The 116,026-nt window shown below is 34.7% G+C and overlaps 12 protein-coding genes, 1 long non-coding RNA gene and 2 other non-coding genes across 16 annotated transcripts; 8 read left to right on the top strand and 7 right to left on the bottom strand.

Annotated features, from left to right (window-relative positions):
* Nucleotides 1–9,095: 9,095 nt before the first annotated feature.
* LOC126681988 (uncharacterized) lies at nt 9,096–12,703 on the top strand. The gene is made up of 7 exons (XM_056105920.1): nt 9,096–9,140; nt 9,395–9,590; nt 9,634–9,830; nt 10,164–10,539; nt 10,615–10,793; nt 12,001–12,073; nt 12,615–12,703. The coding sequence occupies exons 1-7, from the start codon at nt 9,096–9,098 to the stop codon at nt 12,701–12,703; spliced, it is 1,155 nt and encodes a 384-aa protein (XP_055961895.1).
* A 22-nt stretch (nt 12,704–12,725) lies between these two features.
* Nucleotides 12,726–13,181, bottom strand: LOC126681987 (uncharacterized). The gene is made up of 3 exons (XR_008790706.1): nt 13,076–13,181; nt 12,879–12,986; nt 12,726–12,801 (listed from the first exon to the last, which is right to left on the bottom strand). It is a non-coding gene; the product is annotated as an uncharacterized LOC126681987 (long non-coding RNA).
* Nucleotides 13,182–19,949: 6,768 nt separating this feature from the next.
* Nucleotides 19,950–23,770, top strand: LOC126682715 (uncharacterized). The gene is made up of 10 exons (XM_056105919.1): nt 19,950–20,186; nt 20,459–20,469; nt 20,552–21,083; nt 21,170–21,484; nt 21,614–21,976; nt 22,047–22,151; nt 22,229–22,380; nt 22,456–22,585; nt 22,726–23,243; nt 23,369–23,770. The coding sequence occupies exons 1-10, from the start codon at nt 19,950–19,952 to the stop codon at nt 23,559–23,561; spliced, it is 2,556 nt and encodes an 851-aa protein (XP_055961894.1). The 3' UTR covers nt 23,562–23,770.
* Nucleotides 23,771–44,760: 20,990 nt separating this feature from the next.
* On the bottom strand, nt 44,761–47,162 carry LOC130015560 (uncharacterized). Its single transcript, XM_056105918.1, has 4 exons — nt 45,532–47,162; nt 45,118–45,426; nt 44,939–45,025; nt 44,761–44,866 (listed from the first exon to the last, which is right to left on the bottom strand). The coding sequence occupies exons 1-4, from the start codon at nt 47,160–47,162 to the stop codon at nt 44,803–44,805; spliced, it is 2,091 nt and encodes a 696-aa protein (XP_055961893.1). The 3' UTR covers nt 44,761–44,802.
* Nucleotides 47,163–47,284: 122 nt separating this feature from the next.
* LOC130015459 (uncharacterized) lies at nt 47,285–48,257 on the bottom strand. The gene is made up of 2 exons (XM_056105671.1): nt 47,862–48,257; nt 47,285–47,782 (listed from the first exon to the last, which is right to left on the bottom strand). Exons 1-2 carry the CDS (start codon nt 47,863–47,865, stop codon nt 47,421–47,423), a joined length of 366 nt encoding a protein of 121 aa, XP_055961646.1. The 5' UTR covers nt 47,866–48,257; the 3' UTR covers nt 47,285–47,420.
* A 10,102-nt stretch (nt 48,258–58,359) lies between these two features.
* On the top strand, nt 58,360–59,987 carry LOC126683104 (uncharacterized). Its single transcript, XM_050378939.2, has 4 exons — nt 58,360–58,434; nt 58,533–59,334; nt 59,417–59,598; nt 59,697–59,987. Exons 1-4 carry the CDS (start codon nt 58,360–58,362, stop codon nt 59,949–59,951), a joined length of 1,314 nt encoding a protein of 437 aa, XP_050234896.1. The 3' UTR covers nt 59,952–59,987.
* Nucleotides 59,988–60,523: 536 nt separating this feature from the next.
* Nucleotides 60,524–62,509, top strand: LOC126681986 (uncharacterized). Its single transcript, XM_050377542.1, has 7 exons — nt 60,524–60,622; nt 60,784–60,877; nt 60,975–61,340; nt 61,421–61,611; nt 61,883–62,062; nt 62,162–62,234; nt 62,424–62,509. The coding sequence occupies exons 1-7, from the start codon at nt 60,524–60,526 to the stop codon at nt 62,507–62,509; spliced, it is 1,089 nt and encodes a 362-aa protein (XP_050233499.1).
* Nucleotides 62,510–63,050: 541 nt separating this feature from the next.
* On the top strand, nt 63,051–65,898 carry LOC126680505 (xanthotoxin 5-hydroxylase CYP82C4-like). The gene is made up of 2 exons (XM_050375633.1): nt 63,051–64,025; nt 65,079–65,898. The coding sequence occupies exons 1-2, from the start codon at nt 63,051–63,053 to the stop codon at nt 65,706–65,708; spliced, it is 1,605 nt and encodes a 534-aa protein (XP_050231590.1). The 3' UTR covers nt 65,709–65,898.
* On the bottom strand, nt 64,998–71,019 carry LOC126680504 (pentatricopeptide repeat-containing protein At2g15630, mitochondrial). Its single transcript, XM_050375632.2, has 4 exons — nt 68,756–71,019; nt 67,691–67,797; nt 65,494–65,748; nt 64,998–65,430 (listed from the first exon to the last, which is right to left on the bottom strand). The coding sequence occupies exon 1, from the start codon at nt 70,863–70,865 to the stop codon at nt 68,913–68,915; it is 1,953 nt and encodes a 650-aa protein (XP_050231589.1). The 5' UTR covers nt 70,866–71,019; the 3' UTR covers nt 64,998–65,430; nt 65,494–65,748; nt 67,691–67,797; nt 68,756–68,912.
* LOC126680506 (uncharacterized) lies at nt 65,858–67,652 on the bottom strand. The gene has a single exon (XM_056106035.1). It carries the CDS (start codon nt 67,057–67,059, stop codon nt 66,172–66,174), a length of 888 nt encoding a protein of 295 aa, XP_055962010.1. The 5' UTR covers nt 67,060–67,652; the 3' UTR covers nt 65,858–66,171.
* Nucleotides 71,020–72,396: 1,377 nt separating the features above from the next.
* On the top strand, nt 72,397–72,976 carry LOC126680063 (diphthamide biosynthesis protein 3-like). The gene has a single exon (XM_050375105.2). The coding sequence runs from the start codon at nt 72,491–72,493 to the stop codon at nt 72,749–72,751; it is 261 nt and encodes an 86-aa protein (XP_050231062.1). The 5' UTR covers nt 72,397–72,490; the 3' UTR covers nt 72,752–72,976.
* A 105-nt stretch (nt 72,977–73,081) lies between these two features.
* On the top strand, nt 73,082–74,682 carry LOC126680062 (nicotinamide adenine dinucleotide transporter 1, chloroplastic-like). The gene is made up of 3 exons (XM_050375101.2): nt 73,082–73,780; nt 73,914–74,011; nt 74,112–74,682. Exons 1-3 carry the CDS (start codon nt 73,679–73,681, stop codon nt 74,254–74,256), a joined length of 345 nt encoding a protein of 114 aa, XP_050231058.1. The 5' UTR covers nt 73,082–73,678; the 3' UTR covers nt 74,257–74,682.
* A 6,437-nt stretch (nt 74,683–81,119) lies between these two features.
* Nucleotides 81,120–100,744, top strand: LOC126681128 (uncharacterized). 2 transcript variants are annotated; one of them, XM_050376529.2, is made up of 16 exons: nt 81,120–81,598; nt 81,844–86,815; nt 86,923–87,111; nt 88,038–88,152; nt 88,561–89,611; nt 90,147–90,594; nt 90,939–90,992; nt 91,085–93,935; nt 94,366–94,479; nt 95,020–95,150; nt 97,751–97,843; nt 97,996–98,265; nt 98,365–98,623; nt 98,693–99,025; nt 99,651–99,726; nt 99,807–100,744. In XM_050376529.2, exons 1-16 carry the CDS (start codon nt 81,303–81,305, stop codon nt 99,922–99,924), a joined length of 11,370 nt encoding a protein of 3,789 aa, XP_050232486.1. In that variant the 5' UTR covers nt 81,120–81,302; the 3' UTR covers nt 99,925–100,744. The 2 variants fall into 2 exon arrangements, with proteins under 2 accessions (XP_050232486.1, XP_050232487.1); XM_050376530.2 differs by having other exon boundaries at nt 81,121–81,598; nt 99,825–100,744.
* A 2,202-nt stretch (nt 100,745–102,946) lies between these two features.
* Nucleotides 102,947–103,026, bottom strand: TRNAL-UAG (transfer RNA leucine (anticodon UAG)). The gene has a single exon. It is a non-coding gene; the product is annotated as a tRNA-Leu (tRNA).
* Nucleotides 103,027–106,146: 3,120 nt separating this feature from the next.
* Nucleotides 106,147–106,226, bottom strand: TRNAL-UAG (transfer RNA leucine (anticodon UAG)). Its single transcript has one exon. It is a non-coding gene; the product is annotated as a tRNA-Leu (tRNA).
* Between the last annotated feature and the right edge of the window lie 9,800 nt (nt 106,227–116,026).

The following is a 116,026-nucleotide window of genomic DNA, read 5'->3' as shown; positions in this document are numbered from 1 at the left end:
TTGACAACAAATATTTTTGCAGTTAATTTATTTTTGTTGTTAAAAAACTTATTGTAGCATTAATTTTCAAAGTTGCTGCCATTAGTTAAGTTATAGCAGCATTTTACAGCAAATTTTATTACCAATTACTTAAGGCAACGTTTTATTAGCAGCAACATGCCATAATTTTTTTTTGTTACTATATGTTAATAGTAACAGTTTTAGCACTATTAGCAATAAAAATGTTTGCTGCACATTCTAGTATTTCTTGTAGTGTCTTGAGCTTATCTGCAACAGTTCCTCACCAATAGTTGTCAAGAAACTTCCTAACCAGACCAGACGAGTTCTGGACTAGACCCCCTGCTTTAGCCACACCAGTAACTGAGTTGAAAGAACCTTCGATATTGATTTTAACCCACTGAACAGGAGGGCAAGACCAGCTTACTGAAATAACTTCCTTTTGTCTAATAGGCTGACCAACTTGTCTCCCATAATTAGAGAGAGCAACCTGAAAGCACTCAACTCTGTATTAAATATCAGCTGCAACTTCTGCAACCGAAGTCGAGATATTGCCCTAAACTCGTTTGATTTCTCCATTGCCATAATCTCCAAATAGTAACTCCAAAAATGCATTGTCAATTACTGTTGCTGCCACAACTTATTCTAGAGTTGATATGGTGCAATTTTATACACCCACGAGTACAAAATTTATTTTACTTGACATTTATAATATTTTGTCACGTCAGCTAAAATATTATTATTTCCATTTATTAGTACCGGTCTCGGCTTGAAATTTCGAGTCGTGACAGCTTTAAACCTAAACTAATTTAAGTATCAGAGAGATCAAACAAATCATCGTCTGGTTAATCATTTATTTTGTTTTGCATGTCATATTCGTCGATTAGAGTTTACAATCCATCAATAGTAATGCCTATTAATTTAGGAGAGGGTTTTTGTTTATTTATAAATAATTTGAGTTGCATTTTATTAACAAGCAACAATCTTAGTCAAATCTATCATACAATAATATGAATAAGTGTCACGATCCAATCTCAGGGCCGAGACCGGTGCTAGGGAATGGGAGTGGTTGCTTCGAAACCCGTAGCAAGCCTTAAAACGTAAAATAATTTTTCGCAAATATAAACGTCATGCATGACATACATAAACACGTGTCATGCAGAGTCACACATGCCAGGCATACACATCCTCTGGCAGTCTCAAATATCGAAATGCAGCTAGCGTGAAACATTTAAAACTTTAAAACATTAAAGTTATATTTACAGAAAACTATACATTACAAGCTGACTTGCAAAACACTTATCTACTGCAGCTCTAAGAGTAAAGTACTGTTTCTTTACATACTTTCAAAAATACAGACTTCTGGAAGTAGGATAGAAGTCCATTGCTTCAAAAACGTCTTTTACCTGAAAGGGGAAGTTGTGAGGGGTCAGTATATGGGAATATACTGAGTGAGTTCATACATTTACTAATAAGTATTCAAATAAAACATAAAACGATATTCAATCGTATGCAGCCAAGTACGAGATCCGATTGAAACCCTAGTCCTCAAACATACTAATCATCAATCAAGCAACCCAATCATTATTATCAAGTTGTGAGTCCAACTCACGGGTGGGTCCAACCCACTAGATACGGGGACTCCAGGTTACACCGTAACCGAGTGCTCACTCGTATCGAAATCATATACCCAATCATGAATTTCATAATCATAATTAATTTACAGCTGTATCAAATCAAAACTGGTGATCACGCAGTTCTATTGCCGCTCAATAGGTAGCACGTTCCATCGGATCAATACTGGTTTCAAATCAAGCGTATGCGCAATTATATAAAAATCTTGTATATAAAACATGCAACTCAAACATAAAGCAATATAAAATAATTGCTTGAATAAATACTTTAAAAGCAAATCGTATAAACTCACAGAAAACGCTTATCCAAAAATACGTCGGGGCTTTGGAATGTCAAGCTTTCCGAACTACTGGTCAAGCTGCTTCTTGCCTCGCCGGATCTAAAATAAATTTTAAAACATTTGACTTGTATTAGAATCCTATTCTAAGATTGACTCTAGACTCGAGACTCGACACACTGAATTTTTATTAACTGTCGTGTTTCTCACGCAAATTTCGATAAACGATATATAACTCGTTTACGGATCAATTACCGTTTTTAGAATTCATTCTCGCTTAACCTCGTTAGGTTAATGCCTCTAATTAATCGATAATTAATCGAACATTAATCGATTTCAAGTCTCGGTATGCGCGTACGAAAATTTCTCAAAAAACTAGGTCGATTGGCGAAAACACTGTGCGTACGCGCGTCTACCTGTGCGATTGCAAAGGGGATTGTGCGTCTGCACAGTGTGACTGTGCGTTCGCACAGTTCGGCTGTGCGACACACAGTCACAGACTTTTGCCCGGCGTCGATTTCCGACGTGCTTTCAATAGTCAAAACGCTCTAAACACACTCCAAACACGCAATCTAGTTTCAAAACGCTATAATTCAATCTTAATATCGATTAAAACGATAAAATCGTTTCGTGGCCTAAAACTTTGAATCGATATAACTCAAAATAAATTTGTTTAAACGGTAAAACGTCAAGCTTACCGTGATACGCCACTGAAATACGATCGTTTTGAGTTATAGAACGTCGGTAACGGACGAGAAACAGAAACCGCGCGACGAACCGTCGAGAACGAAGCGAGAGAGAAAGAAATGAGAAGATGATATGAGGAATAGGTTCTGGAGAATTCCTCTTGCTTAAGTTATATATATATATATATATATATATATATATATATATATATATATATATATATATATATATATATATATATTGGCTAATTTGTACTTTAGTCCTTGAAATTTTTCAAAAGTTTTAATTTAGTCCAAAACCTATCCGCGTCCAAATTTTAAACGGTCTCCGATCGAATCGAAACTTTTACCACTCATACTATATATTATTTCGCGGACTTTGGCGAAATAATTATCATTACGGGATTTATAATTTATTTTATATTAATTTCCAAAGTTAAATCCTTAAATTCCGCTAATTAACTTATTAAAATTTTATTCTAAATTCCCGATATAATTAAATTAAATTCTCCTTAATTTAATTTATCGAAAATCTTGACACGTGGCACGACTTAAATTATCTTAAAATATTTTGGGGTATTACAATAAACTATAGACCATCAATTTTTAGTATATCCATGCTAAGTTAGTTTATCATTTACATAAAATTTTAATGAATTTTTTAATATATGTATCTTATTAAAAATTAAAAATGATGGTTTGCAAGTGCAGTCTTGTTTTATACTCTCTCTCTTATATTCTTTTTTACACATTATATATACACACACATATCTATATCTATACTATATATAAAAACACGGATGGAGGAGGGATATACAAATTTACTGCATAATCCTTTTCAGTTTACTACTAAATAAAAGTTAAAAAATAACTAAATTGTCTGCAAATTAGTAGGAATACCTATCTTTTAGTTTGATTGAAAAAATTAAAATATTATATTTGGTCAATATAATATTACTTAAATTTCTATCTTATTATTTTTAAAGATATTATTAATAAAATTAAGTTAATTATTTAATTATGGTTATTATAAAACCAAAAGAAGAATAAACCAGTATGGAAAAAAAATTTAATAACCGAATATATTATATTTACTTTTACAAAAATTCTTAACTAATTTAATTTCAATTATAAATAAAAAATTGATATAATTATAATAAATTTACTAATATGTTCATTGACAAGTTATGTTACGAGCCACGTGCATAGCACGTAATGCAAAAATAGTACATATGCTTTCTCACACAAATATATTAATTGTGTTTTTAATATACTATCCCTTGTTCTAAAAAGATAGATCACCTTATTATTTTTGGTGTTTCATATTATAGATCATCTTTTATAATTAGAATATAATTCTAAAAATAAAATCTTAATTACCCCTATTAAATATATATAATTATCTAAAATTAATTAACGCTAAAGATAAAAAAAATAGAATCTGTCCGGATAGAACCATAGATGTTAAAATTAATAGTTATACAAAATATAATAAATGTCATTTTCAATTACAACACAAAATATGCCAGCAAAAAAATTACTCATTAATAAATTATTTATATATTTAAAATATAGTAAAAGGAAAAAAATGAAAAATAATATTTAACCATATTTTTCTTAATTATCATGTTTTTCCAAACGGCATATCATTTTAAGCGGAGGATGTATCATATCGTATATAATTTAATTATATAATTTTTTTATTGAAATTAATTTTTGAGTAAATCACAAAAATACAACAAAATTGGGCTAATAATCACCCACGGACCCTGACTTTAGGGGTACCTTACGCTAAACCCCCTGATAAAAAAAAACTGCCGTAAACCCCCTAAACTTTACCTAATGATCAGCTAAACCCCTTTTACCCTAAAACCGCCCCAAAAAACCGCCCCAAGCCCTTTATTTTCTCAAAAATACCTAAAATGCCCCTAAGGTCAATAACAAAAACCAAACCAACCCAATCTAACCAAATCTAAAGTCATTATCTAATCAAATCAGACATAAACCATCCAAATCATACTTAAACCACCAATCAACTCAACTAAATCAAACCATCCAACCGAAAACTTCCACCCGCCGCCGCCGGTTTTTTCCGGCCACCACCGTCCATTGCCGCAAAAAAAATTATTCAAATAAAAACTCATTTAATTTTAAAAAATAAATAAATAATTATTTTGTAATTTAAATAAAAAAAATAATTTTTTTTAAATTAATTTTAAACCCACCGTGGTGGGTCTGCTCACCGGAGAGCAGACCCACCGGCCGGTGGGTCTGCTTATTTTTTATTTAAATTAAAAATAATTATTTATTTAATTTTTAAATAAATTTAGGTTTGATTAGATTGTTTGGTTTGATTTGATTGGATCGGTTTTAAGTGTGGTTTGATTGAAGCTGTCTGGTTTGTTTGTATTTATTTACAGATTTGAAGGGTATTTTGGTCAATTTATGCGAAAAGGGGTTTAGCTAATTATTGGGTAAAGTTTAGGGGGTTTACGGCAGTTTTTTTTATCAGGGGGTTTAGCGTAAAGTACCCCTAAAGTCAGGGTCCGTGGGTGATTATTAGCCACAAAATTGACATGCATTTACACACATTACCACTTATATCACCTATTTATCATTCTTACCATAAAACACAAAAAGTTTTCATTAGCACCATTCCATTAGAATAGAGACACGTGTATTATTAAAGATTCCCGGCTAATAATCACCCATGGCACCTCAATTTTAGGGGTACGGGCGCTAAACCCCCTGATGTTTAAAAACGGGCGCTAAACCCCCTGAACTTTGAGCCGGCGCTCACAAAATCCCTTTTGCTCCAAATATGACGAAAATACCCTTGGCGCCGTTTTTTCAGTCAATTGTCAGTCTTAAAAAAAAACTGACACTGCCATATCATCTGACACGTCAGAATTATACCTTAAAAATTTCAAACACCCAAAATACCTTTACTTTAATTTAGAAAAAGACAAAAAAAAAAAACAAACTCAATCTAATCTAATGAATTAACCCAGCAACTAACCCGACCAATACCCCAACCCGACCGACCCGACCACCGCCGGAAAATTTTCTGGTCATCTTCTCCGATTTGAAGATGACCGTAAAATTTTCCGGTCATTAAAAAAATCTGTTCCTCAGAGGAAGGATCTGTTCCTTTGAGGAACAGATTCAGATCTGTTCCTCAAGGAACAGATCTGCAGATTTGTTCCCTGAGGAAAAGATCGCCGCCGATCTGTTCCCTGAGGAACAGATCGATCTGTTCCTCATGTTGAGGAACAGATGTCGATCTGTTCCTCAACATGAGGAACAGATCTGTTCCTCAACATGAGGAACAGTTCAGAGGAACATCTGTTCCTCTGAGGAACAAATTTTTTTGATGACCAGAAATTTTCCGGTCATCTTCAAATCGGAGAAGATGACCGGAAAATTTTCCGGCGGTGGTCGGGTCGGTCGGGTTGGGGTATTGGTCGGGTTAGTTGCTGGGTTAATTCATTAGATTAGATTGAGTTTGTTTGTTTTTTTGTCTTTTTCTAAATTAAAGTAAGGGTATTTTGGGTGTTTGAAATTTTTAAGGTATAATTCTGACGTGTCAGATGATATGGCAGTGTCAGTTTTTTTTAAGACTGACAATTGACTGAAAAAACGGCGCCAGGGGTATTTTCGTCATATTTGGAGTAAAAGGGGTTTTGTGAGCGCCGCCTCAAAGTTCAGGGGGTTTAGCGCCCGTTTTTAAACATCAGGGGGTTTAGCGCCCGTACCCCTAAAGTTGAGGTGCCATGGGTGATTATTAGCCAAGATTCCCTCTTCTTTCTCTACAATAATAAATAGAATCTATCCACTATTGACACATGTATTTTTTTCTTCTAACTATATATTTTTTTATTAAAAAACCTATTACTAAAAGAACTGACGCGCGTCAGGTTTGATGTGGGTCTGACCTAACGCGCGTCAGGCCATGTAGGGCTGACACATAGGTCAGCCCTACTAAGTCATGCATCAGTACTAAACTGATGCATGAGTGTTTTTTTAAATAATTGTTTTTTATTTTAATAAATGTTTATTTAAATATGAAATATTTATGTTAAATTATATTTAAAATTTATTTTATTTATTATATATAATATAAATTTTAATTTTAATATTAAAAATGTAAATATTTTTAATAAAATAATTAGATTTTAAAAATATAAATATAAATATATTTTAAAAAAATAATCAAATTTTAAAAATATAAAAAAATAAAATAAAATAATTAAAAATTTGTATTAACAATGCATCTATTTTATATATTTTAAAAATATATTTATCATATATAAAATATGTATCAGCAATGTATCTATTACATATATTTTTTTTAAAAATATACAATATATAAATTTAGGAAAAATATATCTATCATGTATCTATTTAAATACATTTAAAAATACATCTATCGTGTATAAATTATGTATCAGCGATGAATCTATTGTGTATCTGAGATGTATCAAATATTTATCGAATATTTTGTACTTCTACTCGTTTTTTTCCTTTCTTCCACCTTGGACTTCCGGTGAAATCATGAAAACGAACCGATCAAATATATACAAAATCATAAATATAATAATACTAATTAAAATGAACTAATTAGTTCATTTTAATTAGTATTATTACATATATGTTTATAAGATTTTCTAAATATAAAAATTATTATTTTTCATTGCAATTTAACAATAGAACAAAAATTATTATTTTTATAGTCTATTTAGCAGCTCCATACCCAATATGCAATTTAGTTGAACATGTTTTAGGGTTATTTCTGATTTTATTTTTAATGAATCGAGTTTAAATTTTTAATTTTAAATGGTAGAAAGTGCATTTTCAGATATCTTATTGTTGCTAATTCGATCAATTTGGTTTGATATTTATGCACAATTTATACATGCTAGATACATATTTGATACATTAATTCGAATATATTTTTAATTCATCTCCGATACACAATTTATACATGATAGATACAAATTTGATACATTAATTGAATAATTTGATTGGTTCATTTTTATATTTAAAAAAGCTTATAAACATATATGTAATAATACTAATTAAATGAACTAATTTAGTTCATTTTAATTAGTATTATTATATTTATTGTTTTGTTTATATTTGATCGGTTCGATTTCATGATTTGACCGGAAGCCCAAGGTGGTAGAAAGGGAAAAAATAAGTAAAAATGCAAAATATTTGATACATCTCGGATACATGTGTAATACATTTCTGATACATAATTTATACGTGTTTAAAATGACTATTGTCAAATTACGTTAAAAATTGAAAAAATTTAAAACATATAATTTAATACATCTCTGATACATATATGATACATTACCGATACATTGCCGATACATATAAGACAAAAAATTTCACTTTTTTATTATGTACAATTTTGGCTAAATGAACAATTAAATAGAAACGGAGGGAGTATAATATATGAGAGACGTATCAAATACGTATCGAAGATATAAACAAAAAAAAATAATATATTTGTATTTTTAAAATTTAAAATTAAAATTAATATTGTTAAAATAAAAATACAATAAATAAATTTTCTATATAATTTAAATAAATATATAAATATATAGTTTATATTAAAATAAAAAAATTGATATCAAGTGCACCTTTTGGTGCACCTGAAATTTGGTTTAAATGACCCGCGCATCACGCGCGGGTCATATATTAGAGCAGGTGCATATGCACCTGCTGACACACATATGCATGAGTCAGCACGTGTTAAAAAAATTCAAATTAACTTTTTCTTTGGACACGTGTTGGGTGAAGAGTGAAGATGGTGTTGGATGAAATAAAACACTCATATTTGGTATTTTTTATAACAAAAATGGTACCAAAATAAACAAATTTATTAAAATTGCATTATGTGAAATGTGAAGGCTTTTTTTTTTCTTGTTATTTTCTCTTAATTTTTTTCTCATACTACTAATTACTACCTCCGTTCTTTTTTAGTTGTCCATTTAGCCAATATTGCACATACCAAAATAGTGCTTCTTTTGTCTTAATTTATAAAGAAAAATACTAATATAGCCCTATTAGTTAATAAATGCCTTTTAAATTAAAACATAGGGTCATTTATTAGGGATGGGTAAACTTGGAAGATAAGTAGCTAATATCACATGGAATTACTAAATGGACAACTATTTGTAGACAAATAAAATTGGCTAAATGGACAACTAAAAAAGAACGGAGGGAGTAACTATTTTATATATTTTTAAATATTGATCATTTATAATTATATTTCACACGGTATTTTTAAAAGAATAATATTTTATTTAAATGTTTTATCATATTTTTTATTTACTAAATTATATATTATCTATTTTTAATTTAAATAATTTATAGTTATTAGAAATTACAAAATGAACAAATCCGGTTGAACCGATCGAAACATAAATTTCTATGAAGTTAGTTCGATTTCCGGTCTGGTTTTAAAAACATTGATTAAAAGAGAATAAATGGAGTGTGAAGATTATGTTGGAAAAAGCAACCATAAATTCATGGTATTAAAAATAAATTTTGAAAATATAAATTGATAATTAATTTTCTATTGAACAAAGTGATTTAATAAGAGTAGTTGAAAATTGAAATTAATGAAAAGTAAAAGTAACCATTATATCATATTTGAAACATATAAACCGCCGTTGCATTCAAAAGAAAAGGCCGGTATGCATAAATTAACAGTAGTTATTTATATTTCAACTGTTTTCATTGTTTATAAACTTAAAAACTCTAATTAAATTGAAACATTATACAGATACTTCCATCTTTTACAAAGATTTTTTGCAAGGAATCTAGAAGCTGTAAACTTACTACGCTTGCTTTTCCAAATGGGTTTCCAATGAGGGTTAGAGTGTCAAAGATGAAGAATCAAAAAGCTCGCATTGACATTACTAAACTGGTGGAACTTGGCTATATATGTAAAGGCTCTATAATAACAGTCGCGTACAAAGGTTTCTCATTTTTTTAAAGTTGCCATATTTGATCCTTCTCAAGCTTTTCTTCAAATTGAATATCCATGCAACGTTCCAAAATTTAGTAAGCAACGTTTCAGCCATAACCGGACTCGAATCTTTAACAATGAGGAAATCGATGAAGATCAAGAAACTACAGAGGATGATGATGATCAAGAAACAACAGGTGATGATGATGACGATGATAATCAAGAAACTTCAGACGATGAAGATGAAGATGTAAAAGGTTCTTTAAAAAAGAAAAACAAATTTAAGTCGTCGGTAGAAACAAAAGAATTTTTCAAAAATTTTTCAAAATGAGGCGGCATTATGATATTGTGTTCTTAGTCTTCACTAAAGCTTCAATTTTTTACAAGTATTGTAATTCATCTTTTCCTTATTCTAGTCTAGACTTTTTTAGGAGTCCGGATTGTATTATCACGAGATGATTTTGTATTCCTTAATCTCTTGAGCCGTAGCCTTAATTGTGCGTAAGCTCTTGAATTTTAGGTTCTTTTTAGCCACTGCTTGTGGTTTTAATATATTTTACATTCATCAAAAAAAAAATTTAAGTCGTCGGTGGGAGAAATAACTAACAAAGATGGCAAAGGAGTTGCTGCTCGTGGTGCTTATCGACCACCAGATATGAAGAGCAGTTGCAAAAAGGCTACGAAAAATGATTCAAATGACGATGAAGAAGAATCTACAAATGATGACGACGATGATGATGATCAAGAAACTACATTGGATGACGACGACAACGATGATGAAGAAGATAGAAAGAAATCTTCAAAAGGGAAAAATAAGTTTATATTCTCCATGGATCAAAGAACTAAGAAAGATGGCAAAAGAGTGGCTGCTGGTGATGATTATACGAAATGCAAGCGCAAAAAGTATATAGGTGTCGAAAAAGATTGCAAGGTTAAAGAAGAGGAGGAAACAAATTCAGGTGAAGAAAACAGTTCAATTCTGTTTTTATCCATATTTTAGTTTGTACTCTCATTCAATTATGTTTCTTATACAGATGAAAGTGAACGTTCGGAATCTGAAAAACAAGCGGAAATGGTAGTTGCACAAAACTTTGAGAGCATTTACTTAAAGTTGTCTCCAGAAAGCAAAAGGGCAATAGAGGCAGCCAGAAACTACAAGCCAAATAATCCTGCTTTCATGTCTGTCATAACCCCACAGAATATGCATTCCTTGGTAAGCAATTCTTATAGGTTGATGTTGAAGAAATTCCATTTTTTTTTCTATTTCTGGATTTGGGAGTTACATTTCTTAATCTTGACACTACAAAAAATTTGGCTTCTTGTGACGAATAAAATTTATCATGTTAAGCCCAAAATTTGTCACAACAACGTTATTGTGACTATTTTGTGACGAATTTTGTTGGTCACAACAAACAAGTCACAATAAGTCAATTTTATAGTTTGTCACCATAAATTTTCTATTGTGATAAAATTGTTTTGTCACATTCATATTTATTGTGACGAAAATGTATATCACAAGTAATCCAATGTTGTCAAAATTTGTCGTAATATACATCGACTTCTAGTGACAAAACGCTAATAACATGACAAAAAAATATTTATCACAATTCATATAAATTTGTCACTACATACACCGAGTTATTAGTGACAAAAAGATTATATGGTGATAAAACCATATTTATCACAATTAATATACATTTGTCACCACATACGCCGAGTTATTAGTGACAAAAAGATTGTGAAGTGACAAAAAAATATTTATCACAAGTGATCAATCATAAAGTGACGAAATTGATTGCCATAATAATTAATTAGTTGTGATAAATGTAATTTATCACAACAAGTAATTTAACATAATGTGACGAGATTAATTGTCATTATAATTAGGTAGTTGTGATAAATTTAATTTATCATAAGAAGTAATTTAACTTAACGTGACGAAATTAATTGTCATAATAATTAGTTAGTTGTGATAAATTTAATTTATCACAACACGTAATATAATGATAATGTGACAAAATTAATTGTCATTATAATTTGTCGACGGTGACAAATTTAATTTATCAAAATAAGTAATTTATCATAACGTGACGAAATTAATTGTCATTATAAATTGTCAACGGTGACAAATTTAATTTATCACAACAAGTAAGTTATCATAACGTGACGAAATTAATTGTCATTATAATTAGTTAGCTGTGACAAAAATAATTTATCACAACAAGTAAGTTATCATAATGTGACGAAATTAATTGTCATTACAGTTTGTCATCGGTGACAAATATAATTTATCACAACAAATAATATATTATAACGTGACGAAATTAATTGTCATTATAAGTTGTTAACGGTGACAAATTTAATTTATCACCAGAAGAAATTTATCATTACGTGACGAAATTAATTGTCATTATTATTAGGTAGCTGTAACAAAATTAATGTCACAACAAGCTATTATTTCCATTTTTATCGATACCAAAATAACTGAATACGGTAATTTGTTGCTAAAATCAATGAATAAAAAACAAAATCAATTCAAATATTACATAAAATTATCAATGATTAAGTCTTTAATAACACTAAAATAACCGATCGTATGAAACATGTAAACTATTTGCTATAAAGAAAAGAAACTAAATTAGGCCTAACTTTTGATATAGGAGACGTCCATCTTCTTTCATTCAATTCCAATCTGCAAGAAAAAAAATACGTTTATTATATACACTTTTATTTTCAAACTGACATAATTAAGTGAATAATTTTCAAATTATAGAAAAAATTTAAAAGCGTAACGAATTAAAAAATATATTTAAGTAAGCCGTCACATACCAATCATTAGATGGTTCGTCATCAAGAAATTTTTCACAGCCATCGATACATGTTTCGTCGCCATCAATAGATATTTCCTCATCATCTTTTGCATTCAACATTTGTTGAACAAGATGCTTGAGTTTGCTATATGATTGAGAAATGTTATCAATTTTCACCTGTTGATTTTGAATTTGGTCATTTAGTTCTTTAACTTGCTTTTCAGTCTCAAACTTCTCTGCTTGTAAACGAGCTTCAAACTCTGATTCTTTAGCTGTTATCAGTTTGGCTCCATATCCGAGTCCACGAGCATAACTAGACTTCGGTATATCCAAAACCTTTTGTAGAATTTTCCTCCCATCAATTGCAACGCCTTCCTCGAGTGCTTTTGAGCGAATAGCTTCCATTTGTTCCTAATTAATTAAATATGCTTTAATAACACTTTATAAAATTGTGTTTAGATAACTATATATATAAAAAAAGAACTTACGTATTTATCTCCAGCTTCTGGGTCAATCCATGAGCCGTCTTTTTTACGGTGTGCTTGACTGTAGAGCCTCATTTCAGGTGGCTCTTCATCAATGACTTCAGATGTTTCCTATAACGTTCATACAATTGATTAAAAACTAAATGATAAAGAATTTAAATACGAAATCAAAAACAGATTACATATAAACTCATATTTACCATTTCATACAAACGTTGGCAATAAGACTTTGATCCCGAAGTGTGAGAAAAGGTCACTTTCTTGCGATTATTAATGTTTACAGTGCTTCGAGCCTATTATAATAAAGCCAACACATAAAGGTTTTAAAGGTACATATCATATTATCAATAATAAAAGTTTTATATAATTAGAAATAAACTATTTTAACCAAAATAGTAGAGATATTCGTATCTCAGAAGCATAAAAAGTAAACATGCCAAATACTCGGCGAAGTACAAGCATTTTCTCGAGTTATGTTAATTATGTAGACATCTGAACTCGAGGTAAGGCATAAAACTCGAAGAGTTTCAAGCCTTTCATCGAGTTTGAGCTTCTCAGATATGAACTAACTCGAGGAAGGAAAAAATACTCTACGAGATCATTCATTCCTCGAGATTTTCATTTCTGTATAAGCTCATTTTCGTGGAGAGGCTTTAAACTCGAAGTGTTTCAAGTCTAACCTCGAGTTTAAGCTTATTCAGAGTTAAAATAAATCATGAAAAGGTTAAAAATCATTTAATATTGAAATCCTTTGAACAAACCTCGTATTTTCGTTCAGAACACAATATGTGAAGCTAATTTAGATATAATTGGAAACATACTACCAACTAATTAGATAATAAAGTACTCATTTTTAGCAAACGATAATAGACAATTGTATATAAAATTAAAACATTACCTTAAAGTGTGCATGTTCATCAAAATGTTCACATAGGTTCTTCCAATCGTTAATTTTTACATCCTTGGGTGGATGTTTTTCAGCTTCTTCACGAGTAGGGAACGTCTTATAGTGTAAGTGACACTGATACTTGAAATTTCTAAATCGTCTAGCCATCATTCCATATACTACTTCTCTTGCATGTGGATCACTTAAATCAATCTCAAATTCACCCTATCAATAAAAAAACATATGAATAGTCACATATTATAAGAATACAATTATTCGAAATAACAAGTATGCTATAAAATAATTATTAATTTTACCTGAATAGTTGTAAGTAAGGCTTCCTTTTGTTCAGCGCTTATTTGAGACCAATAAAGTTTACCTAGCGGTGCCATTAATCGAGTGACAATACCAATTTCCATTTTGAATATCTTTTCTGAAGGACCAATTGGTAATCAATTTATTTTTGCAATCACAATTCCACCAATTTTTGAACCATCTTTAGTCATTTTTTTAACTTCAAATCCTCTAGCTTTACCTCTACCATTCTTTTTTGGAAGAGGACCTAAGAAGTACAACAGTTTACCTCATGTTAGTTTGCTTTTTGTTTCCAAATTGATATGTACCTTTTTAAAAAAATAATTTTTTATGCAGTTTGTAAACGTTATAGTGACTGAATATAAACTATATGTGAACCATAAGTCAACCTCAGAAAACAAAAAACAAACACAGAATAGAGAAATACGTAAGAAATACAAAACTTTACCTCATACTAGTTTGCTGCTCTATTAAACTTTATATGTAATTATCATACTATTTTAAAATTTCATATGTATGTCTTATACTATTTTTAAATTTAAATGCAGTTTTTAAAACGTTTTTGTGCCCAAATATGAATCTTATGTCAACCGCATGAAACACAAAATAATCACAAAAAAGAGAAACAAATTGATATGTATGTCTTATACTATTCTTAAACTATTTTTAAATTAAAACACATTTCTTTTTGGGAAGAAGACCTAAGAAATACTACAGTTTATCTCATGTTAGTTTTCTTCTCAATTCAAATTGATATGTATCTCTTATACTATTTTTAATTTTTATTTAGATGCAGTTTTTTATAGGTTGTTGTAACCTAATATGAACCTTATGTCAACCGTATGTCAACTTTATGAAACACAAAATAGAGAAAAAAAAACGAATTGCAAAAAATATAAGGTAAAAAATAACTTGAAAACAATATTTCCATTCCAGAAAAAGCATTGAAACACAATTTCATTTGTTAATTATATCAATTCTCTAAGCAAAGTAAATGAAACACAAAATAAATTCAACCTAACCTTCATCAACGTTTGTTGGTTCATCGGACATGGTTTCAGTTTCACCATCCCTGTTAACTTCAGCAGCCACTGGTATTGCAGTTGAATCATCACGGTGGTTGTGATGTTCAATACTATTTGGGTTTTGAATTGGAGGAGACGGAGATGTTGTGTTCACCAAAGGAGGAATAGGTTCCGACTCAGTTTCGGTAGTCTGAGATTGTTGTGATATATTTTTCATCGATGGTTTGTCATTCCCCTTCCTCAAATGAGCTTTCAGTCTAGCTGATCTTTGTAATTCGTTAAACGATATAACTCTTTTTCTAGTATTAAGTGACATTGTTCAGAAAATCGTTGAAACAAATTGAATTGAAGAACAAGTATGGTGAGAATTGTTTGTATTTTTTTTTATGATCGATATTTTGATAAGAACAAAGAAACCACTTTATTTTGTCATTCAACAACGTGATTCCTGCAATTATGGTTAATGCCAAAGAAGTTTCCTTTTAGAGGAAACTTCTTTAATTAAAAAATTAAATAAGGAACAAATTATTTTCGTTTCCCTCTCTTTTTTTTTCGTTTCCCTCCTATTTTAATATTTTTTCCCTCCTAATAAATTCGTTTTTAAATTTTCCTGATTTGATTTGCCAAAATCGTGTCAAATCTAATCAGTTTGAGATATATTCTGAAAATCTTGTTGCAGAAATATTGTTTTTTACTCGAGGTAGTAGAGAAAGTCGACGAGTTTTATATGTTTCATCGAATATATGCTCTACTGAACTCGTCATAACTCGATGACATGGAAAATATTCGACGAGTTTAAACAATATACTCGAGTTAAAATCTATTTTTTTCAACTTAATCCAAATATCACCACTTTCCTTTAGATATAGAAGCAAAATGCAAAATAAAAAGTCTTTGTTTCCCATATTAAAAGCAAAACAAAGAGTCTAATGTTGATAAATGGTTGATTTTATGCTTATTTATGATTAGATATCAAAAATTTATGTGTTATTCAACGTAATAGTTGACCACTCCATTTTTATCGCTCTAACATAAATATTTCAAAACAATATTTTGTCTTAATTTTTTTGGAGGTAATATATGCCTTTTGTAAATAAATTGCAACAATAAGAAATTTTTCCACTTTTGCCTATTCTTATAATTTATTTTAATGTTTTTAATTAGTATAATTTGAATTTTTAATAGCTAAATTTATTCGGTTGAATATGATTTTACTCGCATAACTATTATTAAAATTGTATTTTAGGGTTTAGGGTTTAGGGCTTAATTAGGGTTTAGGGTTTAGGGTTTAGGGCTTAGGGTTTAGGGTTTAGGGCTTAGGGTTAGGGTTTAGGGTTTTGGGTTAGGATTAGTGTTAGGGTTAGAAAAAACAACATTAATTAGCAACATTCAATTTTTTTTAATGACCGCTAAAAAAATAAATATTTAATTTATTTTTTTAATGACCGCTAAAAAAATAAAACAATTAATATTTTATTTAGTTTTCCAAGGACATCCATTTTTCATATCGTTGACATAATAAAAAACCTCATGTATACTTGAGAACTGAACACGAAAGAATGATTTGTTTCAATTTCATTTTTACATTAACAAAGCAATGTGGCAAAATTTACATGAAGTTAATTTTGTGAATTTTGATAAAAATTAAGAGAACTTAAAATATACGTTACATGTGCCTCAATTTAACGTTGCATGTGCCTCAACTTACGTGAGATGTAAAAATAAACCTACAACTTCAACCTACTCGTAAAATAAGACATGATTTCATCACAAATAAACTAACTCGTTTTTAAGTACATAAATCTCAAATTCATGTACATATCTTGCAACCAAGCACTTTTGCAATTTTGAAAACAGATTGGTTCAGGCAGTACACACTTTAATAATCACAAGTTATGAGTAGCACACACAGACATGTTATTATGTCGTTGCATTCTATAAAGTTTATACATTTAATAATGTACGTAATTTAAAATTTTATGAAACAAATTATCAAAAATATATAGATCATATCATAATATATAAATAATTTTAAATGTTTAAATATTAAAAAATCGACTCAACCAAAAAATAAAAGCTTAAAGACTGATGTAATCAAAATATTAATTACATATTTTTAAAATTTAAATATTTAAATTTGTAAAATATTAACATTTATTCAAATTTTGTAGATCATAATCCTTTTTTCTACGGATTTAGATATTTAAATATTAAAAATTGGTGGAAAAGAAAAATAAAAGCTAAAAGACCGATGTAACAAATTAATTACATATTTGTAATTCATAAATATTTAAATTTATCAATTTTTATTCTTTGGCTTTATAAGAAAAGTTAATCTATAAAAGTCATCTAACTATCCTAATTTATAACAATTTAACAAACTTAAATTTAAAGTTTTGTCAAAAAAAATATTAGTGTACAATGATCTAGAATTAACAAGTGTTAATATTCAAATTTGATAATAGCATTCAGAAATATTCATACTTGGTAATAACATTTCAGACCTACTAATAACACATGAGTTTATCACAATTAAACCTACTTATGTTCAAATACATAAACCTCCAAATTCAAAATACTAAATCCATAATCAACAGCTATGCATATACATCTGCTCCACGTCTTCAAAACTGCACCTCCAAGTCTCCAAAACAACGTATCCAGAATTAGATATTTAGAACCAACTATGCAATCAGCCACCCATCTTATCTGCAATTTGGAAAACAGAGGATATTTCAGGAAGAAAAGTAATGCCCTGAAACAAAATGAATGACAACATACAGATATGAAATAATCAAAATATTTTGGTTGATACTAACCTTAACTCTCCGGTGTATGTGGAGGTGAAGGATCATGTGCTCCCAAGGTGCCGAAACAAGCCTTCCATCGGCGATGTGACCTTCGTTGTTCTCTTTTAATCTCTTCGATAGATGTTTCAATATTAGTCAACCTGGACTTTGTTTCATTTAACAAAGAAAGTACTTCCTCTTCAAAAGCTCCCCTTCGCTTCGGCTTTCTTGGTCGCCTCACTTCCTCCTCTCTTGGTTGATCTATACCGACATCATCCCTCACCACCTCACCTTGACCATTCTCGGTTTCCAGTTCTCTACTTACATTATCCTCATCTTCGTCACAGTCATCTTCTATTTCCGCTTTTCTTCCCTTTCCTCTTCTCGGCTGGCCAGTTTTAATTAAATAACAATTTCGGTCCTTTACATTCATCAATTCTCCATCCATATCAAGAATGTCGGCTTTACGGAGCATAGTTTCATTAAGATACGCATCCCCCAAACATTCCATCTTATGCAAATCATCCTCATCAATAGCACTATGAAGCAATGCTATACAAGTTACTAAATGACCATTTCCGAGTGCAACTTTAGATGATGTTGCCATGGTCATCATGCTTTTAAAAATTAAGTGTATGAAATCAACACTTTTTGCCGAACGTCGCACTAAATAGTCAAGTACTAGTAAATCATCCTTCGTTACTCTATTCGACTCCTTTTTACCACATATAGAATGACAAAGGAATTTATGAAATATAAGATATGATGGTTCAATTATGAGTCCATTAGGAGCTTGTTGTAAATCGACCGAGTCTTCACCGGTCAATTGCTTCCATACTCTATTAACATCAAAATTTGAAGGACAACCTCTAATGCCACCTTTAGGCAACTTCAATTTCTGATTCATAAAATCATACCCTATGCTATAATCAACCCCTTTTATTCTAAAAGAAATTGCTTTTTCATTCTTAGAGGCATAATTCAAGGTGGTATAAAATTCTCTAGTTAACTCTTTATAAACTTGATACTTACCATGTGCAATAAAATTTAAACCCATTCTACCAACTATTTCATCAATTTTTGATTTCAAACCCATCCTAGTCAACAAAGCATAATCAAAATATCTAGGTATAACAATAGGCTTGCGTGAAATAGTTTCGTAACGAATACCTTCTTCGTCGGAGAAAATTGGAAATGGGCAATCATAATTTGAGGACAAATCTTCTCTTCTAACAAATTTCGGAGGCATAGTTGAACTTGATGATTTCCCTTTTGAAGCAACTCTTTTAGCTCGTCCCTTTGTTGATACCATCATTTTGGTTAATGATTTGATAAGATTATGATAGCAATTTGATGAATTTAGAGGCTAGGTTTCGGGTTGTGGAATGGGGAAGATTTAGAGAATTTTTTTTTTCACTTGTTTTGATTCTAGGTTTCTAAAGAAAAGTGGGAGGTTTAATTTTCAATTGCAGTAATTTTCAAAATAAATCGAGGTGGGTCTAAATACTCGACGAAAACAAAGCCTGAAATCGAGTTTGGCATAACTGGACTAGCATAAACTCGATGTTAGGTTTAAACTCGTCGAATATTAACCCATCATCGAGTTTATGCAGCACTGAACAGAAACAAAATCGATGTTAGGCTTAAAACTCGTCGAGTATTTAGCCAGACATCGAGTATTTACTTGTCCAGTTCTTTATATGCACATACCCTAATTAAAATAATAATTTTAATCATTTAAATTATTAAAACTATAACAAATTAATTGAAATCTCAAAATTTTAAATTATTGATTTCATTTTTTTACCCTTGAAAAAATGCCTCTATTGAAAACATTAATCTATTTTCAACACCCTTTAAATTTTTTATTCCAATTTTATCCTCATCTAAGGTATATGTCTCTTTAGTGTGTGTCTAATGTATCATATAATTTACCTCTCCTTTTTTCATATAGCGGGAAATACCCATTTGATATTGCAAAATTTGATTTCATTCCTAAATAATCAAAACTCTTTTCTTCCTTCCTAATTTGCCGTGTTCTTCTTTATGACCTAAATCCATGGTGACTACACGGGGTGCCACTGAGAACGACGGTAATATCAAAATCGCTGATATGGGTAAGAAATCCGTTGCAAAAAAAGCTTCAAAAAACAAAAAGGTAGTGTCAACCGGAGAAGCTTCAGTTCCTCCATCTCCTGTGCAGTTGAGTAAGAAGAGACATGCAAATGATTCACCTCCGAAATCGAAGAAACACAAAGGCATTTCCAGAACTGAATCCAAGAAATCTCCTCCTAAGGTATGATTTCATTAGTTTATAAGTCAATTAAGAACCTACTGCATTAGAATTATTTGATGTCTTAAAATAATAAATTGACTCTGTTTATATGATTGTTTGAAATTATGTTTAAGTATGATTGTTTGGAATTATGTTTATATAAAATTGTGGTTAGGTTGGTTGGTAGATAGTTTTGAAGGTACAGTTATGAACTCTATTTTTTTAGGGTACTGAAATTTCAGTTTTTAAAGGTTAATTCCTCCATTCTACTGGGTTTGACAATGAAATTTCAGGTTTTGATTTGGTTATTTTTGGAATTATGTTTATATAAAATTCAGAATCGACGAATTTGCTTTGATCTCGGGTTTAAACTGTCAAGGTGACAGCAGTAAGTATGCCTATACAAAAGTTGAAAACGGCATTTTGGATAAGTACTTCAGCGGGCTGCAATCTGTTTCTAAACAGACCCTTCAGGATTTTTTCAAAGCTAGGCGTTGGGAGTCGGAGGAGGATGGGTTTAAGATAGCATTTATGCATTTTTTGCATAACTTCTTGCTTGCTTCACCGAGGACTGCTCGTATCCCTTTGAAGGACTTTGACGTAGTTGATTCGGCTGATTTGAACGACTATCCATGGGGTATTGACGTTTTCAAGTACACGTTTGATTCTTTGTCAAAAAGAGCTGTTCTTAGTCCGGGATCTCTTATTATTGAAGACAACATTTACCAGTATCGACTTCAAGGTTTACCATATGCACTGGTATGTTGGTTCTACGAGTGTTGCCCGGCGGTGGAAAATACCTTTGCTCAGCTAGTGAACAAAGATGCTATCCCGCAGATTCTGAGGTGGCAAGCATTCGTTCCTGCAAAATACATTGATGTTGACAGAGATTTATTTGTTGAGATTGCATCCGATGAGGTTCGTATGTGTTAAATTTTCAATTTTTCAAATGTAATTTATCGTTGACTCTGTTTTCATATATGGTGTTCATTTGTTATGTGTAGATGATTTTCCGATCAATTGTTCCAACCCCGGCAGAGATGAATGCCCTTCGTCTAGGTGACTTATTCAAAAAAATTAAGGGAAACGAGGAGGGTTATTGTCCGGCATTTAATATATTGAAGGACGGTGAATCAACGTCGAACACTTCGAATTTAAATGTTATGGAAGAGAGGCTGGAAATTTTGATGGCTGGTCAAAAGACGATTAAGGATGATATAATGGATTTGAAACGTTTATTCACTTCCAAATGTTCCGAACTTTTGACAGTTGTCAATTCATTGAATGATAGGCTAACTCTGATTGGTGATTCTAAAACGGTAATTTGTTTTGATTTATGTATTTTGTACTTTTATCACTTAGAGTTTAGTTAAATATAATTTATGTTATTTCATATTATGTTATTGTAACCTGATGGGAACCTAATGTGAACTCCATATCTATATCAGGTTGAAATTGAGAAACATGATGTTTCTGATGGCTTGCAGACAAGGGTTGACAAAGGAAAAAAGGTTGTTCTTCCTGCAGAGGACATTTCAGTGAAACCAAGTAAAAATGGTACTTCTATAGTAACGGAACGAGAAGAAAGGGATGGTAGGGAGTCTGTTGTTCCTGTTTCTGCTGATACTAAAGCTACTTCCAGCAAAGAAAGGGATGGTAGGGAGTCTGCTGATGAAGAAGAAGGTGCTGAAAAAGTCGAATTGGAAGATTTGGTTTGCGAGAAGGCTGTACTTGAAGGCAAGGATGACCGTGGTGAACCTTGTGTTATTGTTTCTTCCGAACACGTTGATGTTATCTCTCCGAATTTTGAGGTATATTTAATAATTTGAAATTAAGCTGTTTTGATTAACTATATTAATTTGTTTATTGTCAATTTACTAGGTTTCGCGACAAAGCGAGTTGAATTTAAAATCTCCACCAGATGACACCATCAATCAGACTAAAAAAAATGCAAGTGAATCGATTGCTGAATTCAAATCAAAGGAGGTATTGTTTGCTTTAAATTATATTTATAGTTTAATTTTATAGTTTACTTACTGTATCCTCTCTTATGTTTTTGGTAGTCTGGTCCTTCTTCCAGCCGCTTCATACCGACGCAAACTGGTTGTAAAGTCCGTATTTGTCCATTTGATGCTAATCACATTTTATTCAGTGATGCCACCAAACAAGACATCATTCAGAATTGGCTGGAAGAAGGACGTCCTAAAGGGGCCAAGTTCGTATCTCGACTAACTTTTTTCAGTTCTGTTTTAATGCTCACTTATTTAATTTTTTTTCTTTGTTTGTTTAGAAGGCAAAGCTGGATATACGATCCAAAGATTGATAAATTCCATCCTCGTCTTTCTCTTGGCGTGGTTGATATTGAAAAGAAATCCTGGTTTTACCATCTCTACCACGTTGGAAAGCCTCTTGAGTGTTCTGTAAGTATATCCATATTTCTTTTATTTGTTCTTTTTATTTTATTTTATGTGTTTATTATTTGAATTACTCACGATAGTTTTGTTAATAACATTGTTGTGACTGTATGGCTACTTAACCTTGAATTTTGTTTATTTGGCAGCATGTATATGTTCTCTTTTATTATCTGAGAAAGAAAATAAAATCTGGATGTGCTGCAAACAGTAGATGTACGTCAACTGATAATTTTTTTGATCGGCGTATTCAAACTCTCTACACAGCATACAAGAAAAAGCAAGATGTGTCACTTGTTTCTTTGAAACATACAGTGGCTATCTACATTAAAGGTGGTGCTATGCGTTGCAATACGAATTGGGCTGATGTTGACGATGTTCTTTTTCCGATCAATTGTGTTAACGATTGGCATTGGATTTTGGCTCGCCTGAATTTCAAGGAACGATGCATCTATATCTACAATTCGTTGAGGTCGGCGCAATATGACAGATCAGCAACTGAATATGTTACTTCTTATAGTGTGTTGCTTCCACTATTCCTTCAAGCTGCCAATTTTTATGATTCTCGAGATGACATCGATACTACTGCCGGTGCTTCTGAGGGAAAGAGAATAACTGATCCGTTCAGAATAGAGATTGTGGAAAACATGCCTATCCAAAATGATGTGTAAGTCTATAATTTGTTTTTAACTTTAGTTGGTTGGGTTATATTAAAGAGTTATGGTGACAGAATAGGAACCTAATGTCAACCTTGTTTCTTATGTTTTTTTATTTTTTTCTCACTTTTCGTAGTGATTGTGGAGTTCATATGTTTTCCGCTGCTGAGTTCTTTGTTGATGGGAAAGTTATGGGGCATGATTATGATGTCAAAGAACACCGTGCTCGTTACGCTTCGTCATTATATTTGTATGCTCGTTGGAAGGAAAGCTCTTCTTGTGTTAGTGAAGATGAGGGTCCTCTAAAACTCAAGAGAACATCTGCCTAGGGAGTGAAGAGGAAGCTAATTTATGGAGGTTCAAGATGAAGAATGTTATTGATTTTTGTTTGTAAAGAAAGTCTCCTTTTTGTCACACTTTTATTTTGCTTGGAGGACATAAATGTCCATTTATTTCTTATTTGAAGTCTATTTTAGAGTATTTGTAAAAACAGGTAATTACAATATGTGTAGTGTTTTAGCAAATTTCCGCAAAATTGTGAATTGTCAATAGTTATATTAAAAGGCAGGAGTTCAATTCTATTTTTCTGTTCTGTTCTATAGTAGAAGTACAAAATTGAGAAAAAATAATTGGTACTACACCAAACCTTAAAATCAAACTAAACCAAAGGAATCAATTGAATGTTTGGCTGATATCTCATATATAATTCCATAAGTTCAAACTCGATGTGTGGCTAATATCTCGACGAGTTTTCATCAACACATCGAGTTTCTGCTATCCAGTTGTCACGACCCATTTTCATGAATCGCGACCGGCGCTAGGGTATGGGTAATGTAAGACCGAAACCCGTAGCTAGCCTTTCATTTAACATATAAACATATAAACCTGCAGAAAACCAATGCTCGAGGGCAACCGAGACTTCAGCCTAAAACTAGCAGTTATAATATTCAACAGTTAATATAACATGCTTATCCAATTTCGAGTCTAAAATAGATTTATCATAAATCAATGTAAATGATATAACATGCCAAAGCAATATAACCAGTCGAACCAATCCGACAAAATATATAATAATAATAAAGACGTCTAGTTACTACTGCGGTCTAAGAATAAAACAGTTTTACAGTTTTATTAAAAATAAAAGGAATCTCCGAGGAAAAGTAAATGCGGAGATCACCAGACTCTCTCAGATCATAACCCTGGGGAAAATTGGGAAAACAACGGGGTCAGATATACTGAGATGAGTTTATACCACTATCTACATTTATTAAGTGGAAAACCTTTAAAACCGTTTAAAACATTTAATAACGATATTACGAATAATAGTTGGAACCCTAATCCACAATTCTAAATAATAACCATAATCCAATAGGCCTGGTCCCGAGAGCTAAGCTACACCGAGTTACCACTGACCACACTTTTACCATATCCAGAGTCCCGAGAGCTGTGCTACACCGAGTTACTCTATTTGGTCCCGAGAGCTATGCTCACACCGAGTTACCATATTTCCATAAATAACTTACCCAGATCATTACCGGTGCGCACGCAGTCCTAATGATGCCCATTAGGTAGCATGTTCCAACTAGAAGCCATAATATAAAAACAGTTCGAAATATACGTACAGTATATATATTTAATATTAAAATAACAATTTACTTAATAAAGCGGTAAATAGTAAGTACAAACTCACTACTTGCTAATCCACGTGATAACCGGCAAGCAACTAATCCGGGTTCGCCTTTGGAGCACGAACAGTAGTCGGGTCTAGAAAATATAAAATAATTATTAAAAACAGACCCTAACTCTAGAGAGTACTAGACATCACATAGGACTAGCACAAATAACACGTCAGAATAAAACAATCCAGAATGACACAAAAATACCCAATAGGTAGAAACGCCCAATTAATACAAGTCTATTGAGTTCTCGCTTAAAAGTCTATTTCATAAATATTATTTAATAGTCTTTAAATAATAATTAATTTCCAAATAGTGGGTTAGCCGAGTTACCAATAACTACAAGACTAACCTCACTTGTCGGGTGACCCAAGTCTAACCCCACTCAAAATATTTTATCAAAAATATAATTCAGAATTTTATAATTTCCAAAAATAACTTTGATAAAATAAATATAGTCGTATCCAATTATAAACCATAGTTTACAATTATAGAAATCACTTTGGCAAAATAATAAATTTAAATTTAAAACGGAACCAAATAGCTTTAACTTCATGTAACCCAAGTTACAACCAATTAATTAACTCAATTAATTCAATATATAATTAAATGGTTAAACTATAAATTTATCCAAATCGGCACGCTAAACCAAAAATCTCAAAAATGATAAATTAAATATAAATACCCAATTCCCATTTATAATAATAATTTTAAATTAAAATCATTTAAATTATAATAAGGTTATCATTATTTCTAGATTTAAAATAATGTTGACAAAGTAATTTAAAATTATAAATAATGATATCATCAAGATGCCAAATTATAAGTCGAAACTAAATCCGAAAATTAAAACCAAATCAAATAACAATAGATTTAAAATAATTAACTAAAATTTAACTTAGGGAATCACTTGGTTTTTAACACGATAACTTAAGGACCACTCTAGTCCTTTAACCATCACTTTTACACAAACCAAAATAACACCAAATTGTTCCTGCCATTAACAGTACACCCATTAAGCATAAATCAATCTTTAATCAATTTCAATTCAAGAAACAAAACAACATTATGAATCCCGCCAACCATCATTCCTCTATCAAACAATTTGGACAACCACAGTAACAATCAAAGGCTAATCAATTTATAGATAACATATCAATAATTAAGAATAAAAACCAAAACACATAAATGGAGGCCGAACCAAATATCTCAGAGATACGGAATTGAAATAACGGATCAATAACGAAGGACTCGCAACACTTACAATCTAAACAAACCCAAATCACCAAGAATAATGGATCAAATGAGGAACCCAAGCCAGTAGCAACACTCGGGAAGAAACAGCCAACATGAAAACACAACATAACGAACAAACAAGAGAGTTCGACGTACCGTATAATTCCGACGCTTTAGGATTTCCAAGGACAACGAGTTTAGAGATTGAGACGTAACCAATCTCAATATAACTCTAAAATAATAACGAACACAATTATGAAACGGTTGGAACGATATCGAATGAAAGAATAACGAAGAATTGACATTAATAACTTACTGGATTTGGGAGGGATGGGAGGAATGATGAAGACGATACCACATGAAATTCTAGAGTGCAAGACGGCTAGGGTTTAGTTTAGAAAACAAAAGAATGAACAAAATAGGGTTTTAAAATTGTAAGAGGTCTATTTAAATAGCTGAAATCCCGTAACAGCACAGTGCACGTTCGGGCCCTCCATCGATTCTCCAAATCGCATCAAATTTTGTCCAACGGTCAACTTTATGTCGTGCACAGCATATCCGAAAATGAGCCCGATCCAACCGTGCAATTGAGAGATATGGATGTTTTATCAAAACATGACAGATTCAGAAGGCATATTGTAATACCCCAAAATAATTAATTAGCTAATTGGACCACGTGTCCAGTTTTGAGTCGCGGAAGTGGCGATATTGGAAAGTTTTCCGATAAATAAGTTTCAAGTAGGTCGGTTTTGAGAAATTAACTATGAGAAAATTAAGGTTATATTTCAATTCTAAAGTTAGAGTTGGAATTAATAGGGAAAATGTCAAGAAAAGTCTAAAATGAAGTACAGGGACCAAAGTGGTAATTTAGCCACTTTGTGTCGAAAATAGAAATATTGGAATTTGACGGGAAAGTACTAATATCGAGATTTGTATTATTTATCGGATATAAATAATACGTATAAGTCGTAATAAAAGAGTTTATTGATTTAGCTATGGACTAAATCGTAGGAAAGAAAAGTTTGAAAGATAAATTGTAACAAGGAAAGAAAGAAAGGACCAAAACGGACTTTTAGCCATCTAATATAAGGATTATCATTTGAATGAAGGAAGGCATCAGAGAGTGAGGATCCAGAAGCTTCATTTTATATCGATCAACTTCGTTTCTTTACGGTTTCTTCGTTCGACGTCCGATTCAAGCGATTTTCGCGGCCATCTCTTCGGAATTAAATCCTCTACTGATCTTGAGCTTTATTTCAAGGTAAATCTTCGGATTTTTGGTGCTAAAAGCAAGTTTATAGGCTGTTTTAATGAGATTGTGATTTTGGATTGAAATTGATGTTTTCGGGTTTACTATGACGTTTTTGAAGAAACCGAGATATGGGTATTGAGCGTGGGTATGTTTAGCACGTCGGGATTGTGGCGAAACCCCGGAAAATCTGATTTCCGGGGCTGTGCACGTGGTACACGACCGTGTACCACGGGTGCACGAACGTGTACTGATGTACACGAACGTGCACCTAGCGAGGTACACGATCGTGTACTGAAGTACACGAACGTGTACTTCTCATGGTACACGAACGTGTACAATGAGTACACGAACGTGTACCCCTGAGGTGCACGAACGTGTACTCAGTTGCACGATCGTGCACCCGTCAAAATGCACAATGTGCACCCTAACTCGCCCCCACGCGTATACAAACTATAATTGACCTAAGTGTTTGACGTTTAGGGTAATTGGACGTGGAAAGACGGATTTCGGACTTTGAGAATCATTAATCTCGAGATTAGCTCGACGTTTTAGGTAAATTATAAAATGGAGAACGTCAAGGACGTTAAGCGATTCTCAATTATGAGAAATAGTATTCGCTAAGTCGTTTATACGACTAGAGATATTGAATACGTAAATAAGTGTAAAACAAAACTAAATCCTAAAACTTAAAAGTATTATACGTATAAGAATATGAGAATCACGTCTAACTATTAACGATTTATCAGACGTGTCTGCGAGTAGTGAAGTCAGTAGAGGCGGACTAGCAAGAGCGTACTATCAGATCGATCATATCATTTCTTGGATTGCGGTCACTGTGAGTTGCACTTTACTTTCGTGTATTATCGATTAATATTATGTTGATATCATACTATATATATATATACTGTTTATATGCATCGCACTATATATATATATATATATGAATTGTTGATATGCTACATGTTTTGATTAAGTTTTAATGTACGAGAACCTAGTATACGATCCAACGAAACTAGCTACCTATTGGGTGTCAATAGGCTGCGTGATCACCAGTAATCGAGTCAGTCTAGTGTGTCTGACTATAAGATATGATTTGAGATGCATGCATGGTTTGATTATGAAAACTATGATATGAATGCTATACGAGAGTGAACTCGGTTACAGTGTAACCTGAGCCCCGTATCTAGTAGGTTGGACCTACCAGTGGGTTGGACCCACCTCTTTGGGATTAAGAGATATGTTCTGACTGACATGGTTGAACGTGAACGCTCCCGGGTCAGACTAATGGAATCAGTATGATTTGAATAATAGTGAGTTACGTTATGTTTCAGGATTATAGTTTCGAAAGGATCGAGTACTTGTTCATATGTATTTTTATATTGATATTGATTTGAAATGCGATGCTATGTTTTTAAAATAATACCGTTAGTAAACTGTGAACTCACTCAGTATTTCCCCAAATACTGACCCCTCACCTTTGATGTCTTTCAGGTGCTTAGCTTGTGGACTTAGCTAGAGACCAATTTTGAAGTCCAGAAGTCAGCTGTATATGTTAGTTTCTGACTTCTGTGAGTGCTGCAGTAGTGGTCCTGTGTCAACAGAATAGTAGCCTAGTCAGCAGTTTATTTTGATTGTATATATCAACTGCTGTATTTGTCTATATGCTTTTTGATAGGCTACGTACGTTGTATGTGATCCACGGCCCCAGATGCCAGTGGGATGTTTGAAACACTAACTGATGTATATAGTACCGCGAGGCCAGTTCGTACAGGGTACGGTAACTAGAGCCCGCGAGGTTTTGAAACAGTTAGTGTACATATTCGGTTATATGTTATATATATGTATATATTTGCTTCCGTTGTTTGTTGTTATTTGTTTATATTATATTTGCGAAAAATAAATTGTGATTTTAGGCTTGCTACGGGTTCCGGAGCTACCACTCCCGTTCCCTAGCGCCGGTTGCGGCTCAATAAATTTTGGGTCGTGACAATGTTGGTATCAGAGCAGTTTGGTCCAGTTACCACTGCAAGTTTGTTTCAATGTTTGTTTGAGAGCAGTTTGGTCCAGTTACCACTGCTAGAGTTGTCTGATTGCTTGTTTGACCGGGAGTATTTGTCAGTAAGTATACCTAGGAACTACTGCAGCAAGAGTTAGACCGTGGTTGTCTGTAATTGTGTTATGTGTGCATTAGTAGTACGTGGCATTACGCGCGCGGATCAGGACTATTAAGTTAGTAAGTGAATAGTATCTGTTTATACAGACGACTAAGGCAATTAAGTATGTGTTGCTTGTGCTAAGATATAGAAGGTGGTTACATGTTTGCAAATTATGATCGATTGAGAGGGTTAAGTATTTGTTATTCGCACTGAGATTGTTAAGTGATTATCTGCTTGCGAATTACGTGCAGTTGGATTAAATGCTAAATGTTTACAGCATTATATAAGCTGACTTTGGAATTGCGTGTGAAATGGGCTCAGATGGTTGCTTACGTTCGAAATTGTTTCTTTTCAGCATGTCTGGGCAAAGCGGAGCTCAGTCGCATGCTGATGAAGAACGGGAGGAAGCGCCTCCTATATTTCAAAACGGGTTTCATAATGAAGTAGGCGAACCATCTGGGGTCCATCAGAATGGATTCCACGCAAATATTAGAGCATCACCAGAGATATATCAAAATGGTTTTATGTCCGTGTCAGAGATAGGTAGTTCTTCTGGAAACAGAGTTAGAGAACATTCGCCGGAGATTGAATACGGCGAAGAAGAGGAAGAGGAACCGGAGGAAGATCCGGAAGAGGATCCTGAAGAAGATCCTGAGGAAGACGCCGAGGAGGATCCTGAGGAGGATCCAGAAGAAGAATTAGAAGAAGAAGCAGAAGAGGAAAATCCTCAGGAAGAAGAGTATGAAGAAGAAGAGTTAGATGAGTTAGACGTTGAGGAATACAGAGGTGACTATTTCTGGTCAAGTGTGCGGAGATACCGCAATTTGAGGGAAGATGCGGACATAGCTAATGGTCAGGCGCAGATAGCCCTAAATCAGGTTAGGAGGCAAATGCGTTCTTTTTCTAGAGGGATGTTAACTGTAGGAGCGTACTCTACTGATTTTCTGCGGATGGCAGAGGGAGTCCCTAATCTGAACGAAGACAATAGGACCATTAATCGTAGATATGTCAGGGGTTTAGGACCTCAGTTTGATGAGCTGTATGAGCACGTGGACGAACATTTCAGCACGCTTACTACAATGGCCCGTAGGATTGAAACAGAGCATGAATGGTCGGGTGATCCGATACGACCTTATTACTTTAGACGTGAGTACCACCCAGATTACGTCAGTACGTCCTCCAGAACTACAACCAACCCTTATTTTGTGCAAAGAGGTGGACGAAACTCAGGTAGAACAGTTAGGGGCCGTCATACAGGCATAGTTATTAGGGAACCTAACGTTCCGCGTCAGGCACTCCCAGGTATTAGCAATTTATATGCTTTAAGTATTGTGTTTATGTGTTTGCATTATTGTGTTTATATAATTGCTGCATTGCATAGTGGAATGTCAGTAATAGGTTTTGCCTTTAGAATAATACCTCGGAAAGCGAGAACCTATAGGAAGCGTTGTAGTTAAACACGCGCCTAATAAAAGAACATATAAGCATAACACACAAAAACAATAATACAATAAACATCACAACACATAATTATCGCAAACGTAATTCCTATATTACGTTTTAGTATTTGAAGAAATAAATGGATTGCTTACAAGAAGTCGATGTGGAACATCGGCACTTGCGTTTGTATCTGACATAGAAGAGAATGTTGCAGAAGTGGATATGATGATTACAGCAATATAGAATTTTGAACTTAATTGAGTTATCGGAGATATGGAGAAAGAAGTGATGTGACAGACGAACAGTCTGTAAATGACAGCAATACAAAAATATGACAGCAGTACAAAAATTTAAAATATACTCAATAAGTATAAAGAAAGCCGTTAATAGTCGCAGAGCGTATAATCTGGAGTAAGACTTACGATTTTATGAAGATTTTAACAGTTTTTATGATTTTTCAAGGTACAATTGTGCTCAGGCATCGCATATGACATTGCATAACCACGATAGGAATGCATAAAAGAATGATTTTCAAAATTTTAGATCATGCATCATAATTTTGTAATGGAAAAAGAAACTGCGATTTTGAGCAACTCCTTAGTGATGAGAGATATCATCACTCTGAGCAACAATTGTACTAATGATTTCAAACGATTTATGAAAAGTGATTTAAAAGAGCTGGCCAGCCAAAGGATGTTTTGAAATCTTTTGTTTGATGAGTGAACTCAGATGCGAAACTCTGCGACGAATAATAAAAGATTCTTAATAAATAAGAATAAGAGTCGTAAAATAAACCCCAATAACAGAACAAAGCCTTATTAACAATTAATTGCGATAAAACAAACGAGATTAAAGTAAAATTTGAATAAGAAAATATCGTTGGAGAGCATACGCGGTTAAGATGCGATGCACTGGCAATAACTAAGGATACAGTATTTATTCTTATGATAGAATAAAAGATGAAATGAGAAACAGTCATGTAGACGAAAGAAACGTAATGTAAACGCAAGAATGCAGGATATGATGATTATCCTTATACTGAGATAAGTAACATAGCGATCGAGAGACACCGGAGGAAAGAAATTGAAAGTATTAAGAACGAGAAGATGATACTATAAATGATGAACATGAAGTGATATTTAAAGGATATAACTTTATCAATATCAGTGTTCGAAGATACAGAAATAGAAAGAGAAAGGATACGAAATGATGAAGCAGACGATTTCGCAAAATGTGAAGGTGATTTTGCAAGATATGAAAGTTAGAAATTTGATAGATCAAGAGAGATAATGATGCTATATGACTGATATTAAGTGAAGTCACTAATATCAGCATTAAAAGTTATAAGATGTGTTAACAGAAAGGAGAAAAGTTAAATTGTAAAATTCTAGTATAAGGAGAAAGGCACACGTATAGGCATACGTGTCAGTAAATGTTAAGAATAAGCGGAAAACACTTCAAGAAGAAGATGAAAAACATAATAAGGACAAACTAAGAAATGATCGTAATTAGTATTGAGATGATACCTTGAAGAATGAGAATAAAATTACGAAGCTATTTGAAAGTAAGAAGAAGAAGTATAAGACGAGAGAGGAAGTTGATTATATAGTAGGAAGGAATGACGATTAAGGAAATAAGTAAGTTATTAAGGATCTACTGAATCCGTTTCGGATGAAAGTTAAAAATGAAGTTAAGCGAAGATTAGTCAAGAAGAAGGATTCTTAAGAAATTTAAATGTTAAAGGAACATATGAGGTCAACGTGAATAAGGAATAGTGACGTAAAGGAAGAACAATTTTGACAGACCAGTCAATAAGAAACTTGAGACGACCTCTAAAGTAGCAATTAGAGGGAAGTGAAAAGGATAAGAATTCGAATAATATTAGTAATCAAGAGCAACTGTATAAGCCATACAATCAAAAGTTACGTGAAATGAAACGTTTAAGATAATGATGAAGGATGAAGGATCACGACCAACGGAGCGACATGAAGTTCACAATAGCTTAAAAAAAAGCAAAGAAAGGAGAAGTTGAAGAAAGTAAAGGAAGTATCAGGCTTAGTTACGTTAAGAGACGGAGAAGGTGTCAGACATAGTGCAAGTTGAAAAAGATTAGCTAATAAGAAAGGAGATGTCAGATGACAGTAGAGAGAAGTAAGAAACGACGATAACCAGTTAAGGAAGAAAGATGATATCGTCAGATGATAGCAAAGATTAAAAGTCGTAGATTGTGCTTATAAAAGGAAATACTCATAGAAGTACGAATGAAATAAGTACGTCATTAAAGGTGTAATCGATACGTCGTGACTATTCACGTATAAAAGAGACAAGTAGCGACTCGATGACGATTAAGAATGAGACAATAAAGTTGGAAAGTATCAAGTGAGGATTAATCGACGCTAATGATGATCAGGAAGATCACAACCAGTTATACAAGACGTCAGGATTACGATATCGGCGATACGCCTCGAGCCACACTATTTTAGAAAGATGACCAATAAGACAAAGGTAACAGTAAGAAGATTTTCATTTATGCTCCAACAGGAGATTACTATGAGCAAGATAGATAATCGATTAATGATGAGTACGAAGTCACAGCTATACGTGGAGAGCTAAGAGCTGAGTAAGAGAAAGGACATGACTGACGTATAGTAGTGAATAACAAGGAAGGTATAAGAATAATTGTAAGGTCCCAATAAGTTTTATGAAAATTCGAGGACGAATTTTTATAAGGGGGGAAGAATGTAATACCCCAAAATAATTAATTAGCTAATTGGACCACGTGTCCAGTTTTGAGTCGCGGAAGTGGCGATATTGGAAAGTTTTCCGATAAATAAGTTTCAAGTAGGTCGGTTTTGAGAAATTAACTATGAGAAAATTAAGGTTATATTTCAATTCTAAAGTTAGAGTTGGAATTAATAGGGAAAATGTCAAGAAAAGTCTAAAATGAAGTACAGGGACCAAAGTGGTAATTTAGCCACTTTGTGTCGAAAATAGAAATATTGGAATTTGACGGGAAAGTACTAATATCGAGATTTGTATTATTTATCGGATATAAATAATACGTATAAGTCGTAATAAAAGAGTTTATTGATTTAGCTATGGACTAAATCGTAGGAAAGAAAAGTTTGAAAGATAAATTGTAACAAGGAAAGAAAGAAAGGACCAAAACGGACTTTTAGCCATCTAATATAAGGATTATCATTTGAATGAAGGAAGGCATCAGAGAGTGAGGATCCAGAAGCTTCATTTTATATCGATCAACTTCGTTTCTTTACGGTTTCTTCGTTCGACGTCCGATTCAAGCGATTTTCGCGGCCATCTCTTCGGAATTAAATCCTCTACTGATCTTGAGCTTTATTTCAAGGTAAATCTTCGGATTTTTGGTGCTAAAAGCAAGTTTATAGGCTGTTTTAATGAGATTGTGATTTTGGATTGAAATTGATGTTTTCGGGTTTACTATGACGTTTTTGAAGAAACCGAGATATGGGTATTGAGCGTGGGTATGTTTAGCACGTCGGGATTGTGGCGAAACCCCGGAAAATCTGATTTCCGGGGCTGTGCACGTGGTACACGACCGTGTACCACGGGTGCACGAACGTGTACTGATGTACACGAACGTGCACCTAGCGAGGTACACGATCGTGTACTGAAGTACACGAACGTGTACTTCTCATGGTACACGAACGTGTACAATGAGTACACGAACGTGTACCCCTGAGGTGCACGAACGTGTACTCAGTTGCACGATCGTGCACCCGTCAAAATGCACAATGTGCACCCTAACTCGCCCCCACGCGTATACAAACTATAATTGACCTAAGTGTTTGACGTTTAGGGTAATTGGACGTGGAAAGACGGATTTCGGACTTTGAGAATCATTAATCTCGAGATTAGCTCGACGTTTTAGGTAAATTATAAAATGGAGAACGTCAAGGACGTTAAGCGATTCTCAATTATGAGAAATAGTATTCGCTAAGTCGTTTATACGACTAGAGATATTGAATACGTAAATAAGTGTAAAACAAAACTAAATCCTAAAACTTAAAAGTATTATACGTATAAGAATATGAGAATCACGTCTAACTATTAACGATTTATCAGACGTGTCTGCGAGTAGTGAAGTCAGTAGAGGCGGACTAGCAAGAGCGTACTATCAGATCGATCATATCATTTCTTGGATTGCGGTCACTGTGAGTTGCACTTTACTTTCGTGTATTATCGATTAATATTATGTTGATATCATACTATATATATATATATATACTGTTTATATGCATCGCACTATATATATATATATATGAATTGTTGATATGCTACATGTTTTGATTAAGTTTTAATGTACGAGAACCTAGTATACGATCCAACGAAACTAGCTACCTATTGGGTGTCAATAGGCTGCGTGATCACCAGTAATCGAGTCAGTCTAGTGTGTCTGACTATAAGATATGATTTGAGATGCATGCATGGTTTGATTATGAAAACTATGATATGAATGCTATACGAGAGTGAACTCGGTTACAGTGTAACCTGAGCCCCGTATCTAGTAGGTTGGACCTACCAGTGGGTTGGACCCACCTCTTTGGGATTAAGAGATATGTTCTGACTGACGTGGTTGAACGTGAACGCTCCCGGGTCAGACTAATGGAATCAGTATGATTTGAATAATAGTGAGTTACGTTATGTTTCAGGATTATAGTTTCGAAAGGATCGAGTACTTGTTCATATGTATTTTTATATTGATATTGATTTGAAATGCGATGCTATGTTTTTAAAATAATACCGTTAGTAAACTGTGAACTCACTCAGTATTTCCCCAAATACTGACCCCTCACCTTTGATGTCTTTCAGGTGCTTAGCTTGTGGACTTAGCTAGAGACCAATTTTGAAGTCCAGAAGTCAGCTGTATATGTTAGTTTCTGACTTCTGTGAGTGCTGCAGTAGTGGTCCTGTGTCAACAGAATAGTAGCCTAGTCAGCAGTTTATTTTGATTGTATATATCAACTGCTGTATTTGTCTATATGCTTTTTGATAGGCTACGTACGTTGTATGTGATCCACGGCCCCAGATGCCAGTGGGATGTTTGAAACACTAACTGATGTATATAGTACCGCGAGGCCAGTTCGTACAGGGTACGGTAACTAGAGCCCGCGAGGTTTTGAAACAGTTAGTGTACATATTCGGTTATATGTTATATATATGTATATATTTGCTTCCGTTGTTTGTTGTTATTTGTTTATATTATATTTGCGAAAAATAAATTGTGATTTTAGGCTTGCTACGGGTTCCGGAGCTACCACTCCCGTTCCCTAGCGCCGGTTGCGGCTCAATAAATTTTGGGTCGTGACACATATGAACACAACATCGATTATAATCCGGATACAAATCAAATCGCCATCGAAAACTCACACGACACTTGCGACACATACAAGATACAAATCCAACCCCAATTAAAGTTTTACATTTGCTCAGTCCATCTTTAATAATCCAAAACTAAGTCGGAAACACAACGAAACCATGACGGAAAAATACGGGATATTACATTCTCCCCAACTTATTAAAAATTCGTCCTCGAATTTAAAACAAAACTACTGAAGTAGACACAACGAAAAGTTTTTGTAACAAGCTGAACAAAACGCATCTAGCCATCGTGAAACCTCAAAACATTTTTCAACTAAGTAATCATAAAAGCAAAACTATATATAAGTTAAACCCTATTGAGTTCCATTAAAAAAAATGTATAGACCATAAACTTTTTAAAACCATTTTATGAAACAACTTTTAAGAAACAAAATAGCACGTAGCCGAGTCAACCAAGACTTCCAAGCTTACATCACGTGTCGGGCAACCCAAGTCTATCCCGACCCAAAAAAACCACAATATAAACCAATGTTTAAAATCCGGAAGTTCCTTTTATAGAACAACATGAAGTTTGAAAAAAAACAACGGAACTCAACATTACTAAACTAGTCAACAGTTTTCATATATCGAACAATTTTAAAAGGTCACAAAACCTTAATACTACCTTCCCCTTAACATAAAATGATAACACTGCTTCTAGGTGAACCCAATCGAGGTAAAACAAACTCTCTCGTATAAAACTCAACTGTATTACTTAGAATGAACAAAAACGAACTTCGAAATTGAAATCTGAAACTGATTCGCAATAAGCGGCCACAAATCACTTATAGACACAAATTTCTGATCTAGCAACTTGGTGCTCCAATTATTACTCAATCAACGCAATGTGAATGAACAATAAATTTCTAACTGAGAGTCACAATTATTTTGTACCAGAGTGGCTTCCAAAACCAGCTCAAATCTTATCTACAATAAAAAACCTCAATATCAAAATACAAGATCAAGCACTAAGATCAACTGTAGTTCTTACAACTCCAACCCTATCATCAATTAGGGATACTGAAGAACACAAGCTGATAAATCCTTGCACTTTACAACACTTACTTACTCCCACTTATAAAATCTCGACATCAAGATAATCGATAACAAATTCCAATAAACTTCAGATAATATTTTGGTTCCAAAACAAACACTACAAGGAATCATCTAGTCCGAACGACTAACACCCAAACTGAAAACAATACCATTAACCTTGAGAATCATGAAACACAAAAACTTATACCGTTATTCCCAAGAAAACATGAACTTAACTCATAATAATAGAATATTCATAATAGTAATAAACAATCTCCATCACAATAATTATTCCAATCACTTAGAAACATAACGCCATAACTAAACTGGACATACTGCATCTCACTTAAATACATAACTTAAAATATCATCGCCCACACTAAGAGTTCAACAACAGTCCCAAACGATATCGAAACATTACGATAATACCATCAATAAATAAAATCGATCAACCAATCATGGTTGTCGTAACCTATTAACCGCGATTCTCGATTCTCGAATTAGCTAACTCATATATCCAAATAAAACACAAATTCTCCAATTTATTCAATCAATCGACTATAACCTCATATACAACGACAGATCAATAAGACCAGTTTACTACGACCGGATTGTTAGTTATGCTCAAAACCAACCCCTGTGGGTATAAAATATTTTAATACAAAATATTTTATATACAAAATTTCTCACCCTGTTTAAAAGACTCTACGTCTAACACCTCCTTTTTCATTAAAAATCGAAATATCTTTACCGTTGAAAAACCATCGCTTTTGCAAACCCTTGAAAATTTTCAAAATATTCACATTTTAGATCTGAAAGTTTCCCTGCTTTTAAATACGTTGCAAATTTATGGAACAATACAGCTGATAAAATTTATGTTCTCTTTAAACCAAACTTGCTAAAACACTTTTTAAATAGTTTATACTTTTCTCTTAAAATTTAAACCGTGGAAAAATCATCCATCTTCGAAATACATATAAATGTTTCAAAATATTAAAATTTAAATTGTATCTAAATTTTTGCTCTTAAACAAAAATACAATTGAAGAAATCGCTCAAGCGAAAAATTTATTATCCCTTATGAATCAATTTTGACAAAATTTCTCCTTTTCCTCAGAAAGGTAAAATCATCAATGTAAACCTCTTGTTTGTAAACATATATTTATCTCAATACACCAAAATACTTGGACAAATTTCAAATCTAGAAAGATAAAGTTTATTTTAAAAACATAGTGTATACACACACATGAACATAACCAACATCCTTAATCCACAAATCCTTAAATCACAAATTGGAAATTATCACGAAAGCTTTCTATTCTAAATTACTCTATACCGCACTTAGCACAACTCAAATCTCGAGCGCAAACCTCAAGCCATTATTACTTTCTAAGAAGCACAAGATTCTGAAAACGCAGATCGATCTCTAATAATGTAATCGTCCAAAATTCACCACCATCATCACAGAGTATTTGTCTAGCTACCTCTCGGTAACAGTTTCAAAATCATTTGAAATTCCACAACTTTATAAATACATTTATCACGATGTGATTCGCGAGTTTGTTTCAAAACATCTTTCTCAAATCACTTTATCAAAAATCCCATTTTACATAATTGTGCGCCAGGGTGATGACATCTCTCATCCCCAAAGAGTTGCATCCAACCCTAATCATTATTATGCACGTGTTGCATGTACTATTATGCATTATGCATTATCAATTTTTGATATATCTTTTATTTAGTGGACATATTCAGTGTTCAATGCAATCCTATTCGTGACATTTCAAATGCATGTTCATGATATGTCTGAGCACAATTACGTTTTGAAAATAGTTCAAATATTTTAACAAATCAGCCTTTCAAATTTATTCCACAATAAAACATTTGCTAGACGTTACACTCTGTGAGATGTGCACTCAATAAACTTAAAATATTACTCAAATTCCTTACTTGCAACCTAACAACATTCGATGCTATATAACAACTCATCCTAATAATTTCATTACAACTCTACCATATAAGATATCCCACTAACCTCAATTCATACTGAGCTTATTCCCAAATAGTATAGCACATAAAATACGTTCCTATAAAATTTACCGCTAGCTCTTGCATCGCATCCTCAGACTTGATGGAAACACCCGTGTATTAATACGATGGTCTATCTTCTCAGTTCAGAGTTTCCAATATCTGTTCTAGGATAATTAGAAATCATCAGCAAATTTAAGGGAATATTTCCCTCATTTTTCTCGATATCGAAACCCAAAGATTTCCCCACAAATCATACATCAAGGTAAGCCAACCTTGACTCACGTGATACTCCACACGAAGAGACAAACAAATACAATCAACTTAGTCCAACAGACAAGCGAGTTGTACAACGAATTTTATGAACCACAATTCACCCAAGCATGCCATTGAACATAATTAACCCCAAACATACTTAAAAGATAAATCAGGACATGCCACAATAATTTTTTTTTAAATCGCATTACAAAATCACCATGTAATTACATCATCCTTTAATAGTACGCTTCAAAATTCGTTTTGAAATTTGAAGTCAAATACGAAAATTTCCAAAAATTTAGTTGAGCCCCACAGTTAAAACTAAATCACTATGTATAAAAAAAATCTCTTCTTATTTATCAATTTCTTTAAAACGGATACCCAAGTATCTCAAACCATAAAAATCATCGAGTTAGCAGAGTCATTAAAACTACCAAGCTCAACTCCTAAATTTGGATGACCCAAGTCGAACCCAAAACAAACGTTTATAAATCGTATTCAAAATATTTGCAAATCCGGAAAATATTTTAATAAAATTTACATCCCTTAAAATTTTAGGAGCACCAACGTAAACCAACCGCTAAATGGTAATGCAAAACTCAAATGGGAAATCTTTGATTTCAAACAGCCATTTCGTTAACCCTAAAATTCAAATACAAGAAATTCTTTTCACTGGCAACATTACCAAAAATCAAAACTTTTAAAGAATTAGTATCAAACTTCTCTTTAATTCTGTGTCATAACATAAGTCGAATAAAAATAAATTTGTCAATGAAAATCCTTAAAGCAAAATGTGGTAAAACTATGTGTGACCACAAAAAAAACGTTTTAAAGTTTAATCCAAAATTTCAACCATCACGTAAAATAATTGTAACCATACCATATATTCTAAATCGTTTCAGGCATAAACGCCAAGGTTTATCAAACAACATCATACCCAAGTATGAGTTTTAGAAAAATTTACCAACCTAAGATTTCCCGAGAAATTAAGTAATGGTAATCACCCAAGTGAAATAACCTCAACTTGATATAACACAACAATTAACACCCAAGTGAAATAAATTGTCAATTATAGCATCAACACCAAATAATTAAAGACTGACAGACATCACCTATAGGATGTAGGCTGAAAGTTTGAAAACAAAAGATGACGTTTTAAAAGACAAGACACGAATCCTATTTCCGCAGTAGTTCCTAAGACACAACATAGCTTAACAGAGTAAACACATAGCATGCAAATGGCCTTGGTTTGAAACCAAAGCTCTGATACCAAGTTTGTCACGACCCATTTTCATGAATCGCGACCGGCGCTAGGGTATGGGTAATGTAAGACCGAAACCCGTAGCTAGCCTTTCATTTAACATATAAACATATAAACCTGCAGAAAACCAATGCTCGAGGGCAACCGAGACTTCAGCCTAAAACTAGCAGTTATAATATTCAACAGTTAATATAACATGCTTATCCAATTTCGAGTCTAAAATAGATTTATCATAAATCAATGTAAATGATATAACATGCCAAAGCAATATAACCAGTCGAACCAATCCGACAAAATATATAATAATAATAAAGACGTCTAGTTACTACTGCGGTCTAAGAATAAAACAGTTTTACAGTTTTATTAAAAATAAAAGGAATCTCCGAGGAAAAGTAAATGCGGAGATCACCAGACTCTCTCAAATCATAACCCTGGGGAAAATTGGGAAAACAACGGGGTCAGATATACTGAGATGAGTTTATACCACTATCTACATTTATTAAGTGGAAAACCTTTAAAACCGTTTAAAACATTTAATAACGATATTACGAATAATAGTTGGAACCCTAATCCACAATTCTAAATAATAACCATAATCCAATAGGCCTGGTCCCGAGAGCTAAGCTACACCGAGTTACCACTGACCACACTTTTACCATATCCAGAGTCCCGAGAGCTGTGCTACACCGAGTTACTCTATTTGGTCCCGAGAGCTATGCTCACACCGAGTTACCATATTTCCATAAATAACTTACCCAGATCATTACCGGTGCGCACGCAGTCCTAATGATGCCCATTAGGTAGCATGTTCCAACTAGAAGCCATAATATAAAAACAGTTCGAAATATACGTACAGTATATATATTTAATATTAAAATAACAATTTACTTAATAAAGCGGTAAATAGTAAGTACAAACTCACTACTTGCTAATCCACGTGATAACCGGCAAGCAACTAATCCGGGTTCGCCTTTGGAGCACGAACAGTAGTCGGGTCTAGAAAATATAAAATAATTATTAAAAACAGACCCTAACTCTAGAGAGTACTAGACACCACATAGGACTAGCACAAATAACACGTCAGAATAAAACAATCCAGAATGACACAAAAATACCCAATAGGTAGAAACGCCCAATTAATACAAGTCTATTGAGTTCTCGCTTAAAAGTCTATTTCATAAATATTATTTAATAGTCTTTAAATAATAATTAATTTCCAAATAGTGGGTTAGCCGAGTTACCAATAACTACAAGACTAACCTCACTTGTCGGGTGACCCAAGTCTAACCCCACTCAAAATATTTTATCAAAAATATAATTCAGAATTTTATAATTTCCAAAAATAACTTTGATAAAATAAATATAGTCGTATCCAATTATAAACCATAGTTTACAATTATAGAAATCACTTTGGCAAAATAATAAATTTAAATTTAAAACGGAACCAAATAGCTTTAACTTCATGTAACCCAAGTTACAACCAATTAATTAATTCAATATATAATTAAATGGCTAAATTATAAATTTATCCAAATCGGCACGCTAAACCAAAAATCTCAAAAATGATAAATTAAATATAAATACCCAATTCCCATTTATAATAATAATTTTAAATTAAAATCATTTAAATTATAATAAGGTTATCATTATTTCTAGATTTAAAATAATGTTGACAAAGTAATTTAAAATTATAAATAATGATATCATCAAGATGCCAAATTATAAGTCGAAACTAAATCCGAAAATTAAAACCAAATCAAATAACAATAGATTTAAAATAATTAACTAAAATTTAACTTAGGGAATCACTTGGTTTTTAACACGATAACTTAAGGACCACTCTAGTCCTTTAACCATCACTTTTACACAAACCAAAATAACACCAAATTGTTCCTGCCATTAACAGTACACCCATTAAGCATAAATCAATCTTTAATCAATTTCAATTCAAGAAACAAAACAACATTATGAATCCCGCCAACCATCATTCCTCTATCAAACAATTTGGACAACCACAGTAACAATCAAAGGCTAATCAATTTATAGATAACATATCAATAATTAAGAATAAAAACCAAAACACATAAATGGAGGCCGAACCAAATATCTCAGAGATACGGAATTGAAATAACGGATCAATAACGAAGGACTCGCAACACTTACAATCTAAACAAACCCAAATCACCAAGAATAATGGATCAAATGAGGAACCCAAGCCAGTAGCAACACTCGGGAAGAAACAGCCAACATGAAAACACAACATAACGAACAAACAAGAGAGTTCGACGTACCGTATAATTCCGACGCTTTAGGATTTCCAAGGACAACGAGTTTAGAGATTGAGACGTAACCAATCTCAATATAACTCTAAAATAATAACGAACACAATTATGAAACGGTTGGAACGATATCGAATGAAAGAATAACGAAGAATTGACATTAATAACTTACTGGATTTGGGAGGGATGGGAGGAATGATGAAGACGATACCACATGAAATTCTAGAGTGCAAGACGGCTAGGGTTTAGTTTAGAAAACAAAAGAATGAACAAAATAGGGTTTTAAAATTGTAAGAGGTCTATTTAAATAGCTGAAATCCCGTAACAGCACAGTGCACGTTCGGGCCCTCCATCGATTCTCCAAATCGCATCAAATTTTGTCCAACGGTCAACTTTATGTCGTGCACAGCATATCCGAAAATGAGCCCGATCCAACCGTGCAATTGAGAGATATGGATGTTTTATCAAAACATGACAGATTCAGAAGGCATACGAACACAACATCGATTATAATCCGGATACAAATCAAATCGCCATCGAAAACTCACACGACACTTGCGACACATACAAGATACAAATCCAACCCCAATTAAAGTTTTACATTTGCTCAGTCCATCTTTAATAATCCAAAACTAAGTCGGAAACACAACGAAACCATGACGGAAAAATACGGGATATTACACCAGTTTTCCACAAATTTCATGTTGGGCTGCATAACTACTGCCATAAAACACCAAAATTCTACAATCTACATTCAAGGCAATATAAAAAAGCATCTCTCAGTAAAATTCATACTTACAAGAATCCAAAAAGAGTTCAATAAGCGGTAAATTTCAGTCACTAATCATCGTCTTCGTCTTCATTGTCACTGTCATTTGAGTCTTCTAGTACATCAGTGTCGGCATCATCATAATTGATCGTAGTATCATCCTCCTCATCGCTAGAATAAATCGGGTTTGAGTTTTGACCTTGAAACATTTGACCAACATCAACTTCATCCGGTAATACATCTATAGGATGCAAGAGTTCCAAATTTTCACCACCATTTTGATCGACTTCATGACTATTATCTGCCTCGTATTGCTGATAGGGCTCATCATTCAATATTGAATCTTCATTGCACACTTTTTCCTTTTCTGGCACATCAAATATATTCCTGTGAAATGATTTTTGCACAATTTTCCAATGACCTCCATTTTTCATATCGCTGACATAAAAAACCTGCTGTACTTGAGAACTCAACACGAAAGAATCACCTGTATACCATTTACGGCTCACATTAACAGAAACTAAGTTGCCATCTGTTTTAATTCCATTTTTATCGCCAACATCCCACCAATCACATTTAAACAAGAAAACATGATTCCCATTAACATATTGGAGGTCAATGATATCTGTTAGCACACCATAAAACTCGATTTCTTTCGACTTATGCTCTCCCGTTACTGAAACTCCATTATTTTGAGTCCGACGAAAATTATCACGCTCAACTGTGTGAAACCTAACTCCATTGACAATTATCCCATTGTACCTAGCAATTCGTATATCAGGACCTAATCCCAACGCATATATATGATCTGTTGCTGCAACCAAACCAGTAGCACGTAAGCGTCCAACCTGAAAAATAAGTTTAATGGTGAAATTAGAGGCATAATTAAATATTTAGTACTTTTATAGCATCATACTTACACACTCCTTGAACCAACTGGCAAATCCTGCCTGGTGTCTTTTTGCACATCTATAACACTTTCCTTTTGTAATTCTTCAATGTGAATCCTGCTTAACGTTTATAAAATTAGATAAAAAGTGTAAAATAAAGCTATTTTGAAACTATAAAGTCTTTGTTTTTTCAAAATAAAATAACTTACTTAAGATATTCATCAACATCCTCACAATTGTTAAGCACATACCACTGCAATTTTTCAAAATCAGAATGGGATAACGTTTTATATTCTGTAGCTCCTAAAGGTCTTGCATTGTTTGAAAATATGGAAAATCCATTTTCCACTCCTATTTGCACAGGAAAATTATTTCTCTCAACGCGATTATATATTGTCTCAACACCATGAAAATACAGTGAACAAAAGTTCAAACATTCTTTAGTGATATACGCTTCAGCAATTGAACCCTCCGGTCGAGCTAAGTTACGTACATAATTTTTCAAAGTACGTAAGAACCTGCACAACAAATTTGTTGTAAATGTGAATAAACCATATAGATATATAAAAATTAGTTAAAACTGCAGCAAGAAAACTAAAAATAAAATTTCCTTATCAACTAACCTCTCAATAAAGTACATCCACCTATAGTGAACAGGGCCTCCTAATTCTACTTCACGTGGCAGATGAATTGCCAAATGCATCATTACCACGAAAAAAGATGGAGGATATATCATCTCAAGTTTACATATTATCAAAATGATATCGCTCTGCAACTTTTTAACTGTAGATCTTTTTAAAGTCTTCGAACAAAGCTCCTTAAAGAAGGAGCTCAACTCTGATAATGCAGTGTAAACCTCACTACGCAAAGACCCACAAATTGATGCTGGAAGTAACCGTTGCAAGAATATATGATAATCATGGCTTTTCATCCCCATAACTTTGCAGTCCTGAACACTTACACATCGAGAAAGATTGGAAGCATATCCGTCTGGCAACCGGATTGACTGCAACCATTCGCAAAACTTTCTCCTTTCAGGCTTCGGTAATGTATAACAAGCAAGTGGCATAAAAAATTTATTTCCCTTTTGCTGTAAATGTAACTCTTTTCTTATACCCATTGCTTCTAAATCCATTCGAGCCTTAATGTTATCCTTAGATTTTCCATCAATATTCATCAACGTACCCAATATATTTTCACATATATTCTTCTCAATATGCATTACATCTAAATTATGACGTAATTTTAATGTTTTCCAGTAAGGCAATTCAAAGAATATACTTCTCTTTGTCCAATTGAGCTCTTCAGGACCACGTGCACGCTTTTTTTGGTTAGGTGTCTTCCCAAAAACAAGGCTTTTTGGAAGCAAATCTAATTGCCTTAGAACTTCATCTCCTGACAACTCTTCAGGCTTTGACCCGTGCTCTGGTTTGCCATCAAATTTTCTGCTTTTTCTCCAAGAATGTTGGGCATGTAAATATCTCCGATGACCCATGTAACATTGCTTCACTCCATTTTTTAATGTTAGCGAACACGTCCACTTATTACACACAGGACATGCCAATTTTCCTTTTGTGCTCCATCCAGATAACATTCCATATGCTGGAAAGTCATTTATTGTCCATAATAATGCAGCATGTAATTGAAAATTCTTACCGCTATATGCATCATATGTTGTCACACCGGTCTCCCATAACTCTTTTAACTCATCAATTAATGGCCTTAAATATACATCGATATTATTTCCGGGAGATTCCTTACCAGGAATAAGCAAAGATAGCATCAAAAAATTCTCCTTCATGCATTTCCATGGTGGTAAGTTATATGGCGTCACAATCACCGGCCACATGCTATAACTCGTGCTCATATTTCCAAAAGGGTTAAATCCATCACTAGCAAGCCCAAGTCGCACGTTACGAGCATCTTTGCCAAACCAAGCATATTTCTGGTCAAAATCTTTCCATTCCGTAGCATCAGCTGGATGTCTAATCGTATCATCATCTACACATTTCTCCTTATGCCACCTCATATTTTCACCAATATCTTTAGACATAAATAACCTCTGAAGTCTAGGTACTAAAGGGAAGTGTCTAAGAATTTTTTGAGCAACCTTCTTGCGTTTTCCGAAACCTAATTTCCATCTAGGGGCGTTACAAGTTGGACACGTGTCAAGATTTTCATTTTCCTTCCAAAATAGCACACAATCATTTACACAAGCATCAATAGTTACGTAACCGAGTCCTAAATCACGCATCAATTTTTTAACCTCATAACTTGAGCTTGGAAGGGTTTCTCCTCTCGGGAGTGCATCCTTGAACAACTCCAAATTCGAAAAAAATGACTTATTACTAGAATTTGTGAGTGCTTTGATATTAATCATCTTAACAAGAAAAGAGAGCTTTGAATATTTTTGACTTCCAGGATATAGTTCACAATGAGAATCATTCCACAATTTAGCAAATTTTGCTACTTCTCCTTCTAGCATGTTATTATCTTGATTGGGAAGTCTGTCTTACATGTCGGTGTCCATAAAAGTTGCATTACACATATCATCTAACATTTCTGAAACATCATTTCCACTATCCTCCAATTCATTGTCCGAATTAATAGAGCCATCTAAACTATCACGAGGTTGAGAAGTCTCACCATGGTGCACCCAGTTTGTGTAGTTTTCACTAATTCCATATTGATATATATCCATTTTTACTTCTTGCAATGGCTTCAAATAAATATTGATGCAGTTCTTGCATGGACATCGAACTCTGCCATTTGAATCAGTAAAGTCTTTTGCAACATTCAGAAAATTTTTGACCCCTTGAATATAACATGAACTAAATCGGTACGACGTCATCCAACTTTTGTCTGATGGCGTCCCTTTAATTCCAAAATAATATATTAGGCAACATCAATATTTGGTACAAATCTATCAATTGAAAATATAATTAAAACTTACCCATTACAAATCAGATACCGTTAGCTATTTTAAAAATATATCCAATTTCTTTCCCTGAACTACCTGCAGTTCTAAAACAAGGCTAACATTTGGTTAGTGTTACTGTTAAAACATACTCGAGGTCAGCCTATATAGTCGACGAATTTTTAAACTTAACTCGAGTTTATACGTCGTTTGCAATGTTAAACTCGATGTCATGCTTAATAGTCGACGAGTTACATCCTTAACTCGACTTTTTTTATCTCTGTCAAAGCACAAACTTGATGTAAGTCTTAATACTCGACGAAATGGAAGCAAAACCTCGAGTTCTTGATTTTACTGAGCTAATAAACTCGAGAATAGGTGATAAGTCGTCGAGTTTTAAGCCCGACCTCGAGTTTGTACGAATCAGTTAAAAATTTAAATTATCAATTAAACAAATAAGCAATTTGAATGTGAAATGCATCCTACATTAATCAATTTAGTCTCTTTTCATAAGTTAAAAAATACCTGGACAAATAAGCATCAACAAACACAAATCAATGAAAGTGCGGCGGCGTGAGAAGCGTACAAACGTATGGAATTGATGCGGTAGTGTGGTGTCAATATTCAGCAAAAAAAGTTTTTCCCTAATGAAGAGTGCTTCGATTAACCTAATTTGGATATTTGAATCTTAATTGTCATATACCTTTTTTTATCAAAATAAAATATAATTTCATAACCCATTTAAACCTGTTATCATAATTTTTTTTTTCAATTCCATGGTGACAAAACATTTATTAATCACAATATCATTTAATTTCGCTTAATTGCTGAAAAATAAAATTATTCACAATAGTTTTACATATTATGATAAAATTTATTTTATCATAATAACTGTATTTTTAATATACAGTGACAAAACAGTTTTTGTCAAAACCCATTGTCACAACAAACACAATTAATTGCTATAGTGACAAAAATATTTGACACAATATTTAATTATCACAACATTATATAAGTTTAATTAATTGCTGAAAAATAAATTCGTTACAAAAGTCTTTAAATATTATGCTAAAATTTATTTTTTCATTATAACTGTATATATTTTCTATTTTACCATTTATTTTCTGCAATTAGTTTTTCTTTCTCTATTTTGTGTGTATTTTGTGTTTCATAAGGTTGACATATGGTCAATAAACGGTTTATTTACGGTTATTATAACTATAGTTTAAAATACAGGCACAAAACATTTGTTTTGGCAAATTACTTTGTCACAACAATATATTTACTTTTTTATATAGTGACAAATAAATATGACACAATAAATATTATAACTGTCTTTTTAAAATATCGGAACCAAACATTTGTTTTGGCAAAATATTTTGTCAGAAAAACAAATTTACTTTTTTTATTGACAAATAAATTTGACACAATAAACAGTAGTGGAAAGAGTTTTTTTCGAGTTATTCCTTAACATATATATTTTCTGCACTTCCTTTTTCATACTCTATTTTGTGTTTTATAAGGTTGACATCAGGTCCATATGCAGTCGTTATAACTGTAGGTTTAAAATACGAAAACAAAACATTTGTTTTGGCAAAATACATTGTCACAAAGACATATTTACTTTTTTATAAGTGACGACAAAATTTGACACAATATTAATTTATTACAATATCTTTTATTGGCAAAATACTTTGTCACAACAAACGTAATTAAATTTTATAGTGACAAAATATATCTAATTGCTGCAAAATAAAATTTGTCACAACTTTTTTAAATATTATGATAAGAATAATTTTGTCATAATAAAAATATTTTAAATTACGGCGACAAAACATGTTTTTGTCAAAATAGTTAGTCACAACAAACATAATTATTTTTTATAGTGACAAAAATGGTTGACACAATATGTATTTGTCGCAATATCATTTCATTGAACTCTCATTGTGACAAAATAATTTTTTTTGTCACAACTAACCTATTTATTATGACAAAATATAGTTTGTCACATATTTTTTTGTCACAAGAAGCCAAATTTTTTGTAGTGTGATCAAATGTAGTACATACCCTCTGGATTTTCCAACAAGTATTTGTACAAGAACCCTAGGCACTATATTTCAAATATCTGATGGAAAAGGAGGGCAAAAGGAATGGATAGTTAGAGCATTACAGAGAGAGTACGGGATGGATTTGAGGGAAGGGTGGGCTTGTTTTTCGCAAGACAACGGTTTGTCCGTAGGCGATGCGTGTGTTTTTGAGCTGATTGATTCAAGAATTTTGTGTTTAAAGCTTCAATATTTGATGCATAAGTATATGTATCAGCTTACAAAGTTGTACTGCAAGCAAAACTGATTTTGCTGCATTTTGCTTAGCTGTTATTCTTATGAAACAGCATTATTTGTGTTGGCTAAAGGTTATCCCTATTTTCGATATAACATAAACTTTAAATAAGTAAGTCTAATGTTGGGTATTCAGTGGCTTGTAAGAATATGCAGAACTGTTCTCAAGCTAATCCTGGAAGCAGCAGATCATCCAAGTTCAGAAGAATAGAGTTTGAGCATTACTGGACTTTCAAGAGAAGCAAATGGGCTTTAAGAAAATCATTAGCATTATCTGTAAAGGTAAATGGGCTAAATAAAGTTGCTAAATTCTGAAGCTCAAAATGTTTTGTTCTCTTCTTTTCTCAAAACAGTTTTCTTTGTATGACATCAGCAAGATGTCCTTTTCAAAGTCACATGAACACAAGAAGAAAAACATTCCTCTGATTTATTTGCAACGGTTTTTCACAAGCAATCATTTTCTCTTTCTTGTATTGCTTCTAGAAAATAAATAGGTGGCAAATCTGTTAAAAGAAATCTTTGTAAATATCTGAGGGCTTTTTGGAGAAAAGGTTTTTCTATAAATAGACCATCTTCTTCACCTTTCTCTTTAAGCAAGATTTCTGAGTAAACAATCTTTTTAAGCTTTTCAATGGAGTTTTTAATGTTTTGCTAAAAGTTGTTTTTTACTCTTCGTTTTTAAATCTGAGCTTCATTATTTGGTGCTTTACTTAACTCTGTTTACTTGATAGGTTGATTTGTATTCAACGAGTTATTTTGCACAAACAGTTTTTTTTTTTGATAAATGGTAATTGTATTAGCACTACCACAAGATGTGATAGGCGAGAAAAACTAGCATTAGAATCTTATGAAGAATTCTAGGCAACAGCATACATCATTACCACCAAAAATAAAATGTGGGTTATGATATCTATAATGAATCACACCCTTATTAATACATTGAAAAATCAAATCATTGTGTCTCGAAGCTTCATTGCGAAAAACCATCTTATTTCTTGCCTTCCATAATTTCCAAATGCTGAAAAACCAAATTATTGCCCAAAGATGTTTGTATTCTGAATTTTCCAAATCCATCCATTGATAATAAAAGCTCGCTATATCTCCCGGCATCGTCCAAGCCACAATACCAATCTTGATAAGAAGATTCGACCAAAAACTCCAAGCCAGCGGACAGTAAATCAAAATATGTAATGTTGTTTCGATCTCAGCACAATGAATGCAGTAACGCTAATCTTCTCCAAGAACTCGACGCTGAACAAGAAAATCCTTCGAAGTTATTCGCCCACGATGAACAAGCCATGTAAAGAGTTGTAGCCTTGGAGGAATGTTATGCTTCCAAACTTTCGATAAGAAGCAGTCCCGTTGCTGACACGAAGCTGTGAACAGCTTAATGAAACCCGCTGCTGTATAAACAGCTTTACCGCACCAGAAAATAGTATCTATGTGGTTGGAGAGAGCTACGGGTTGCAGCAGATGGGTGAGAAGATGAAGGGACTCCGATTCACCAATTCTTAATCTTCTTTTCCAGCTGAAGTTCCATGAAGGTAGACCTGAACCTAAAGTTGCCGCAGTTACCAAGCTCAAAACAGTTGCAGTAGGTTGACGAGATAATCTAAACAGATTTTGAAAATCCATGCAAAGAGGTTTCACTTGATTGTTTAGCCATAAGTCCCTCCAAAATAGAACATCTGAACCATTCCCAACATTAAAACTGATATGAGCTGAAAATAAATTCCAAATCTCGACGTTAGACACGCAAAGCTTCCGAACACCTTTCCAAAGCGACGACAAATGTTGATTACTTGGGTCTAAAACATCATTCCAAGAGTTCAATCTAGAGCTTGAACGAGTAACCAAGAACCAAAGCGAATCTTTATCACAAGTTAAAAGCTTCCAAACCCATTTTAGGAGTAAGCTTTGATTCCTAAGCCGAAGAGAGGGAATAGTTAGACCACCGAAACAAATAGGTAAACAAATGTCTTTCCAAGCAACTTTACAAATCCCTCTCGAAGAAGCCGAACCCGACCAAAGGAAATTCCTTATATATCTATCCATAGAAGCTAAAACTCCTGAAGGAATGGCAAAGCAACACATAGAATAGACATGCAAACTGCAGAGAACCGATTTTATCAAAATTAAACGACTGGCAGGAGACAATAAATTAACTTTCCAAAGGGCCAAATGAGAAGAGAAATTCTGGAGGATTGGGCTGAAATGAGACATAGCCAAAATTCTCCGGGAGAGAGGTAACCCAAGATAAGTAATAGGTAATTTGTCAATATTGCAGTTAAGAATAGAGGCGGCAGACACTATATCCTCATCAGACACATTCAAACTTATGATAGAGCTTTTTTGATAGTTTATATGCAAGCCAGAAACTATCTCAAAGCAACGGAGGATGCGGAGCAGATTGCGAACCATAGTCAAGTCATTAGGAAGGAATAAAATAGTGCCGTCCGCAAACTGCAACAGAGACAACGAATCTTGACAGCCATCAATTAGAACACCCTCAATCATCCCCAACTCCTTAGCCTTATCCATGATAACTTTAAAGCCCTCTGTTGCAATAACAAAAAGCATTGGAGAAAGAGGGTCGCCCTGCCTTACCCCTTTTTCCATAAAGAAATTGTTTGAAGGGGAACCGTTAACCAAAACTGACATCTGCGAGGAGGACAAAAGACTAGAAATCCATTGGATCCAAGTACTATTAAAGTTCATACGCTGCATAACTTCCATGATAAATTCCCAAGAAATACAATCGAATGCTTTCTGAAAATCAAGCTTGATTAGAAACGTCGGATCCTTGCTTCTAGAAACAAGATGAATTACCTCTGAAGCAATCGAATGGCAATCATGAATGTTTCTGCCCTTGATGAAGCCAAATTGATTCTCGGAGATAATCGTTGGTAAAAGAGGGGCAAGTCTATTCGCAAGAATCTTGGAGAGCAGCTTAAAGATTCCATTGATAAGACTTATAGGTCGGAAATCTTTTATGTCGATAGCTCCTTTTAATTTCGGAATGAGGATCAAAAAAGCTGTGTTCAGCCCTGAAGGAAAGGTACCCGAATAATGAAAATCTTGTAGGAGCTGGAAAATGTCATCCCGCATAAGATGCCATGCACGTTTATAAAAAAACATGTTAAACCCATCCGGACCCGGAGCTTTGTTATCATCACAATGCATAACAACTGAAGTTAAATCTTCTAAAGAAAAAACCGAAGTCAAATCTTCCCTTTGAGCTGCAGATAGAAACTTGAATGGAAGGAAACTGAGAGAAAAACTAACCGGGATACCTCTTTTATAGAGACTACAATAATAAGAGCTGATCTTAGTCTTTATATCCGTAGGTTCTGAATAACAAATACCTTCTATTACTATCTCTGAAATCTGGTTGGTTTTAGCGTGAATGGAGGCCGCCAAATGAAAAAATGATGTGTTCTTGTCCCCTAAGAGATTCCAGTTCAACCTAGATTTCTGAAGCCAAACAGTTTCCAGTTGCTTAGAAAGATCAAGTAATTCATTTTGGAGTAATGAAAGGGAGGAGAAGTCGTCATGCGTCAAATCTCTATTATCTGCCGAATTTTCAATGTCCAAAATGTTGTGATTTACAGCATCAATCTTTTGATTCAAGTCACTAAAAATGTTCTTATTCCAAAAATAAATAAGCTTTCGAAGCTCCCGAAGCTTCCTAACCAAGGAATAATGACCACGAAGAGTGAACCAACAAGTGTCCAGAAAGGAGAGGAAGTCTGGATGATCCAACCACACATTAAGAGAGCGAAACGGCCTCGGACCCCAATCAAACTTAGCAACAAAAGAAAAAAATAGAGGCACATGATCTGAGAAAGAACGGGGCAACGCTTGAAGCTTACCATTCGGCCAATGGTCTATAACTTAAGGTGAAGCAAAACACCTGTCAATTGTAGATTTAGAAATTCTGTTCTGCCAAGTAAAGAAACGCCCTTGCAATGGAATCTCTATAAGCTGAGCCTCATTAATAAAGCGAGAGAAAGCAAGCATAGAATCTGAAAAAGAAGAACAGTTAAGCCTTTCTAAAGGATCAAGAATTTCATTAAAATCCCATGAAATAAAACACACCCTGCTGCCATTAAATTCATTAATAATATTCAGCCAAATTATCGATCTCTCCAACAGACAATTAGGAGCATAGATTACGATAAATCTGATTGGTAAAGAGCACCAATCGAAGTCAATGGAAATCCATCTATCCGAAGTCTCAATTCTGATTGGAGTAATCAAATTTGAGTTCCAAATACAAGCCAATCCCTCTGAAGAACCATTCGAGCCCGTAATACAATAATCAAAATCAAAATTCGGCCAAAGTTTCCTAACCAAAAAATCACCAATAGTTTCTTTTTTGGTTTCAACCAATCCCAAAATAGCCAAGTTATTATGAGAGACAAAAGAGCGAATGGCTCTTTGCTTACGAAAATGACCAATACCACCACGACAATTCCAAGTAATAAAATTAAGTGTGCTTATCATTAAAAATATGCAAACCTCGAAGAAAATCACTTCAACAGTGATTAATAGGATCCTTGATAATGTCTTTAACTAGCAGCTCCACTATCCCAGCTTCATGTTGTCTATCAAAGAAGCCCAACTTCACTCCCGTTTCAAACGTCAGGGCTGCTTCTAAAATTGTTTTTGGGCATTGAGAATCTCGTTTGTCTCCCATGTTTGCTGCAACTGAGGATGGCGAGAGGGCAATGCTTTTACTGCGGTGTGTTACATTTCTTAAGTTCCAAGAGAATAATGGGCTATCAGGAGCTGTTGAAGACAAAGGAGTTGTTGCTGGTTTGTCACGTGATTTTATAACTGCTGGGAACGAGGTGAACGACTTGGAGTCGTTATTTGAATCTGAGACTGTATCAGAGGAATTAGCCGTAACAACCGGAAACTCTGTTTCATGGGCATGAATAAGAACTGATTTGTCCTTGATCATAACTGGAATAATGCATTCAATACATGAATATGTTGCTGAAATTAGGACTGAACCAGAATCCATGCGATCTTTCGAAAGAACTGAAGGGTGAACATCGATTGCTTTGCCCAAGCTATTTCCAATAAATAGAAACAATTCTTCTGACCAATCTGAAATCGGAACGCCAGATAAGGAGACCCAAACAAATCTTTCATTCGATGGACTGTATTCCTCCCAAGGAATAATTGCTGAAAATAGAGCAGAATATTTCGTGAAATCACTTCTGAAACGCAACATGTAAGCTTCCGAATGAAATCGAATCAAAACGAAAGTACCTCCCAGGAAAGAAATTGATTCAAAAACAATTTCCAAATCCAACATGGATTCATTGATATTCAACAGCTTTTCTAAGCTTAGAACAGATACAACTAGGGCATTGAATTTATGGTCTGGCATACTCGTGGTGGCATCAAAGATCAGCGGTGGATTAGTGACGACTTGAGCATAAGACCTGTTATCGCGAATCGCAGGTGATCTTGGAGATGAAGGTCTGCTGATAGGGATCTTTGCTGGGGCTGCTATAACTTCACGCTGCATGGTTTTAGGGGGTGAGGGTTTAGGGAACTTGGCACGGAAAGCCCTAACCCTACAAGGTCCGATGAAAATCTGATTCAATTTGCGTAGTGTCCTCTCAACATTACGGTCATCAGCAATTCGTAGAAATCCAAATTTCCTCTCTAACCGATTTCTTCTTCGTGCTAGGGTTACCTTTCCCTTGGTATCAAATTTTGCAAAAAGCTTTTCAATGTCATCATAGAACCAATTCTCCGGGTAGTTTTCGAAGTAGATAACGGCTGGATGATCATGGGATGTAACAGACGAATCACCTTGCTGTTTCCTGTTCACCTGAAGAAAGGTCGGCGTTGACATGGCCGGAGCTAGAGGAGCTAGGGTTTTGTTTTCTTTGAAGTTCGTCTTTTTTGGTTTGTTTTTTCAAAAACACAAAGATTTTGTAAACACCTAGGTGATAAGTTTACTGGGTTTAAGTTTTCTGGATCTTGGTAAAACCAGTGGTTGGAAAATCAGACTAGAACGGGTAGTGTTTAGTTCTGTATTCCAAGGTTGTTGTTTCTTGCCTGTAAAAGAAACTGGATAGTGGAATTCCCAAGAGGTGTTTCTTGGGGAGTGGATGTATGCAGTTGCAGAACCACTATAAAAATTCAGTGTTCTTCATTTACTGTTTATCTGTTTATTTCCAGTTTAACTTTAACAATATTTATATTAGCTTCAAGATATTTTTATAAGCTATTTCTGCGAAAGTTTTTAATTCTCAATTCCCCCCCCCCTCTTGAGAAGCCATCTGGACCAACAATTTGCTTTAAAAGATGAAATTATGTGTTGATCTTTTTTAAAATTTACTACTATAATTTATGTAGTTTTCTTTTATAATAATGGACTCTGAGATATCGAGACCTTTATAAATTCTTAATACCGATCAGATATTGCTTGATTGGCCTAATTTATGTATTTCTGTTGTTTTTAGCATATATCTATGGTGTATTTGCAGTGTTTATGGTATATTTACAGTGTTTATGGTGTATTTGCAATGTTTTTATTATATACACTATAAAAACACTATAAAAATGCTATAAAATATAGTACATATACATTATTGTTACACTATAAAAACACTATAATTACATTAAAGAAACTCAATAGATACACTATAATAGTTACACTAAAAAACACAATAGAAAAATAAAAAAAAATATCAAAAGAAAAAATCTATTAAAAAGATAATAAATCATTAAAAAGTGAAAAAAGGTATTTGTGAAATTAAAAAAAGGTATTTTTCGTAAAAAAAAGTTAAAAAAGTAAAGACAAAAAAAAAACAATGTAAAGTTGTAAATAAAATAGGAAATAGTGAAGTGTAGGAAATTCCCTCATAGTAAAATCCTATTTGTTTTTTTAATTTTAACGTTTTTAATACTTTGTGCAAAGTTGAGGGGGTAAGGTCATCTTTGTTCTATTGTTTTTACACATTCTCTCATACATATTACATATTCTTTCTCACACACATATATCAATTTTATCATTAATAATACTATCATATTATATAACAAAAGATTATATTTTTTTCTCACCTATTAAGTAACTATTCTACATACTTTTAAATATTGATCATTTGTAATCATATTTCACACATAATTTAAAAAAAAGATTATTTAAATACTTTATCATACTTTTAATTTATCAAATTTTAGATTATATATTTTTTAATTTAAATAATTATAATCATTAGAAATTAAAAAATTCGAACAAATCTGGTTGAACCGGTCGAACCTTGAATTCTTGTGAACCCGGTTTGATTTTCGGTCCGATTTTAAATATATTACTAATTGAAAAGGAAAAAATGGAATATGAAGATTGTGTTGGAAAAAGAAACCATAAATTCATGGTATTAAAAATAAATTTTAAAAATATAAATTGATTAATATTTTATTGAACAAAGTGATTATTAATGATAATTAAGAAAAGTAATACTTCCTCCGGTCTATAATATTTGTCGCATTTGAGAAATTATTTTGGTCCATAATATTTGTCATATTATAATATCAAAAGAGCATTAATTGCTATTTTTCCATCTTTGTCCCCCATTAATTTATTGAAAGAATACAATAAACAAATAAAAATAGTAGTCATAAATGTAAACAAGTTTCAATGTAAGGTTAACTTAGTAAAAGTGTTTACAAATTAAGACATATTAATTGTTTTCTTAATTCTTGTGCTAAAGGCAAATGAGACAAATATTATGAATCGGAGGGAGTAAGAGTAGTTGAAAATTGAAATTAATGAAAAATAAGATTAACCACAATACAATTCAAAATAAAAACTTAATTCATATTTTAAAACATTTAGAATAAGAAGTTTGTCTATAAATAATAATTATTTAAACCAAACTAAAAAGATTTCATATCAGATTTGTGTATCTTTTGTGTGCTACTGACTACCAAGTTTTGTCTTTAGCATTGCATGAAGATTACTTCTTGAAGTTGTTTATTTTGCTTGTGTCAGTTGCTTTGCATGCAACTCTTATAATTAGTATTCAGTTTTGAACCTTTTATTTGCTGTGTAATTGCTCTATAAAATAGATTGATTCAATGAAGAAAATATTCCAGCAAATCCTTCTTTTCTCCATTTTAAACTTAGAAGCTAACAGTGCCGGCCGGTGCCGGTCAAGAAGAGGACAATGCCTTCGAAAAAGCCGCTGCCAGTGAAGTTCTTGATACATGTAGACCGACGTTGCATGCAAAAGAAAAGGCTGGTATGCATGCATAAACTAACATTAATTGTTTATATTTCAACTGTTTTTAATACTGTTTAGAAACTTAAAAACACTAATTAAATTGAATGATTATACAGATGCTTCCATTTTTTACAAGGAGTTTTCGCAAGGAATTTAGAAGCTGTAAATTTGCTACACTTGGTTTTCCAAATGGGTTTTCAGTGAGAGTTGGATTATCAAATATGAAGAATCGAAAGGCTCGCATTGACATTGCTAAACTGGTGGAACTTGGTTATATACATAAAGGGTTCATTATGGGATTCACATACAAAGGTGTCTCATTTTTTAAAGTTGCCGTATTTGATCCTTCTCAAGCTTTTCTTCAAATTGAATACCCATGCAATGTTACCAAATTTAGTAAGCAACATTTCAGCCATAAACAGACTCGGTTCTGTAACAATGAGGAGACTGATGATGATCAAGAAACTACATCTGATGATGATGATGATGATCAAGAAACTTCAGACGGTGATGATGATGATGAAGATAGAAAAGGTTTCTTAAAGAAGAAAAATAAGTTTAAGTCTTCGGTGGGTCAAAGAACTAACAAAGATGGCAAAAGAGTTGCTACTCGTGATGATTATCGATCACCAAATATCATGAAGAGCAACCGCAAAAAGGCTACTACGAAAAATGGTTCAAATGACGATGACCAAGAATTTACAAGTGATGATGATGATGATCAAGAACCTATAGGTGGTGATGAAGATAGGAAGAAATCTTCGAAAAGGAAAAATAAGTTTAGATCTTACATGAATCAAAGAACTAAGAAACATGGCAAAAGAGTTGCTGCTGGTGATGATTATGTGAAGTGCAAGCGAAAAAAGTCTATAGGTATGGAAAAAAAGTGCAAGATTGAAAAAGAGGAAACAGATTCAGGTGAAGGAAACGGTTCAAATAATTTCTGTTTTTGTTTTTATTTTAGTTTGAATTCTGTTTCTGAATTCTGTTTATATTATAGATGAAAATGAATCTTCAGCATGTGAAAAAGAAGCAGAACTCATAGTCTCGAAAAATTTCGAGAGCATCTACTTAAATTTGTCTCCGGAAAGCAAGAGGGCAGTAGACGCAGCGAAAAGATACAAGCGAACAAGTCCTGCTTTCATGACCGTCATCAGAACGCTACAGAATAAGTGTAGCTTGGTAAGAAATTCCTATATATTGATGCTCAAGAAATTCCGTTCTTTTATTTTGAGTTTCGGGATTTGAGAGATAGATTTTGTAATCTTGATTGAATGCAGTACATACCTGCTGAATTTTACAACAAGTATATGTACAAGATTTCTAGAGACAACGTGAGGATTCAAACATCTGATGGAAAAGGAGGTCGAAAGGAGTGGTTAGTTAGAATATGCCGGAGAGAGCAGGGGATAATTTTCACCCAAGGGTTGGGTCGCTTTTCGAAAGACAATGGTCTGTCCGTGGGCGATGCGTGTGTTTTTGAGCTGATTGATTCCAAGAATTTTGTGTTTAAAGCTTCAATATTTGATGCATGAGTCTATGAATCAGATTACAAAGTTGTACTGGAAGCAGAACTCTGCATTTTGCGTAGCTGTTATTCTTCTGAAACAGCATTATTTGCTTTAAAACATAATATTATTTGTTGATCTGTTCTAAAATTTACAATAATTTATGCAATTTTTCTTATATAATAATGGACTCTGAGATATCGAGACCTTTATAAATTCTTAATACCGATCAGATATTGCTTGATTAGCCTAATTTATGCATTTTCTATCAGTTAACAGTGCACATAATGCATAACTTATCAGTTTCAGAAAAAACTTGGACTCTAAAATACAATAACTGCATATTAAGGTGACTGAATTTAGTCAAAAATTAAGAAACTGAAACTACCAATATGAGAAAATTCATTTCATTCACTTAATTTCAGCATTAGAGTTATTTTCTGTATACAATACTATTTCGATTGCTCATAAATTTGAGAGAATTCATTTCTTTCAATTTGATTTTTCTACAGTTCAATGTAATTAAGTTTAATACGTTGCATTCAACAAGAGTTAACTCCTATATAAAAAATGTTTTCCAACCAAAACATTATAGAATTATGCGTCTCCGGCCAAGAGAACTCCGGCGGCGGCACTCAGCCACTAGGGAGTGGTTCTTCAAGATAATACTTCCAAGTACCATCGAAAACAAGAATCTGGTACAAACACATTATCTTCTGAATTTATACGCATAAAATAAAAAATCTCCGTAAATATACAATCTTGAATATCTTAGTTATCCCTTCTTGAAAAGTAAGATATTCAATTTGTATACTCTATGCTCATGTTTTCGATCTTTTAACTTAAGTACTTGTTGCAGAAGCTTCCATTGAAGTTTGCGAGGAAATGTGGGGATGAACTTCTTGATGTGGTTAAGCTTTTGTTACCGAATGGTCGAGTTTGGAATGTGAAAAGTAACTAGAGGAGAAATGAAGAACGACATTTGGTTCGATGGTAAAGTTTTGCATCAATTTTTTGAATATTATGCTATCTGTTACGGATTCTTGCTAGTATTCAAGTACAAGGGTATGTCGAATTTCAATGTTCGTATATTTAACATGACTACTTGTGAGATTGAATATCCGGATCATGAACTGAGCAATGATCAACAGCCTCCTCGTAATGATGAAGTTGAGAATGAAGATGATGACTGCTTTGAAATTTCGGATTCGATCCATTTGGCAAGTACAAGCAAAAGAGTACTTGAAAAACGAGATTCTACTTTACAAAAACAGAATCTGCAAGAAAATCCGAAAAAGGGCATAAGTAATAAAATTTCAGAGGAAATTATTGAATTGGACAATGAAAATGGTTTGAAGCAAGGTGAATTAAGCAGGAATAGAATTCTTAACAAAGAGAAAATGAAAAATAAATTTGGTATGTGTGTAGGCATTCATATTTTTCTGCTATGAATCTAAATTATATATCCGTCTAAATATTAACTCGTAAATTTGCAGATGGAATTGCCGTTTTGCGTGGAAGTGAAGAAATAGAGACAGAAATCTTTGTTAGCGCAAGACTTTATAGAACTTTATCAACAATGTCATCTGAAATAAGAATGGCAGTTGATGCAGCAACAATGTGCAAGCCAAAAAATCCAACTTTTTTGGTCATCGTTCTGCTACATTATCTTCAAGATGATAAATTGGTATGGCTTAATGTACAAAAACATTTCCTAATGTTTTTTCTTATTGTCGCGACATAATAAAATAATTATAGTTCAACAAATTATATATAATCAACGCGGATAGATATCCAGAAAGTCACGACAGACTTCTATAAGAGTAGTACACAGTGAAAACTAAGTTACTTCAGATACTAAAATTTTACACAGGAAGTAAATAACAATAAATTACATCTATTGCGCGGATTAAAACTATTTCAATGCACTAACCTGCAAATTCTATTGAATTCTGCAGATTGTGCCGGCGGGATTTGCTAGAAGGTATATGAAAAATGTTTGTGAGGCTGTCAAAGTTAAAGATTCTGAAGATAGAGAATGGACTGTTAGAAGCAATTGGCAATGGAGAGGTGGAAGTTTGGGGTTAAATGGAGGATGGGGTAAATTTTTCAAGGACAAGAATCTGAGAGTAGGAGATGTATGTCGATTCGAGCTAATCCAGATGTATAATGTCTTGCTGAAAGTTACCATCTTCCGTGGGTATGAATTCATCTGAACAAGCAAAATGCGATCGTAGGAGTCGAGTAATCAGAAAATATATCTGAACATAGCAACTAGTTTGACACCCTCAGTTACACTTGGGGAAACAGGTGTGTGTGAAGACATGTTATGCACACAAGTTAGTACTACCAACTCATAATTGGTAGTGCTAACAAATAAGGTTTAGACCTAATGACCAAATAAATATTTTTTTTTTTGTATGTTATGAATAACAAAAATTTAAAATTTAAAATTTTGTCTAAATATTAGTGTAATTGTTTCAAATTTTATTGGTGGAGATAAAAAGTGTGTCAACTCTTATGGGAATGTAAGAATTTCTCATGATGATATGATAGAGAGCTGCGGACATAGAGAGTTTGCATAGGTGAAAAATTCAATTTTCTGTATTATCTTTTAATTTAAACTGATTTTAGTTTAAGTATTTTCATAATTGAATTATTAAATTAGATGTTTAAATGAGTCTAAAAATCCATCCATATAAATCTTATCACATCATAGCATACTTTCTATATTTGGAGGTACTTATGCCCAGTGATTAAACAACCGGACTAGACCGGCTGGTTAATCCGAAAAACGGCCAAGTGTCCTATCCAACTAACTTTTAAAAACAAAAAATATAATCCAACCGGAGAATCGGACTGAAGAGGCTATTGAACCGGTGATTGGGCTGCAAACTGTGTCAAAAAAAATTATTATTTATATAATTTGCTTCATTTCCAAGTGGGACCTGATAAATTTTGTTGCGTCTAAAAGAAAATTACTAGTCAGGAAAATGGCACATGTGACAAAGAGAACTGGACTCTTTCATGTCATCCTCAAATAATTACATCAGAACAGAACAAACCTCAAACTTATCTCCAGACCATTCCTCAATCATAAAGAAGAAAGCCATCTAAAACTGATCAATGAACACCACCATGAAATTCTTACTTCACCTACAAGAAATTCCATTATATGCAACTTTTCTTCTTGCTACATTCTCAATCTTTCTAGCCATTAAATATGCTAGAGCCAACAGAAACAAGAAAAACATCAAGAACCCACCAGAGCCAGCAGGCGCATGGCCTATCGTCGGTCACCTTCCTCTTCTCGGCGGCTCGAACCAGTTACTACACAGGACATTTAAGACTATGGCAGATAAGCTTGGACCTATCTTCTTAATCCGCCTAGGGATTCATCAAGCAGTTATTGTAAGCGACAAGGAATTAGCAAGAGAATGTTTCACTGTCAACGACAAGGTTTTTCCTACACGACCAAAATCTTTAGCAGTGAAAATCATGGGCTATAACCATGCTATGCTCGGCTTCGCACCTTATGGAAAGTATTGGCGTGATATGAGGAAGCTAGCCGTGGTTCAACTCCTGTCGAACCGCCGGCTTGAGTTGCTAAAGCATGTAATCGATACAGAAACTAAGTTGTTTATCAAAGATTTGTATCAGGAGTCCGTCAAGAACGGAGGGCAAAGCGCAATTGTTGAAATGAAAGAAAGATTTGAAGAATTGACATTAAATATAATAGTAAAAATGGTTGCTGGGAAAAGATTATTCGGATCAAATGGAATAGAAGACGATGATTCAAGGCGATTTTCGAAGGCATTAAGTGAGTTTTTCAATTTAACTGGGATGATCTTGGTTTCTGATACAGTTCCAATTCTTGGTTGGTTGGATTTGGTGAAAGGTTATGTCGGTAAAATGAAGAAGACAGCAATGGAGTTGGATAGTGTGTTAGGAAGATGGGTTAAACAACATAGAGAAAAGATGATTGAAGAGCATAATATAAAGGAGGAAGATCGAGATTTTATTTATGTTATGCTTTCTGTCTTGGATGATGGCAGCATTTCTGCTGATGAAATTGACACTATCATTAAGGCTACTTGCTTGGTTAGTATATTTAGTTATTTCTTTTTGTTTGTTAGGATAAAAAAGAACAATTATTCATGGGAGATCCAATTGGCCCGTGTGAGCTACACAATTGGGAGTAGTTCATCCCCTTTCATTCATCATAAAACTGATAAACCCGTATCACAATATATAGATGAATGTGGTCGTGTAGAGATTCGAACTCGAGACTGCCACACTTCTCGCATAATGAGAATAGCGGTTAGACCTCTCCCTAATTGACACTATCCTTAATAGCTAGAAAATGTATTTTAGGAGAAATTCTTACGTATTACCGGATTTATAATGCACCACTGTAACATGAATAAACTCCACCAATTTAAGATAGTAGAGTTCTTGTAAGAGGAGTCAATAAAAATCCAATCTCAACAAAAAAATTATTGTTTAGTAGGAAACAGAAGTAAGTTGGTGTAATAACATATCAGTAAGAATCAATCTGAGGAACTGACTTATTTTTGGAGGATTATTTCATCTACCCTGGATTTTTATGAACCCCTCTCGTATAAACTTTACTATCTATAGATAATGGAGTTCAATCGTAAGAGAGCACTATAAATTCAGTCTAGTCAAGAATTTTCCAACTTATGGTGTTAGTGCTGTTTTAAAGAAAAGAAAGCAATACTAATATAGGAAATTTGAAGACATTGTTAGGTTCCTCCTTTTTAGGTAACAAACAAAATAAGGTTGGACTATTTGTTTTAGTGACAAGTGATTAGGAGGCAATAGGTTATGAGCACTCATCTTTTTTAAGACAAATTTTCATGACATACCCTGTCCTAATATACAGTACAGATTATGTTTCAATCAAAATTGTGGCAAGATTGTGGTCATTCAAAAACCTTTGAGAAGGATCTGATCTTATAACTCCTTGTATTATTCACTTAAATGTTATTATAATGTTGATCTGTTCACTAAAGGGTGAAATTGCCCATTTTCTTTTACTAAAATTTCAAATTTCTGAAACTTTGAACCCTGAAATCCAATCAGGACAGATATATGTTCATTATTTAATCTAATATATCATATGTATCGCAGAGTCTAATTCTGGGTGGGTATGATACAAATGCGATCACTCTTACATGGGCAATATCTTTGCTATTGAACAACCGTCATGTGCTAAAAAAGGCTCAACATGAACTTGACATCTATGTAGGAAAGCATCAGCAAGTGGAGAGTGGTTCATGCACGACTAACCTCGTATATTTGCAAGCTGTTGTGAAGGAAACACTCAGACTGTACCCTGCCACGCCACTCTTAGTGCCAAGGGAAGCCATGGAGGATTGCATCATAGCAGGTTATCATATCCCAGCTGGAACTCGTCTTTTCGTTAACCTGTGGAAGATGCACCGTGACCCGACTGTTTGGATCAACTCTCTGGAGTTTCAGCCTGAGAGATTTCTGAATGAGCATATCAACTTGGACATCAAGGGTCAGGATTTCGAATGTATACCTTTTGGTTCTGGTAGAAGAATGTGCCCAGGAGTGTCGTTTGCGCTTCAGGTTCTGCACCTGACATTAGCTCGACTGCTTCAGGGGTTCGAGTTAACTACAGTCGCAGATAATCCAGTTGATATGAGTGAGAGTCCTGGATTGACTTCACCTAAAGCAACACCATTGGAGGTTGTTCTCAGTCCCAGACTACCTTGCGAGCTCTATGAATGTTAAGTTTACAAAGAGTCCACACAGTGGATGCCGACTTCATTACCTGTGGAGCATGGTAAGTTCACAGGTAAAATGCTTTTTACCAATCACAATTACCATCTGCATTGAGAAACCCTTAATGCTTATGCAGACATGAAACAGAAAGTTCAAAGTAGAAGTAAATAGAAAGGTTTATATTCCGTCCGCAATTACATATAGTTGCTTCATATTCTGATAGCAGTAAATCACATACAGCACAAGTTCAGCAGAACTACAAGCTAAGTATAGCCATGAGTTGTTAGCTAGGCCTTATTTGCCACTCCTAAGCACAACAATTTTAATATACAGATGTTGTACATAAATTGAAGCAGCACAGCATCTCTTACTTTGGCTCCGAGACAGATTTAAAGCAATACATCCAATATTGCATCAGAAAATAAATGTTAACACAAATTTAAACATGCCTTTTCTGAATAAAATGCGGTAATCAAGGACGAGGTTGTTTGAAGCCTTCAATGGCTATAGGGACATCTGTACTTTTACTATAAAGTTGCTCATACTCAATCGACTGGATACTCCCCATGGACCTTCCAGCAAATTTTAGGCAAGCACACCCAGTAAACAACAAAATTCCGGATAGGATCCAACTGAATTGCAAATTGGCAAGTGCCCTAGCTCTTAGGTCTGCAGCAAGAGATGTACAAGTGACTGCTCCATGCATGTCATAAGTGTTGGCCTCAGATAATTGCATAACACAACCCTCAGGTATAAACTTAGGAACCCATAGCATAAATCCCATGTTCATAAACCAACATCCTTGAAATACAACAGCAATTGAAAGAACAAGAGCTGCAGGAAAACTGGATGGAAAACCAGTTGCAGCTAAAGCTGATACAAGAGAGATAAACACTATTACCTGCAAGAGCCAATGGTAATGTCCTTCAAGTCCCACATGGTCAGTTGAGTGGAAATGGAGTAGGAATAGCTCTTGACCGAAAACAGAGGCTGCAAGGATTCCACTGAACCCAGAAAGGATATCGGATGAATGAGTTATTTCTGCACAAAGGATGAAGCCAGCAAATATGGCGAGATGGAAAAACATAGTGGCATGTTCAAAATTGTCAAGCTTTAAAGCAAAGTGGAGGAGAGGAAAGTCTAAGAGTTGAAAAAATATTGCAAAGATGGAGAAAGATAGGATGAAGATAAGCTCCAAGTATTTGAGTCTTGACAAAGGGCCGGAAACTGGGTACCAAAACTTCAAACAGAAATTAGTAGAGCCTTTGAGGCAATAGGCTCTGACAGTGTTGATGGTGTGCCATAGTCCCAGGATGATTAGAGCCAAAGCAGGTACAAAATGCCCTATAAATGTCCCCATGGGTGCTTCTCTCGTCAGTATTCATAGAGATAGCCACAACATGCTTTAAATACCTGAAGCTGCTGAAAATGCAGAACATAGTTCCAGCGACAGAATCACATCATGGCAATCTATTCAAAAAAATTAAGTGCATATTGCATGTATTTCCACAAATAAAATTGCACGAAACGACACAGGAAAAAACAATGGGACATCACAAGGGAAAAGCATGATCCACTAATCAATCTGTCACATGCAATTCAGGAGCACAAATAATGCTAAGCTTGATTTCTATGTTGCCAAGTCAGCCAAACTGAATTATCCAACATTTTAACATGTTAAAGTCAACATAATCAATGAACATAATTTCATTCCTCTATTAATTACTATGCTTATGATTCCATTGAATCCAACAGCTCAGTCTTTGTATAAAGCAGAAAAGCATGAGTACACGACTCTTCAAGGTTGTTAAGGCTACATGAATAACCAATCTGCATGTAGTGGAGAGAGTGGTCTGTCTCCACCCTCCAATATTAAAATTCTAGCAAATTAAATGTTTCCACTTGTTGAATAAAAGTGACATCTCAAAGTGATGACAACGCATTGCAGTGTTAGATGGAAATAAAGTTGACAAAGATTCTAGGTATATTACCTTACTACTGTAGCAGTATATAAAAGATGTACATGTCATAAGTCCAACTCCACTTCAAAAAAGGTAAAAAATTCACAGCGCCAGTAAAAGGAGACTTGATGAAGGGCCTGCCAGAATCACAGCAATAAATAAAAAAACTTCATGGATATACAAAAGTATCCAAGAACTTGGACATTTGAATTTATTATGCTTTGAGGCGTTGCCTCTTTCTTTCTTTTTCTCCTTTTCTTGCCTGGACGTTTGTCAAAATTATTTTATATAAGAAAAAAGAAGACGCCACAGTGAGCACAGTAAAACAATAAATTGATCTCAGTAAATTCATGAAAGTAATTATCATATCAAACTGTGTCAGGAAAAAAAAAACTGGCTTTTTAAACTTCATCTTTTCATCGCAAATGTCCCTTTGATGCATCATCTAACTTACGAACTGAAGTACTGAACCCCTCTTGAGCTGAAACAAGAACTTAAGCACAAACAAACAAAGCAGTGACTGGCCACCTGATTTCAAAGTAATCTCCCACCTAGATGTTCCTTATTTGATCAGTTTAAATGCAAAAAATGAGATATGATACATCCAGCAGAAAGCGATCTTCTATGACCACTTGGTTATCCTAAGCAAATCATATGTACTGGTTCATATATGAGCTTTTATTATCAAGTACTTGAAAAAATAAGTAGAAATTATCATGATTGCTTCGATGAATAATCTCATACTTTGCATAGTTTAGTTGAGTAAGAGTTTTAAACTGACAAAACGGACTCAAGTAGAAAGCCAGGATGTCTAGAGCTATCTTAGTATGACTAAAGCAATAGAAGGGAAGATAAGATGAAAAGCAATTAATACTTGATATCTAAATTTGCAAACCTCTGTTTGTTTCCCTTATTAAATGGGTTAATTACAAATGTTGCAATTTCAGATTATGTTTTGTTTAAATCGTGCTTTTTATATATCAGGATGCAAGGAGTGTTATTTACAAGTTGTAAAGGTAGTTCAGTACAGTGTATATGTACAAAGAAAGGAAGAAAGTAAAACTAGCATTTAAAGGAATACTTTAATAATCTTACAGTAAAATAATCCCGAACAGTTCTTCGTATGAACCCCATCCAGCTACTTAATCTATTGTTGCAAGTTTTTAAGGCATGCAGCATACTGAGCTAAGCCTATAAAAAATTGTAAACAAAGTCATGGAGAAGATTTAATTGCTGCAATCAGATAAATTGATTATGAAGCAATAGTTCCTGAAGATTCGTCAACTTTTCCTATACCCTCAATCAATGAGAGGTAGGTACTGTCATCAGGAGTAATGCCATTGCTAACCATCTCTTTGAGGAGCTGTTCAGCAAGATCTCCTTCCTGTTTTTTGCATAAACCTTGTATGAGGGCATTATAAGTGAGAAGTGTGGGATTGAATCCTATACTCAACATCTCGTCTCTAACTTTGAAGGCATCTACTATATCTCCTCTCTTACTGTAACCACTAATCAGAGTATTGTAACTAATGTGGTCAGGTTTAATTCCTCTGTTCTTCATCTCTTCAAGAAGCTGACGAGCTTCTTCTACTTTTCCCTCCCTACAACGACCTTGCATTAGGGTATTGTAAGTCACTTCGTCAGGAACGACATTCCTTTCATCCATCACCTTCAGCAATGCAAATGCACAGTCCAAATCCCCATTAGCACAATGACCATCAATCAAGGCATTGAACATTATAAGATCTGGTAACATGCCTTTACAGAGTATCGTTTTAAACAGGTCATCAGCCTCTTTCATTCTCTTCTGTTTACTTAGTACATAAACCAGTGATGTATAAGTAACCAATGTAGGCTGAATACCCTTACTTATCATTTCATCATGGAGGCTAAATGCTTTCTTTGCATTTCCACATCTGCAATATCCATTAATCATAATATTGTAGGTTATAGAATCAGGAACTATCCCGTTATCTAGCATGTCTTTTATCATAACATCAGCTTCATTCATCTTCGCTTCCAAAAATAAAGCATGAATCAACAAATTATAAGTAGAAACAGTAGGCAATATACCTCTGCTAACCATCTCATCCCTATAGCCAAAAGCCTTCTCCAAATTCCCTTTATTGCAATACCCATCAATCAAAATGTTATAAGTCACAGCAGTTGGTAGCAACCCAATTTCTTTCACTTTCTCAAGCGTCCCAGACGCCTCCTCCAGTCTTCCTTCCTTACACATCCCACTAATAATCGAACCATAAGTGTATGAATCCGGCTCAACACCTTTATGTGTCATTACATCCAGAATCAATCGAGCACCTTCAACCCTTCCTGTCGAACAATATCCATGAATCAAAGTATTATACGTAACAACAGTAGGCTTAACCCCTAAACTCTCCATAGTCCCAATAAACTCCTTCGCCTTTTTCAACTTCCCTTCCTTACACAAAACATTAATCATGATATTAAACGTATACACACTTGACTTAATCCTCAACCTAAACATCTCTGCATACAGAACCCAAGCACTCTCCGTCCGGTTCAACTTCAAGAACAAACTCAACATACTATTACATGTCTCAGTCTTGGGAACAAAACCCTTCTCCTTCATCATGTTTAAACACACAAATGCATCATCACCTCTCTTCAACTCACAACAAGCCTTTATCAACATATCAAAAACAATACTACTCTTACTACCCAACTGACCCCAGGCAATAACCAACTCATCAAAAACATCCTTAACACTGAGACCACCACTTACAATAGCTTGTTTTACAAGGCATACTGCAGGTTTCGGATTTGACAAGCGCGAAACTACAGCAACAGCGAGGCATTTAGTTTTAACATCGAGACGATCAAACCCAATGTGGGTTATAAATTGAAATGCTAAATCAGGTGTCTTTACTAGACTTAACAGAGTGGGTGAAATAAGTGAAGGTGTTAAATTGGGTGCAAGGTGTTTGATAAAATGCCACTGAGAAGATTGGATAGAGTTGAGGAGAGATTGGAGAGTGGGTATTGGCGGTGAGCCTGTGTTGGTGTTTGGGTATTGGTTTTCAGTGTCGTCGGGGTCAGTGGTTGGGTTTATTACAGTTGAAGAAAAATGTGCAGAGAATTGGCTTGGGGTTTTGAAGACGAGAATTGAAGATTTAAGGTTATTGAGGGTAATTAATTGAGGGTTCGGGAGTTTGCGATGTTTCATGTTAAATGGTAGTAAGAAAAAACTGAGTTTTTGTTGGAGAAGAAGAGAGAAAGTGGCTCGGAGAGTGTAGAGAGCAGAGCGACCGGAAAGCTGTAACAAAGCCGACGTTAATAACTCAATCAACAAAGGTTCGTTTGCCCCCTCAACTTAGACATAAAATATCAATTAAGAACAAGTTCATGATTTTGTACGAAAACATGCACAATTTGGCTAATTTAGCTCATTTTAGTCGGTTCCGTCGAAACCGAACTGACAACCTTAATCAAAATAACTACTCGATGGAATAGTCAAAACCGGTCAGATCGGGTAATTGAACAAACCATATAAAAAGGGAAAAAAATTCAAAATAGAACCAACTACAGTCGACCCTCTAATAGTTAATATTCTATAAATTAATAATTCTAATAATTAATAAAAAAATTGAGAGAACCAATTTCGCTCCACGTCGGATAATTAATAATTCTATTATTTAATAATTAATAAAATTTAAAATATATTCTACATGAATATTAATTATTAGAGAGATTTTTAAAAAAAATATATAACAATTGATGATTTATTTGAGGCAATACTAATCTTAATTCATAAAGTGGAAGTTAAAATTCCATCAAATTATGACTTACTTATTCTTTTGAGAAATTTTAATAGAAGTTATTAGATAAACAAATTAAAGTAAATAAAGTATCTCTAGTATACAAAATATTAAAAATTATTTTACTTTATGAATACAACTTCTTAATTATTATATTTTAGTTTGATATCAATTGATATTTCTTAAATTGAATATAAAATTATTTCTTTTAAATTGAGTGATTGTAAAGTGTATTTAGTTAGTTTATTTATAATATAATATTAATATTAGGTCTATTAATGTATATGCTTTAAAATATCTTTTATAAATTTTGTTATATAAACTCAATAAATTAATAATTCTAATAATTAATAAATTTTTGATCCACCATGTGTATTAATTATCAGAGGGTCGACTATATATAAATCAGGTAATTTGGTCGCATCAATTAAAACCGACTATAATATGAGAAAAAATTAAAAATTAATTTTTTTGCTAATTCAGTCGGTTCGGTTAATTTGGATAATTTAAATTTTAAACTGAACCAAAAACAGAAATCAAATCAAAATTGAACTGACCATACATAAACTTATAATCAAACCAGAAAGTCATCGTTTAGATTGGTAAATTCGATCGGCCAGTTTTTTTGCTCAACCATATATTTTACTGCCTTAGCCGAGGTGTCACAAGATAATTAGAGCCATTGGAGCTGAGGTGGTAACAAATTATTAGATCATTCGCGGTTTTTTTTATCAAAGACGTCTACTTTTAAGGTGTTTTTATTCAAAACCATAAATTTGGTCTCATTTGATCTTTCATTCCAAGTTTAAGGGGTAAAGTGAATTTTGTTGATATAGAAAATTTAGGGGAAAAAATACAAAATTGAAGACGTAAGGGGCAAGCCTATAAATATAAAAACTCGAAGCCCTACATTCTAAAACCAAACAAATAAATACATTCTTCAAAAGACAGAGCCAAAAAATAGAAAAACTCACGCAGCCGGAAATCTAAGCAGCACAGACCAGAATCCGATTTTTCGTCAAAGCAAAAAACGATGTCGTACGACGACGTAGAGATTGAAGATATGCAATGGAGTGAAGAGTTAAACTCATACACATACCCTTGCCCTTGCGGCGATCTATTCCAAATCACCAAAGAAGATCTCCGACTCGGCGAGGAAATCGCCCGGTGCCCTAGCTGCTCTCTGTACATCACCGTTATTTACAACATGGAAGATTTCCAAGAGGATCAATCCAAAAACAAGCCCAAAAAAATTGAGCCTGTTAAGCAGCAGCAGCCTCTTGCCGTCGCTTAAACGTGAAGTGAAGTTCTAGGGTTTTTAATATTTTTAATTTGTTGTGCTTTTTTAATGATTGATGTGATAGTAATTTAGAGATTATTATTTTGAGGATTTTGTTAGGGTAGAATAGGATTAGTCGTTGAGGCTATGTATGAATGTTTTTAGATTTTTAATTATTCTGGTTACACTGTTTTTGACTAAATTTAATTATTGGAATGAACAAGTTTAATTTTTGAATCACAGTGTTGTATTTGATTGGTGTTGCAATTGCAGTATTTATCTGGTTTAATTGAAAAACTTCAGTTTCCACTTATGATATGAAATAATTATAAGAATCAGAGGCTTATGTGATTGATGTCGATTTTGGTTGCGTGCACCACGATCGCATTGTATACAACGCGAGGATCTCTGCTATTAGTTTATATGAACATCCATTGCATATTAGCAAGGTTTCCGACACTCTCAGGAGCGATGGAAGGTAATCGGTTTGATCTATTCATAGTTAAATCTATATATTGTTTGTTCATTTATGATTTTAGATATTTTAATCTAGAAATTGGTAGGGTTAATTATGGTCATTGATCAAGCCAGATTCTATCTAGTAAAGTTCAGTCGTGCTATTGAGTAGATCAAGATAATCGGGTGCTCTTTTTTTAATTCAATCTGAGCATGTTTAATGGTTCAAAAGATGATTGCAGCACTGGTTAAATCAAAAAAGAAAAATGAAGGGGTTCTGAATTTTGATCACTTTCTGCTTTTGATCTCGTTTTAGTCGATTCCCAATAGAATCTATGCTTTTGTAATTGCTTGTGTCCTGATGTATTGGTAATAGTTGTTGGGATAGTTACAGTAACAGATGGTGCATAATTGATTCTTGAAGAACATATTTAAGTAAGCAGTGCTATTGTCTCGCTTTTAAGATTGGCTTTAGAGATCACTATAATGTTATGTTTGCAGGTATTAAACCTTGTGGATTTATTTTCTTACAAAAGAATTGACACACATGAAAGCAGTGTTTTAAAAACTAAACCCGGATGGTCATTGGTTAGTAGCTATAGAGATTGGATTTGGTTTGTTATTAAATCAGAGTTATGAGCAAAATCGAGAAGCAAAGTGAGGTAGCATTGAACAGATGTCACTCTCTTTTTCTAATAATTTTTTCCACTGTGGCTTTTAGACTCAAGGAATAAGACCAGGAGTGGTACCATATCGGGAGGGCACACTTTCTGCATTGAGGAGAATAGCTCACGAGGAAGGTATTTGTGGCTTATACAGGTATTCTATAATGTGGCTACTTGTAGTGGACTATTTGAGTGGTGGTTATAATTGCAGAAATAAAACATAATAATTTTCTTAAGCTTTGTTTGATAAACAGTGGTCTTGTGCCTGCATTGACTGGCATCAGCCATGTTGCCATTCAGTTTGTAACTTGTGAAAACATAAGGTTTATTTGGCTGATAGACGTAAGTGAGCGTGACGTTGCAGTTGATTCTTCTGTGTGGGTTATTTTGAAAAGATGATCCAAATTACCCTCTCCTCAACGTGCTTCCAAGAAAACAAGTATACACATCTTCATCGAATCCGGATACAAATATTGACGTTGATAACAGTGAGGTTGGAATTCGTTCGATTGGTAAAAAAAGGGCAAAGTCAGCAAAGGTCGTAAATGCAAGCGATAAAAGATAAGATAAGGTGACGAGCAAATAAGACGATGAAGTTAAACAAGAAAAGTGGAAGAAATACACTAAATTCAACAAGATAAGATAACTGCCAAACAAGAGTTAGCAAGAGTTCATTATCATCACATACTAACCATGGATACAAACAACATGAATCAGGATCAACTTGAAAATCACAATATAATCGTGGAAGTTATTAAAGTTAAATATAAAATCATAGTTATATATATTTTAATTTTATGTAATTTTAGTGTTTTGTAATTTAAATTTTATGTAATTTAAATTTATATAATTTCATGTTTTTATAAATTTTAGGTAATTTAATTTTTATGTAATTTTAACTTTATGTAATTTTAATTTTTTGCAGTTTTAATTTTATATAACTTTAATTTAATATAATTCTAAATGGTTAAATATTTATAATTAATTTATTTAAGTTAATTTTTTAAAAGTTATGAAATTTGAAGTAATTTTTTTTAATTAAGTTTTTTATCTTTCCTGTTGGAAAAGTAGATGTTTTAAAAGTAGAAATATATATATATACACAAAAACACATACACAAAAGAAATGTTTCTTATAATCATCTACCACACTATATTTAACCTATCATATTATTGAATTCACAAGTCAGAGATTACAAAATGATCCTTAAGATCTAGAGCAAATAACAAAGCTTGTGAAAAACGAAATGATGGATAATAGTGATGAAAAAATGTAACACCCCATAATTTTAAGTAAATAAGATAGGCCACGAGGTCAAATTTGAGTAATCAAAATATTAAAATAATATTTTGAGAGTTCGAATATTAAGAAATATTTGAAAAGACTAAGTTAATTGGTCTAAAAATAATAGTTAAATTTGACTATTTAAAGTTATTAATTTAAATCACGGGAAGTGATTTAATGATCCGAGAGTACGTAAATTAAATTTAAGCGTAAATCTAATTTATGAGTGTCCCTAGAGGTTCATTATAATTATAGATGTTTAAAATTTAAATTGATAATTTCAAATTTTAATAAATAGGATTTATCGGGATTAGATAAGAGCTTATAAATTAATATAAAATAATTTATAAGTCCCGAAAGAATAATATTGGTGTCAATATTCGTGAAATAATTTTAAGAAGCTATCGTCAAATTTTTATAAAATTTGGACATAGTTTTAATTCAAGCGAAACTTATTCAACCCAATAAATCTTCTGAGACTTATTAAAAATAAAATATAAGTCGGATGCGAATAAAAGTTATATTTTTATTCGTTTTATATTTTATTGGATTTTTGAGTAAAATTTCGCGAAATTTAGAATTAGTCTCCCTTTGAACTACAGACGACCAATTAAGAAGTTAGATTACAGTGCATGATTAAATTAGTACTAAATGGTACTTTAATCAAATCTGTTTATATTCATTCATTTGCATGAAATGAACACAGCAACTCATTTCTTTGCTTTCAAATAAATAAGTGAGCTGCTTATTCTCTCACGGAGAACAAAAGCTAGGATTTAAGGATTTTTGATCCGTTTCTCGATTCCGACTCCAATTTCTTTGATAATCAACACGTATTTGAGGTCATAACCGTTGATTTATATTCGGTCATTAATAAATTGGTTATGTTTGTGTTTAAAACGGTTATCATATCGAATCGATCGAATTCGAATCGATTTCACGTTCCGCTTGCGGATTAGGATTGAATTGGATATGGTTGTGTTGTTCGGAGCGTTTTTAAGCGTTCGAGCACGTCAAAATTCCCGGAACCGGACTGAGTATGGACTGCACATACGTGCAGTAAGGGAGCTGCACGAACATGCAGCAATCTGCCGTGGTTTGCACAGCAAGTCAGCTATAAAGGGGGGACAATTTTATTCGGGGCCTTTTGCCCTATTAGTTCAACGTATTTTTGTTGGTTCAAAAACGTTTTAAACGGAGCTTTAAAGTTTGAGTTTAATGGACCATTAAATATAAAATAGGACGTTTAAAAGGTTGAAAAGAACCTAGACGTTTGAGGATAGTCAATTTATTAAAATGATGTGATGTTTTAATAAAAATATATGTTAATCAAAGTGATTAATGTTAAATGACTATAAGTCCATACCAAGAGTGGTATTTAAATTGAACGAGATGTTCAATGTCAAGATTGTTATGTGTTTGTTTATATAATCGTCTATAAACAGTAGTTGTTTAAATCTATCGTTTATACGATACGACAAAAGTTAGGAATTCGATGTCTGATATGATTTTGACATTTGAATTTTAACTAGATAGATGAGTGTCGATCTTCCAAATTAAGACACGAGAATATTTGACTAGTGGGCTATGAGGAGCATACATTTTGGAAGATATTGGTTTTTTGAGTTTATTTTATATTTTTTACTTTTAAATATTTATGTTTAAACTGTTTTAAATAATGAATCGCACTAGTATAACAAAACAAAGAAAGATCCATTGGAACGAACTTCCTATTGGTTGTCAATAGGACCGTGTGATCACCAATAGTGTTTTAGATACAAGACTGTGTTTGACATAGAGGTCAGTTAAGTCATTGGGCGTTGGAAGTGCTAACAACCCCGACTTAACACAGTTACGGTCACGGGTAACGCTGTGATGGCAGTTTAATGGTGTCGGTCTAGACACCCCGAATTAGACGGTAGTGATTCAGTTCACGGTCTAAGGCCCAAGTTGTGTAGGTTGAGACCCATGCAATAATTTGTCTTTAGGGTTTCATCTAAATCGAGTAATTGACAATATTTTATGCATACAAATGCTTTATATATATGCGATTTGAATATTCAACTGTAAATGTGTAGACTCACTCATAAATATTTATATTTATGACCCCCCCCCCAATATTTCACCTTTCAGATTATTAAGTACGAGGTTGGATTTCCATAGTAATTTCGGAAGTCAACGTCAACCTTACCTCTAGAGCTGCAAGTAGTTGGGTACTGGGAAGTTTGTCTTTCTATTTACAGTAGTTCATCCTATTTTGATAAACTCTGATTTGAACTATTGTATATGTATATGATTTCAAAGATGCGTGTTTTCTAAAATGCCTGTATCGGTTGTATAAGAGATACACTAGTTTTATGTTAAAAGTATTCTAGGATTGTATTGGAAATAGAGCATGTGCGTCAAATGAGATTGATGTTTGCGCTCTGATTTCTTGAAATACAATCAGGGTCTTAAGATCAGTTTTTGTATGTAATTGGCATTATATTCGAACAGGGTAATATGGTATGTGTAATGACAATTGCGCCCTGATGTCTAGAGATGAAATCACAGTTTATGAATACGTTTTCAGTAAAAGTTTTAAAGTGATTATGCAACGAGGTTGCAAACCTTTTTATATTTTAAACGCGAAAAATTTGTAAAGCATTTTAGGTTTGCTATGGGTTTCGGAGCAACCACTCCCATTCCCCAGCGCCAGTCTTGCCTCGAGTTTCGGGTGGAAATCGGGTCGTAACAAGAAATGTTTAAAATGTTGCAAGAATGGGATCAACAACAAGGTGAGGCATCTCACAGTAGTAAGGAGAGTCGATGGTATTTCAATCGAGAACGTGCAACGGGATATGATAGACTCTTCAATGATTATTTTTTCGACAAGCCAGTTTATCGAGTAAATATATTTCGTTGAAGATTTCGAATGTGAAAAGAGTTATTCCTCCGTATAGATGAATCTCTTCAAAATCATTCAGAGTACTTTCAGATGAGGGTTGATGCCACTGGTCAAAGCGGACTTTCTCCGCTTCAAAAATGTAGTGCCTTAATTTGTCAATTAGCTTATGGAGCTCCAGCTGACAGTTATGATGAGTACATAAGGATTGCTGAAACCACTGCAATCAAATGTTTATTCAACTTTTGTCGGTGCATGATGGAGATTTTTTTCATCCAAATATTTATGAAAGCCCAATGCCGAGGATGTTGAACCCTTATTGCACTTGCATTATGAGCGCCACGACTTTCCCGTATGCTTGGGAGTGTTAATTGTATGCACTAGAAAATGAAAAAAATTGTCCAGTTGCATGGAAAAACCAATTTACTTGAGGTGATCAAGGATCTCCAACCATCATGCTAGAGACAGTTGCATAATTAGATCTTTGAATATGGCATGCATTTTTGGTGTTGCAGGATCTAATAATGGCATCAACGTGCTCAATCAATCTTCATTATTTAACGACATTTTGACAGGATATGCTCTAGAGGTTCAGTTTACATTAAACGGAACACAATACTCAAGGAGTATTATATGGCTGATGGAATCTATCCAAAATGAGCAACATTATTAAGAGTTTTTCATTTTCAGAAGATTCGTAAAGGATTAAATTCAAACAAATACAAGAGTTGGCAAGAGAGGACGTTGAGAGAGCTTTCAATATATTATAATCTCGATGGATAATAGTACGAGGTCCTGCCCGTTTTTGGCATAGAAAAATATTAAAAGATATTAATGTGAAGGATGAAGGCGATACATTAAAAAATTGGAATGACGATGAAGTGGAGCCGCCAATACCCGTAAGCCAAGGATCTACCCAAGACTTTGAACATTATCTTGGGAGAAATGCGGAACTATGTATTTGCGAAGTACACCATCGTTTTTTATCAGACTTGATTAAACATATTTGACAACATTTTAGAGAAAATAAAAATTTGTATTTATTTTTTTTAATTCAGTGATTTATCTGAGAATAGATTTATCTATGTAGTAGTTTTATTTCAATATGTTGTTTTTAATAATTTATGTATTTCTTTTTATTAATTGGTTTGTTATTATTAATCATCAATTACTTTATTTATATTGTAATATATTACTATTTTAAAATAAAAAATACATTATTTAATATTTTTAATGTGTTATTTTTTATAATTTATACATATATTTTTTAAATAATTTATAATTTATAATTAAAACATAATTTTAAAAAATTAATTTTGAATGTAATATATTTTTTATAGAGGAAGAAGTATGTAATTTAATGTGGACCTTTTATCCGTTTACTTTTACGATCTAACAATTGTGACAGATCGTCTAATAAAAATGAGTTTAATAAAAATCTGACGTGACATACTAATCAGACTCAAAAACAGTCTGGCGACTGTAAATGCTCTAAAGAAAGTCATAGGAAAATTCTCTTAGAGTGCGTTTGGATACATGGATTTGAATTTCAAATTTGGATTTCAAATTTTACATTTCAAATCCTACATTTCAAATCCATAAATTTCAAATCTATTGTTTGGATAAACAAAAAAAATTGAACTCTCAATATATATAATATTTAACCAATAATTAATTTTCTATTTTCTATTTTTTTAAAATAATATTTTTTAAATAATAATTCAAAAAATGTATTTTTTTACATCGAACCAAATCAATAGAATTAAAATTTTGAAAATAATATTTTTTTTTCAAAAAATCTTGAACCGGTTAATTTTTTTGATTTAGTTTGTATTATAATATAACTAAATTTTTTATGTTCAAAATCGAACCAAATTTTTTTTTTTTATGAAATCAAATTTATCCGAACAATAGATTTGTCGGAAAAAAATTTGTCGATTTTTTTTTCTGTTGAACGGCCATAACGGGTACCTCGGAAGAGGCGGAGTCTAATCCTCTGAAGAAAAAAAATCGGAATTTTTTTTTCAAACAAACTATGTGGATTAAAAAAAATTCGATTTTTTTTTTCCAAAAACAATTTCCGGCCGGACGCCGACAACGGGTACCTCGGAAAACGAGGAGTCTGATCCTCCAGAAAAAAAAATTCAGAAAAAAATTTTCAGAAAAAATATGTGGATTAAAAAAACAGAAAAAAATTGTCGAATTTTTTTTTCGTCGGACGCCGGCAGCGGTTAGCTCGGAAGAGGAGGAACCTAATCCTTCAAAAAAATTCGGGAAAAAATTAACGTCGAAAACAATTTCGGAAAAAATCAAAAAAAATTCCGGGAAAAATATAGGGATTAAAAAATTCGGAAAAAATTTCCGCCAGACGGCGGCTGCGGGTACCTCGAAAGAAGAGGAGTCTAATCCTTCAGAAAAAAATTCCGGAAAAAATTACCGTCAGACAGCTGCGGCGGGTATCTCGGAAAAGGAGAAACATGCTCTTCCTCAAAGATTTTTTTTTTTGAAAAACAAAATCGGAAAAATATTGACCGGATAAAAATTTCTACTTTTTCTCCATTCCAATCGGGATTAAAAAATTCGGAAAAAATTTCTGCCAGACGGCGGCAGCGGGTACCTTGAAAGAAGAGGTGCCTAATCCTTTGAAAAAAAAATCCGGAAAAAATTACCGTCGGACAGCACCGGCGGGTATCTCGGAAAAGGAGACACATGCTCTTCCTTCAAAAAAAAATTTGAAAAAAAAATTCGGAAAAATATTAACCGGATAAAAATTTCTACTTTTCTCCATTCGAATAGGGTTATAGTCGATTTTCGACTGAATAAAATTCAATCACTTAATTTTAATGTAATAAAAATAATGAGATTATTTGAAATTCATAGGTTATAGGAGTTATTTCAAATCTTCAATTTTGTATGTGTTGAAATTAACTTTGATTTGACTCAAATACAAATCCAACAAATTTTACAATCCAAACAAAGAATTTGGCTCAAATCCAAATCCAAATCCAAATCCAAATCCACCCTTATCCAAACGCACCCTTAGTATAATTTTAAAATTGTTAAATATAAAAAAGTTCAAGTACTATTACAGCAATTATTCCAATTTTGAACAATTTTCCTCAGATTTTTGATTTTCCCAGCAACCAAACAGATACAATTACACAAACTCAATAGAAAGCTGGGACTTTGAAGCAGCGAAGAACCTTTCTCTCGTACCATACACAATCCAAAAGCGCGATGCTAATCCAAAATCATAGCAACAACTACAATTTCAACAATGCAAGGACTTCACCAACATCAACAACAACAGCAGCAGCAACAGCTGGTTGCTCTTCTCTCCGCCGCGCTTCCCAAAGACGATTCCTCCACCACCGGAACCTCCACTACTTCCGCCGCCGCAGCAGCTGCTAAAACAACATCTAACTCCTCCTCCGATCATAATGACGACGACTCGTCTCGACTCGCCGCTCTTAACTCACTCCACCGCGCCATTCTCTTCCCTCCTAACTCAGTCCTCGTCTCTCATTCCGCTTCTTTTCTTTGCCAGGGCTTCTCTCAGCTCCTCTCCGACAAGTATGTTTTTCTTTTTTCATTTTTTTTGCTTTAGGTTTTAGTTATAGAATTTGCAAGAATTTAATTAAGCTCACTTAATTCTCATGTTTGGAGTTATTATAGCTATTAGAAATTAAATGAAATTAGTTAGCACGCTAAAATCAACATGTGAGCGATATTTTATTCTTTTGTATGATATTTTTTCGATGATATAAATTGATTGTAAAATGTGAGGTTACTTGAGAGTTGAAACGTTCTTGATTCAGGTCGTATTCAGTTAGGCGAGCTGCAGCTACTGCGTATGGCGCGCTCTGTGCTGTTTTGTGTTCGATAATTATTGGTTCTAATGGAAGGCAGAACCATGTTTTGCTTGGTACTCTGGTTGATCGGTTTATTGGCTGGGCGCTGCCGTTGCTCACGAATGTTAGTGCTGGTGATAGGACTACAGAACTGGCAGTCCAAGGGTTACATGAGTTTCTTAGCGATGGAGATGTTTTGGAGATTGAGAGATATGCTTTGCCGATACTTAAGGCGTGTCAAGAACTTATGGAGGATGAGAGGATTTCTTTGAGTTTGCTGCACCAGCTTCTGGGTGTCTTGTCGTTAATTTCTTTGAAGTTTTCTAGAGTTTTTCAGCCTCATTTTCTTGACATTGTTGACGTGCTTCTTGGCTGGGTGTTGGTTCCTGATCTTGCTGAATCAGATAGACGAATTATTTTAGATAGTTTCTTGCAATTTCAGAAACATTGGGTTGGAAATTTGCAATTTTCTCTGGGATTGTTGTCAAAGTTTTTGGGTGACATGGAAGTGTTGTTGCAGGATGGCAATCCAGGTACACTGCCCCAGTTCCGTAGGTTGCTTGCATTGCTTTCTTGTTTTTCAACGGTGCTACAGTCCACTGCTTCTGGATTGCTTGAGATAAATTTACTTGAACAAATTAGCGAATCTCTTAGAAAAATGGTTCCTCGATTGTTAGGATGCTTATCTTTGGTTGGGAGGAAGTTTGGATGGTTGAAATGGATTGGGGACTTGTGGAAGTGCTTGACACTCTTGGCAGAAATTTTATGTGAAAGGTTTTCTACTTTCTATTCACTTGCAGTTGATGTCTTGTTTCAAAGCCTGGAAACAGATAGCAGCAGCCAAACTAAAGTGGAAAAGCTTACCTCCTTTCAAGTTCATGGGGTGCTAAAAACTAATCTTCAGTTATTATCTTTGCAAAAACTTGGGCTCCTTCCATCATCGGTGCAAAAATTGATGAAATTTGATTCGCCTATATCTCAATTGCGTTTACATCCAAATCATTTGGTAGCTGGAAGCTCTGCTGCCACATATGTTTTTTTGCTTCAACATGGGAATGATGAAGTTGTTCAAATGGCAATGACTGTTTTGATTGAAGAGCTAGGGTTGTTAAAGGATATGCTAAAGAAGACTTTAAATTTTGGAGATGAGTTTACGAGTGTCACAAATTCTAAATTCTATTCAAAACTTGAATTGTTTGCATTGATGAAATTTGATTTGAAAGTTTTGTTAAGTTGTGTTTCCTTGGGTGGTATTAACAATTTGATTAGCCAACCAGACATCGCCACTATTTATTTAAAGAGGTCAGAAAACTTGGTATCACTTATTACTGAGCACTTGAATCCTTTTTATCTGCCTATTCAAGCCTATGCAGAGTTGCAAGTAAATGTTATCAAGACCATGGGCAGACTAACCGCAGTTGAATTCTTGAGCAACTGCTGTATAAGAAGTCAGACAAGCAAGAAAGATTTTATAGATTTTGCAGCTGAAAAGACCCAAAATACCAGCTTTAGGGATGTGCATTCCAATGTTATTGTGGAACATCTGAGAAAATATAGTGTTTTCCTTGTTAAAGCTCTACATATTCTTTCTCCTGTTGCAGTTAAAATAGCAGCCCTGGAATGGTTCCAGAACTTTGGTGAGGATCTTATTGCTATTTGTAAGAATTCAGATACAAACCCCTTTTCTTATGAAGCATTTGATAATGCTGGTAGTGTTCAAAATATTATATTCTCAGTACTTGATGCTGCATTCGATAGGGAGCCAAAAGTGAGGTTGCATGTGGCCTTAGTTTTGGAGCTGCTTCTGCAAGCAAGGGTAATAGATCCGATGTTCTTTTATCCCATAGCTGAAGTGGTTTTAGAAAAACTTGGTGATCCAATAGTTGAAATAAAAAATGCATTTGTTAAACTGCTTTCCCATTTCATGCCAACGGTAATGTATATATGTGGTTTAAATGTTCACGGAACACCCATCAAATCTAGGCCCAGTGCACTTATTCTAGGTAGCAGCTCTAATCTGCACTGGAAACAGGTATTTTCCCTGAAGCAGCTGCCGCAGCAACTTCATTCACAGCAACTTGTTTCCATTTTGAGTTATATATCGCAAAGGTGGAAAGTACCGCTTTCTTCTTGGATTCAACGTCTCATTCACAGCCGTCAGAGTCCAAAGGATCTGGTCGCGGGTCAACTTGAGGAAGCAGGAAAATTTGGTGCCAATGTTCTATGGTTGGACATCAAGGTGGATGAGGATCTTCTGGAAAGAATTTGCTCAGTTAATAATTTGGCTGGTGCTTGGTGGGCTATACAGGAAGCAGCTAGATATTGTATTGCGACGCGCCTTCGAACTAATCTTGGTGGGCCCACCCAAACATTTGCAGCTTTAGAAAGAATGCTTTTGGACATTGCACATGTGCTACAGCTTGATCTTGAGCAAAATGATGGAAACCTGAGTCTAATTGGTTCTTCTGGTGCTCATTTATTACCAATGCGATTGCTACTGGATTTTGTTGAGGCCCTAAAGAAGAATGTATACAATGCATATGAAGGATCGGCTATTTTACCATCTGTTACACGACAGAGTTCCTTGTTCTTTCGGGCAAACAAGAAGGTATGCGAGGAGTGGTTTTCTCGTATATCTGAACCAATGATGAATGCTGGATTATCACTACAATGTCATGATGCTACAGTTCAATATTGTAGTGTGCGCTTGCTGGAACTCAAAAATCTTTTGACTTCCTCTTTGAAGGATAAGTCTAGGTCTCAGGCATCTGAGAATCTTCATAATATCAGGGACAGATTGTCTGGAGACGTGTTAAGAGTTTTAAGGTTCATGGCATTAGCTCTATGTAAGAATTCTGAACCAGAGGCTTTGATTGGTCTGCAGCAATGGGCTACCGTGACATTTTCTTCATTGCTTTTTGATGAGAACCAGATTCTGAATAATAATAGCAGAGTGGGTCGTTTTGCATGGATCACAGGTCTGGTTTATCAGGCTGAAGGCCAGTATGAAAGAGCTGCTTCTCACTTTTCTCACTTGTTACAGGATGAGGAGTCGCTCAGTTCTATGGGTTCCGATGTTGTACAATTTTCTATTGCACGTATTATTGAGAATTATACTGCTGTATCTGATTGGAGGTCTCTAGAATCTTGGCTATCAGAGTTGCAAGTTCTTCGTTCTAAACATGCAGGAAGGAGTTTTTCTGGTGCTTTGACTACGGCTGGGAATGAAATTAATGCAATTCATGCCTTGTCCCGATTTGATGAGGGTGATTTTCAGGCAGCTTGGGCATCCCTGGATTTGACTCCTAAAAGTAGCTCTGAACTCACACTTGACCCCAAAGTGGCCTTGCAGAGAAGTGAGCAAATGCTTCTACAGGCAATGCTGCTTCTTCTTGAGGGGAAAACGGACAAGGTGCCACATGAAATACTCAAGGCAAAGACAATGCTTGAGGAAATACTGTCTGTTTTGCCGCTCGATTCCTTAACAGAAGCAGCACCATTTGCTACTCAGTTGCATTGCATCTATGTTTTTGAAGAATGTCACAAGCTTAAAGGTAATCTGACAAAATCCAAGGCATACCAATCAATAATAAGCTCATATGCAGAGCCAATGCAGTCTGTAATGGATTGCATTCATCAAGATTGTAATCAATGGTTAAAAGTTTTCCGGGTTTATAAAACCAATTTTCCATCTTCGCCAATCACTCTAAAGCTCTGCATGAGTTTGTCAAGTTTAGCCCGCAAACAGGGAAACCTAATGTTGGCAGCCCGGCTGAACAACTATCTAAAGGATCATGTAATGAGTTGCTCTGAGAAGAGATATGGTGATTTCCTATCTTCATATTTGCAATATGAAGACTGCTTGCTTATGTATGCTGGAAATAAATATGAAGATGCATTGGCAAATCTTTGGTCTTTTATCGGTCCTTGTGCGGTTTCTTCTTCATCTATAATTTCTGATTCGAACGATAATTTTTTGAAGGCCAAGGCATGCTTGAAACTTTCTGCTTGGTTGAGAAGGGGTTATCCAGATTTGATTTTAGAGAATACTGCCCAGAAGATACAAGTGGATTTTAGTACTGATGGTGTATCTTTGCTTTCCCCAGGTGGGCAATCTGTTAATGTAGAGAACTACATCTCTAAATCAAATTTGAGTATTATAACTGAAGAAATTATAGGAACAGTCACAAAATTGTCTACACAGCTTTGTTCCACAATGGGAAAATCGTGGATTTCCTATGCTTCTTGGTGCTTCAGTCAGGCCACAGACTCCCTCTTTATTCCATGTGATACGGTCCTTCGTTCATGCTCTTTTTCTCCTATACTTCTTCCAGAAGTTCTGCCGGAAAGATTCAAATTGACCGAAGATGAGAGAACCAGAGTGGAATGTGTGGTTTTGCAGCTTTTTAAGAGTGAAAATGATGCTTTGAACGGCAAAGGGGAAGACTGGGAACTTGGGTTTAACTCTATGCAACATTCAAGAAAAAAAAACCATGTTGAGGCTTTGGCGCAGCAAGCAGTAAATATAATTGAAGCTGCTGGTGGGGGACCTGGTCTTGAAAATTCCAATGGTGAGTCCCTCTCTGTTACTCTAGCATCTCAGTTGCAAGCCTGCCTATGTACAAAAGCTGGCCTAGAAGAAAAAGATATTTCTTTTGCGGTTGATGATTTAGTTAAAGTTTGGTGGTCATTGAGGAGAAGAAGAGTGTCTCTCTTTGGGTATGCAGTTCATGGTTTCATTCAATACCTCACATATTCATCAGCAAAATTCTCCGATTGTCGCTTAGCTGGCTCTGTATGTGAATCAGTAAAATTAAAAACTGGAAGCTATATCTTGAGGGCTACCTTGTATGTACTACACATACTTCTTAATTATGGAGTTGAACTGAAAGATACAATTGAACCTGCTCTTTCTACAATTCCTCTGTTTCCATGGCAGGTAAGTAGCTTTCTGCATCTTTTTTGGAAAACACTTTGATATCTTTATCTCATACTTTCTCGCACCAACCACTTACTTTATCTCATACTTTCTTCTTCTATTGGTAGGAAATCACTCCCCAGTTGTTTGCTCGCTTAAGTTCTCATCCTGAGCAAATAGTGCGGAAGCAATTAGAGGGCTTGTTGATTATGTTGGCCAAGAAATCTCCTTGGTCCATAGTGTACCCAACTCTAGTTGACATAAATGCTAATGAGGATAAACAATCCGAGGAACTTCAACACATTCTGGGTTGTTTGGTATAAGAATTCCTTTTAAACTACCAAATTTAAGCACTTTTAAAATACTTTTTTGTGCTGATTTGATTAGACACTCATTTCCCCTTTAGCTACAATGAAATCCTGCTAATGAAACATGCACCCTTACTGATCATTCATTACTTGGTAGTTGGTACTTTCTTTGTCGGTTTGTTTCCTAGAAAATATGGCTCGAGTGGTTAGACATGTTTTAAGGTGTCTTTACATTTGCACTACTTTGAATGTCTTTAGGATTAATACAAGCAGCTAGTAAGTTTTAATTATATGAGAATATGCTGTATCATTTTCTTGAATCAGAAGCCTTAAAAACTGTACAAGTCTATCCATTAATGAACTTCATAACATTACACTATTAGCTGATAATTGTTATAATCATCAAAGGGTTCATTAAAGGTGTTAGATTATCTTAAAGCCAATTGGTATCAAGTGGAGAGGCCCGACGGATATATAAACACATATCCATTCACACTTATAACAGATGTGGGATTATCCCACTTTAACACTCCCCCTCACGCGTCGCGTACAAATTTTGGATTTTGGTTTGTGAATGGACAAGGCTCTGATACCATGTTAGATTCCATCTTAAAACCAATTGGTATCAAGTGGAGAGGCCTAACTGATATATAAACACAAACACATGTCCATTCATACTTATAATAGATGTGGGATTATCCCACTTTGACAAAAGAAATTGTTTTCTGAAATATATAGTTCTTGAAAGATGGATCACTGCATGCAAATCAAATGCATGTTCTCAATTTTCATTCTTTTTTGAAGTCTTTTACTTGGACTTCTTGGGCTTTGCATGCTTGAAAAATCTGCTTCATATAGAGCATTATGTACTGAAGAGATTCAGTCATTCATCTGATGTTATAAAAATTAAAGCATATTTTTCCTTTTACATGCAGAGAGAGCTGTACCCAAGATTAATTCAAGATGTTCAGCTCATGATAAATGAACTTGGAAATGCTACTGTTCTGTGGGAGGAATTATGGCTCAGCACACTTCAAGATCTTCATGCAGGTAACTGTAGATTATAGTAATGAGGCTTCTGTTGTTAAGGGTACATATATTTCAATGTATAGGTTCTTCACTTTGTTCCAATATGGTCATAATCATAAATAATAGAGTATAGACTATAAATTTCTACACCTCAGTCAAACAAGAATAAGCCATTATGTTGCTGTTGGAACCTCGGAGGGTATTCATTGAGTATAAACATTCATTTACAGTGGACAAATTTATGTTTTTAGGGGTAATTTTATCATAAGTATCTTTCTGTGATCATAACTGCTTTTGGTCATGATCTTCAAATCTTTCCCTTCTAGTAGCAGAATGATTTTGGGTTTTTAATTCTTTCCGCTCCTTGCTGATTTTCATTTATTATGTGCCAAGTGTATATATGACTATTTGACTAAGTTTCTCTTCCAGATGTAATGCGCCGTATCAATGTGCTGAAAGAGGAAGGTGCACGAACAGAGAATTCTACTCTGAGTCAGAGTGAGAAGAATAGGATAAATGCTGCCAAATACTCAGCCATGATGGCTCCCATTGTGGTGGCCTTAGAACGCCGCCTGGCGTCTACTTCTCGGAAACCCGAAACTCCTCATGAAATATGGTTTAATGAGGAATATAGAGAGCGACTAAAGTTGGCCATTTTGACATTTAAAACTCCTCCAGTTTCTGCTGCTGCACTTGGAGATGTGTGGCGGCTGTTTGATGATATTGCTGCATCCTTAGCTTCTTATCAGAGAAAGTCGTCAATATCCTTAGGGGAAGTTGCGCCACAACTGGCTTTGTTGTCTTCTTCTGATGTTCCCATGCCTGGACTTGAGAAGCAAGTTACTGTATCTGAATCTGACAGAGGTTTGACCACAAGTCTTCAAGGAATTACAATTGCTTCTTTTTCTGAACAAGTGGATATCTTGTCAACAAAGACAAAACCTAAGAAAATTGTGTTACTTGGTTCTGATGGTCGAAAGTATACGTATCTGTTGAAAGGGCGAGAAGATCTGCGGCTTGATGCCAGAATCATGCAACTTCTGCAAGCTGTAAATGGTTTAATGCATTCTTCTTCTGCAACTCGTAAGCATTTGCTTGCTATCCGCTATTATTCCGTGACTCCAATTAGTGGTCAGGCTGGTCTTATCCAGTGGGTGGACAATGTGACAAGCATATACAGTGTTTTTAAGTCCTGGCAACACCGTGAGCAGCTAGTCCAGCTTACAACTATGGGTCCAAGCAATGCAAAAGATTCTGTTCCTCCACCTGTTCCTCGACCAAGTGATATGTTCTATGGTAAAATTATACCAGCACTTAAGGAGAAAGGAATAAGGAGAGTAATTTCAAGAAGAGATTGGCCTCATGACGTCAAGCGCAAGGTGCTCATTGATTTGATGAAAGAGGTTCCTAGACAGCTTCTGCATCAGGAACTTTGGTGTGCCAGTGAAGGGTTTAAAGCCTTCAGCTCAAAATTGAGGAGGTAATCTCTTGGGACCTGGAAAGCTTCATTATTCTCTTCTTGCTGGAGCTTCTGTCTTGAAGTTCAAGCTTTATAGGTGGAGTGGGCAGGCCTGCGTAATACATACATGCATTAATCTCTACATGAATAACAATTTCATAGCTTAATTTTTGTTCTTTTATATTTCTTGCTAGATATGCATTTCATAGCTGTGCTTTCATTCTTTTATATTTCTTGCTAGATATGTAGTTTGTTTTGTTATATTTATCACTCAATCTTCTACCTAAACTTGTTTCTTATTCTGGCTTCCAATCAAAATTTTGCATAATTTCCTTGAGCAGTCCATATAGTTTTTCCTTTTACTAGACATTTGGCTTTAGCATATTAATTGGTGGAAGGTGATTGCAGTTGGAATTGGGAATTGTCAAGTTTGTGTAAACTACTTCAGTTATAGTTTTCATCTTCACCCTTTATTTTGCTTTCTGAATGATTTTTATTTTTTATAGATCTGCATCCCACTCTGATAAAACCTGTCAATTCTATCCTACTCTTGTAGGTATTCTGGAAGCGTTGCAGCTATGAGTATGGTGGGTCACATTCTTGGTCTGGGGGATAGACATTTGGACAACATTCTTGTGGATTTCTGCAGTGGGGATATAGTACATATTGATTACAATATTTGCTTTGATAAAGGGCAAAGACTGAAGATTCCTGAAATAGTTCCATTCCGCCTTACTCAGATGATTGAAGCCGCTTTAGGATTGACAGGTGTGGAAGGAACTTTCAGAGCAAACTGTGAAGCAGTTGTTGGAGTTCTGAGGGAAAACAAGGACATACTCTTGATGTTGCTAGAGGTGTTTGTCTGGGATCCACTTGTAGAATGGACACGAGGCGATTTTCATGATGATGCAGCAATTGGCGGTGAAGAAAGAAAGGGCATGGAGTTGGCAGTTAGCTTGAGTTTGTTTGCTTCTAGAGTGCAAGAAATCCGTGTTCCCTTGCAGGTATAAATCACCACAAACCTCGTATGTTTGCCTTTCAAATAAAAATGTCTCTTTTTTTAATTTTGAAATATAAGGTATTTATTGATTTCGAATTGTTCATGTTCTGGATAAATGGTACCCATCTCTTAATTTATTTAATTTTGTATAGTCTTTTGTTTTATAAAGCTGTTTTAATAATTCTCATGTTCTCTAGATGTTTCAGTCTCTTAATATGAAATTAGCACTTTGGCCAGTATGCCCCTTTATTAGTTTGTTTGCTGCTTTTTTTAGTTTCTACTGAACCATGTTTAACACTGGAACTGTCAATATTGAACTAACACCTTAGTTCTTGCAATTCTGATCAGGAACATCATGATCTCTTATTGGCCAGCTTACCTGCAATTGAATCTGCTCTTGAGGTACGAAGGGTTGTTACAGTATTTTTGCTGCATGGAAATTTTCTAGCTTATTCTGAACTTTGAATTCTTCTGACTGAGAATAAATGTTTCAGAGGTTTGCTGATGCTCTAAGTCAATATGAGCTTGCCTCTGCTTTGTTCTATCGGGCTGACCAAGAGAGATCTAGCCTTATTCTGCATGAGACATCTGCGAAGTCAATTGTTGCTGAAGCAACTTCCAATTCAGAGAAAACTCATGCATCATTTGAAACTCAGGCTCGAGAATTTGCTCAGGCAAAGGTTGTTGTTGTTGACAAGGCTCAAGAAGCTGCAACATGGATGGAGCAGCATGGAAGGATCCTTGATGGATTGCGGAGCAATTTACTTCCAGAAATAAACACCTCCATGAAACTGAAAAATATGGCTGATGCACTGTCTCTTACATCAGCTGTTCAGGCGGCAAGAGTTCCACTGACCATAGTTCCCGAGCCTACACAAGCACAATGCCAGGACATAGATAGGGAAGTTTCTCAGCTAATAGTGGAGATAGATCATGGACTCTCTTCTGCACTAACTGCAGTCCAAATTTATTCTTTGGCTTTGCAAAGAATCCTTCCTCTAAATTATCTTACAACTAGTGCAGTACATGGCTGGGCCCAAGTGTTACAGCGGTCTGCAAATGCCCTTTCCTCTGATATTCTCTCACTTGCCCGAAGACAGGCTGCTGAACTTAATGCAAAAGTGCATGGGGATAATTTTGATTCCATCAAACTTTGTCATGATGAACTTTGTGTCAAAATGGAGAAATATGCAATTGATATCCAAAATGTTGAAGTTGAGAGTTCTGAACTAGAGAACTCTATTGGGCTGGAGGCTGAATCAAAAGCCAAAGACCGATTTCTGTCTGCTTTTGTTAAGTACATACAATCTTCTGGTCTAGTAAAAAAAGAAGATTCTGGCTCTTTTTACCTATCCGGGCAATCAAAATATGATGTGACTAGGGATGCCAGGTTGCGAGTGGAGCAGGAAGAAAAAATGGAGAAGGTGCTCTCTGTTTTAAATATAGCTATTGGTTCCTTGTACAGTGAAATCAAGAACAGTGTTCTTGACATCCTTAGTAATTACGGTGGAGTAACAAATGCAAATGATACATTTGGAACTGTTTTCAGTGGATTTGAAGAGCAGGTAGAGAAATGTGTACTTGTAGCCGGGTTTGTTTGTGAATTGCAGCAATTTATGGGCTGGGATATAGGTAGTGCAGATACAGATTTGAAACATTTCGAAAATGACGCCGAAAAGAACTGGGCTTCCAAATTTAAAACTATATTACTTTCCTGTCAGAGTTTGGTTGGCGAAATGACTGAAGCTGCTCTGTTTGATATTATGAGATCTGCTGTTTCATTGAATTCAGAAGTTATGGATGCATTTGGATTAATCTCACAAATCCGGCGGTCCATTGATTCTGCTCTGGAGCAGTTACTGGAGGTTGAATTGGAGAAGGCATCTTTGCTTGAACTTGAAAAGAACTATTTTGTTAAAGTTGGTCTCATTACTGAGCAGCAATTAGCTCTTGAGGAAGCTGCTCTCAAGGGCCGGGATCATCTCTCTTGGGAGGAGGCAGAGGAACTTGCCTCCCAAGAAGAAGCATGCAGAGCACAGCTGGATCAACTCCATCAATCATGGAATGAGAGGGAGATGCGTACAACTTCTCTCATAAAGAAAGAAAGTGACATTAAAAATTCCCTGGTTTCTTCTGAATGCCATTTTCAATCTTTAGTTAGCACTGAAGAGGTTGGAGAGTTGCCTATTTTAGGAAGGAAAGCACTGTTAATTAAGCTAGTAAAGCCCTTCTCTGAATTAGAATATATGGATAACGCGTTGTCAAACTTTGGTGGTTCCGTTACTTCTCACTCAAATGAGGTTTCTAAATTAGGAGATCTTATGAATTCAGGGTACTCAGTCTCTGAATACATCTGGAAATTTGGAGGCTTATTGAACAGCCAATGCTATTTTATTTGGAAAGTTTATGTCGTGGATTCTTTTCTTGATTCCTGTATACATGATGTCACTTCATCAGAGGACCAAAATTTAGGATTTGATCAGCTCTTCAATGTTATCAAGAAAAAGCTTGAAGCACAACTTCAGGAACATATTGGCAGATACCTGAAGGAACGAGTTGCACCTGCTTTTTTGGCTTGGTTAGACAAAGAAATTGAAAGTTTAAGGCAACACACAGAGGTAACAAGGGAACTTTCTACAAACCAACTAAGGAAGGATGTTGGCTCTGTTAATAAGGTCCAGCTTATGCTTGAGGAGTACTGCAATGCACATGAAACTGCTAGAGCTGTGAGATCAGCGGCTTCTATCATGAAGAGACAGGTAAATGAACTCAAAGAGGTTCTTCACAAGATTAGTTTAGAGATTCTTCAATTAGAGTGGATGCATGATTTATTGACCCCTTCACACTATAGCAGAGCCACCTTTCAGAAATTTCTTGCTAGCAAGGATAACTTGTATTCTGTAATCTTAAACCTCAGTAGACCAAAATTGCTTGAAGGTATGCAATCTGCTATAACACAATTGACTAGGTCAATGGAGAGCCTGCAAACTTGCGAACGAAATTCTATTGTGGCTGAAGGGCAACTTGAGAGGGCAATGGGTTGGGCTTGTGGTGGTCCAAATTCCGGTATTAGTGGGAATATAGCAAATAAACCTTCAGGGATTCCTCCTGAATTTCATGACCACCTGATGAGGCGAAGGAAATTGCTATGGGAAGCTAGAGAAAAGGCATCGGATATTGTCAAAATTTGCATGTCAATATTAGAGTTTGAAGCATCAAGAGATGGGATTTTTCGGATTCCAGGAGATATTTATATTTCGAGGACTGGTACTGATGGCAGGACATGGCAGCAAGCTTACTTCAATGCATTAGTAAAACTGGAAGTTGCATACCATTCTTTTACACGTGAGTCTCCATCTTCCCAAATGATTTTACCTATTCTATGTGAAGGGTGTTAAAGTGGGAAATCCCACATTGGTTGTGTGTGTGAGTGGACATGTGTTTATATATTAGTTGGGCACCTCCACTTAACACCAATTGGTTTTAAGATGGAATCTAACATGGTATCAGAGCCTTGTCCATTCACACAATTTGAGTTTGGCCCGGCCCACGTGAGATTTACGTGAGGGGGACTTTGTTGTTCGGCCCGTACACGCTATGCGTGAGGGGGAGTGTTAAAGTGGGAAATCCCACATTGGTTGTGTGTGTGAGTGGACATGTGTTTATATATTAGTTGGGCACCTCCACTTAACACCAATTGGTTTTAAGATGGAATCTAACAAAGGGTACTTCTTTTCTGACTGGTAAATGCAATTTTCTCTATTTTTCTGTTTAGGCACCGAGCAAGAATGGAAGCTTGCACAGAGCAATATGGAAGCTGCATCCAGTGGCCTGTATTCAGCAACTAATGAACTATGCATTGCATCTCTCAAGGCAAAGTCAGCTTCTGGTTAGTTTATGTCCTTAGTAGGTGCATTGATATGTATCAAATATGTAAGACAGTCGATGATAATCGCTAACGTATGTGAGAAAACCCTAATAAAAATACTGGAAGACAGAAAGAAAATTAAACGTGTCAAAGGACCTCACCATCTAAAAAGTCAAGCTTAAGGGCTCAAGAGCAAGTGTTCACATCTTAAACTTGCTACCTCATCCAAAAACTCTACTGTGCTTGCGGCATGGGCAAGCAAATAGTAACTCCTACATTTTGCTGGAATATAATTAGTAATATCTGGACTTTCTGGTCTGAGAATCACTCAACTTTAAGCTCAAGCTTCTATGTAAGGGCCCAAGAAGTTCCTATATTCCCAATAGTAACAAATTAAAAATTATACACCGGTCAAGAGCATAGTGAAAATGGGATAAGAACCATGTGACACCAAAAACACGAGTCTTAAGATTGCAATTTGAGTCAATTCATCTGTGCCCAACTTGTGCAAAATCATTAGTGGGCGAAGTCAATTGAAAATGCCAATTTTGTATTTTGCAGGCAATTTACAGAGCACTGTCCTTGCAATGAGGGACTGTGCACATGAAGCTAGTGTTGCTCTTTCTTCCTTTGTGTGCGTGTCAAGGGGCCAAACCGCTCTGACTTCAGAATCTGGTACAATGCTGGATGAGGTATTGTACTTACAAAACCAATATATTTTCTCTTTTTCTTTTATCTGGACTTTTGTCTTCAGTCTAATGATGATGAAGCATTTACAATGGCTTAACCTCTTTTCTGGGTCAGTACCAAACATATTCTTGGCCCCACCCTGGTCTTAAGGGTTCAAACGAACAAAGGATCACTTTCACCCCTCATCTTGCGTCAAAGTATCAAAAAAGTCCAAAGCTGGAAAACCGGATCACTTATACCCTGAACTTGTGTAAACAGGCTCAAAAAGCCCCTTATGCTGATGTGGCACCTTAATTGGAGAGTGGGCTTTTAATTAATATTTTTTATTCTAATTAATCTCAATTAAATCCTAATTAATTGCAATTAAAACCTAATAAATTACAATTAATCCCTAGTTAATTTAGGGGTCTTTTTAGCCTTTTTGCCAAAAAAAATTCTAAATTTTTTTTTGCTCCGGCGAGGAGGAGGAGCCTCGCCGGAGCTGTTCTTGACAGATCCTCACCTGAGGATCTGTAACAGATCCTCACCTGAGGATCTGTAACAGATCCTCAGACGAGGATCTGCAGATCTTCGCGTGCGAGGATCTGTTCTTGACAGATCCTCGCGCGGATCTGTCAAGAACAGATCCTCGCCTGAGGATCTGTAACAGATCCTCAGGCGAGGATCTGTCAACAGATCCTCCGGCGAGGATCTGTACAGATCCTCGTCGGAGGATCTCAAGAACAGATCCTCAGGTGAGGATCTGTTAACAGATCCTCACCTGAGGATCTGTGACCCGCGGGTCTGGAAGAACAGACCCGCGGGTCTGTATTTTAAAAAAAAAATTAATTTTTTTATGTATATTAAAAAATTAGGGTTGATTTATTAATATTTTAATTTTTGGGGTTAATTAGTTAATTCAGATTTTAAAATTTGGAGATTAATTTGTTATATATTAAAAATTAGAGGGTTAATTTGTTGTTTTAGATTTTAGAATAATAGGGATTAAATTGTACTTTTTTAATTATAAGTTTTAATTTGTAATGTTTAAAAAAAATTAGGACCATTTTCAACTTTTTTCTATCAAAAACCACCCTGAGTAACAAAACCACTATGAAAAACCGGAGAGTGTAGTACACTCTCTTAGGTGAGAGTGGGGAGGGGGGTTTTTGACCCGTTTTACACAAGTTCAGGGTATAAGTGATCCCTTTTTTCAGCTTTGGACTTTTTTGATACTTTGACACAAGTTCGGGGGTGAAAGTGATCCTTTGTTCGGGTTCAAACTGGATGCTATCATGTGAACCTTATGATACATAACAATATTATGAATTGGGATAGAAAACATTATTGTTATATGATAAATGACAAAACTTATTATTTATTATCTTTAAAGTCTTTTGCTTTTGATATCAAATTTTACCAGTGCCTGATTTTTTTCATTAAATTAGTACAACCTGCAATTTTACTGGCATACAGTTTTCTTTTTGTGACTTATTGTACCTATCATCTGTTCTGGTGCTCTCTTTTTATCCTTTCCTCTTTCTTAGGGGATAAGGATGTTTTAGTGGGTGCAACATTATGGAAGATAATTGTATGGCTTTCTGATTGCCGTTGTTGTGGTTAAATGCTTAAGTTATTCTCCATTTCAATTTACTTTAGGCTCTATCAAATGACATATCAATTCACAAGTTCAAGCTGTTAGGTGAGTCTCCAACTATAGTTTTATTACCTCTCACACACCTACGCACGCAAATGCCCATTGGGCTTAAAGTGCAAACAAGTACGTGGTCACCTTACTTTGTGGTCAGATATTTAATTAATCAAATGGGGTTGCCAAAGTTCAAACTCTAGACATTTTGATCATGCTCTGATGTCATGTCAAATAACCAATCAATCTAAAAGCTCAAGCTGTTAGGTGAGACACCAACTATAGTTTTATTATCTCTAACAAGCTCCAAGTGTTCAGTAATGAACTGGCTAATGAGTATATGCTTTTCTCTAGAATCAATATATAGAGTTCTGTTTATGGTCCTCTTTTCAGACAGGAAAAGACCCCGCTAATGAAACACTAAACTTACCTGTGAAATCAATTAGAGTATCTTTGACATGATAAGTACAAAGTTGAGTGTGCAAAATAGGAAGGGACTGGAGCTGTATTGACAGCCAGGCTTGAAGCCTTCCTTGTGATAGAACTCATAGAATGATTAAATACTATCTAGACCAGAAAATATAAGTACACAAAATGAAAATATTGGAGAATGCATAAATTGGAAGGCTTTTAAAATCTAACATTGTGCTTCAGTTCCATTGCTTGTAAACAGTAAATGAAAATACAATGTGGATTATATGGTAGCTTGATGGTTTCTGTTGATAAGCCTATTACCTAAAACCAAGATCTTACAGTAAGCTATGGATATCATTTTATGAATATTAAGCAATATAAACAATACGGCTTCTTCCATTGATGTTAAGGTGGAGTTGATAACCTAAATTGCCACCACCTATTATTTTCTAGAAATGCCTTGTCAGTGTTTGTGGTTTTTGTCTTTCTTGATTTGCAGTCTTTCTCATGGCCACTTTTGTTTGACCTATGTATGGTTAATTATGTTGTACTTCTCGTTAGGTTCTTGCAATCACGGAGGATCTGCATGATGTCCATAAGTTGGGAAAGGAGGCTTCTGCAGTATACCGTTCTCTGATGGAGGATCTTAAGAAGGTTTTTCATGTTCAAAGACTTCTTTATTTCTTTTGATTGAATCACTATGTAAAGATTTTTCTGTCAGCATCATTCTTTCTGATGATGCAAGATAGGATTATGTTTTTGAAACCCCTACAATTGTGTAGATTGATTGTTTCTATTTTTGGCAGGCAAATGCAATTCTTCTTCCACTTGAATCAGTGTTGTCAAAGGACGTGAATGCCATGACAGATGCAATAACAAGGGAAAGAGAGACCAAGATGGAAGTATCTCCAATTCATGGACAAGCCATATACCAGTCCTATTGTTTGAGAATTAGGGAGGCTATCCAGACATTTAAGCCCTTGGTGCCATCACTTTCATTATCCGTGAAGGGATTATATCTGATAATGATGAGGCTTGCACGATCTTCAAGTCTCCATGCTGGGAATCTTCATAAGGTAAAGGGTATATTATTTCACCAAAAAAAACATTTTCTTTCTTCCAAATTAACTCGACCGAGATGTCTCTCAATTTTTTTATGTCATTTTATTTTTCAGGCTCTTGAAGGACTAGCTGAAAGCCAGGATGTAAAATTACAGGAAATTTGTTTGCCTAGACCAGACCTTGACGATGGGCATGATGAATTTGAAAACAAGGAAAGAGAGAGCCTCTCAAGGTCTGACAGTGGGAGCACTAAAGACTTCCTTGGCAATACCGGACTTTCTTTACAAGACAAAGGATGGATTTCTCCACCAGATAGTATATATAGTGGGAGCTCAGAATCCGAATTTGTCTCAGCTGAAGCAATTCTTCCAGGTAACTTCAATGATCCTGCAGAAGTAATAGGATGATTTTCACATGGTTCTAATAGAAGGGTCATGACAGGTTCTCTGAATTTGTCTCCATCTTCTCAAAATCATAGCCAAGAAATCTTACAATCTAACATATCAGCATCCAAAATTGAGGGAGAATATGATGATTTAAGTTCAGTTACAGCAGTCAGCGAGTTAAATGAACACCTCAAATCTATGGCACCACTAAGTAGTGAGGATGTAACTTCCCATTTTGAGTCTTCACACCCTGTGAATGAGGACTACTCAGAAATGAAAATTGAGGTTAAAGATGCTGATGTTTCCTCATTAATCAAGGCCAAGATTGTAGATGAAAATCATGAAGCTCCTCTTCTTAATTCACAAGCTGGGAACCGGGTGGCCAAAGGTAATGTTAAGCTACCTGTACTTTTCTGTCAGGGTCTTCAATGTTTTTACATACGACATTTTGAAAGGGTAAAATATACTTTCTGGATCATGAGGTCAATATCTAGGATCTTTCACATGTTTCTTTAGTTGAAACTCCTTGTTTTGTGATGCCTCTATAAGTCAAAGATTACACCAGCACAAAGATCTATAAATCTCTCGTCACAGTTCTATCACTACTAAGGTGAAATTAGGATCGGAAACATAAGAAAATTAAAATTGATTAGAGTATGATTATGAATTTGACTTCTTCCCGCTTGTTGGGTTCAGTTCCTCACCATTTGAGCTAATTGATCACTTTCAAGCAATGGAATTTACTATAATAGATGGTGCTACTGAGCTCATGCCTTTTCAACAACTAGTCTTTTTAGACACTTGCTATGCACATGACTGTTATTATTTGATCGGTTATTAGATAGTGAAAAATAAATTGCTAATACAACCCTATTAAGTGTATACTTTAATCAAAGTTATTATTATATATTTTTTATTTCCTGTCCGTACTTTTATACATGTTATAGATAGAACCCATCATAATGTCGTAGGATGTAGATTTTTAAGCCTATGTTTAAATTGGTTTTCCATAGGCAAAAATGCTTATGCAATGTCAGTGCTAAGGCGAGTGGAGATGAAAATAGATGGTCGGGATATTTCTGATAACAGGTAAATTGTTAATTCTGAAATCTTTATTATTGGTGAATTTGTTTAACTAGTTTTGTTCCTAATCATGCCATCTAATATAGCTATCTTCACATTATCAGTGAAATTAGTGTGGGAGAGCAAGTGGATTATCTGATTAAGCAAGCAATGAGTGTAGATAATCTTTGCAATATGTATGAAGGCTGGACACCATGGATATGAACTTGTGAACCTATACATTTTCAAAACACGACCGGTCATTTTGGATTTCTAGTGCAGGAGTTTAAGCATGCCATTATATTGCAACTTCTCCCGAAAATGATGGCTAGACTCTGGTCCAGACTCCAGAATAATTATCTTGGTGGAGAATTAAGCTGCCGGAGCTATTGTCTGAGAAAGCCGCATCCACATGGCTTCATGTTCTCCATCATATGTCCGCGATGCCACCTTTTACTGCGAGAAACTGAAGCGCGGCGGATTATTCGTGAGCACTTCAAGAGGAGATCTCCTGTATGCTTTTGAGGAATCTACGACTTCTTTGGAGAGCATATTCCAAGTTTGCATGCGATCAGAGTGCTTTTGAGGAAACTTCTCGGGCTTGAAAGTGGACTTCTAAATTATCCAAGACAAAGCCTCGGACAGCTCTATCAAGGTGTGACAATGTCGTTATCCGCTCCATGACCTTCGGTGCTCCGCTTCAATTGTGGAACTGTTTTTTTGGTGGCTAAATGGGAAGGTGTTGCATGTATCCAAGAGGAATGTCAGTTTTCACTCATCTTCCTATCCGACCCGAGTGCTGTGTAAAAGTGGTTGGTGCTGAAAGTGAATAAAAGGTAACGCAGATTCTCAGATTGCAAAAATGGGCAGTGCATATATGTTTACTAGCGGATGTGAGCGAGTACCATATCAGTCTTGGTTCTTACAGTTAACTAAATTAGCCCTGACACTGTAAATTATAGATGATGTATAAGAACCATTCATGAAGTGCTTACAAAGCCTTTTAACAACTTTAGCTAATATTATGGCACAAAGGTTCATTTCACTCCTCAATTTTGGCAGAAAAGGTCAGAAGTGTCTAAATTGGCGGGGGGGTTTTTAGAGTCTAAATTGGTGGTTTTAGATAAATAAAACCACAACTTGGTATATTTGAGTCAATTTACCTCCTAATTTGTAAATTCAGGCTCGCTGTTATTTGCCATTTTATCATTTGAAATAAACAAGTGCTTTGTATAACTACTTTAATTGTTTGGTATAAACAACTTTTTTATATACATAACTGAGCACTAAAATATTTACAAATAACTGACGGGGAAAAGTTAAAGAATTATTATGTGTTTTCGTGTTTTGACACATCCAGGATATTTTTTTTTTATCATCAATGACAACTGGGGAGGCGTTTGCCACATCGAGCAACTCAAATCATTCAATTCCATATAATTTTTGGTGATTTTTTTGAGATCTGGTTAATTCGATATGAAACATAAATATAATATCATTTCACCAGAAAAAATCTAATCAAATATTATGAGACTATAGTATATTTTAAATTTTGTTAAAGATTATAGAATTAAATGTTTTTTAAAATATTAAATCCAATTCTAAACTATTTAATTAATATTTTTTTAATACCAACATTACATTACAATAGAAAAAAATAGAGCAAATTACATTGAGGTCTATGAGGTATATCATAATTAACACTTTGATATCTTTTATTTCAAAAGTCTGCTTAATAGTCCTTCAGTTTTAATTCCGTTAATTGAGAGACCTTTCCATTAATTTGAGGGACTAAATTGTTTAACAAAAGTAAAACTAAGGTACCAAATCGTTTAATAAAATTAAAAGTGAGTGACCAAACCGTTCACGAAATTGAAGGTGGGGTACCAAATCGTTTGAAAGTAAATTTCGAAATTAACGAAGGGACCTAATAGTTAATGGAATTGAAACCGAAGGGCATTAAATAGATTTCTGAAATAAAAAGTACCAAACTGTTAATTATGGTAAATCTCAGAGACCTCAAACTAATTTGCTCAATAAAAAATTTCCATTGTTTGATTTTGTGATAACAAAATATACAAAAAAAATATGTAAAACGAAATTGATATTCTTTCCAAAAAAAAAAATTGATATGAAAACTTGTTTGTTGTTGAGTGTTAAAGCACATGGTTTTGTCAACTTTTGCCACTAGAGTGATACTAAAAATTCTTTAATAGAAAACCGGAAGCTGCCTGCAGTTTCCATAATTCCAAAATTAAATTGCACATAAATTGCGTGCGCCTTTGTTTATCACAAACCCACCTTTCACAAACCTTTGTCTTTATATATAAAAGCCACTCTCACATCTCTAAAATATCTCAACCCATCTAAAAAATCTTTCAATCTCATTTTCAAGATATTTTTATACTTTTTTTGAAAGAAATTAAGACATGTCTGCCCTTACTGATATCTGGACCAGCGAGGTTACTAAGCTACGTGAAAAGGGTCAGACTCGGACCCATTTGTCAAGTGGTTCGAGCCCTGTCACGAGCAAAGTGGCTCAAGCAGAGGGTTCAAGTCTACAAGCTGTGGCTAAGTCTTTGGCTAATATGATCAAAATATCAACTGCCTTGCCATATTCTGATGCTTCACTGTCTATGCTTATGGACTGCTTTTCTGCATGAAGAAGATATTAATATTTCTTAATGGTTTTTTTTGTGTGTAAGAAAAATAAAGTGTGACTAAATTTGGCTTGTGTACTAGCTAAGTAAAGTTTTTTTTGTTGATGTATATAGCTTGAAAAAAATATGAGATGATGTTGCAGATGTGAATAATTAATAAATGTCATGAAGGTTTTGTCAAGACTGAGTACAATTAAATAATAATGTTTGATAATATATAGAGGTGAAATAAGTTTATAATTATCGATAATATATGTTAATTTAAATTCATTGCTGATACTTTTAGTTTTTTTTTTATAATTTGGAGAGGGAGAAGCGTTTGTGGGAGGAAATGAACCCACGATCTAGCAGTTTGCTGCTCAACGCTTATACCATTTGAGTTAAAGCTCATTAGTAACGAAGAAAAATAAAGAAAACTATTTATTTGCTATAATTTTGATAATTTAAAATATAAATTTGAAAGAAAGAGGTCGAATTACTATAATAACAGTATTAAAACTCCAAGCACTATTGGTAAAATAATTCATAAAATAAAATATGAGCCACGAATAGATATTCTTATTCATGAAAACAAAGACAAAAATAGATGACAGCTGTGGGATTTGAACCCACGCCCTTTCGGACCAGAGCCTAAATCTGGCGCCTTAGACCACTCGGCCAAACTGTCTTATATAGTTTGAACAAAATTTATTAAGGTTGCAAATGTGCATAGTTAATAAATACCATGACTATTTTGCCATTTCATCATTATATTAAGAATAAGAAAATTTCTCAGGGATGTCAAATTAGGCTTGCAGACGGTGTTTGTGTTCATGTTGACTCATTACATAATTAGAGTCGATATGAATACGATCTATTTAATTAATAGTGTTAGAATTTTTTATCTTAACATATTATAAATTAACACGTAAGATAAACGGATAGTACAATTAAACGATTAACACGACTCATTTAATATTAAAATTTAAATCATATAAATATAATTTTAACATCAAATTAACACAATTAATTTTTATTTATATATTTATATAATTATATATTAGTTAGTTTTATTATTTATTTTATGAAGTTATAATTATTTTATTTATATTATTATAAATAATATAATTTATAAAAGGATTAGGCGGATTAGATAGATTCGTGAGTCAATCCTTAACACAATCCATTTATTTTGTATCATGAACGAGTTTACACGTTTTCGACATGAACCCGCTAAGTCTCAAAATGGATTCGCTATAAATTGTTAATCGAATCATTTTATTGTTTTATCGTATTATGACTCATTTTGACACCCCTAATTATTGGATCCATGGGGACATAAATAATTAAATAAAAACATTTGATTGATTTTAAATTAGTATTTTAACATTTTTAAAATATATTAGATAAGTATTTTTTTTCTCTCGACTTGATATGATTAAAGTTGAAATAAATTTATATCATTGATATAATGTACTAATTTAGATTCATCATTAATACTTTTTAGTTAATGTGACAATGAGAATAAAATAAGAGTAAATAAATCTAATACCCTAAGATTTCTAATAATCCACAGTTTTTTTTTCTTTCCGAAAATAAAACGACCTAGTTATTCACTTTTATCTTTTTTAATATTTTAATCATTTTGTTTGGATCTTTTATGCTAGTCAAAAGACTTAATTTTTGTAAAATTTAATGATTTAATAAAATTCAATATTTTTTAGAATATATTCATTTATATTTAATATTTTTAATTTTAAAAAAGTAATAAAAGTAGAAAACTAAAAAAATCAATAAAAGTATAACAAAAACATAAATTAATTTTTTTTGAATTCGTCAAATTTTATTAAATCGAATTTAAAACAGTTACATTTAGAAATTTGAAAAAATTTAAAAATTAAGTTCGATGACCTGACATGGAAGAAGCAGCAAACTGCCTGATTTGTAGATTAATTTATGAAAATATTTACTAAATTATCAATTGTTTTGATAATTAAATGTTGTTTTGGATCAACTTTTTCATCATCCTCAAACTGATTTTTGATATTACAAACTATAACCATGACATCTGATTTAACTACCACTTGATAAATTTTTGTTTAAAAAGGAAAAATAAACATTTCACAAAAAATTAAGATAACAAATCTTTCAAAAAAAAAAGACAACAATTTTAAAACAGGATAAAATTAGTCTTTCAACATAAACAAACAGAAAAAATATAATATTATAAAATAAATAAAATTAATATAGTCTATACCCCAATAAACCATTCCATCTTTATTGTTGAAAAATGTTCAATCTATTTTCGTTTGTTAATTCTCCAAAAAACACCCACCTTTTAGCCCTTTTTTATTTCGTCTCGATGTTATAAAATCGCTAATTGTATCCAAATTCACACATTTTGGTTTCAATTACACCTTAATTTTTAGTTTTGGACGATTTTATTATTTAAAAAATGAAAGCATTCAAAAACACTAAATCTCAGGATATAATATACTCCTTTCCACTCGAAAAAATTCAAACAAATCCCTCAATTTTAAAATCTTAATTAATTCAGAATTTTAATTAATCAAATTAAATTTTAATAAGTTTTATTAAATATATAATTAATTTTTGAATACTTTTTCATCAATTATATTAATTAAAAATTTTACTTTTCCTCGAGACGAACCTGATCTGAGTTTGTCTTGAGAAAGACGAACTAGTCGTCTTTCATGGAGAAAGACAAACTAGATCTGGTTCGTTTTCCTTAAAACGAACTCTAATCAATTTTTTTCCGAAGAAAACGAATGACCTCACATGCAGAGTCGGAGAAATGCGAAAGGGTCGAAGGAGGGCCTCAGTGATTTTTTATAATATAATTATATTTTATTTATATTAAATAAAAGATTGTTATTAATTTTAAATTTATGGGATAAGGAGTTTTTTCTAATTATAACATTAAGGGTTATTTAAAAAATATGTTAAAATATGAAGTATTGATTTGAATTTTTTCCAAATAAAAAAGAGGTCAATCTGATGTTTGACGGTGTAATTGAAACCCAAAAGTTTGGATTTGAGTATAATTGACAATTTTACAATGTCGGGATGAAATTGAAAATAGACTAAAAGATCGAGACTTTTTAAGTCTCCTTAGCTACTTCTATTTTTTTTTATCAAATTAAACAAGATAGAAAAAAAATGGTTGTCAATCGTAAAATTAAACTATTGACGACAATTAAAGTGAAAATATAAAAACTATTATAGACAACTAAGCTTTTTTTAGGACAAAAAGGACACGAATTTATATACTTACTTCTTTTGTTTTACAATATTATTAAGCCATGAAATTTCATAAAAATAAATTTTTATCTATACTTATATTAAAAACAAATTTACAAATTAAAATGAAATTTATTTAAAGACAATATGATAAAAATATCAATAAAAATAAAAATAAAAAACTATATTATTATGTCATATGTGAACATTGTAAGAGTAATTTTTACTTCTGAAATAATCATGAGGCCTATTTTGATATGCTTAACTTTTATGAGATGGGAAAAACTAATAGATATATTTGTTTGATATTATTTTAATAAATTAAAATATAAATTTGAAAGTAAATGGTCGAAGTACTATAATAACAGTTAATAAATATATTTGTTTGATATTATTTTAATAAATTAAAATATAAATTTCAAAGAAAATGGTCGAAGTACTATAATAATAGTTAAAAAACTTCAAGCACCATTGTTAAAATAAATTCATAAAAATATGAGCCACTATTTAGATATTCTTATTAATGAAGAAAGAAAACAAAAATAGTTGACAGCTGTGGGATTTGAACCCACGCCCTTTCGGACCAGAGCCTAAATCTGGCGCCTTAGACCACTCGGCCAAACTGTCTTACATGTATGAATTGTGCCCATGATATAATAAATATCGTTATTTAAATGACATTGATACATAATCTGGACAATTTAAAACAAAACCTAAGCAATAAAAATTGTTTTCTTAAATATGAAATTGCTTATTTTTATAATAATAATAAACTAATAAATATTTGTAATAACCAGTTTATAATTATTATTTATTTCTTTTATCTTTAATCTAATGACTTAATATAAATTTTTTATTAGCTTTTATACGTATAAATACTCTAATAATACAAATGATTTTGAGCTTAGCTAAAAAAAATATCTATTGGCAATCCAATGATCGAGTAGCCAACAGGAAAGTAACATCAAAACAGCAGACAAGGACACTGCATCGAGTCATCTCTGGAAATGAAATGTGGACGTCGTTTTGCTAAATAATTGTAATGCCAATCCACATAGGACATGACAGTGGTCTCTCTTTTCAACTTAAACTTGTAGCCATGTCATCTCCACCTTTTTCCTGTGTTACAAACTTATCACCACACTGTTCACCTTCAATGGCAGGCCGGTGGATAGAAGATGGAGATGTTTTTCTGTGATATGCGGATTTAATGGTTTCAAATTCATTTTCCTGAATTCAAAATGATTTAAATATCCTTATATATTTTTCTTGAATTTTCAATGTAAAGCGATATATTTAAACTATATCACACACTTTAAGTTCAATTCAACGCAAAACATTTAAGTTTCAAATCGATTATGATATTATTTAAAGATAATTACTATTATCCCTTTTAGAACGAAACAACAATCTCCCCCATGAATTTTAAAACATTATTATTTTTCTCGTCAATTAGGTTTTTTTTTTTAACAAAACCTCTAAACTGGGCAATAATTGGAAATAAAATGATAAAAATTCAAAAGCTGTAATCGCAAAAACACCATTTTCGAGGAGTATCAATTGTAGGTCCCTTTTCAATAAATTTAGCCCATGAACCACCCAAATTTCACACCTCCAATTTTGACAGAATTGCAAAAATGTCATACGCTACTTTGTGCTCCATTTTCTCTATGAAATCGAATTCTGCTTCCGCAACCGCATCATTCTCGCTAGTGTAGAAAATTTTGACCTCAGATTTGCAGCAGCATCATCATCAAAAAAATCACCATGAAAAGGAATTAAATGTTTGACGTTAAACACATCGGCCGTTTGGACATGGCTAGGCGATTTCAGACGGTAAGCATTGGGGTTGATTTTCTCGATGATCTCCACTGGCCTACTCTTCTTAGCAAACAACTTATCGTATTCACCAACCTATAACCGCTCTCGAGTCATAACAGCCCAGAAAAAATCACCCACCTCGTACTCAACAAAGCACCTCTTTCCATACGCAATTTTCTTGTAGTGCACGTTTACCTGTTGTAAGTTGGCTTGAGTTGTCTGATGAACTTCCTGCAAGCCACTCACAAAATTTGCCGCCTTCAACTGCACTTTGACATTGCTTGGTAATGGCATCAGTTACAACAAACCCTTGGGGGCAATCGAGCACACACCTGAAAACGAATGAATCCAGTACTCCTGTTGACAGTATGGTGACGAGCAAATTCTGCCGGGCATAATTTCTGATCCCAACTCTTCACATGTGCATCGACCAAACACCGTAGTAAATTGCCCAATGATTTGCTCACAACATCAGTCCGACCATCAGTTTGGGGATGATAGACACTACTGATATTCAGCTGCTTGTTCATCATCTTCCACAAGGTACGCCAAAAATGACTGAGGAACTGAGTATCTCTGTCCAACATGATAGACATGGACATCCCATGAAGACGGTACACCCCCCGAAAGAATAGTTATGCAAATGAAACAACATTTGTCGTTTTCTTGCATGGAATAAAGTGGATCATTTTAGAAAAACAATCAACAACAACATAGACAGAATCATATCCATACTGTGTACGCGATAGTCCCAAAATAAAATCCATGCTAACATCCACTCATGGCTACGACGTCACTTGAAACAGTATATAAAAACTCGCATTAGTTGCTGCCCCTTTTGAAACTTGGTGATAACAACACAAAGGAACAAACCCGAAATAGCATACAAACCGAGCATATCACGACGAGAAACCAATCCAACTAATCAACCAGAACGCATAATTAACAACAGGCGTAGAAGTAGTACCATCTCGGCCGCACCAAACACCATATATACCATCTCGGTCACCGAACGCCATACGTAAAGGTACCATCTCGGCCGAACCGAACACCATATATACCATCTCGGTCACCGAACGCCACACGTAAAGGTACCATCTCGGCCATACCGAGAACCAGGCATACCATCTCGGTTCCATCCGAGTTTACCCTCAACAAGACACAACGACAAACTTGTCAGAACGTACCCTGACATTCTAGACAACATCTGCACAGACAAAGAGAACAAAATCAGGTCTGTCGGCCCAGACAAAGAGGAACAACACACATAGTATAAAAGGCTATGAAAAAGAAGGTAAAAAGGTTAATTCTCTTTCTCTCTCTAAACTTTTAACCTCTTTTCACTTCTTATTCTTTCTCTCACAAAAACAGTTACTAACTAGACCGTCGGAGTGGTTTGCCGGAATCCCCTTCCGGCACCCTTCTCACGGTTGTTTTGTACCTTGTAGGTACGGCCTTGAAGTATTCGTCGGAGCTAGCTACGATTCAAGATCACTAGTTATCATTTGGCGCCGTCTGTGGGAAAGAAAATAAGAAAGTTTCCCCCTTTCTATCCTTTTGGATACTAATAGGATGAGCAGAGTAGAAGGAGATGATCCCGCGGTCGGGGACAATAATACGCAAAGCAGTAGAACGGGAGAAGGGCTCAACGCTCCGCCAAGAAGAGCTACCGGAGAAAGCTCATTTTGCCCGGTCAATACATCGATGGCAGGTATTCACCCAAGCCCTATGTCAGGGGTTACCACTCACTACCCATGGGGAATGCCATCGTCGGGTAACATCCCTCCAACATCATACTCCACCCCTACGCACCAAACCACTCAAAATTTTTTAAGACCGGGTGTAACCCCCATCAACCTCGCATTCACCCCAAGCACCACCCCCACACCCAGACAAACCACCACAGAAGTCCAAAATCCTACGCCAGCACAAATCCAAGAATACATCGAGTTTCATACTCGGCAGCTAGCTTTCCTTCAGCAGGTACAACAAGCCCATACTCGGCAAACAGCCCCAACTGCAACTCAGGATAACACTACCACCCCACCATACATACCGACCGCACCACCTTACCCACAGGAATTTTACCAAGGCCAAAAAACAACTGAGGAAGCAAACCGCGAGAAAAATCCACGAGAACAAAACCCAGAGCCGGCACAAACCGGACATAAAACTCCAGAGGGACACAAAAAGACACCAAAACGGGTGGAGATCGAGGAGAGTGTGCACAGCTCGGGTGCTGATTCACCAAAGAAAAAGAACCTGGAGCAAGAAATCACCGAAAGAGTCAGAACCGAGATGGAAAAATTTAGAAGGAAAGAGCCGCGAAACACAAGCTTCCTGAACATCGGAAACCCACTATCGGCCGAAATACGAGAAGAACCCTTCCCTCTAAACTACAAAACACCACAGTTAGACGATTACAATGGAACAGGAGACCCGATCACACACTTGAGTTGTTTCCAAGTGGTCATGATGGTACAATGTTTGTCCGAGGCGGCCGTCTGCAAACTCTTCCCAACTACACTAAAAGGACCAGCTGCCATCTGGTATCAAAGCCTTAAAGAAGGCTCTATTCGAAGCTTCGACGAGCTGGCAAGAGCTTTCCGAACACATTTCGCCCCAAGCATACAACGGAAGAAAAAGTCCAGTGATTTAAAACTTTGCTACCAGAAACCAGGAGAAAGTCTGCAGAGTTATATCGGCCGATTCAATGCAGAAGCGGTCGAAGTGGGAAATTTAAATGATGATACTGTGATAGATGCAATGAAAGACAACACAACAATGATGGCATTCCGAGATAACCTGATAACAAACCCAGTACAAACTTACTCCCAACTTATGGACCGAGCTTGGAACTATATAAATTTAGACGAAGAGCAACGGCGAAAAGCCGCACAAACTACAGCACCGTTCCGCACACCGAGGCCCAACTTCGATCAGAGTACCAGGAACGACAGATTCGGACCAAGAAACCAGCAACAAGCCGGTCCACAGCGAGCAGACCAACATCGACCAGTAAAAGTGGAAGACCAAGCTTTCATTCCACTCAATACACCGAGATCACACATCTTGATGTGGATACAAAATAACAACGAGCCAGTGAGATACCCACCAAAGCTACAATATGAGGGAGACAGGAAAAAATATTGTCAGTTCCATGACGGCCATGGCCATGTCACCGACGAGTGCGGAAGTCTGAAAAAAGAAATCGACCGTTTGGTACAAGTCGGTCGACTAAAAGACTTTGTGGCACAAAGCAAAAATTACAACTCAGGAGGAAGAAACCAGAGGGATAACAATGGAAAAAGAGAGGAAGCACCGCCACCAAAGAGACAAAACGTGTCAGGAATAATTAACACCATAGCAGGTGGAATGACGGACCCAGAATACAAGCGAGGAAGACGCAAAAGGCAGAAGACGGTGATGAACATATCAGTGGCTAAAGCTATACCCGAAGTAAAGTTCGGCCCAGCTGACGGTGAAGGAATAGACTGTCCCCACCAGGATCCGCTGGTAATCTCGGGTTTGATAGAAAATTTTTGGGTGATGAGACAGCTGGTAGACGAAGGAAGCTCAGTCAACCTCATCACAAAACAGGCATATCTCGGAATCGGCTGCTCAATACTGAATCTTAAACCAGTCAAAACCCCCTTAGTTGGCCTAGGGGGAACACCGGTACAAGCCGAAGGAGTAGCAGAATTAACGGTAGAGCTGGGGAAAGAAAACGGATCCACAGAAGGAGGCCTGGTCGGTATCACTAAGAAATTTAAAACACTGTTCATGGTTGTTGATATGCCGCTTGCTTACAACGTCATACTCGGCAGACCTATGTTGTATAGCACGGGAGCTGTCACATGCATTAAATACTTGTGCATGAAAATACCAACCGAGGAAGGAGTGGTAACAGTCAGGGGAAGGCAGGACATAGCCAAGCAGTGCTACTTGGTATCGATGAAAGCGGTATCAGAAACACTAGCCATTGAAACAATGGAGATACCAGACTCGGATGAAGGAAAGCTCGAACCACACGGAAAGATAGAAAGAGTTAGTCTGGAAGGTATAACACCAAGATCGGTCCAGATAGGCGCAGAACTACCTAAACCAGTAAAGCAGGAGATAACCGACATGCTGATCAGAAACGAAGTTGAATTCGTCAATACACCAGGCGAGATAGAAGGAGTCGACCCGGCCATAATATCACATAAACTCAATGTCGACCCAAAACACAAACCAGTCAAACAAAAGAAAAGAGCCTTCGCAATAGACAGACAGATCGCCATCAGAGCCGAGGTGGACAAACTGCTAGCAGCAGGCTTCATCAGAAGAGTATATTACCCGGAGTGGCTATCTAATGTCGTGCTCATAAAAAAGCCGAACGAAAAGTGGAGACTGTGCATAGATTTCACAGATCTAAACCGAGCATGCCCAAAGGACAGCTACCCCTTGCCAAACATTGACCAGTTGGTCGACTCAACCAGCGGCTACGAAGTCTACTCGTTCATAGACGCAGCCCAAGGATACCACCAAATCCCAATGCACAAAGATGATGAAGAAAAAACTAGCTTTGTTACCGACAACGGCACATACTGCTACAAACAAATGCCATTCGGACTAAAAAATGCAGGGGCAACATATCAACGTCTAATGAATTTCGTGTTCAAAGACCAGATCGGTCGCAATATGGAAGTTTATGTAGACGACATCATCGTCAAGTCCAAAAAAGTAGAAGATCATGCGAGAGACTTGGAAGAAGTCTTTACAAAGCTAAAAAAATACAAACTCAAGCTAAATCCGGACAAGTGCGCATTCGGAGTCCCAGCAGGAAAATTCCTAGGATATCTCATCTCCAAGAAGGGTATCGAGGTAAACCCGGAAAAAACAAAAGCAATTCTAGATATGAAGGCGCCAAAATCAGCTAAAGAAGTTCAGAAGCTAAATGGAAGAATCACGGCCCTCGGTCGATTTGTGTCCAACTCGGCCAAAAGATGTCTCCCATTCTTTAAAACATTGAGAAATGTGAAAAAATTCGAGTGGACCGAGGAATGTCAACAATCTTTCGAAGAACTCAAGAAATTCCTAAGTTCACCACCATTGCTCGGAAGGCCGGAAACCGGAGAAGTATTATACCTGTACTTAAGTGTCACTAATGAAACAGTGGCATCGGTACTGGTGAAGGAGGAATTGACCGAGCAAAAGCCGGTATATTACACAAGCAAGGTGTTAAAAGGTCCCGAGATCCGATACAGTAAATTGAGAAGTTCGCACTCGCATTGGTTTTAACAGTGGAAAAGCTAAAAAGATACTTTCAAGCTCACACTGTTATAGTCCGAACAAACCAACCCCTACGAAAGGCACTGGCAAGACCGGAAACATCAGGACGGCTAATCAACTGGTCAGTCATGATAGGATCGTACGACATCAAATACGAGCCGCGAACAGCAATGAAAGCCCAGATCTTAGCCGACTTTGTAGCCGAAACAACAACACACGACCAACCCACCGAAATAGACAAGGGTCTTTTTAGCTGGACACTGCAGGTCGATGGGGCATCAAATATAACCGGAGCCGGAGCAGGCATAATACTAAGAGGACCACACAAAATCAAAATGCAACACTCGATCCACCTAAATTTCCCAGCAACCAACAATGCAGCAGAGTATGAGGCTTTGATAAATGGATTAAGGATGGCAACAGTAGTCAAGACGGAATACGTCAAAATCCAGAGTGACTCTCAGCTAGTGGTTAATCAGGTACTTGGGTCATACGAGGTGAAAGACCCGGAAATGAAAAAATACGTAGACCGAGTGAAAGAGCTACTTACAAAAATTACCGAAGAAGGCGGGAAATGGGAGTTGGAGCAAATCCCCAGAGAAGAAAACACAGAAGCAGACACACTAGCAAAAGCAGGGGCATCCAGAGAGATAATGCCGAGCATACCGTGCTCAGTTCAAAACTTCAGCAGTATCCAAAATCCCGAAGTCACATTCCTCATAAACCCTTTAGACCAGTGGATGGAACACATCATTTCATACATCGAGAATGGGAGTCTGCCCGAGGATAACAAAGCAGCAAAGAAAGTAAAACGCCGAGCACCACACTTCTCATACAGAGACGGGACTCTGTACAAAAAATCCTTCTCACACCCCTGGTCCAGATGCCTCACAGTGGAAGAAGGGAAATATGTATTGGCTGAGATACACGAAGGTATATGTGGGAGTCACATCTCGCATCTAGCTCTCTGTCGAAAAGCTGTTTTACAAGGTTACTACTGGCCGACACTGGCACAAGACGCAGCAAATCTGGTACAAAAATGCGAAAAATATCAATACCACCAAAACGTCCACCATCAGCCAACAGCGGAACAAAACCCAATAGTAAGCCCTTGGCCATTTAGCATGTGGGGAATAGACATTGTCGGGCCTTTTCCAACGGCAAGTGGACAGCGAAAATTCCTGATAGTAGCAGTTGACCACTTCTCAAAATGGATAGAAGCCGAAGCTGTGTCCACCATAACAGAAGCGCGAGTTCGAAGCTTCGTCCGAAGAGAAATAATCTGTCGTTTCGGGATTCCAAAAACCATCATAACCGACAATGGGAAGCAATTCGACAACAAAAACTTCAGAGAATTGTGCATGGAAAAAGGAATTGACTTAAGGTTCACTTCGGTCACCCACCCACAAAGCAACGGAATGACAGAGGTCACCAATCGGACCATTGTTAATGGCCTGAAAAAACGCCTCGACGAAGCTAAAGGTCGATGGGCCGACGAGCTACATAACGTACTATGGTCATACAGAACCACCCCAAAAGCCGGCACAGGAAGAACACCATACAGTTTGACCTATGGGTGCGAAGCAATGGTGCCAGTCGAAATTGGCATGCCCACCATCAGAGTACAATACTTCGACGAACAGCAAAACGAAGAAAACACCAAAATTTGCCTCGATCTGCTAGAAGAAAGAAGAGATCAAGCATTAATGCACATCGAAGCATACAAACAAAGGATGGCAACATATCATAACAAACGAGTCAAACCCTTAACGTTCGAAGTAGGCGACCTGGTACTACGACGAGCCGATATAGCAAGAGGCAACGCAGGCATTTCCAAGCTCGGAGCTAACTGGGAAGGGCCTTATCAAGTAAAGAAAGTAGGAAAAGGCGGAGCCTACCACTTAACCTACATGTCCGGAAGAGACCTACCAAGAACCTGGAATGCCAGAGTTCTCAAAAGATTCTACCAGTAGACAACATTCAGGTTATTGAGTCTGTCAGGGGTTTTTTCACTTGCATTTTAGTCAAAGACGGTTGTAGGCAAAAATGCAAGTTTTTCCCCTATTAATAAAGAACAAAAAGAAAAGAAAAAACTGAGTCAAACCATAGCATAACTTAACAGAATTCAAAGCTATTGCTTAAAACCGAGTTAAGTCATAACTTAACAGAATTCAAAGCTATCGCTTAAAACCGAGTTAAGTCATAACTTAACAGAATTCAAAGCTATCGCTTAAAACCGAGTTAAGTCATAACTTAACCGAATTCAAAGCTATCGCTTAAAACCGAGTTAAGTCATAACTTAACAGAATTCAAAGCTATCGCTTAAAACCGAGTTAAGTCATAACTTAACAGAATTCAAAGCCATCGCTTAAAACCAAGTTAAGTCATAACTTAACAGAATTCAAAGCTATCGCTTAAAACCGAGTTAAGTCATAACTTAACAGAATTCAAAGCCATCGCTTAAAACCAAGTTAAGTCATAACTTAACAGAATTCAAAGTTATCGTTTAAAACCGAGTTAAGTCATAACTTAACAGAATTCAAAGCTATTGCTTAAAACCGAGTTAAGTCATAACTTAACAGAATTCAAGGCTATTGCTTAAAACCGAATCAAGTCATAACTTAACAGAATTCAATGCTATTGCTTAAAACCGAGTTAAGTCATAATTTAACAGAATTCAAAGCTATTGCTTAAAACCGAGTTAAGTCATAACTTAACAGAATTCAAAGCTATTGCTTAAAACCGAGTTAAGTCATAACTTAACAGAATTCAAAGCTATTGCTTAAAACCGAGTTAAGTCATAACTTAAAACCGAGTCAGACCATATTTTAACGAAAATCAAAAGTTAGTGATTAAAACCGGGCTAAGATACAACTCAAAACAAAAGGGGAAACCGATCTATTACTTGTCAAGAAAAGAAACACCGCATTTCACAAAATATAAACCGATATATTACTTTGCAAAAATTCGTTACAAAGGAAAGATCCTAATCTATTACAGCATTACTAACATGCTCCGGAACCGACAAGCCAGCCCCGGAGGAAGTCCCATCATTCTCGCTTAAACCGGCTTCCTCATAATGACGAACTTCAAGCTGCACAGTCGGAGACGAGATAATAACAGCATCATCGGTTTTCTGTGCATCCCCCTTCGGAGCAATAACATCAGCCGACTCAATCAAAACAACATCAGTCTTCTCGGTCAGACCATCATCAGCACCACGAGTCGGCAAGTCATCTCTAACAAGAGGGGCATCATCTTCAAGCTCTCTCCTCAGCTCAGCAGCAAACTCCTCAGCACATCGCTCAACATCAGTCACCTCATTTGCCTTC

This window comes from Mercurialis annua, linkage group LG5 (genome assembly GCF_937616625.2).
Source record: "Mercurialis annua linkage group LG5, ddMerAnnu1.2, whole genome shotgun sequence".
NCBI classification, from domain to species: domain Eukaryota; kingdom Viridiplantae; phylum Streptophyta; class Magnoliopsida; order Malpighiales; family Euphorbiaceae; genus Mercurialis; species Mercurialis annua.
The sequence above is the reverse complement of the archived record's forward strand: the minus strand, read 5'-3'. Positions and strand labels throughout refer to the sequence as shown.

Bases quoted from the DNA above. Each gene is read 5' to 3' on its own strand.
- LOC126681988 (XM_056105920.1), top strand. From the start codon at position 9,096: ATGGAGTGTGAAGATTATGTTGGAAAAAGCAACCATAAATTCATG. The intron at 10,540-10,614 runs GTGAAGAAAACA...TTTCTTATACAG, and splicing joins AGAGGAGGAAACAAATTCAG to ATGAAAGTGAACGTTCGGAA. The intron at 10,794-12,000 runs GTAAGCAATTCT...CATTATTATTAG, and splicing joins CACAGAATATGCATTCCTTG to GTAGCTGTAACAAAATTAAT.
- LOC126682715 (XM_056105919.1), top strand. From the start codon at position 19,950: ATGGTGACTACACGGGGTGCCACTGAGAACGACGGTAATATCAAAATC. The intron at 22,152-22,228 runs GTATTGTTTGCT...TGTTTTTGGTAG, and splicing joins CTGAATTCAAATCAAAGGAG to TCTGGTCCTTCTTCCAGCCG. The intron at 22,586-22,725 runs GTAAGTATATCC...TTTATTTGGCAG, and splicing joins GAAAGCCTCTTGAGTGTTCT to CATGTATATGTTCTCTTTTA.
- LOC130015560 (XM_056105918.1), bottom strand. From the start codon at position 47,162: ATGCGTGATTTAGGACTCGGTTACGTAACTATTGATGCTTGTGTAAAT. The intron at 45,427-45,531 runs GTTAGTTGATAA...TTTGTTGTGCAG, and splicing joins TGGATGTACTTTATTGAGAG to GTTCTTACGTACTTTGAAAA. The intron at 44,867-44,938 runs GTAAGTATGATG...CTTATTTTTCAG, and splicing joins CCAGTTGGTTCAAGGAGTGT to GTTGGACGCTTACGTGCTAC.
- LOC126683104 (XM_050378939.2), top strand. From the start codon at position 58,360: ATGCCTTCGAAAAAGCCGCTGCCAGTGAAGTTCTTGATACATGTAGAC. The intron at 58,435-58,532 runs GTATGCATGCAT...ATGATTATACAG, and splicing joins GCATGCAAAAGAAAAGGCTG to ATGCTTCCATTTTTTACAAG. The intron at 59,335-59,416 runs GTGAAGGAAACG...TTTATATTATAG, and splicing joins AAAAGAGGAAACAGATTCAG to ATGAAAATGAATCTTCAGCA.
- LOC126681986 (XM_050377542.1), top strand. From the start codon at position 60,524: ATGCGTCTCCGGCCAAGAGAACTCCGGCGGCGGCACTCAGCCACTAGG. The intron at 61,612-61,882 runs GTATGGCTTAAT...TGAATTCTGCAG, and splicing joins ATCTTCAAGATGATAAATTG to ATTGTGCCGGCGGGATTTGC. The intron at 62,063-62,161 runs GTATGTCGATTC...ATGCGATCGTAG, and splicing joins AGAATCTGAGAGTAGGAGAT to GAGTCGAGTAATCAGAAAAT.
- LOC126680505 (XM_050375633.1), top strand. From the start codon at position 63,051: ATGAACACCACCATGAAATTCTTACTTCACCTACAAGAAATTCCATTA. The intron at 64,026-65,078 runs GTTAGTATATTT...TATGTATCGCAG, and splicing joins TCATTAAGGCTACTTGCTTG to AGTCTAATTCTGGGTGGGTA.
- LOC126680506 (XM_056106035.1), bottom strand. From the start codon at position 67,059: ATGGGGACATTTATAGGGCATTTTGTACCTGCTTTGGCTCTAATCATC.
- LOC126680504 (XM_050375632.2), bottom strand. From the start codon at position 70,865: ATGAAACATCGCAAACTCCCGAACCCTCAATTAATTACCCTCAATAAC.
- LOC126680063 (XM_050375105.2), top strand. From the start codon at position 72,491: ATGTCGTACGACGACGTAGAGATTGAAGATATGCAATGGAGTGAAGAG.
- LOC126680062 (XM_050375101.2), top strand. From the start codon at position 73,679: ATGTTATGTTTGCAGGTATTAAACCTTGTGGATTTATTTTCTTACAAA. The intron at 73,781-73,913 runs GTTAGTAGCTAT...TGTGGCTTTTAG, and splicing joins CTAAACCCGGATGGTCATTG to ACTCAAGGAATAAGACCAGG. The intron at 74,012-74,111 runs GTATTCTATAAT...TTTGATAAACAG, and splicing joins GGTATTTGTGGCTTATACAG to TGGTCTTGTGCCTGCATTGA.
- LOC126681128 (XM_050376529.2), top strand. From the start codon at position 81,303: ATGCAAGGACTTCACCAACATCAACAACAACAGCAGCAGCAACAGCTG. The intron at 89,612-90,146 runs GTAATCTCTTGG...CTACTCTTGTAG, and splicing joins TTCAGCTCAAAATTGAGGAG to GTATTCTGGAAGCGTTGCAG. The intron at 99,026-99,650 runs GTAATGTTAAGC...GGTTTTCCATAG, and splicing joins TGGGAACCGGGTGGCCAAAG to GCAAAAATGCTTATGCAATG.